General features: G+C 40.7%; 1 protein-coding gene across 1 annotated transcript; it reads left to right on the top strand.

Annotated features, from left to right (window-relative positions):
- Window positions 1-76893: 76893 nt before the first annotated feature.
- LOC127103498 (uncharacterized) lies at window positions 76894-129443 on the top strand. The gene is made up of 2 exons (XM_051040750.1): window positions 76894-77277; window positions 129393-129443. Exons 1-2 carry the CDS (start codon window positions 76894-76896, stop codon window positions 129441-129443), a joined length of 435 nt encoding a protein of 144 aa, XP_050896707.1.
- Window positions 129444-144179: the final 14736 nt, after the last annotated feature.

Raw genomic sequence — 144179 nt, 5'->3', positions numbered from 1 at the left:
GGGTTCAATAACCACCACAACAACAAAAACAACAGCAACGTCCGTATCAGCCTAGACAGAGAATGCCGGATCGTCGATTCGACCCGTTGCCAATGACCTATGCTGAACTGTTGCCCGAATTGCTCAGATTGGGGTTCATGGAGTTGCGTACTATGGCTCCATTGACAAAAATACCACATGGGTATGATGCCAACGTACATTGTGATTTCCATTCTGGTGCTCCGGGGCACCACATTGAGAACTGTAGGGCTTTTCATCATAAGGTCCAGGACTTAATTGACGCCAAAACTATCAATTTTGCTCCTGTGCCGAATGTTGTGAACAATCCTATGCCTCAGCATGGTGCGCATAGAGTGAATAATTTGGAAGACGGTAAAGCTGAAGACTTGGTGGTCAGTGTTGAGGAGATTCAGACTCCGTTGGGTGTTGTGAAGGATCGTTTGTTGAAAGGGGGAGTATACCCGGGTTGTGATCAAGACTGTTTAGATTGTGCTGGTTTAGAGGATGGTTGTGTACAGTTGAGGGCTGGTATTCAGAATCTGATCGATGAGGGTTGTTTACAGTTTAGTCGGGCCGTTAAATATCGTGGGGTGGTGTCAACTGTCACCATTTACTTCAAACCGTCCGAGGGACGTGGCCAGAGAACTGTTAATGCGCCTACAACTAGTGGTATTCCTGTTACCATTTCTGCTCCTGTAACCGTCGGTGCTCCAACTACCATCGTTGCTTCAGGAAGAAGGCCGGTTGAGAACAGTAGGGATGTGCCATGGAAGTATGACAATGCTTACCGTAGTAATCGAAGGGCTGAAAGTCAGGTCAGGCCAGTGAATCAAGCTCCGGTGACTATTGGTGTGCCTAGTAGAACTCCTGTGATTGTGGGTCCCGTTGTGGACAATGTTGGGGGACCAGGAGGTTTTACAAGAAGCGGACGTTTGTTTGCTTCACAACCGTTGAAGGATAACAATGTCGAGGCTCTTGCCAAAGCTAAGGGTAAACAAGCTGTGGTTGATGAAGAATCTGCTCAGAAGGAGGCGCCTGAGGGCTCGTTTGAGAAAGACGTGGAGGAGTTCATGAAAATAATTAAGAAGAGTGACTACAAGATTGTAGATCAGCTGAATCAAACTCCGTCCAAGATTTCCATACTCTCATTGCTGTTATGCTCTGAGGCACACCGTAATGCCTTGTTGAAAATGCTGAATCTGGCTTACGTGCCTCAAGAGATCTCTGTCAACCAGTTGGAGGGTGTCATTGCCAACGTGAGTACCAGGCATGGTTTGGGGTTCACAGACTTAGATTTGACGCCTGAAGGTCGCAACCATAACAAGGCCTTGCATATTACCATGGAGTGCAAAGGCGCAGTATTATCACACGTGTTGGTGGATACTGGTTCGTCTTTGAATGTGCTTCCCAAGAAGACTCTAGGCAAGATAGATGTTGAAGGGGTTATCCTTACTCCGAGCGATCTGATTGTTCGTGCTTTTGATGGATCCAAACGGTCTGTTTTTGGTGAAGTCACGTTGTCGGTGAAGATAGGCCCGGAGGTGTTAAGTATTGTCTTCTATGTGATGGACATTCAGCCAGCATATAGTTGCTTATTGGGGCGTCCCTGGATTCACGCAGCTGGGGCAGTTTCGTCAACTCTCCACCAGAAGCTGAAGTATGTCTGGAACGGTCAGATTGTGACTGTGTGCGGTGAAGAAGACATTCTGGTGAGTCACCTATCCTCTTTCAAGTATGTAGAGGTGGATGGCGAGATCCATGAAACTTTATGCCAGGCATTCGAGACTGTTGCTCTTGAGAGGGTGGCTTTCGCTGAGCAGAAGAAGCCAAGTGCCTCAATTGCATCATACAAGCAGGCAGTGGAGGTTGTCAACTCTGGTAAGTCAGAAGGCTGGGGCAAGATGGTGGACCTGCCTGTCAAAGAAGATAAGTTCGGTATTGGTTATCAACCCCTGCAGGCGGAGCAGATTGAGCAGAAAGGTCCGAGTACCTTTACCAGCGCTGGGCTGATGAATCTTGGTGACGTCTTTGCAACCGGTGGTGAAGACTGTGACAGTGATTGTGATCTGGAGAACTGGGTTCGCCCGTGTGCACCAGGGGAGTCGATCAACAACTGGACGACAGAGGATGTGGTCCAAGTTACTCTTCAAACAGAGTAATTTTCTTTTGTTTTTCATTTTGCACAAAACCCTACGTTCTGCCCAAGGCGTGGTGGTTCATTGTAGGGCCTCATCATGTTTTTTCAATGATATCATTAATAAAGGACGTTTTGCAAACAATTTTGTGATCCCTGTCTTTCTGTTTTTATTTTCATTTTTAAAAAAAAACAATAAAAATGGCAATGTTTTTGTTTTTGTGACTTTCTTGAACTCTTTTTCTAAAATAAAGCATTAAACATGCAGAATCGATCTTACGGACTCCACTATGAACAGTTCTGTTATGGCTCGGTATGATTTAAATAATCCCATCTACCAAGCTGAAGAGGAGAGTGAGGAAGATTGTGAACTCCCTAAGGAACTGGTCAGATTATTGAAGCAGGAGGAAAGGGTCATCCAACCTCATCAGGAGGAGTTGGAGATTATTAATCTCGGTACTGAGGATGCCAGAAGAGATATTAAGATCGGGGCTGCTTTGAAGGAAGATGTCAAGAGAAGGTTGATTGAGATGCTGAGTATGTGGAGATATTCGCCTGGTCGTATCAAGATATGCCTGGGTTGTGTCATACCCCAATTTTGTCCGGGCATATTTAAACTTTCATAGAATTAATTTAATTTTTAATTTAGCATCACATGCATGACATTATATACATTGCATCATGAATAATGCCTGATATGTCAGTCAGAATGAATTTATTTTGAGAATACAGAAAATCGGTTGAATCGTTAAAGATTTGAAGAAAGACTGCATTTTTTTTAAGTAGGGTTTTGTGCTGACAATTTTAGTGTGACCGGTTCAATTTTTCGAATAAATTCGTACTCGATTTCTATTTTTAATGGGTCAATATTTTTTTTGATATTTAATTAAAATAAATTAGAATGTGTTTAAAATTAAATATTAGTTAGTGTAAATTAAATATTAATTAGTTTAAATTAAATATTAACTAAGGTTTTTATGATTTATTATTTAAATAACAATTATGGAAAATGTATATTTCTTACATTGGATCCCCCAATCCACTAAAAACAAAAAAATTCACTCATAAGCTGCTGGTATAATCCTCACACGCTCCACGTGCCTACCCACAATCCACTCAAAACAGAATTCCACTCAGATGGACACCTCACTATTTCACCGACCCTTCACTCTCTCGGATTGCGGATCCTCACAAATCACTCACCCACAAATGACACACTTCACCTTTCCCTCTCCTCTCTCGCTCACACTCCACTTCACAGAAACCCTTACAAAACCCTCCGCCTCTCTCAAAATCCCTCACTCTCTTTCTCCCTCACAAAACCCTCCATCCTCCTCTTCCACCAACACAACCACGGAATCCACCGTCAAAATCCCTTTCGCCACCACCAACGGTAACCCTCAAACCCTTCATCATCTTCATCGCAACACAACCTAACGCGTCCTCCCATCTCCGCTCAACCTCCGTGTAAATCGCTTACCTCACCGTGAATCGCCACCACCAAACCCTCTCTCACCGTGATTCAAACCCTTCGCCTTCTTCCATCTCCACAATCGATTCCACCGCCACCTGAAATCATGACCTCACCGTCAACACCTTCAGCAAACCCCTAATCGCGGCCTACACCAACCGGAATCACTCATATTCCGTCCGATTTGTTTTTCCGCCGGCGATTCGCTTAGCAACCATTTATCCAAAGGCGTTAGCAGGAGGTCAACGGCGATTTCGGTCTCGCGAACATCAAAGGCAGATCTATATTCATTGGGGATATAGAGTCAAGGTCAAAACAGGGACAGATCGCAGGAGGAAGCTTCCAAGGGTCGAAAGCGGTAACTCGTAGCACAACAGTAAGCAGCTAGCCGTCCACAACATACGATAACTCGAGATCTCCTTTCTTGTTTGGGTTGGTTATTCTACTCGATTATGTTTCGACTGTTTGTTTAATACTTTTTTCTGCATTTCAATATCGTTGGTTGGCCTAGGATTCCTGTATTATACCTTTGTTTCCTTTCTAAACTGAGTTTTATTTTATGATACCCCTGCTATTTTTCTTTGAGTGTTTCTGCTTTACATAAGGACATAAGTGCTAGAATGAAATTTTGCTATGGTTTATCATAAGTTGCTTGCGATTTTCTGATTGTTCCGATGAGACGTCCGTTCTTCTTTAAAGAGTCGCAAGAGAGAAATCCTTAGGGTCACGTAACTTTGTTGATTTGTGTTTGCAGGTTTAAGCCGTTTATTATAAATCATCACAGTGTTGTTTATTGGCATGTTATTCATTTAAATATTGGTTCCTGTGATTTTGAAAAGTCTGCCAAAGTTATGAGTTTTCTTTGTTAAAAAAAAAGCAACAACCGTACTCACTGTACAATCAAGGTGTAATAATCAGCCAACGTTTTCTTCCAAAATGATGTTCTTAAACTTATATTAAGCAAATGGTCCATTGACATTAACAGAGAAAAGCTTACGATAAGTGACAAAACTGGTATCATCTTATTGTAATTTGGTTGGATTCAAATGTGAAAAACGTTTAGGCCGATAGGAGTAACTGTTGTTTTGTAAGTTTCATGTGCATAAGTTATTTTGAAAATCCAGAATTATTGAAAGACATTGTAAATAAAATAAGGCTGAGTTTGTTGTTTAAATTCCATTACATCTAAATTAGATTTTTATGTGGATTCGACAAAACTATGTCGCTATACCATCAAAGTTTCAATAAATTAAATGTATATTTTCACCGCGTTATGAATTCGCGAATGACATCAATTTTATTGTCATTTCGCCCTAACCGGTTCTCGGTCACATTTTGTGACCATGATTAAATTTTGTAAATCAATATTAATATCCATTTTCTTTCTCCTTTAATTTAATTAATTGATTAAAATATTTAATTAGTTTAATTTCTATTTATTAATTGTAATTAACTTTAATTAATTCAATTAATCAATTTAAACAAATTTTAATAAATTAATTTTGATTAAAAGAAGTTGTTTAAGTTCTCCAATCACAAATTTCACATCATTTCAAACAAAATTATTTCATAAACCATTTCATTCCAATTCCAAATCATATTTTCATAAATCATTTTAAATTTCAATTTTATTTCAATTCAAAACAACACAAACCAATTTCAAAAAAAAGCACAAATCACAATTCTCGATTTAAAGTCGAGCCCTCTTTCAAAACCCCCTTGTAAGTCGATTGCTTTTAAAGCATCGCCATCAACCTCACATAGCTTACTCTTGGGCTTCCTTACAATGAAACCTACTTGATTATTGATTAATCGAGTAGATGAAATAATACACTAAATAAAATTCATTTCCTTCATAAACATGAATTCAAAGCATTTTTTCAAACCATTCAACTTCTAAAGTTTTTCTCCTTCACACATAAATTTGGGATGAAAAGGAGATAGTAAGCGTACGCTTCACTATTTCTCAACTACTCGAATAATTGGCGTACGCCATATTGCGCGAGTTCTTGTCACCCGATTAAACCTTAACCATATACATTTTAAATCACTTTTCAAAATCAAATATAATAACACAAATTCAAATTATTCAAACCATAACACTTCGAATCATAATGTTTCAAATCATTTCTACAAATTTCAAATCCTTTTAATTCCATATTTTGAATGAAAAGGGGAATAGTGAGCATCCGCTTCATTATCTCTCGATTATACGAATAATTGGCGTACGCCATATTGCTCGGATTTTCGTCATTCAATTAAAATCCTAAAACTCCATAAAATTAAAATCACTCCCCCAATCAATTATAAATTCTAAAAGCTCTATTAATCTTTGAATGAAAAGGAGAATAGTGAGCATCCGCTTCATTATCTCTCGAATATTCGAATAATTGGCGTACGCCACATTGCTCGAATCTTCGTCATCAATTCAAAACCACAATCGAGTAAACTCAAATCATACCAAATCCAAACCTACCAATCCAACATACAAACATATCTTTTACAATTTAAACTTCGGATGATAAAAGATGGGAGGCGTACGCCTCATCATCTCTCGGTTATTTGAATAATTGGCGAACGCCATATTGCACAAATTATCGACTTCCGACTAAAACACGTTAAATAAACTTGGATAAGGGAATAGGTGGCGTACGCCTCGTTATTCCTTGAATAAGCAAGTAGGAGGCGTACGCCTTACTACCGTGCATATTCAACATCCACAAACAAACTTTCAAAATAATTCGAATGAAAAGGGACTAAAAGGCGGACGCCTTATTATTCCTCGAAAGAATTGGACGATTGGTGAACACCACATTGCTCAATCTTTCGTCGTTCTTCAAATAACATCTCAAACAAATCAAACCTAACTTCTCGCCTCTGAGCGATCGAAACAAACCAAACAAAAACACCCAAACACATCAAATCAACTTGTCACCCCCGCATGACCAAAACCCTTTCAAAAAGAACACTGTCAATCCTTTCTAATGCGCCCAACAAACCAGTGCTAGAGCCTCCCCCGAGAGTAGACAAGCCAGCGTTTAGCCGTTAGAACGCCGACCTACACAGTCGTTCATCAAAACAAAACCCACCAAATATTCGTAGTAGCCCGAACTACGAATGCTCTGATTTCCTTATTGCACCATAAGGATACGTAGGCAGGAGATTGTTGTATCTTCGCGAGCACACTAATAAAAAATCTCCCATTTCCCCATCCTGAGGTCTTCATCCATATTTACCATCAATTCTAATCACTCGAAGCAAGCAGATAAACAGTCAATTAACAGTCAAATAGCAAAATCAGACTAAGAGGTTCCCGTTGAGTACAACGGACGTAAGGGGTGCTAATACCTTCCCCTTGCGTAATCGACTCCCGAACCCGAATATGGTTGCGACGACCATTATTCCATTTTCTTAAAGGTTTTCTCGATATTTTCCTATTCCTTCATTGGAATAAATAAAGTTCGGTGGCGACTCTGTTTCGAACAATTTTTTCCGCGTTCCATCGCGAGGGATCGCATTTTTGAGGTGCGACAGGTTGGATACCGATATTGTGATGTGTAGGCTACCTCTCAGAGAAGATTGTCCTTCAGTCAAGCAGAAGCTTCGGAGAACTAGTCCTGATATGGCTGTCAAGATCAAGGAAGAAGTTCAGAAGCAGTTGGATGCGGGTTTTCTATCAGTTACTACTTATCCCCCGTGGGTGGCCAGCATCGTTCCCGTGCCGAAGAAGGATGCCAAAGTCAGGATGTGTGTCGATTACCGGGATTTAAACAGAGCTAGTCCGAAAGATGACTTTCCATTACCTCACATTGATGTATTGGTTGATAATACTGCTCAATCCTCGGTTTTCTCTTTCATGGACGGTTTTTCTGGTTATAATCAGATTAAGATGGCGCCAGAGGACATGGAAAAGACGACACTCATTACACCTTGGGGCACGTTCTACTATAAGGTGATGCCATTTGGGCTGAAGAATGCCGGTGCTACCTATCAGAGGGCTATGACGACTCTCTTTCATGACATGATGCACAAAGAGATTGAAGTGTACGTGGATGATATGATTGCGAAGTCGCAGACAGAAGAGGAGCACCTGGTCAATTTGAAGAAGTTGTTTGACAGACTGAGAAAATTCAAACTGAGGCTGAATCCAAACAAGTGTACGTTTGGGGTGAGATCCGGGAAGCTGTTAGGCTTCATTGTCAGTGAGAAAGGGATTGAGGTTGATCCAGCAAAAGTAAAAGCTATTCAAGAAATGCCTGAACCAAAAACTGAAAAGCAGGTTCGTGGGTTTTTAGGGAGATTGAACAACATTGCAAGGTTCGTATCTCACCTAACTGCCACGTGTGAACCGTTATTCAAATTGCTAAGAAAGAATCAAGCAATCAGGTGGAATGATGATTGTCAGAAAGCTTTTGACAAGATAAAAGAGTATTTACAGAAACCTCCAATCCTTATTCCTGCCGTTCCTGGGAGACCTCTGATAATGTACCTGTCAGTGACTGAGAACTCGATGGGGTGTGTATTGGGACAGCATGACGGGTCTGGTCGAAAAGAGCATGCCATATACTACCTTAGAAAAAAGTTTACCGACTGTGAAATCAAATATTCACAACTTGAGGCAGTATATGTTGAACCATACTACCTTATTGATTTCTAAGATGGATCCAGTGAAATACATCTTTGAGAAGCCGGCTCTCACCGGACGTGTTGCCCGTTGGCAGATGATTTTAACTGAGTATGATATTCAGTACACGTCGCAGAAGGCCATCAAAGGTAGTATTCTGTCAGACTACCTCGCCGAGCAACCGATTGATGATTATCAGCCGATGATGTTTGAATTCCCTGATGAAGACATCATGTATTTGAAAATGAAAGATTGTGAAGAGCCTCTTGTCGAGGAAGGACCGGATCCTGATGACAAGTGGACATTGATGTTTGATGGGGCTGTGAATGTGCATGGTAACGGTGTTGGGGCAGTGCTTATCAATCCAAAAGGGGCTCATATACCTTTTTCTGCCAGGCTGACTTTTGAGTCACCAACAACGAGGCTGAGTATGAGGCTTGCATCATGGGTATAGAAGAAGCCATTGATTTAAGGATCAAAACTCTGGACATTTATGGAGATTCCGCTCTAGTGATTAACCAGGTCAATGGAGATTGGAATACCCATCAGCCACATTTGATTCCTTACAGAGATTACCCTAGAAGAATACTGACGTTCTTCAAGAAGGTGAAGTTGTATCATGTCCCCCGGGATGAGAATCAGATGGCTGATGCCTTGGCTACTTTGTCTTCTATGATCAAAGTCCATTGGTGGAATCATGTGCCACATGTTGCGGTGAATCGACTCGAGAGGCCTGCGTATGTGTTTGCAGCCGAGTCTGTTGTGGATGAGAAACCGTGGTATTATGATATCAAGAACTTCCTCAAGAGCCAGGAATATCCTGAAGGTGCGTCAATGAATGACAAGAAAACCCTGAGAAGGCTAGTTGGAAGCTTTTATTTGAATCAGGATGATGTGTTGTATAAGAGGATTTTTGACATGGTTCTGCTCAGATGCGTGGATAGACACGAAGCAGACATGTTGATGCAGGAAGTGCATGAAGGATCTTTTGGTACCCATGCTGGTGGTCATGCAATGTCTAAAAAATTGTTGAGAGCCGGTTATTACTGGATGACTATGGAATACGATTGTTTCAAGTACGCTCGGAAGTGCCATAAATGCCAGATTTATGCTGACAAGGTGCATGTACCACCAAGCCCTCTGAATGTCATGAACTCGCCTTGGCCATTCGCGATGTGGGGCATTGATATGATTGGGAAGATTGAGCCCACTGCTTCTAATGGATATCGCTTCATCCTGGTTGCGATTGATTACTTCACCAAGTGGGTGGAAGCAGCTTCCTATGCTAATGTTACCAAATAAGTGGTTGCCCGGTTTATCAAGAAGGAAATCATCTGTCGTTATGGAGTTCCTGAGAGAATCATCACTGATAATGGTTCGAATCTCAATAACAAGATGATGAAAGAGCTTTGTAGAGATTTCAAGATTGAACATCACAATTCTTCTCCTTACAGACCGAAGATGAACGGTGCTGTAGAGGCGGCGAACAAGAACATTAAGAAGATTGTGCAGAAGATGGTCATGACGTACAAGGATTGGCATGAGATGTTGCCTTTCGCTTTGCATGGGTACCGTACCTCAGTACGTACGTCGACCGGGGCAACCCCTTACTCCCTTGTGTATGGTATGGAAGCAGTCCTACCGGTTGAAGTGGAGATTCCTTCTCTGAGAGTCTTGCTAGATGTCAAGCTTGACGAAGCCGAGTGGATTCGAACAAGGTTTAATGAGTTGAGCCTTATCGAAGAGAGACGGTTAGCAGCTGTGTGCCATGGGAAGTTGTATCAGAGAAGGATGAAGAGAGCCTTTGATCAGAAAGTGCGTCCTCGAAGCTATCAGACTGGTGATTTAGTTTTGAAGAGGATCCTTCCTCCCGGTACAGATAACAGGGGCAAGTGGACACCTAATTACGAAGGTCCATATGTTGTTAAAAAGGTCTTCTCCGGTGGAGCCTTGATGCTTACAACTATGGATGGTGAAGATTTTCCGTCCCCTGTTAACTCAGATGTAGTCAAAAAATACTTCGCATAAATTGACCCGCTGGAAAAAAAAAAGAGTCCAGGCAAAAAAGGGCATCTCGGCGAACCAAAAAAAAAAAGAAAAGGTTCGGGCAAAAGTTAGGGATAAAAAATGAAAAGAATTTGTACACCCGGTAAGTCGAAAACCCGCAAGGGCGGCTTAGGCAAAAATGGGTATCTCGGTGGATTGAAAACCCGCAAGGGCGATCCAGGCAAAAGAGGGATTAAAGCGAAGACTACAGTCTGAGTTATCTGTACTTCATCGCGCTTCATGGTCTACCATCTCGAAGGGTATGATCGGTCCAGTCATTCTTCTCAGAAAGCAAGGAATTGGGAGAAAATTGATGATCTGTGAGTCATAACAGAATTGGGAAATAATGGATGCCGTATTCACATTGCCATTAGGATAGATTTTTCCTTTTGTGCGCAATTACCTCTTTCTAGGAATTGCTTCCCGATGTATTCGCCTTTTTAGGCCCATTTTCAATCAATAAAAGTCGTTATTCAGATAAATTGCTCTCTTGTTTTTATTTTTACTGTTTTGTTTGCAAAAACGTCCGAATTTTTGATAAACATTGCATATAAAAACGTGAAGGCTAGACAATAACGTGCAGAAAGATAAAACATTTGAAAATCATTTTGAATGTTGAGGACACTTGAGTGTATCTTGTCCATGCAATCCCCTGATGCATGTATGCTGTGCTGTTTTGCAGGTTGTTACCTTTTGATTCCTAGCTGAAGCAGATAAGCCACGGTTTGTTCAGGGATATTGTTAGCACTGTCTGGAAGTGCAAGAGGATGGGGATATTCCCCAGCAGTTGAAGCAAGTTCGAGACTTGTCTCCCCAGCGTAGTCAAGATCAGGAATTCCTCAGCCGGATTGAGGATGATTCCCCGGCAGGCTTGGAAGTGACTATTTCCCCAAGCAAGTCGGAAGGCTATCAGAGCTATTGTTATCCCCTGCAGAGATGTCTGTGGAGTTTTATTCCCCAGCAGGTCTAAGGATTTTTAACTCCTCAGCAGGCCTGGAAGTGGGTGTATCTCCAGCCAGTTTGAGATTGTTAGTCCCCACCGAGTTGGAAGGTTACGGTATCCCCAACAGAGGTGTCAGTGGAGTATTTTATTCCCTAGCAGTATGGTTTGAAGTACTGCTATCCCCAGCGTGGTCGTGAACGCTTTTCCCCGGCAATCATTTGTGGATGTCTATCCCCAGCGTGGTCTGGTATATTACTTCCCCAACAGAGTTATGGCTTTCCCCTAGAGGATCTCTCTAGCAGAGGGTTTGTATTGATGGTTTTCCCCAGCAGTTCCCCGAGTGGATCAGATTTGGTGGAAATTGTCTCCAGCAGAGTTTATCCTACCTGTGGATTGGCTGTTCTCCCCAGTAAGTCGCCATTGGTTGTTCCCCGAGTGGAGTCCCCGAGTGGATTGGATTTGGTGAAAGTTTGTCCCTGGTGGGATCTATCCTTTCTCCAGCAGCAATGCTATTCCTCAGCATGAGTGAGAAGTTGGTGCTTTTCCCCCCCAGAGCATATTCCTCAAACATTATCTCCCCACAGTGTTGGAGAATCCATCATGTTTGTGTGCTCAGCAGAGCATTTGTCTTGCTCCCCAGCAGGAGTTTTTCATCATTTGCATTTTGCATGTAGTGATCATTGCATCCTCAAATCGCGTAGCATTTCCATTCAATATGGAGCATTACGCCATAGAAAAATTCAAACATATGCATTCATGTGTTAAACCTAATCGGACCGTATCCCCGACAGAGGCGGATCGTTGTTCAACACCTGTACGACACATTTGCTACAGTTGCTCCCGACAGCATTCAGGATTGATAACCCCCCAGAGAGGTTTATTTCCTCACGCGTTCGTGAAAGGAAAGCTTGATTCTCCCCAGTGAGATCCCCAGCAAGTGTTTAGCCTTGCCTTGACATATTGAAGACGTCGTTCTTGTGATACCGGTAAGTGTCATGTTTGCACCCGTGTGTGTTCTTTTTTTGATGTCGGTAAACATCATCTTTCGATGTCGGTAAACATCAAGTCTCATTCCAGTCATCGGTAAATGTCTGGTCGTCTTTGTTTTGATGTCGGTAAACATCATCTTTCGATGTGCGTAACATCTATCTCTTTCCCCTAGTCATCTGTTGATGTCTGTTCACCTCTCTGTTGGTGTCGATAAACGTTGAGTTTTTCCCAATTGTCTGTTGGCGTTTGGTTGTATTGGCTTTTTCCCCAGTAAGGTTCACCTCTCCGTTGGTGTCGATAAACGTTGAGTTTTCCCATTCGTCCGTTGACGTCTGGTTGTATCTCCTGTTCCCCAGTCATCGGTAAATGTCTGGTCGTCTTTGTTTTGGTGTCGGTAAACATCATCTTTCGATGTCGGTAAACATCGAGTCTCATCCCAGTCATCGGTACATGTCTGGTTATTCCCCAGCCAGAAATCCCCAGTAGAGTCGTCGGTAAACGTCCTATCTGGTTTCCAGTTGCAAATATGTTGTTTTCCTTCCCCAGTGAAGTGTTCACCTCTCCGTTGGTGTCGATAAACGTTGAGTTTTTCCCATTCGTCCGTTGACGTTTGGTTGCATCGCTTCTTTTCCCATTCATCCGTTGATGTCTGGTCACCTCTCCGTTGGTGTCGATAAACGTCGAGCTTCTCCCGTTCGTCCGTTGACGTCTGGTCGAGTCTTCCCATTCATCTGTTGATGTCTGGTCACCTCTCCGTTGGTGTCGATAAACGTCGAGCTACTCCCATTCGTCCGTTGACGTCTGGTTGAGTCTTCCCATTCATCCGTTGATGTCTGGTCACCTCTCCGTTGGTGTCGATAAACGTCGAGCTTCTCTCGTTCGTCCGTTGACGTCTGGTCGAGTCTTCCCATTCATCCGTTGATGTCTGGTCACCTCTCCGTTGGTGTCGATAAACGTTGAGTTTTTTCCCATTCGTCCGTTGACGTCTGGCTGTATCTTTCCTTTGATAAAAAATCAAAATCCCCAGTAGAGTCGTCGGTAAATGCCTTGTCTGGTTACTGTTGCAAATATCTTGTTCATATCCCGCAGAGTGCAAATTTCTACGGTTTTTCGGTATTCAATCCCTGTTTACCTTGAAGGTCTGACAGCCGTTGCTCTCATCCGTTCAGGTTCCCAGTTGATTGAATAGGGGCAGCTGTAGCACCTCAAATTTGCACCTCCCATTTGTATATACATTGTCATTTTAGGTCATTAACCATTGCATTGTCATTGCATAGTCCACTACATGTCATCAAGCAAGACTGGTTAGGAGATTCAACTGTGCAAGGCAACAAGTGCATTTTTCCATGAGATCAAAGCCCTAGGGTTGGTGAAATGAGTTCACATGATTCAAGGATCATTTTGAAGTGATTTGGCCTAGTGTTGAAGGCTCAGAATTCATCAGTCCATGTGCAAATCATCTGAGACCCTAAAAAGTCAACAGAAGTCAACTATCAAGTCAACTATGGATTTGGAGGTGGGAAGTGGTTAGAGATGCCTCATTCATGTGCAAACAAGTCTCATTTGACATCTCAAACATCAACATTGAAGGATTTGAAGCCAGATCAAGACATTCCAAAAATAGCAAGTGACCTGTAATTTGAAAGTTTCCAAAAATGGAAAGGTTTTGGACCAACTTCAACTCAAGATTACATCATCAAGAAAGCTTCAAATGAAATTTTGTCCAACATTAAAGTTGAAGATATTTCTCTCCCATTTCCAAAAAGTCCAAGATCATGGATTTCTCATGTGTGGTTGAGAAGATATGGTCCAATCATGGCAAAGTGTGGTTTAAACTTCAAATGAGCATAACTTCCAAACCAAAACTCCAAATTGAGTGGTTCTTTTTGCACTTTGATCCTTGTAACATGTAGTTTTCAAGAATACTATCACTTGGCATGAAATCTCATTGCATGATCATTGGTGCATTCATGAAGATTTTTAGGAAAAATTTTATGAACTCATTTTGGTTGAACATATGCATGCCAAACCAATTCAAAACCTTGCATGGACTCATTGTGAGAGATTTTAGGCCCAGAACATGCACTGTTCACGTGCATGAGGGTGCATGAAGTGGAAAATCTCATTTTTGCATTTACACCACAAACTCACTAATCACATTTGCATTTGCCCTAAACCTTTCTTAAACACGATTAGCATGGAGTATATATGCTTAATCATAACTGCTTTGCTCAGAATCACCAATTCTAGATCTAGAATCACAAATTCTCCAAATTTTTCTCTCATTTTTTTTTGCAAAATTCTTCAAACACAAGCACCTTTCATTGATCCATTCATCATCATGAAGTGCTATTGAGTGGATTTGAACGTGGAAACAGTGGCTTTATTGTTCATGTTCATAGCTTGGAACATCCATGGCAGTTGAAACTGGAGCTTGATTCGTGCATCCTTGAGCCTCATATTCATCATCATTCATCTCAAGAAGCATATTGGAAGAGATTTGAGGCGTGGCAAGGCTTGGAAGCAAGGGAATCCAGTTTTGTTCATCAAGAGGTTGGTTTTTCGACCTCCTTAATTCACAAATTCATTATGCATGTTGTATAGATCTTTGAATGGTGATAAATCTGAGCTTTGAATGGAGTGATTTGGTGCTATATACATAAAGATCCATGTGATTCAAGTTTTGATGATGATTTTGATTCTCTTCGATTCGTGTGTGTAATGTTGTTTTTGCATGAATTAGTTGTTGATTCTTGTTGTATGTGACATGGCGAATCATTTGGTGTTAAAATTATGGAATTCTGGACATGTGTATGAAATCTGGAAAAGTTGGATGAAGATCTTCATGATCTTCATCGTGTTCATGCATTCTCCAGTTTTCCTGCGGATTCTGCTGGGAAACGCATGTGAATTTCCTGCGGATTTTCAAAATCCATGCAGACGCGCGCTTTAGGGTTTAGGCTTGAAACACAGTCGTTTTGGCATTTGGCGCGTTTGGATTTGAATCTGTACATGGTTCGAGCCTGGCTGAATGCATTTTCTCATTTGCCTTGCATTTTCTCATGTTCCTTCATATTTGCCATGCTTGCTCCATTTCATTTTTTATTTCTTCCATGAACTTCTAAAATTCACAATAAATTGAAAAATCATCCAAAAATTACCAGGTTTTTTGCATTATGATCCTGATTCTCTCTAGTTTTTTATCATCATATTTTCACAAGTTGTGCTTGGCTGATTAATTTTTTGTGCTAGAATGTTTGAACACATGTCCATATTTGACCTTGCCTTGGTTATCATGTTGTGAAATGCTGATAGTTAATCCAATGAATGTGAAATTTTGCATTCTACAACTAGACACATTGCTTGACATTTTGGTGTTGATTTGGTATTTTTATCAATTGTCAATTATGTTTTATGATCATGTTAAGTTGGTGTGACAATTTGTGTCACACCTTGTGATGTTCAACTTACATGATGTGTTTGCCATGCCAAATGATATCCTATGTTCCTGATTTTTTTTGTGATGCATGTTACAGATGTAGTGAGTGCTCATGAATTGTGTTGGAATTATTTGAATCATTTCTGATTTAATTGAGATTTTTCATTCTGGTTGGTCATTTTTGAGCTTTAAAATTGCCTTGAACTTCAATTGATCATGAAATGCTTTTGGTTAATGATATTGATATGAGACCTTTTGGAATGTGTCAAGATGTGATTGAAGTTGATTCATGTTAAATTTCATGTTCTGTTTTGAATGTTTGACCCTCTTTTGACCCTAGGCTTTGACCTAGTGGTTTGGACTCACTGTTTGGATTGTGAATTTCAGGTTGAGAAGCACATTGCCTTGGTTGGAGTGATTCACTCATTTGAATTGATTAGTTGATTGATGTTGGCTAATATTGAGTTGTTTTGTAGGCTTTGAGAACAAGTGGCCTAATGGCTTGTGCCTTGCACATTGGTGCTTGATGCTTTGTCTGTCTGTATGATTGACTGTTGTCTGTTTGTTTGTTTGAATTGTGTACTGATTAATTTAGATTTTTCACAGGTACATAAGTTGCTTTGAGTTCTTTTGAACTTGCTTTTGCTTTGCTTGGTTGCTTAACCACTGAGGTATAACTCTCTGACTTCATGTAGTCTGGAAGACCTGTCCTGTTATGTGGGCAGGCACCTGTCTGAAGCCCTCCTTAAGAGGCAATGCTTGTGAATGTTTACTTTTGTGCCAAGCAGGAAAAGTCCTCTTATGAGGCAATTGGCAGATAAAAGAGATGTGAAATCCATCTCCTGCTATTCAGTGTGTCATCCACTTTGCTCACACCATGTGTTGATGCATTGTGGATATCAACCCAAGATCTTTGTTGTGTCAGTCATATGTGGAGAAGAGTTCCTACTTTCTGAACTCCCACACTTTCATTTGTCTGAAGCTCTCCCAGGCCAGGGATAAGAGCTGTGAGGTCTTACCCTCACTTCCCATTTCATCAGCTTCACCCTAACTCTCAATGTTAGGGTTAAGAGCTAACTACACCCGATTCCAGTTGGCTTGTGTTTCACAGCCTAACCTTGTATGAACCCATTTGTTTGCATCTAGTGTGTGTGCTTGCTTGTTGTGCTTGTATGACTTTGCTTGTGCTGTTTAGGATAGCTTGCTTCCTGTGCAAGTTAGATAGAAACCTTAACATAGGGATGGTATGCATGATAACTTTTAGGCTTGAGTCGTAGTCTCCCTAGTAGTTTGTGTCTCCCTTTGTATCTGGTTAGGTTAGTCCTTCTTTCCCTGTGTAGGGGAACTACGTCGCCCTGATCCTCATACCAGATGAGGTACGTAGGCAGGAGATGAGCTGATCTCTCCGGGCGCCCTTTTCTTTTTCAACCCCCTTTGTGTGTGTTTGGAGTCTGACGTAAGTCCAGCGATTGGCAGTTGGTTTCCTGTGTCTTGTTTGCTTGTTGGAGTCTGACATAAGTCCAGCGATTAGCAGTTGGTTTCCTGTGTGTGTTTGTTGGTTCGGAGTCTGATGTAAGTCCAGCGATTGGCATTCGGTTTCCAGGTTTGCCTGTTTGTGTGGAGTCTGACGTAAGTCCAGCGATTGGCAGTCGGTTTCCTGTGTGGTTTCGTTTGGCGTGCGTTAGCCGAGCTACGAGTGCTCTGATTCTTCTCTAGTCAGAGAAGATACGTATGCATAGGATGCGACATCCTAGCGAGCACGCTTCCCCTGTCCCGAACTACGTCGACTCTGATGTTTGTGCCTGACAGACTACGTAGGCCCAGGATGCGATATCCTTCCGAGTTAGTTTCTCTTGTCTTTTTGTGTTTCCTTCCAGCCTTGTGTGGTGTTTGATCAGTTTTAGCAACCTTGTCCTTTCTTTTGTGCGTGGATCCCGTCGAGTACGACGGATGCGTAGGGGTGCTAATACCTTCCCTTCGCATAACCGACTCCCGATCCCATCTCTCTTTGGTCGCGAGACCATGTCTTTTCCAGGTTTACTTCGAGCGTTTCCTTTCCCTCTTTTGGGATAAATAACGCACGGTGGCGGCTCTGTTGTTTTGTTTTCCTGCCGGTTTTTCGCGTAATGCGTCACATCCTCTTCCAAAATAGCAGCAGCTTCTTCAGCTTGATCAACATGGATGAAACCTCCACTCTTGAACAACCCTTGCTTGTTGAATGTCCTAGAAGAATAGCCAATGCCAGCCCGAGATTTGTTGTCTTCAAGCTCGATCATCTTCCCTAAACCAGCGACTGCACCACATTCAATGGCCAGTTTTGCATCACGATAAGAAGAAAATGAAGGAGACTTCTTCTCAATTGGCTCAGCAATAGATAAAGCTTGGAAATGAGTTCCAACTTCATCCTCAGCATCAATATATGAGAAAGAAGACAAGTGGCTAACCAGGAGAGCCTTTTCTCCCCCTACAACAACCAGTTTCTTATTGTTGACGAATTTCAGCTTCTGGTGTAGGGTGGATGTCACGGCGCCAGCCTCGTGAATCCATGGTCTACCAAGGAGACAACTATAAGATGGGTGGATATCCATAACCTGAAAGGTAACTTGGAAATCACTTGGTCCAATCTTGATTGGGAAATCAACTTCCCCAATCACAGTCTTGCGCGACCCATCAAAAGCTTTCACAACAACACCACTCTGCCTCATGGGAGGCCCCTGATATGACAATCTCGAAAGAGTGGTCTTTGGCAATACATTCAAAGATGACCCAATGTCCACCAACAGGTTGGACATGGCGTCATTCTTGCAGTTCATAGAAATATGTAAAGCCATGTTGTGGTCTCTTCCCTCCTTAGGGAGATCAGCATCATAGAAACTCAAAGTGTTGCAAGCAGTGATGTTTGCAACTATACTATCAAACTGTTCAATAGTGACGTCATGATCAACATAGGCCACGTCCAATACTTTCTGCAGAGCCTCCCTATGGGGTTCTGAGTTCAGAAGCAAAGATAGCACGGAAATCTTGGACGGCGTTTGTAGAAGCTGGTCTACAACATTGTACTCACTCTTCTTGATGAGCCTCAGCATCTCATCACATTCTTCATTCACAGTGCCACTCGGGCCAACAGAAGAAGTATGAGTTTTTTGTACAGAGGAGGGTTTGGCAACAGGTGCCGGATTCTGAACGTTCACTACAGTCCCCACCGGACGCTCAACAGAATCAGAAGCAACAGCTCTAGCCTGAGGCCTAGGTGCTGAAAACACGCGACCACTACGGGTCAACCCGCTCACGTCAGCAATATTCACCACAGAAGTTGAAGGCAACGACACTTATTTCCCATCTTCCATAGCAACTGGATTGTATCGGAAGGGAATAGCTTTATCCGAAGAATAAGGCACAGGGCCTGCAGGCTTGATCACCAGAGAAGGAGAGACCTTCGGCTTGCTACCATCATAACGGATGACAACAGGCTCGGGCAATTTGAACACAGGAGAAATCACGTTTACTTCTGGTTCATCTTCATCAACATTTCTGTTCTGAAGAATCTCAATGGTACCCTCATCCAACAGCTCTTGAAGCTCTCTTCGCACTTCGCGGCAACCCAATCTATTAACAGAACAGATGCGGCATCTGTCATGGTCGTGCTCCATATGACTGTAATTGCACAGCAAACGATGCAACTCGACCAATGACTGTCGAATATGGCTTACATATTTGACTTTATATTTACCAAGGCACCCCTGGACCATGTTAACCGACTTCCCATGCTCGGGCAATGGGTTCTTCGTAACATTGGGGCCTGAGTCCTCAAAGCTCAGAATGCCGCATCGCATAAGGTCTTGAACCTTGGTCTTCAACGAATAGCAATTCTCAATATTGTGTCCCGGAGCACCGGAATGATAAACACAATGTTGGTCAGGCTTGTACAACCACTGCGGGTTAGCAGGTACAGCCGGAGGATCCCTCGGAGTAACCAGTTTCCGCTCCAACAAAGAGGGATATAGCTCAGCATATGACATAGGAATAGGATCAAAAGTGATCTTTTTCCTATCATAATTCAGATTGGCCTGATTACTGGTGCTGACACGAGGCTGGTAAGCCTGTTGCTGTGGACGATGTTGCTGTTGATACTGAGGTTGTTGCTGATGCTGATTGTTGTCTCTGAAGACAGGTGCTATATGAGCCTCCTGATGCTGATTGCTGGAATGACGCACAGGCTTCCTCTTGGCAGAGGGTCTTCTAGGTTTAGCATGGGATTGCACAGCATGTGCCTCCCCATCTTTCTTCTTAAACGCCCCATATCGTTTAGAAGAGCCTTCATCTTTAGACAACCGTCCTTCACGGACACCTTCCTCCAAACGCATCCCCATGTTCACCATCTCGGTGAAATATGAGGGAGCACTCGCAACCATCCGCTCATAATAAAATGAACTAAGAGTCTTCAGAAAGATCTTAGTCATCTCCTTCTCTCCCAGCGGAGGAGTAATCTGAGCTGCTAACTCTCGCCACCTCTGGGCGTACTCCTTGAATGTCTCTTTATCCTTCTGAGACATGGTTCTGAGTTGATCACGGTCAGGAGCCATATCAACATTGTACTTGTACTGCTTGACGAAGGCTTCGCCAAGATCGTTGAAGGATCGAATGTTTGCACTATCAAGGCTCATATACCAACGAAGAGCTGCACCAGACAAACTATCCTGAAAATAATGAATCAGAAGCTGATCATTATCAGTTTGAGTCGACATTTTCCTGGCGTACATGACCAGGTGGCTGAGAGGGCAGGTGTTCCCCTTATACTTCTCAAAGTCAGGGACTTTGAACTTGACGGGTATCTTCACACCGGGAACCAGGCATAACTCGGCAGCAGACTTGCCGAACAGATCTTTCCCTCGGAGGGTCTTCAATTCCTTACGGAGCTCGAGGAATTGGTCATTCATAGCTTCCATCTTCTCATTAACATCTGGGCCCTCAGACGGCTCAGAATGATAGATGATGTCGTCTACCCTAGGAATGGTATGCACGAAAGGAGGAGGCATCGCAAGGACCGGGCTAGATGCCGGCATAGAAGCAAAGGTAGGAGCTGGAATATCTGGCATAAAACCTGGAGGCATACCCCACGAAAACCCGGCTGGCATGGCTGGCATGAAGCGGGCACTGGCAGCTGGCACAGTTGAAGAAACCACTTCAGATGTAACAGTCCTCTGGGGAGGAGTTGCAGGAGGTGGAGATGGTTGATTTTGGGCAGCCAAGAATTGCTCCATCAGAACACTCAGTCTGGCGACCTCTTCCTTCAGCTCTCTGTTCTCTTGTTCTAACTGATCCATCACTCTGGAAGAATTGGCTCTGGTGTAGTACCGATGAGTCAGCTTGTCTTCAAAATAAATGAAGAGCACAGAGTTAGGCCACAGACAAGAAGACCAGAACAACACCTGCTTATGCAATATGATGCATGCAATGCTCGTGCATATGCTTTGTTTTTATTTCAAGGAACTTTTAGGGTATTATTTGCAATTTTTGAAATTTACAACATTTAATAGCATATGGAAGAATATCTCATCAAATATATTCGAGACAAAGAAGTACAGCATTGTCGATTATTACAAGGGAAAAGGAAAATAAACATCCTATGGATCCCTAGAAGCTCGAGATGCTGGAAGACGAGAAACACAAAGCTTCTTGATCTCTCTCTCATATGCTGCTTCCATATCCGTTTCTCCTTAGCAAGTCGATCATACTTCCTCTTCCAGAACTTGGAAGACTGAGGAAGCAGAGAAGTCCAGGTATCATCCGGATCATCTATCACCTGATGTTCGAGAAATTCGATCAGAGCGTCCTTCTCCTTGATTTGATGAAGCAACTCTTCTCTTTCACGGATCCAGGCACGTGAAAGGTCTTCTTCTCTCAACTCCTCTACGCCTTGGTTAGGGAGGGTTGAAGGCCCAGCCACAACCAACGGTGTAGGTCTCGGATAATCATATGGCATAAGATACTCAGAAGCTCTCTGTCTGACCCAAGAAGTATAAGGCTCCAAAGCAATGCAGTTCTTCGGACCCAACTCGTTTCTACCCTTCTTGTGAATCTTGCGCCAAGCGCGGACCATCCTGGCTTTCAGGCCTTGGGGATCTTTACCCTCCTGAAAGAACACACCTTCTAACAGAATGTTATGAGGTTTATCCTTTAGGGGGAACCCAACTGACGACGTGCTAAGATAGGATTGTAGTTGATCCCACCACATGTACCAAGAAGAGGCACATTAGGGAATTCACCACAATAATCAATAATCTGAACAGTATCATACACGCGATCATACCAAGAGATATCATCATTAGTGAGAGACATAAGTCTCGTAGACCACCGTAGACATCCCTTGTTCTCCTTGAAAGTAACCGTCTGCGGTAAGTGAGAAATAAACCACTTATACAACAGAGGCAAACAACACACAATAACTCCTCCACCCTTTGCATTCCTCAGATGCAAAGAGACATAGGCATCACCCAACAGAGTCGGAACGGGATTAAGAACATAAAAGATCCTAATGGCGTTCACATCCATAAATTTGTCGATGTTAGGGAACAATACCAATCCATAGATGAGCATCACAAATATGGCCTCAAAGGCATCCTCACTCATGGCCTTCCCATAAACGGTAGCTTGAGCGATGAGGAAATCAGAAGGAAGACCCTGAATTCCACCTTTGGTGGTCATATGCGCCTCAATAAGGGATTCATCTATGTGCAACAAGTTTGCGATCTCTCGAGAAGTCGGAATACTCTCTAAGCCACTGAACGGCACCTGATCCAGAACAGGAATACCCACAAGATGAACATACTCCTCCAAGGTAGGCAACAGCTGGAAGTCCGGAAAAGAGAAGCAATGATACAGAGGATCATAGAACTGCGCTAAAGTACTCATCAACCCTTCATCAACCTGAGTAGTCAACAGAGGCAGAAGCTTCCCATAGCGAGCTTTGAAACCCAAGGGATCTAATACATAAGATGTCAGATTCCTTAACTCTTTCACATCGGGCTGTCTAAAGCTGTACTTCTTTGTATGCCTTTTTGGTCTTTCCATGTCTGTAAATTTTGCAAATAAACCCTTTAAGTTCCTTGAAAATTTTCTGATTTTTTCTGATGACATGAATGCAGATGAATGCATGAATGTATGAATGCAGCAATCACACTCAAGGATCAAGCAAATCACACCAAACAAAGGTCATGGGAAAGCTCATAGTATCCTTAATATCAATCATCCATTTTGGTGGATTATGGTTTTCACCTTATCAACACCCAAGTTCCATTGATATTAACAATACATGAACCGGCTCAATCATCCTTAATATCAATCATCCGTCTTGGTGGATTAGGGTTTTCACCTTATCAACACCCAGGTTCCATTGATATTAAAGATGTCTGAACGACTCAACCATGAATCACGGGTTTGTTGAGAGTCACGAGCATGGAGTCTCGGTTAAGAACCACCCAAAGGGAGTGTACTAGGGTTTAAACCTGCCGAACATGTTCTACCAGAGGTTCCCATAGTCATCATCCCATCTTTCGAATATTATCGGAGGAACGAATACTCGTATTCCAAAAATATTCTCAAGAGAGACTCTTATGAGTGTAGTATCGCGTAACAATCGCATCAGATCTTACATCTGAACGACCTCCGCACTACGTCCTAAAAATAGGCCAAGATGGGCTTGGTAAACTAAGGTCCTTGGCTTCTATGGCACATGATTGAAAGAATAATGCCTAACCACAAATAACTTGTGTGACATTATTAATCCAACATGACCTCCACCAAGTGAATGGACTCGCAAGTCAACTTGCTAAGGAATACTCCACACAAGTCGACGAGACTATGCCATTCTCCTATCCTAAGGTGCACTCGAGTTCGGGTATAGAACTCATCTCACAGAGATCACCAAGCAAACAACAATTGTATATCAAGCAATTCAAACATTACAATCAATACAGTTATCCCAAATTGTACAAAAATATGTCATATAACTGTCGCATTACGTGAAAAACCGGCGGGAAAACGAAACAACAGAGCCGCCACCGTGCGTTATTTATCCCAAAAGAGGGAAAGGAAACGCTCGAAGTAAACCTGGAAAAGACATGGCCTCGTGACCAGAGAGAGATGGGATCGGGAGTCGGTTATGCGAAGGGAAGGTATTAGCACCCCTACGCATCCTTCGTACTCGACGGGATCCATGCACAAAAGAAAGGATAAGGTTGCTAAAAACTGCTCAGACACCACACACTGGCTGGAAGGAAACACAAGAAAACAAGAGAAACTAACTCGGCAGGATATCGCATCCTGGGCCTACGTAGTCTGTCAGGCACAGACATCAGAGTCGACGTAGTTCGGGACAGGGGGAAACGTGCTCGCTGTAACACCCTTCTAAATACCCCAAAATATTTAATTAAAAATAATAACACATTAATCAGAGTAATTATGCCCCGAAGGGTGTCACACAATTATTTCACAACATTCATCAAAATAACCTGTCATGCTCATTTATTTAATCCAAATAAGGTTCTTTGCATAATTCGCAGCGGATACTAAAAATCAACATTTAAATCATGTACCACTTTACATGTAAAGTTGATCAACAACAAAATCAAACATATTCAAACATCCCATCCCGATGTTACATCTATCAGAGCATGACCCCTTAGGAGACTACTCTAGACTCCAAGCATTTACTTCTATTCACTCATAGCGGGTTACCTGAAAAATAGTGTAAGGGTGAGTTTCTCAATCAATATAACAAGCATTATACAACAACATGTAATGTTAAGTAAATAACGCCTCAAATCACCCTAACCAGACTACCCACTCCATAACGGCAGTATCAACGCAACCTCATACTCAACAATAACAAATAGCATATGTATATATCAAAACATGCTCAACACCAACAACACAACACAACGATTTACTCACTAATTCCTCACAATGGGAATTAGCTACAGCCCCACAGGCTATGCCATGCATTCATTATGCAATGAGACTCTACACATGCGGTACCGACTCTTCTTGAACATATAGTCCAAGCTCACCGATCCCTCTGGATGCGGCTACTGAGCTCACTAGTCCCACTCATTGAGATCTAATGACTCACTCACTAATTCCTCACCATGGGAATTAGCTACAGCCCCAAAGGCTAGACTATGCACGCTACTCATTTAGTATGCAAGCATCCACAACAATCCACAACTCACTAATTCCTCACAATGGGAATTAGCTACAGCCCCAAAGGCTAGACTATGCATGCTAATCACCTAGCAATGCAACAACAACAACAACTCAAGAATAGACATATGACAGTCTATTCACAGATGCATACATAACTGATACATTTACAGTATAATGCATACCAACCAACACACATTGTCAATACATTTATCACATAAGCATATCACAACATGCTACAAATCAAATACAGTATTAGCACACTCTACTAATAACTATACTACTCAAAACAACGGGAATTGATCCCTATTACATCATACCTCAGCTAAGTCTCACTACTCAGCCTAAACAGTCAAAACTGCACGACAACAGCACAGGAAATCACAACCCTGCCCATACGCGTATTGCCTATGCTCATACGCGTATTGCCTCAATCCTGACCAAGCCATACGCGTATTGCCCAATTCCATACGCGTATGCTACGCGTATCACTTCCCCATACGCGTACCACCAGAGACCATTTTACGTTCAAAATTTCATCTTCCTCATCCATACGCGTATTGCCTAGCGCCATACGCGTACCAGCCATCCCATACGCGTATTGCCTAGTGCCATACGCGTATGACCAGAAACCAGATTTCCAGATCTGCTATGGTTTTTCCTGCTACGAGTTCTATTCGATCTCACCTTCCACAGTCCAATTTTACACAGAAATCACTCATATCATCTAACCCGAACCATTCCCCAATTCGATTTCACAACTCATAACATTATCACATGCAATTTCCTACGAATTTCTTTCGATTATCACCCAATTTCGTTCATCAATTATTTCCACAAATTCATCATAATCATCCAATTCAAAGGTAAATTAAAGGTCTATCACTACCCATGACATATTATCATATAATACCCGTCAATCAACGATAAACCCCCCTTACCTGAGTTAATCCGGCAGCCTCTGAGCTCCAAGCTTCTCCTTCCTTCAACCTTCGTTCTCTGGTTCTCTTTTTGCCCTTTTCCACGTTCTGTCTCTTTTTCCTTTTCACGTGAAAACAATAACCTTTTTACCAAATGGGACCTTTTTACTGATTTTCCACTTTTATTCCAATTATAAAATAATAATCCAATAATAATAATCCCAATAATTATTATTCCAAAATAATAATATTAATCCAAACTTCCAATTATTCAATTAAATTAATAAATAAAATATTAATTTAAATTAAATAATTAGCTTATTTTAATTGGGGTGTTACAACTCTCCCCCACTAAAATAGTTTTCGTCCTCGAAAACATACCTCAAGCGAACAACTCCGGATAAGACTCCTTCATCTGACTCTCAAGTTCCCAAGTCACATTGCCACCTGCTGGTCCTCCCCAAGCTACCTTCACCAAGGCAATCTCTTTACCCCGCAGCTGCTTCAGCTCTCGATCCTCAATCCTCATAGGTGATGTCTCAACAGTCAGGTTATCTCTCACCTGTACATCATCTATTTGGACAACATGCGATGGATCATGAATGTATCTCCTCAACTGAGACACATGAAAAACCTCATGCAAATTCGCAAGCGACGGCGGTAAAGCGATACGATAGGCTACCTCTCCTATCCTCTCCAAAATCTGATAAGGACCAATAAATCGAGGTGTCAACTTCTTCGACTTCAAAGCTCGACCAACACCAGTTATCGGAGTAACACGAAGAAACACATGATCTCCCTCTTGGAACTCAAGTGACTTCCTCCTCTTATCATGATAACTCTTCTGACGACTCTGAGCAATTCTCATCTTCTCCTGAATCATCTTAATCTTTTCTGTAGTCTGTTGAACAATCTCCGGTCCAACCACAGCACTCTCACCGGACTCGTACCAACATAAAGGTGTCCGACATCTCCTACCATACAAAGCTTCAAACGGTGCCATACCAATACTCGAATGAAAACTATTGTTGTAGGTAAACTCAATCAACGGCAAATAACAATCCCAAGCACCTCCTTTTTCCAAAACACAAGCTCTCAAAAGATCCTCTAACGACTGAATCGTCCTCTCAGTCTGACCATCAGTCTGCGGATGATATGCAGAACTCAATCTCAGCTTAGTTCCCAAAGCCCTCTGCAAACCTTCCCAAAACTTCGATGTAAATCTAGGATCTCTGTCCGAAACAATACTAGACGGAATACCATGCAAACTCACAATCTTCTCAATATACAACTCAGCTAGTCTCTCCAACGGATAATCCATTCTGATCGGAATGAAATGAGCCGACTTCGTCAATCTATCAACAATCACCCAAATAGCCTCAAAATTCTTACTTGTCTTCGGCAAACCAGAAACAAAATCCATACTGATACTGTCCCACTTCCACTCTGGAATAGCCAACGGTTGCATTAGCCCAGACGGCTTCTGATGCTCAATCTTTGACTTCTGACAAGTCAAACAGGAATAAACAAAACTCGCAATTTCTCTTTTCATCCCCGGCCACCAAAATAATCTTTTCAAATCATGGTACATCTTCGTAGCTCCAGGATGAATACTCAAACCACTACGATGTCCTTCTTCAAGAATACTCTTCTTAAGCTCAGTAACATCCGGAATACACACCCGATCACCAAATCTCAAAACACCACTCTCATCAACTCTGAATTTACCATCTTGACCTTGATTCACTACAGTCATCTTATCCACCAAAAGCATATCGGATTTCTGACCCTCTCTGATCTCATCCAGAATACCACTTGTTAATCTCAACATTCCCAGTTTAACACTATTGTGAGTACTCTCACACACCAAACTCAAGTCTCTAAACTGTTCAATTAAATCCAATTCCTTAACCATCAACATAGACATATGCAATGATTTTCGACTCAATGCATCAGCCACCACATTTGCTTTACCCGGATGGTAATTCAAACCAAAATCATAATCCTTCAAAAATTCTAACCATCTCCTCTGTCTCATATTCAGCTCTTTCTGATCAAACAAATACTTCAAACTCTTATGGTCACTGAAAACTTCAAATCTTGACCCATACAAATAATGTCTCCACAACTTCAGAACAAATACCACAGCTGCCAATTCTAAATCATGTGTCGGATAGTTCCTCTCATGAACCCTTAGTTGTCTCGAAGCATAAGCTATCACCTGCTTATTCTGCATCAACACACCACCTAAACCCAACAATGAAGCATCACAATAAACTTCAAATAATTCCGACGAACTCGGTAATATCAGAATAGGAGCAGTAGTTAACCTTCTCTTTAACTCTTGGAAACCTTCTTCACATTTTGAATCCCAAACAAATGCTTGCCCCTTTCTAGTCAACATTGTCAACGGTAACGCCAACTTAGAAAATCCTTCGATGAACTTCCTATAATAACCTGCAAGTCCAAGAAAACTCCTTATCTCAGAAACTGACTTCGGAGCTTCCCACTTAGATACCGCTTCTATCTTAGAAGAATCAACAGCAACACCATCTCTTGAAATCACATGACCAAGGAAACTAACCTCTTCTAACCAAAATTCACATTTTGAGAGTTTAGCGAATAACTTCTTTTCTCGTAGAACTTCCAACACCACTCTCAAATGCTCAGCATGTTCTTCTTCAGATTTCGAATACACCAAAATGTCATCAATAAACACCACAACAAACTGATCTAGATACGGATGAAAAATCCTATTCATATACTCCATAAATACTCCAGGCGCATTAGTCACTCCAAAAGGCATCACAGAATACTCATAATGTCCATACCTTGTTCTGAAAGCAGTCTTCTGAATATCTTCAGTCTTCACACGTATCTGATGATACCCAGACCTCAAGTCTATCTTGCTGAACACACTTGCACCAACCAACTGATCCATCAAATCATCAATCCTCGGTAAAGGATACCGATTCTTGATCGTCACTTTATTCAGTTGTCTGTAATCCACACACAACCTCATAGTACCTTCTTTCTTCTTAACCAACAACACTGGTGCACCCCACGGTGACACACTCGGACGAATAAATTTCTTATCCAGCAAATCTTCCAACTGACTCTTCAATTCAGCTAGCTCAACAGCAGACATACGGTACGGAGCCATCGATATCGGTCTAGTACCAGGTACCAAATCAATCGAGAACTCAACTTCACGTTCTGGTGGCAATTCATTCACTTCTTCCGGAAACACATCAGGAAAATCACACACTACAGCTAGATCGCCAATCACCAGTTTATCTTTAGCTTCCAAAGTCGCTAACAGCATAAACAACTCTGCCCCCTCTGCCACTTCCTCATTCACCTGCCTGGCTGATAGAAACAAACTCTTTCCTTCTTCAATCTCAGGAAATATCACTGTCTTATCAAAACAGTTGATAGAAACTCGGTTACACACCAACCAGTTCATGCCCAGAATAACGTCAATCTGCACTAATGGGAGACACACAAGATCTATCCCAAAGGCTCTACCAAAAATACTCAAAGGACAATTCAAACAAACAGAAGTAGTAGTCACTGAACCCTTCGCAGGAGTATCAATCACCATACTACCCAACATCTCAGATATCTCTAACTTAAGTTTCACAGCACAATCCAAGGATATAAAAGAATGAGTAGCACCTGTGTCAATAATAGCTACAAGAGGAAAGCCATTAATATAACACGTACCTCGGATCAAACGATCATCTGCAGAAGTCTCAGACCCCGATAAAGCAAAAACCTTGCCTCCTGACTGATTCTCTTTCTTTGGCTTTGGACACTGTGGACTGATATGACCCAACTCTCCACAGTTGAAACAAGTCACAGTCTTCAACCGGCACTCTGCAGCCAAATGACCACCTTTTCCACACTTGAAACATTTCATCTCAGCACTGGTACACTCATGAACACGATGTCCAGCCCGACCACATCTGTAACACTTAACAGGAGCACTAGAATCTCCCCCACTAGGCCTCCTCATCCCACTCTGCTTCTGAAAACCTTTGCCAGCTGCATACGGTTTCCCACGATCAACCTGATTCTTACCCTTCCTATCAACCCTCTGCTGATAGCTCTCTGCTCTGGCTTTGGAATCCTGTTCAAAAATCCTGCAACAGTCAACCAAATCAGAAAACACCCTGATTCGCTGATATCCAATTGCCTGCTTGATCTCGGGACGCAACCCGTTCTCAAACTTCACACACTTCGAAAATTCTCCAGCAGCCTCACTATAAGGAGTATAGTACTTTGACAGCTCTGTGAACTTCGCAGCATACTCCGTAACAGACCTGTTACCCTGCTTCAATTCCAAGAATTCTATCTCTTTCTTTCCTCTGACATCCTCGGGAAAATACTTCCTCAGAAATCTCTCTCTGAACACAGCCCAAGAAATATCGGCATTTCCAGCAGTTTCCAACTCAGTGCGGGTAGCAACCCACCAATCATCAGCCTCCTCCGACAGCATATGTGTACCGAACCTGACCTTCTGGTTATCAGCACAATCAGTTACTCTGAAGATCCTCTCTATCTCCTTCAACCATTTCTGAGCACCATCTGGATCGTATGCTCCTTTGAACATTGGAGGATTGTTCTTCTGGAACTCACTCAGTTGACGAGCAGCTCCCATTCCCACAACATTCGGATTTCCTCCAAGTACTCCAGCTAGCATACCCAGAGCCTCAGCAATCGCAGCATCATCTCTACCTCTTCCAGCCATCTCTATTCTGAAAACCCAAACAACTAAACAATAAGTACTGATAGGGTTACACAACACCTATCCCGTACAGGGGAAACAGAATAACTACGACTCGACACGACCGACTATGCTCTGATACCACTAATGTAACACCCTTCTAAATACCCCAAAATATTTAATTAAAAATAATAACACATTAATCAGAGTAATTATGCCCCGAAGGGTGTCACACAATTATTTCACAACATTCATCAAAATAACCTGTCATGCTCATTTATTTAATCCAAATAAGGTTCTTTGCATAATTCGCAGCGGATACTAAAAATCAACATTTAAATCATGTACCACTTTACATGTAAAGTTGATCAACAACAAAATCAAACATATTCAAACATCCCATCCCGATGTTACATCTATCAGAGCATGACCCCTTAGGAGACTACTCTAGACTCCAAGCATTTACTTCTATTCACTCATAGCGGGTTACCTGAAAAATAGTGTAAGGGTGAGTTTCTCAATCAATATAACAAGCATTATACAACAACATGTAATGTTAAGTAAATAACGCCTCAAATCACCCTAACCAGACTACCCACTCCATAACGGCAGTATCAACGCAACCTCATACTCAACAATAACAAATAGCATATGTATATATCAAAACATGCTCAACACCAACAACACAACACAACGATTTACTCACTAATTCCTCACAATGGGAATTAGCTACAGCCCCACAGGCTATGCCATGCATTCATTATGCAATGAGACTCTACACATGCGGTACCGACTCTTCTTGAACATATAGTCCAAGCTCACCGATCCCTCTGGATGCGGCTACTGAGCTCACTAGTCCCACTCATTGAGATCTAATGACTCACTCACTAATTCCTCACCATGGGAATTAGCTACAGCCCCAAAGGCTAGACTATGCACGCTACTCATTTAGTATGCAAGCATCCACAACAATCCACAACTCACTAATTCCTCACAATGGGAATTAGCTACAGCCCCAAAGGCTAGACTATGCATGCTAATCACCTAGCAATGCAACAACAACAACAACTCAAGAATAGACATATGACAGTCTATTCACAGATGCATACATAACTGATACATTTACAGTATAATGCATACCAACCAACACACATTGTCAATACATTTATCACATAAGCATATCACAACATGCTACAAATCAAATACAGTATTAGCACACTCTACTAATAACTATACTACTCAAAACAACGGGAATTGATCCCTATTACATCATACCTCAGCTAAGTCTCACTACTCAGCCTAAACAGTCAAAACTGCACGACAACAGCACAGGAAATCACAACCCTGCCCATACGCGTATTGCCTATGCTCATACGCGTATTGCCTCAATCCTGACCAAGCCATACGCGTATTGCCCAATTCCATACGCGTATGCTACGCGTATCACTTCCCCATACGCGTACCACCAGAGACCATTTTACGTTCAAAATTTCATCTTCCTCATCCATACGCGTATTGCCTAGCGCCATACGCGTACCAGCCATCCCATACGCGTATTGCCTAGTGCCATACGCGTATGACCAGAAACCAGATTTCCAGATCTGCTATGGTTTTTCCTGCTACGAGTTCTATTCGATCTCACCTTCCACAGTCCAATTTTACACAGAAATCACTCATATCATCTAACCCGAACCATTCCCCAATTCGATTTCACAACTCATAACATTATCACATGCAATTTCCTACGAATTTCTTTCGATTATCACCCAATTTCGTTCATCAATTATTTCCACAAATTCATCATAATCATCCACTTCAAAGGTAAATTAAAGGTCTATCACTACCCATGACATATTATCATATAATACCCGTCAATCAACGATAAACCCCCCTTACCTGAGTTAATCCGGCAGCCTCTGAGCTCCAAGCTTCTCCTTCCTTCAACCTTCGTTCTCTGGTTCTCTTTTTGCCCTTTTCCACGTTCTGTCTCTTTTTCCTTTTCACGTGAAAACAATAACCTTTTTACCAAATGGGACCTTTTTACTGATTTTCCACTTTTATTCCAATTATAAAATAATAATCCAATAATAATAATCCCAATAATTATTATTCCAAAATAATAATATTAATCCAAACTTCCAATTATTCAATTAAATTAATAAATAAAATATTAATTTAAATTAAATAATTAGCTTATTTTAATTGGGGTGTTACACTCGCTAGGATGTCGCATCCTATGCATACGTATCTTCTCTGACCGGAGAAGAATCAGAGCACTCGTAGCTCGGCTAACGCACGCCAAACAAAACCCACACAGGAAACCGACTGCCAATCGCTGGACTTACGTCAGACTCCACACCAACAGGAAAACATGGAAACCGAATGCCAATCGCTGGACTTACATCAGACTCCGAACCAACAAACACACACACCGGAAACTGACTGCCAATCGATGGACTTATGTCAGACTCCAACAAGCAAACAAGACACAGGAAACCAACTGCCAATCGCTGGACTTACGTCAGACTCCAAACACACACAAAGGGTTTGAAAAAGAAAAAGGGCGCCCGGAGAGATCAGCTCATCTCCTGCCTACGTACCTCATCTGGTATGAGGATCAGGGCGACGTAGTTCCCCTTAACAGGGAAAAAGGACTAGCCTAACCAGATACAAAGGGAGACACGAACTACTAGGGAGACTACGACTCGAGCCTAGAAGTTGTCATGCATACGATCCCTATGTTAAGGTTTCTATCTAACTTGCACAGGGAGCAAGCTATCCTAAACAGCACAAGCAAAGTCATACCAGCACAAAAAGCAAGCACACACACTATATGCAAACAATTGGGCTCATACAAGGTTAGGCTGTGAAACACTAGCCAACTGGAATCGGGTGTAGTTAGCTCTTAACCCTAACATTGAGAGGTAGGGTGAAGCAGATGAAATGGGAAATGAGGGTAAGACCTCACAACTCTTATCCCTGGCCTGGGAGAGCTTCAGACAAATGAAAGTGTGGGAGTTCAGAAAGTAGGAACTCTTCTCCACATATGACTGACACAACAAAGATCTTGGGTTAGTATCCCCAATGCATCAACACATGGTGTGAGCAAAGTGGATGACACACTGAATAGCAGGAGATGGATTACACATCTCTTTTATCTGCCAATTGCCTCATAATAGGACTTTTCCTGCTTGGCACAAAAGTAAACATTCACAAGCATTGCCTCTTAAGGAGGGCTTCAGACAGGTGCCTGCCCACATAACAGGACAGGTCTTCCAGACTACATGCAGTCAGAGAGTTATACCTCAGTGGTTAAGCAACCAAGCAAAGCAAAAGCAAGTTCAAAAGAACTCAAAGCAACTTAGGTACCTGAAAAAATCTAAACCAATCAGTTTACAAGTCAAACAAACAGACAGACAACAGTCAACCATACAATCAGACATATTGTCAAAGCATCAGGCAACAAGGTGCAAGGCACAAGCTCAAACACAAATGAATTGGTATCAACCTACAAAACAACACAAGGTTAGCCAATCATCAACCAATTAATCAACTCAAATGAGTGGACCAATCCAACCATGGCAATGTGCTTCTTAACCTGAAATCCACAATCCAAACAGTGAGTCCAACCCACTAGGTCAAAGCCTAGGGTCAAAAGTAGGTCAAGCATTCAAAACAGAACATGAAATTTAACATGAATCAACTTCAATCACATCTTGACACATTCCAAAAGGTCTCATATCAATATCATTAACCAAAAGCATTTCATGAACCAAACATGGCAAGGTATGCAAATTGTGACCACATTGTGACATCAGAAGAAATAAATGCACATTAAATCAAAAATGATTCAAATAATCTTGGCAAAATTCATGAGTAAACAGGACATACAACATGATCATCACACAAAAAATTAGAAGCATTGGACATTATTAAGCATGGCAATCACATAGCATAAGTCAAGGCAAGCACATGTGTGAGACAAATTGTCACACCAAGTTAGCATAGGCATAAAACAGGGATGGATCATGGTAAAAACCTCAAACCAAAGCCAAAACAAAACTCAACATGTCTAGAAATAGTATGCAAAAATTTAGAAGCATTGGATAAGAAACAAGCATTTTATGATCAAATGAAGTCCAAGGCAATTTTAAAGCTCAAATGTGACCAATCATAATGAAAAATCTCAATTAAATCAGAAATGGTGCCAATAATTCCAACAAAAATCATGAGCAATCACAACATCTATGACATGCATCACACAAAAAATCAGGAGCATAGGATAGCATTTGGCATGGCAAACACATCATTCAAGTTGAACATCACAAGTGTGACACAAATTGTCACACCAACTTAGCACATTCATAAAACAGAATTGACAATTGATAAAAATACCAAATCAACACTAAAATGTCAAGCAATGTGTCTAGTTATAGCATGCAAAATTTCACATTCATTGGATCAAAGACCAGCATTTCACAAAGGTATGAGCATGGCAAGGTCAAATGTGCATACATGTGCAAACTCCTTAGACAAAATATTTTCCAGGCAAGGCAAAACTTGCACTTTGATAATCATAAAAAACTAGATAGAATGAGGAACATAATGCAAAAAATTGAGAATCATTTGGTTGATTTTTCAATTTTTAATGAATTTTGGAATTTGAGAAAAATTTGAAATAAAATGTGAAGCCAAACATGAAATAATGAAGAAAATGGTGAAAAAGGCAATTTGGAAAATGCACTCAACCGGTATCGAACCATGTACAATTTCAAACTTCTTAGCGCGCCAACCTCAAAACGACGATGTTTTGACCTCTAACCCTAATCTGGCGCGCATGCAAAGCATTTGAAATCCGCAGGAAAACGTATGAACTCATGGCAAAATCCGCAGGAAAACGTATGCGTTTCACAACAAAATTCGCAGGAAAACTGGAAATGCATGAACATGATGAACACGGTGAAGATCTTCATCGAAAATTTTCCAGCAAAAATCGAAACGTCCAGAAATGAAAAATGAAAACAGCATTGTGTAGATCTTTCATCATACATCAAGAATCCATAAACATTTCATGAAAAAAACAACATCAAACGCATGGATCGAAGGAAATAAAAATCATCATCCAAATTTGAAATGCATGTAACTTGCTCAATTCAACACCAAATCAATCCAAATTTCCATCAGAATTACCACCATTCCATGATCTACAAGATAGGCATAATGAATTGCAAAATTAAAGAGGTCGAAAAACCAACCTCTTGATGAACAGAATTGGATCCACGTGTTTCCAAGCTTTGCCACGCCTCAAATCTCTTCCAGTATGCTTATTGAGATGGATGATGATGAAATGGAAGCTCAACAATGAAAGAAACAAGCTAAATCTTCAACTGCCATGGAAGCTTCAAGCTATGAACATGAACTTAAACAACCACGATTTCTCTTGCTCACACGTCCAAAAGTGCTCCAATATGCTCCATGATGATGAATTGATCAATCAAAAGTGTTTAGGTTTGAAGAATTTTTGGAAAAAAGTGAGAGAAAAATTTGGAGGATTTGGTTGAATCTAGATCTAGAATGTTCAATCTGATGAAAACAGTTATGATTAAGCATATATACTCTATGTTAATCATGTTTAAGAGAGGTTTAGGGGAAATGCAAATGAGATTAAGAAGCTTTGTGGTGTAAGTGCAAAAATGATATTTTCTCTCCATGCACCCTCATGCACGTGAACAGTGCATGTTCAAGGTCAAAAATGCCTAAAAATGAGTTCATGCACATGTTGGAATTGGTTTGGTATGCATATGTTCAACCAAAATGAAGTTATGCAATTTCTTCCCAAAATCTTCATGAATGAGCCAATGCCATGCAAATGAGAATTCATGTCAAATGATGATATTCCTGGAAAATACATGTTATAAGGATCAATATGCAAAAAGAACCACTCAAATTGGCCTTTTGGTTTGAAAGTTATGCTCATTTGAAGTTTAAACCACACTTTGCCATGATTGGACCATATCTCCTCAACCACACATGAGAAATTCATGATCTTGGACTTTTTGGAAATGGGAGAGAAAGATCTTCAACTTTCATGTTGGACAAAATTTCATTTGAAGCTTTCTTGGTGATGTAATCTTGAGTTGACGTTGGTCAAAAACCTTTCCATTTTTGGAAACTTCAAATTACAGGTCACCTGCTATTTTTGGAAAGTCTTGATCTGGCTTCAAATACTTCAATGTTGATGTTTGAAATGTCAAATGAGACTTGTTTACACATGAATGAGACATCTCTAACCATTTCCCACTTCCAAATCCACAGTTGAATTAACAGTTGACTTTTGTTGACTTTTTAGGGTTTCAGATGATTTGCACATGGACTGATGAGTTCTGAGCCTTCAACCTTTGGCCAAGCTACTTCCAAATGATCCTTGGGTCATGTGAACTCATTGTACCAACCCTAGGGCTTTGATCTCAGGAAAAATGCTCTTGTTGCGTTGCATAGTTGAACCTCCTGATCAGTCTTGCCTGATGACATGATGGACTATGCAATGACAATGCAATGTTAATGACCTAAAATGAAAATGTATATACAAATGTGAGGTGCAAATTTGAGGTGCTACAGCTGCCCCTATTCAATCAACTGGGAACCTGAACAGATGAAAGCAACGGCTGTCAGACCTTTAAGGTAAACAGGGATTAAATACCAAAGAACCGTAGAAATTTGCACTCTGCGGGAAATGAATAGGATATTTGCAGCAGTAACCAGACAAGACGTTTACCGATGAATCTACTGGGGATTTTGATTTCTGTCAAAGGAAAGATACAACTAGACGTCAACGGACGAATGGGAAAAACTCAACGTTTATCGACACCAACGGAGAGGTGACCAGACATCAACGGATGATTGGGAAGACACGACCAGACGTCAACGGACGAAAGGGAGAAGCTCGACGTTTATCGACACCACCGGAGAGGTGAACAGACACTGGGGAAGGAAAACAAAATATTTGCAACCGGAAACCAGATAGGACGTTTACCGACGACTCTACTAGGGATCTCTGGTTGGGGAACAACCAAACATTTACCGATGATTGGGATAGAGACTCGATGTTTACCGACATCGAAAGATGATGTTTACCGACATCAAACAAAGACGACCAGACATTTACCGATGACTGGGGAATAGGATGTGCAACCAGACGTCAACGGACGACCAGGAAAAAACTCAACGTTTATCGACACCAACGGAGAGGTGAACAGACATCAACAGATGACCTATGGGGAAGAGATACAACTAGACGTCAACGGACGAATAGGAAAAACTCAACGTTTATCGACACCAACGGAGAGGTGAATCCTGGGGAAGGGTACAACTATACGTCAACGGATGAATAGGAAAAACTCAACGTTTATCGACACCAACGGAGAGGTGACCAGACATCAACGGATGAATGGGAAAGGATAGATGTTACGCACATCGGAAGATGATGTTTACCGACATCAATAAAGGGCCGACCAGACATTTACCGATGACTGGGGTAAAGACTCGATGTTTACCGACACCGAAACAATGGTATTTACCGACACCAAAAAAGGGACACACACGGGTGCAAACATGACACTTACCGGTATCACAGGAAAGACACTTTCGACACGTCAAGGCAAGGCTAAACACTTGCTGGGGATCTCACTGGGGAGAATCAAGCTTCCTTTCACGGACGAGTGAGGAAATAAACCTCTCTGGGGAGTTATCAATCCTGAATGCTGTCAGGAGCAACTGTAGCAAACGTGCCGTACAGGTGCTGAACAACGATCCGCCTCTGCCGGGGATATGGTCTGATTAGGCTTAACACATGAATGCATATGTTTGAATTTTTCTATGGCGTAATGCTCCATATTGAATGGAAATGCTACGCGATTTGAGGATCCAATGATCACTACATGCAAGATGCAAAATGATGAAAACTCCCACTGGGGAGCAAACGGATTGCTCTGCTAAGCGCACAAATTTGAATAGATTCCTCAACTCCGTGGGGAGACTCCGTCTGAGGAATATGCTCTACGGGGAGTAGCACCAACTTCTCACTCATGCTGAGGAATAGCATTGCTTCTGGAAAAAGGATAGATCCCACCAGGGACAGCCTTCATCGGATCCAGTGCACTCGGGGACTCCGCTAAGGAAACAACCAATGGCGACTTACCTAGGGAGAGCTGCCAATCCACAGGTAGGATAAACTCTGCTGGAGATAATTTCCATCAAATCTGATCCACTCGGGGAACTGCTGGGGAAAACCATCAATACAAACCCTCTGCTAGGGAGATCCACTAGGGGAAAACACTCCACACCCTGATGGGGAAATGCATAACTCTGTTGGGGAAATAATATACCAGACCACGCTGGAGATTGCAGTACTTCAAACCAGACTGTTGGGGAATAAAATACTCCACTGACACCTCCGCTGGGGATACCGTAACCTTCCAACTCGGTGGGGACTAACAATCTCCAGACTCAGTGGGGATAAACCACTTCCAGGCCTGCTGGGGAGTTAAAACTTACCTTAGACCTGCTGGGGAATAAAACTCCACAGACGTCTCTGCAGGGGACAAAAAGAGTTCTGATAGCCTTCCGACTTGCTTGGGGAAACAGTCTCAATCAAGCTTGTTGAGGAATCCCTGATTTTGAATATGCTGGGAAGACAAGTCTTGAACCTGTTTCAACTGCTGGGGGAAGCCCCTCTCACACTACTGGACAGTGTTGACACATCCCTGAACAAACCGTGGCTTATCTGCTTCAGCCAGGAATCCCAAGGTGATGAAGCACGACAAACCTGCCCCAGGGGATTGCATGGACAAGATACGCTCAAGTGTCCTCAACATTCAAAATGATTTTCAAATGTTTTATCTTTGTGCACGTTATTGTCTAGCCTTCACGTTTTTATATGCAATGTTTATCAAGAATTCGGACGTTTTTGCAAATAAAACAGTAAAAATAAAACAAGAGAGCAATTTATCTGAATAACGACTTTTATTGATTGAAAATGGGCCTGAAAAGGCGGATACATTGGGAAGCAATTCCTAGAAAGAGGTAATTGCGCACAAGAGGAAAATCTATCCTAACGGCAATGTGAATACGGCATCCACTATTTCCCAATTCTGTTATGACTCACAGATCATTAGTTTTCCTCCCAACTTCCTTGCTTTCTGAGCAGACTGATTAGACCGATCCTATCCTTTGAGATGGTAGACACTGAAGCGCGATGAAGTACAGATAACTCAGACTGTAGTCTTCGCTTTAATCCCTCTTTTGCCTGGATCGCCCTTTCGGGTTTTCAATCCACCGGGATACCCATTTTTGCCTAAGCCGCCCTTGCGGGTTTTCGACATACCGGGTGTACAAATTCTTTTCATTTTTATCCCTAACTTTTGCCCGAACCTTTTCTTCTTTTTTTTTTCGCCGGGATGCCCTTTTTTGCCTGGACTCTTCTATTCTTTTCGTCCAGCGGGTCAATTTATGCGAAGTATTTTTTGACTACATCTGAGTTAACAGGGGACGGAAAATCTTCACCATCCATAGTTGTAAGCATCAAGGCTCCACCGGAGAAAACCTTCTTAACAACATATGGACCTTCATAATTAGGAGTCCACTTGCCCCTGTTATCTGTACCGGGAGGAAGGATCCTCTTCAAAACTAAATCACCAGTCTGATAGCTTCGAGGACGCACTTTCTGATCAAAGGCTCTCTTCATCCTTCTCTGATACAACTGCCCATGGCACACAGCTGCTAACCGTCTCTCCTCGATAAGGCTCAACTCATTAAACCTTGTTCGAATCCACTCAGCTTCGTCAAGCTTGACATCCAACAAGACTCTCGGAGAAGGAATCTCCACTTCAACAGGTAGGATAGCTTCCATACCATACACAAGGGAGTAAGGGGTTGCCCCGGTCGACGTACGTACTGAGGTACGGTACCCATGCAAAGCGAAAGGCAGCATCTCATGCCAATCTTTGTATGTCACGACCATCTTCTGCACAACCTTCTTAATATTCTTGTTTGCCGCCTCTACAACACCATTCATCTTCGGTCTGTAAGGAGAAGAATTGTGATGTTCAATCTTGAAATCTTTGCAAAGCTCCTTTATCATCTTGTTATTGAGATTCGAACCATTGTCAGTGATGATTCTCTCAGGGACCCCATAACGACAGATGACTTCCTTCTTAATGAACCGGGCAACCACTTTCTTGGTGACGTTAGCATAGGAAGCTGCTTCCACCCACTTGGTGAAGTAGTCAATTGCAACCAGGATGAAGCGATGTCCATTAGAAGCAGTAGGCTCAATCTTCCCAATCATATCAATGCCCCACATCACGAACGGCCAAGGCGAATTCATGACATTCAGAGGGCTTGGTGGTACATGCACCTTATCAGCATAGATTTGACACTTATGGCACTTCCGAGCGTATTTGAAACAATCGGATTCCATAGTCATCCAGTAATAATCGGCTCTCAACAATTTCTTAGCCATTGCATGACCACCAGCATGGGTACCAAAAGATCCTTCGTGCACTTCTTGCATCAACATGTCGGCTTCGTGTCTATCCACGCATCTGAGCAGAACCATGTCAAAGTTCCTCTTGTACAACACATCATCCTGATTCAAATAAAAGCTTCCAGCTAGCCTTCTCAGGGTTTTCTTGTCATTCTTTGACGCACCTTCAGGATACTCCTGGCTCTTGAGGAAGTTCTTGATATCATAGTACCACGACTTCTCATCAACAACAAACTCGGCTGCAAACAGATACGCAGGCCTCTCGAGTCGATTCACCGCAACATGTGGCACATGATTCCACCAATGAACTTTGATCATAAAAGACAAAGTAGCCAAGGCATCAGCCATCTAATTCTCATCCCGGGGGACATGATACAACTTCACCTTCTTGAAGAACGTCAGTATTCTTCTGGTGTAATCTCTGTAAGGAATCAAATGTGGCTGGTTGGTATTCCAATCTTCATTGACCTGATTAATCACTAGAGCGGAATCTCCATATATTTCCAGAGTCTTGATCCTCAGATCGATGGCTTCTTCTATCCCCATGATACAAGCCTCATACTCAGCCTCGTTGTTGGTCACGTCAAAAGTCAGTCTGGCAGAAAAAGGTATATGAGCACCTTTAGGATTAATAAGCACTGCCCCAACACCGTTGCCATTCACATTCACAGCCCCATCAAACATCATTGTCCACTTGTCATCAGGATCCGGTCCTTCCTCGACAAGAGGCTCTTCACAATCTTTCATCTTCAGATACATGATGTCTTCATCAGGGAATTCAAACATCATCGGCTGATAATCATCAATTGGTTGCTCGGCAAGGTAGTCTGACAGAATACTACCTTTGATGGCCTTCTGCGACGTATACTGAATATCATATTTTGTTAAAATCATCTGCCAACGGGCAACACGTCCGGTGAGAGCCGGCTTCTCAAAGATGTATTTCACTGGATCCATCTTAGAAATCAACAAAGTGGTATGGTTCAACATATACTGCCTCAGTCGGCGAGCAGCCCAGGCCAAAGCACAGCAAGTTTTCTCAAGCTGTGAATATTTGATTTCACAGTCGGTAAACTTTTTGCTAAGGTAGTATATGGCATGCTCTTTTCGACCAGACTCGTCATGCTGTCCCAATACACACCCCATCGAGTTCTCAGTCACTGATAGGTACATTATCAGCGGTCTCCCAGGAACTGGAGGTATAAGGATTGGAGGTTTCTGTAAATACTCTTTTATCTTGTCAAAAGCTTTCTGACAGTCATCATTCCACCTGATTGCTTGATTCTTTCTTAGCAATTTGAATATTGGTTCACACGTGGCAGTTAGGTGAGATACAAACCTAGCAATGTAGTTCAATCTCCCTAAAAACCCACGAACCTGCTTTTCTGTTTTCGGTTCAGGCATTTCTCGAATAGCTTTGACTTTTGCTGGATCAACCTCAATCCCTTTCTCACAGACAATGAAGCCCAACAGCTTCCCGGATCTCACACCAAACGTACACTTTTTCGGATTCAGCCTCAATTTGAACTTTCTCAGCCGGTCATATCATCCACGTACACCAAACGTACACTTCTTCAAATTAACTAGGTGCTCCTCTTCTGTCTGCGACTTCGCAATCATATCATCCACGTACACTTCAATCTCTTTGTGCATCATGTCATGAAAGAGAGTCGTCATAGCCCTCTGATAGGTAGCACCGGCATTCTTCAGCCCAAATGGCATCACCTTATAGCAGAACGTGCCCCAAGGCGTAATGAATATCGTCTTTTCCATGTCCTCTGGCGCCATCTTGATCTGATTATACCCAGAAAAACCATCCATGAAAGAGAAAACCGAGGATTGAGCCGTATTATCAACCAATACATCAATGTGAGGTAATGGGAAATCATCTTTCGGACTCGCTCTGTTCAAATCCCGGTAATCGACACACATTCTGACTTTGCCATCCTTCTTCGGCACGGGAACGATGTTGGCCACCCACGGGGGATAAGTCGTCACTGACAGAAAACCCGCGTCCAACTGCTTCTGAACCTCTTCCTTGATCTTGACAGCCATATCAGGACTAGTTCTGCGAAGCTTCTGCTTGACTGAAGGACAATCTTCTCTGAGAGGTAGTCTATGCACCACAATATCGGTATCCAACCCAGGCATATCTTGATACGACTAGGCGAATATCTCCACATATTCTCTCAGCATCTCAATCAACCTTCTCTTGACATCTTCTTTCAAAGCAGCCCCGATCTTAATATCTTTTCTGGCGTCCTCAGTACCAAGGTTGACAATCTCCAACTCCTCCTGATGAGGTTGGATGACCCTTTCCTCCTGCTTCAACAATCTGAGCAATTCTTTGGGGAGTTCACAATCTTCCTCACTCTCCTCTTCAGCTTGGTAGATGGGATTATTGAAATCATACTGAGCCATAACAGAACTGTTCATAGTGGAGTCCGTAAGATCACCTCTGCATGTTTAATGCTTTATTTTAGAAAAAAGAGTTCAAGAAAGTCACAAAAAACAAAAACATTGCCATTTTTATTGTTTTGAAAATGAAAAACAAAAACAGAAAGACAGGGATCACAAAATTGTTTGCAAAACGTCCTTTATTAATGATATCATTGAAAAAACATGATGAGGCCCTACAATGAACCACTACGCCTTGGGCAGAACGTAGGGTTTTGTGCAAAATGAAAAACAAAAGAAAATTACTCTGTTTGAAGGGTAACTTGGACCACATCTTCTGCTGTCCAGTTGTTGATAGTCTCCCCTAGTGCACACGGGCGAACCCAGTTGTCCCGATCACAATCACTGTCACTGTCTTCACTACTGGTTGCAAAGACATCACCGTGATTCATCAGCCCAGCGCTGGTAAAGGTACTCGGACCTTTCTGCTCAATCTGCTCCGCCTGCAGAGGTTGATAACCAGTACCGAACTTATCTTCTTTAATGGGCAGGTCCACCATCTTGCCCCAGCCTTCTGAATTACCAGAGTTGACAACTTCCACTACCTGCTTGTACGATGCAATTGAGGCCCCCGGCTTCTTCTGCTCAGCAAAAGCCACCCTCTCAAGAGCAACGGTCTCAAATGCCTGGCATAAAGTCTCATGGATCTCACCATCCACTTCTACATACTTGAAAGAGGATAGGTGACTCACCAGAATGTCTTCTTCACCGCACACAGTCACAATCTGACCATTCCAGACATACTTCAGCTTCTGGTGGAGAGTTGACGAAACTGCCCCAGCTGCGTGAATCCAAGGATGCCCCAATAAACAACTATATGCTGGCTGGATGTCCATCACATAGAAGACAATACTGAACACCTCCGGGCCAATCTTCACCGGCAACGTGACTTCACCAAAAACGGACCGTTTGGATCCATCAAATGCACGAACAATCAGATCGCTCGGAGTAAGGACAACCCCTTCAACATCTATCTTGCCTAGAGTCTTCTTAGGCAGCACATTCAAAGACGAGCCAGTGTCTACCAACACATGTGACAACACTGCACCCTTACACTCCATAGTGATATGCAGGGCCTTGTTATGGTTACGTCCTTCAGGCGTCAAGTCCAAGCCTGTGAACCCCACACCATGCCTGGTACTCACATTAGCAATCACACCCTCCAACTGGTTGACAGAGATCTCTTGAGGCACGTAAGCCAGATTCAGCATCTTCAACAAGGCATTACGGTGTGCCTCAGAGCATAGAAGCAATGAGAGGATGGAAATCTTGGGCGGAGTCTGATTCAGCTGATCTACAATCTTGTAGTCACTCTTCTTAATTATCTTCATGAACTCCTCCACGTCTTTCTCGAATGAACCCTTAGGCGCCTCCTTCTGAGCAGGTTCTTCATCAACCACGGCCTGTTTACCCTTCGCCTTGGCGAGTGCCTCAGCATTGTTATCTCTCAAAGGTTGGGGAGCAAACAGACGTCCACTTTTGGTAAACCCTCCTGGTCCTCCAACGTTGTCCACAACTGGACCAACAATCACAGGAGTCCTACTAGGCACACCAATAGTCACAGGAGACTGATTCACTGGCCTAACCTGACTCTCAGCCCTTCTGCTGCTGCGATATGCATTGTCATACTTCCACGGCACAACCCTACTATTCTCAACAGCCCTTCTGCCCGAAGCAACAGTAGTAGTTGGAGCACTGACGGTTACAGGAGCAGAAATGGTAACAGGAGTACCACTAGCTATAGGCGCATTAACAGTCCTCTGGCCACGTCCCTCGGACGGTTTGAAATAAATGGTGACGGTTGACACCACCCCACAATCTCTAGCAGCCCGAGCAAACTGTAAACAGCCCTCATCGATCAGATTCTGAATACCAGCCCTCAACTGTACGCAACCATTTTCTGAACCAGCACATTCTTCACAGCCCTCACAACAGCCCGGGAACACTTCCCCACTCAATAGACGGTCCTTCACAACGCCCAACGAGGTCTGAATCTCCTCAACACTGACCACCAAGTCTTCAGCTTCACCGTCTTCAACATTGTTTACCCTATGCGCACCATGCTGAGGCATAGGATTGTTCACAACATTCGGCACAGGAGCAAAATTGATAGTTTTGGCATCAATTAAGTCCTGGACTTTATGATGAAAAGCCCTACAGTTCTCAATGTGGTGCCCCGGTGCACCAGAGTGGAAATCACAACGTACATTGGCACCATACCCAGGTGGTATCTTTGTCAACGGTGCCATTGTGCGCAACTCAACAAATCCCAATCTGAGCAGTTCAAGCAACAACTCAGCATAGGTCATCGGCAACGGGTCAAACGTCGATCAGGCATCCTCTGTCTAGGCTGATACGGACGTTGTTGTTGTTGTTGTTGTGGCGGTGGTTGTTGAACTCTCTGTTGTTGTTGTTGACGAGGCTGAGGTGCTGGGATGGTTACAGCAGCAACCTGGCGATATTGCCCTCTGTTGGCGCTTCTTCTATGTTGCACAGCGTTGGTTTCACCCTCTCTACTACGAGGTGCCCCAGCAAATGGTTTCTTCGAAGATGAGGAACCAGCATCCTGAATCTTCCCAGCTTTAATCAAGCTTTCAGTCCTTTCCCCACAAATTACAACGTCTGAAAAACTACCGAATGGGCAACTCCCCATCCGGTCCATGAACACGCCTTGCAATGTCCCAATAAACATATCGGTCAATTCCCTTTCCAGCATAGGGGGTTGTACTCTTGCAGCCAACTCACGCCACCTCTGGGCGTACTCCTTGAAACTCTCACCAGATTTCTGACAAAGACTCTGCAACTGAGTCCGGCTCGGCGCCATGTCCATATTATGTTTGTATTGCCTCAAGAAGGCCTCACCCAGGTCTCTCCAATTACGGATAGAATCTCTCTTCAGTTCCATGTACCAATCCAAGGAAGCCCCAGACAAGCTGTCCTGGAAGAAGTACATCCACATTTTCTCGTCATCTATATAAGCAGAGATCTTCCTATAGTAGGCCTGCACATGGGTGCGAGGACAAGAAGTACCATTGTATTTATCAAATGATGGCGCTTTGAACTTGTAGGGAATTCTCAACCCTTCCACTAGACCCAGGTTTGTTACATCAAAACCAAGAGAGTTCTGACATTCCATAGCTCGGATCTTCTCAGCAAGGGCATCCACCTTCCGATCCCTCTCTTCAACTCTTCCAACATCATCATCTTCACTAAGCAGTGTGAACATGTCCTCCTGTCTGTCAACCAGGGGAGCAGGATGGCGAATCGGAGCCCGGGTATCTCTGATATTAGCAGTCTCTGTAGCAAGAGGTTGTCCGTTGATTCTGATACCCCTCAACTCATCACCCACAGCGTAGTCATTGACGGGAGCAGCAACATTATGATCATTAACCAGGACACCCACTGGTGAAGCACGGTTGGACGGCGGAATCACGGCTTCCTGTCTCTGGGCTAAGGCACGCAGCTCCTGTTGCCCTTGAACGACCCCTTGCATCATAGTCATAAATTGGGCCATGTTAGCCCTCATCTCAGCCAATTCTGCTTGAACCTGGTCCATGTTCCTCTGTTGATTCAATCTGGTTGCGTAGCGGTGCGGACGTTGATCAGCTATCCTGCCTGACACAGGAACCAGAGTGAGAAGTCTCGAGCAAGAACACCTGTAATGCAAAATGATATGTGTATGATGCTAATGATGCGTATGATGCACATGATATGTTCATTTCTCAGGCATTCAAGAGCCTAATTCATCTTGCAAGAAGTGGCAACCTGTAATACGGACAACAAAGAAGCAACATACACAAGATAACTGAGCACAAGGTGAAACATCAACAACCAACTCTATAGATATGAGCATAAAGGATCATACAACACAGGTTCAAATGATCAGAGTACAATAATGAATCCCATCCAACAAGCCTGGAGGTGATTCAAAACATAAACAACAGAGATACAGGCTAAGACAAATGGCTTCCAGGAATGAGAGTCTTCAGGTACTGACACTGGTCTATCAACAGGTCACACTCTGAACATTCTGGCAGGGGAGTGATCTTCTTCTTCAGTTGTCTTCTGAGCTCTAAAACTTCTCCTCCAAGTTGGCTCTCTGATGCATGTCTCAAGTCTACTTCTTTCTTCAACTGGATGTCTTTGTCTCTGAGTTGCTTCTCCAAGTCTCTTATCTTCTTCTGATAATTGGCTTCAGCTCTCTGCAACCTCAAGCATTCACGGTGTTTTGCATTCAACAAGGCCTCCATCTCTTCATAGGACCTCTTCTTACCCTTCAGTCTAGCAACATCTTCACCCTGCATACCTTTGAGTTGATGAGCCAAATTCAACTTATCAGCTTTGGCTTTGTAGAGCTCCATCTGGGTGTCTTGCTCCTTCTCCTTCAACCGGCGATTCTCCATTAAGGCTTGCTTGTACTGCTCAGCAGGTACACTCTCAGCAAGGATCAAAGGTGGTTGCTCTCGTAATGACTTCATCCTATCATAGGGCAACAACAAAGTCTCAACTCTCTTCTTGACCCAATCAATATAGTCAGGCATAGCAACAGCAAACTTCTTCCCCAGAACAGCTCCATCCTTGACACCAATGGTCTTCCAAGCTCTTCCTATCTGCTCCAATCTAGCAGGGTCACTCCGCTTCTCAAAATACACACTTTCAGCTATCTCAGCATCAAGTGGTCTTCCATTCATCACGAACCCCAACTAGCGAAGAGAAAGAACCGGATTGTAATTGATGCAACCCTTAGTCCCTACAAGTGGCACATTACGGAACTTTCCACAACTCATGATGACATTACGCACATCCATCCGGTAAGATTGCCACCTGATATCATAAGAGGTAAGAGACATGATCCTCTGAGTCCACTTATGAGTGCTCTGAGCATCCACAAAAGGTCCACTGACTGGCAGGAGAGACAGGAACCATCTGAGCAAAATTGGGAGACAGCATCGGATAGCTCCACCCTTACCATGCCTACTGTGAATAGCATAGTAAGTGTCAGCTAACAAAGTAGGACCTGGATTTCCTCCAATGAAGATAATGACTGCAGCATAGTCCACAAAGTTGGGCATACTCGGGAACAAGACAAACCCATAAATCATGATGACCAACTGAGCATGAAAAGCCTCCCAATTTCCCTTGTTTGCTTCCTCTTTAGCCATCCTCAACAGGAACTTCAAAGGCAACCCTACAACATCCACACTGGACTTCCAATTATCACTCACTTCTTTGACACTCAGATGAAGAGCTCTGGCAACAACCCTGAAATCAACCTCCTTAGGCACATCCAAGAAAGGAACCTGATACCGGATCGGGACATTCAACAGAATGGAGTACTCTTCAAGAGTAGGAGCTAGCTGATAGTCCTGGTAGGTGAAACAACGAAGCTCTAGGTCGTAGAACTGTAGAAGAGTCTGCAACGGTACTGGATCTACCACCATCTTCAACAGTGTCAACAAATCCCCATACTGATCAGCAAAGACTTTCTGATTACCACCGGTCACAAAGTTGCTCAACTCTATCAAAGAAGTCAAAGGCTCACGGTGGAAACTGTAGGAGCAAGTCTTCCGCTTCAACTCTGGGACGGATGCCATCTCTTACAGTGAATAGACTCCTGAATGAACCTGAGAAATGATATGTATGCAGAGAATATTAGCTTTCTTTTCTTTTTTCTTTTTCATTTTTTCATTATTTTTTTTTTTGAAAATAAACATGCTATGATGCAAATGATGCAGACAAGACTGGCTGGTTGTGCATCTCGGAGCACGGGATCAAAGCTTTCGGCTTGAACTCGGAACCACAAATTATCTGAGACCCACAATCATCTGAGACCCATATCTGAAGAACCAATAGTCACCAACAGGACCATAAGTCACCAACAAGTCACCAACTGTACCTGTAATAATGATCATTCCCTCCCCACTCACGGGTGTCATCTAGGCCAGGGTAAGGTTGAGAGAAACGCAACATAAATAACCCTTTCATAGAATATCATCATATACACACCCGAAGTATGTAACGATAATACCCCATCAGAGTCTGAACTGCTCGTGATGTCAAGTTCCGCTAAGTGGCGCAATACCACCCGCTTCCCATGAATCACTCTATTCCTAGGTGTCCTAGATTTCACTCATAGCCTGGGTATTGGGCCTTTTACCTCATGTAACTCCCACCCCAACAGAGAGACAAACACAGCACAGCCAGCACAGATGAAACATATGACGAATGCAAACATAAATGCAAACAATAAACAAATGAATACAATAAATGAAACAGCAAAAGCAACCAAACCCTATCCTAGAGAGCGCTAGGAGAGACTCGCTTAGGGAAGATGGACCAGCGAGAGGTCAACTTCTCTAGTCCCCAGCAGAGTCACCAGCTGTTGCATTACGCGAAAAACTGGCGGGAAAACGAAACAACAGAGCCGCCACCGTGCGTTATTTATCCCAAAAGAGGGAAAGGAAACGCTCGAAGTAAACCTGGAAAAGACATGGCCTCGCGACCAGAGAGAGATGGGATCGGGAGTCGGTTATGCGAAGGGAAGGTATTAGCACCCCTACGCATCCGTCGTACTCGACGGGATCCACGCACAAAAAAAAGGATAAGGTTGCTAAAAACTGCTCAGACACCATACACTGGCTGGAAGGAAACACAAGAAAACAAGAGAAACTAACTCGGCAGGATATCGCATCCTGGGCCTACGTAGTCTTTCAGGCACAGACATCAGAGTCGACGTAGTTCGGGACAGGGGGAAACGTGCTCGCTAGGATGTCGCATCCTATGCATACGTATCTTCTCTGACCGGAGAAGAATCAGAGCACTCGTAGCTCGGCTAACGCACGCCAAACAAAACCCACACAGGAAACCGACTGCCAATCGCTGGACTTACGTCAGACTCCACACCAACAGGCAAACATGGAAACCGAATGCCAATCGCTGGACTTACATCAGACTCTGAACCAACAAACACACACACAAGAAACCGACTGCCAATCGCTGGACTTATGTCAGACTCCATCAAGCAAACAAGACACAGGAAACCAACTGCCAATCGCTGGACTTACGTCAGACTCCAAACACACACAAAGGGTTTGAAAAAGAAAAAGGGCGCCCGGAGAGATCAGCTCATCTCCTGCCTACGTACCTCATCTGGTATGAGGATCAGGGCGACGTATTTCCCCTTAACAGGGAAAAAGGACTAGCCTAACCAGATACAAAGGGAGACACAAACTACTAGGGAGACTACGACTCGAGCCTAGAAGTTGTCATGCATACGATCCCTATGTTAAGGTTTCTACCTAACTTGCACAGGGAGCAAGCTATCCTAAACAGCACAAGCAAAGTCATACCAGCACAAAAAGCAAGCACACACACTATATGCAAACAATTGGGCTCATACAAGGTTAGGCTGTGAAACACAAGCTAACTGGAATCGGGTGTAGTTAGCTCTTAACCCTAACATTGAGAGTTAGGGTGAAGCAGATGAAATGGGAAATGAGGGTAAGACCTCACAGCTTTTATCCCTGGCCTGGGAGAGCTTCAGACAAATGAAAGTGTGGGAGTTCAGAAAGTAGGAACTCTTCTCCACATATGACTGACACAACAAAGATCTTGGGTTAGTATCCCCAATGCATCAACACATGGTGTGAGCAAAGTGGATGACACACTGAATAGCAGGAGATGGATTACACATCTCTTTTATCTGCCAATTGCCTCATAAGAGGACTTTTCCTGCTTGGCACAAAAGTAAATATTCACAAGCATTGCCTCTTAAGGAGGGCTTCAGACAGGTGCCTGCCCACATAACAGGACAGGTCTTCCAGACTACATGCAGTCAGAGAGTTATACCTCAGTGGTTAAGCAACCAAGCAAAGCAAAAGCAAGTTCAAAATAACTCAAAGCAACTTAGGTACCTGAAAAAATCTAAACCAATCAGTTTACAAGTCAAACAAACAGACAGACAACAGTCAACCATACAATCAGACATATAGTCAAAGCATCAGGCAACAAGGTGCAAGGCACAAGCTCAAACACAAATGAATTGGTATCAACCTACAAAACAACACAAGGTTAGCCAATCATCAACCAATTAATCAACTCAAATGAGTGGACCAATCCAACCATGGCAATGTGCTTCTTAACCTGAAATCCACAATCCAAACAGTGAGTCCAAACCACTAGGTCAAAGCCTAGGGTCAAAAGTAGGTCAAACATTCAAAACAGAACATGAAATTTAACATGAATCAACTTCAATCACATCTTGACACATTCCAAAAGGTCTCATATCAATCTCATTAACCAAAAGCATTTCATGAACCAAACATGGCAAGGTATGCAAATTGTGACCACATTGTGACATCAGAAGAAATAAATGCACATTAAATCAAAAATGATTCAAATAATCTTGGCAAAATTCATGAGTAAACAGGACATACAACATAATCATCACACAAAAAATTAGAAGCATTGGACATCATTAAGCATGGCAATCACATAGCATAAGTCAAGGCAAGCACATGTGTGACACAAATTGTCACACCAAGTTAGCATAGGCATAAAACAGGGATGGATCATGGTAAAAACCTCAAACTAAAGCCAAAACAACACTCAACATGTCTAGAAATAGTATGCCAAAATTCAGAAGCATTGGATAAGAAACAAGCATTTTATGATCAAATGAAGTCCAAGGCAATTTTAAAGCTCAAATGTGACCAATCAGAATGAAAAATCTCAATTAAATCAGAAATGATCCCAATAATTTCAACAAAAATCATGAGCAATCACAACATCTATAACATGCATCACACAAAATATCAGGAGCATAGGATAGCATTTGGCATGGCAAATACATCATTCAAGTTGTACATCACAAGGTGTGACACAAATTGTCACACCAACTTAGCACATTCATAAAACAGAATTGACAATTGATAAAAATACCAAATTAACACCAAAATGTCAAGCAATGTGTCTAGTTATAGCATGCAAAATTTCACATTCATTGGATCAAAGACCAGCATTTCACAAAGGTATGAGCATGGCAAGGTCAAATGTGCTTACATGTGCAAACTCCTTAGAAAAAATATTTTCCAGGCCAAGCACAACTTGCACTTTGATAATCATAAAAAACTAGATAGAATGAGGAACATAATGCAAAAAATTGAGAATCATTTGGTTGATTTTTCAATTTTTAATGAATTTTGGAAGTTGAGAAAATTTTGAAATGAAATGTGAAGCCAAACATGAAATAATGAAGAAAATGGTGAAAAAGGCAATTTGGAAAATGCACTCAACCGGTATCGAACCATGTACAATTTCAAACTTCTTAGCGCGCCAACCTCAAAACGACGACGTTTTGACCTCTAACCCTAATCTGGCGCGCATGCAAAGCATTTGAAATTCGCAGGAAAACGTATGAACTCATGGCAAAATCCGCAGGAAAACGTATGCGTTTCACAACAAAATTCGCAGGAAAACTGGAAAATGCATGAACATGATGAACACGATGAAGATCTTCATCCAAAATTTTCCAGCAAAAATCAAAACGTCCAGAAATGAAAAATGAAAACAGCATTGTGTAGATCTTTCATCATACATCAAGAATCCATAAACATTTCATGAAAAAAACAACATCAAACGCATGGATCGAAGGAAATAAAAATCATCATCCAAACTTGAAATGCATGTAACTTGCTCAATTCAACACCAAATCAATCCAAATTTCCATCAGAATTACCACCATTCCATGATCTACAAGATAGGCATAATGAATTGCAAAATTAAAGAGGTCGAAAAACCAACCTCTTGATGAACATAATTGGATCCACGTGTTTCCAAGCTTTGCCATGCCTCAAATATCTTCCAGTATGCTTATTGAGATGGATGATGATGAAATGGAAGCTCAACAATGAAAGAAACAAGCTAAATCTTCAACTGCCATGGAAGCTTCAAGCTATGAACATGAACTTAAACAACCACGTCTAAAAGTGCTCCAATATGCTCCATGATGATGAATTGATCAATCAAAAGTGTTTAGGTTTGAAGAATTTTTGGAAAAAAGTGAGAGAAAAATTTGGAGGATTTCGTTGAATCTAGATCTAGAATGTTCAATCTGATGAAAACAGTTATGATTAAGCATATATACTCTATGCTAATCATGTTTAAGAGAGGTTTAGGGCAAATGCAAATGAGATTAAGAAGCTTTGTGGTGTAAGTGCAAAAATGATATTTTCTCTCCATGCACCCTCATGCACGTGAACAGTGCATGTTCAAGGTCAAAAATGCCTAAAAATGAGTTCATGCACATGTTGGAATTGGTTTGGTATGCATATGTTCAACCAAAATGAAGTTATGCAATTTCTTCCCAAAATCTTCATGAATGAGCCAATGCCATGCAAATGAGAATTCATGTCAAATGATGATATTCCTGGAAAATACATGTTATAAGGATCAATATGCAAAAAGAACCACTCAAATTGGCCTTTTGGTTTGAAAGTTATGCTCATTTGAAGTTTAAACCACACTTTGCCATGATTGGACCATATCTCCTCAACCACACATGAGAAATTCATGATCTTGGACTTTTTGGAAATGGGAAAGAAAGATCTTCAACTTTCATGTTGAACAAAATTTCATTTGAAGCTTTCTTGATGATGCAATCTTGAGTTGAAGTTGGTCAAAAACCTTTCCATTTTTGGAAACTTCAAATTACAGGTCACCTGCTATTTTTGGAAAGTCTTGATCTGGCTTCAAATCCTTCAATGTTGATGTTTGAAATGTCAAATTAGACTTGTTTACACATGAATGAGACATCTCTAACCATTTCCCACTTCCAAATCCACAGTTGAATTGACAGTTGACTTTTGTTGACTTTTTAGGGTTTCAGATGATTTGCACATGGACTGATGAGTTCTGAGCCTTCAACCTTTGGCCAAGCTACTTCCAAATGATCCTTGGGTCATGTGAACTCATTGTACCAACCCTAGGGCTTTGATCTCAGGAAAAATGCTCTTGTTGCCTTGCACAGTTGAACCTCCTGATCAGTCTTGCCTGATGACATGATGGACTATGCAATGACAATGCAATGTTAATGACCTAAAATGAAAATGTATATACAAATGTGAGTTGAAAATTTGAGGTGCTACAGCTGCCCCTATTCAATCAACTGGGATCCTGAACGGATGAAAGCAACGGCTGTCAGACCTTCAAGGTAAACAGGGATTGAATACCAAAGAACCGTAGAAATTTGCACTCTGCGGGAAATAAACAGGATATTTGCAGCAGTAACCAGACAAGATGTTTACCGACGACTCTACTAGGGATTTTGATTTCTGTCAAAGGAAAGATACAACCAAACGTCAACGGACGAATGGGAAAAACTCAACGTTTATCGACACCAACGGAGAGGTGACCAGACATCAACGGATGACTGGGAAGACTCGACCAGACGTCGACGGACGAACGGGAGAGGCTCGACGTTTATCGGCACCAACGGAGAGGTGACCAGACATCAACGGATGAATGGGAAGACTCGACCAGACGTCAACGGACGAAAGGGAGAAGCTCGACGTTTATCGACACCACCGGAGAGGTGAACAGACACTAGGGAAGGAAAACAAAATATTTGCAACCGGAAACCAGATAGGACGTTTACCGACGACTCTACTGGGGATCTCTGGTTGGGGAACAACCAGACATTTACCAATGACTGGGATAAAGACTCGACGGTTACCGACATCGAAAGATGATGTTTACCGACATCAAACAAAGACGACCAGACATTTACCGATGGCTGGGGAATCGGATGTGCTACCAGACGTCAACGGACGACCAGGCAAAAACTCAACGTTTATCGACACCAACGGAGAGGTGAACAGACATCAACAAATGACCTGTGGGGAAGAGATACAACTAGACGTCAACGGACGAATAGGAAAAACTCAACGTTTATTGACACCAACGGAGAGGTGAATCCTGGGGAAGGGTACAACTATACGTCAACGGACGAATAGGAAAAACTCAACGTTTATCGACACCAACGGAGAGGTGACCAGACATCAACGGATGAATGAGAAAGGATAGATGTTACACACATCGGAAGATGATGTTTACCGACATCAATAAAGGGCTGACCAGACATTTACCGATGACTGGGGTAAAGACTGGATGTTTACCGACACCGAAACAATGGTATTTACCGACACCAAAAAAGGGACACACACGGGTGCAAACATGACACTTACCGGTATCATAGGAAAGACACTTTCGACACGTCAAGGCAAGGCTAAACACTTACTGGGGATCTCACTGGGGATAATCAAGCTTCCTTTCACGGACAAGTGAGGAAATAAACCTCTCTGGGGAGTTATCAATCCGGAATTCTGTCAGGAGCAACTGTAGCAAACGTGTCGTACAGGTGCTGAACAACGATCCGCCTCTGCCGGGGATATGGTCTGATTAGGCTTAACACATGAATGCATATGTTTGAATTTTTCTATGGTGTAATGCTCCATATTGAATGGAAATGCTACGCGATTTGAGGATGCAATGATCACTACATGCAAGATGCAAAATGATGAAAACTCCCGCTGGGGAGCAAACGGATTGCTCTGCTAAACGCACAAATTTGAATAGATTCCTCAACTCCGTGGGGAGACTCCGTCTGAGGAATATGCTCTGCGGGGAGTAGCACCAACTTCTCACTCATGCTGAGGAATAGCATTGCTGTTGGAAAAAGGATAGATCCCACCAGGGACAACCTTCACCGGATCCAGTCCACTCGGGGACTCCGCTAAGGAAACAACCAATGGCGACTTACCTGGGGAGAGCAGCCAATCCACAGGTAGGATAAACTCTGCTGGAGATAATTTCCACCAAATCTGATCCACTCGGGGAACTGCTGGGGAAAACCATCAATACAAACCCTCTGCTAGGGAGATCCACTAGGGGAAAACACTCCACACCCTGATGGGGAAATGCATAACTCTGTTGGGGAAATAATATACCAGACCACGCTGGAGATTGCAGTACTTCAAACCAGACTGCTGGGGAATAAAATACTCCACTGACACCTCCGCTGGGGATACCGTAACCTTCCAACTCGGTGGGGACTAACAATCTCCAGACTCAGTGGGGATAAACCACTTCCAGGCCTACTGGAGAGTTAAAACTTACCTTAGACCTGCTGGGGAATAAAACTCCACAGACGTCTCTCCAGGGGACAAAAAGAGTTCTGATAGCCTTCCGACTTGCTTGGGGAAACAGTCTCAATCAAGCTTGTTGGGGAATCCCTGATTTTGAATATGCTGGGAAGACAAGTCCTGAACCTGTTTCAACTGCTGGGGGAAGCCCCTCTCACACTACTGGACAGTGTTGACACATCCCTGAACAAACCGTGGCTTATCGGCTTCAGCCAGGAATCCCAAGGTGATGAAGCACGACAAACCTGCCCCAGGGGATTGCATGGACAAGATACGATCAAGTGTCCTCAACATTCAAAATGATTTTCAAATGTTTTATCTTTCTGCACGTTATTGTCTAGCCTTCACGTTTTTATATGCAATGTTTATCAAAAATTCGGACGTTTTTGCAAACAAAACAGTAAAAATAAAACAAGAGAGCAATTCCTAGAAAGAGGTAATTGCGCACAAGAGGAAAATCTATCCTAATGGCAATGTGAATACGGCATCCACTATTTCCCAATTCTGTTATGACTCACAGATCATCAGTTTTCCTCCCAACTTCCTTGCTTTCTGAGCAGACTGATTGGACCGATCCTATCCTTCGAGATGGTAGACACTGAAGCACGATGAAGTACAGATAACTTAGACTGTAGTCTTCGCTTTAATCCCTCTTTTGCCTGGATCGCCCTTTCGGGTTTTCAATCCACCGGGATACCCATTTTTGCCTAAGCCGCCCTTGCGGGTTTTCGACATACCGGGTGTACAAATTCTTTTCATTTTTATCCCTAACTTTTGCCCGAACCTTTTCTTCTCTTTTTTTTCGTCGGGATGCCCTTTTTTGCCTGGACTCTTTTATTCTTTTCGTCCAGCGGGTCAATTTATGCGAAGTATTTTTTGACTACATCTGAGTTAACAGGGGACGGAAAATCTTCACCATCCATAGTTGTAAGCATCAAGGCTCCACCGGAGAAAACCTTCTTAACAACATATGGACCTTCGTAATTAGGAGTCCACTTGCCCCTGTTATCTGTACCGGGAGGAAGGATCCTCTTCCAAACTAAATCACCAGTCTGATAGCTTCGAGGACGCACTTTCTGATCAAAGGCTCTCTTCATCCTTCTCTGATACAACTGCCCATGGCACACAGCTGCTAACCGTCTCTCCTCGATAAGGCTCAACTCGTTAAACCTTGTTCGAATCCACTCAGCTTCGTCAAGCTTGACATCCAACAAGACTCTCAGAGAAGGAATCTTCACTTCAACAGGTAGGACAGCTTCCATACCATACACAAGGGAGTAAGGGGTTTCCCCGGTCGACGTACGTACTGAGGTACGGTACCCATGCAAAGCGAAAGGCAGCATCTCATGCCAATCTTTGTACGTCACGACCATCTTCTGCATAACCTTCTTAATATTCTTGTTTGCCGCCTCTACAGCACCATTCATCTTCGGTCTGTAAGGAGAAGAATTGTGATGTTCAATCTTGAAATCTTTGCAAAGCTCCTTTATCATCTTGTTATTGAGATTCAAACCATTGTCAGTGATGATTCTCTCAGGGACCCCATAACGACAGATGATTTCCTTCTTAATGAATCGGGCAACCACTTGCTTGGTGACGTTAGCATAGGAAGCTGCTTCCACCCACTTGGTGAAGTAGTCAATTGCAACCAGGATGAAGCGATGTCCATTAGAAGCAGTAGGCTCAATCTTCCCAATCATATCAATGCCCCACATCGCGAACGGCCAAGGCGAATTCATGACATTCAGAGGGCTTGGTGGTACATGCACCTTATTAGCATAGATTTGACACTTATGGCACTTCCGAGCATATTTGAAACAATCGGATTCCATAGTCATCCAGTAATAACCGGCTCTCAACAATTTCTTAGCCATTGCATGACCACCAGCATGGGTACCAAAAGATCCTTCGTGCACTTCTTGCATCAACATGTCTACTTCGTGTCTATCCACGCATCTGAGCAGAACCATGTCAAAGTTCCTCTTGTACAACACATCATCCTGATTCAAATAAAAGCTTCCAGCTAGCCTTCTCAGGGTTTTCTTGTCATTCTTTGACGCACCTTCAGGATACTCCTGGCTCTTGAGGAAGTTCTTGATATCATAGTACCACGACTTCTCATCAACAACAGACTCGGCTGCAAACACATACGCAGGCCTCTCGAGTCGATTCACCGCAACATGTGGCACATGATTCCACCAATGAACTTTGATCATAGAAGACAAAGTAGCCAAGGCATCAGCCATCTGATTCTTATCCCGGGGGACATGATACAACTTCACCTTCTTGAAGAACGTCAGTATTCTTCTGGTGTAATCTCTGTAAGGAATCAAATGCGGCTGGTTGGTACTCCAATCTCCATTGACCTGATTAATCACTAGAGCGGAATCTCCATATATGTCCAGAGTCTTGATCCTCAGATCGATGGCTTCTTCTATCCCCATGATACAAGCATCATACTCAGCCTCGTTGTTGGTCACGTCAAAAGTCAGTCTGGCAGAAAAAGGTATATGAGCACCTTTAAGATTAATAAGCACTGCCCCAACACCGTTGCCATTCACATTCACAGCCCCATCAAACATCATTGTCCACTTGTCATCAGGATCCGGTCCTTCCTCGACAAGAGGCTCTTCACAATCTTTCATCTTTAGATACATGATGTCTTCATCAGGGAATTCAAACATCATCGGCTGATAATCATCAATTGGTTGCTCGGCAAGGTTGTCTGACAGAATACTACCTTTGATGGCCTTCTGCGACGTATACTGAATATCATATTTTGTTAAAATCATCTGCCAACGGGAAACACGTCCGGTGAGAGTCGGCTTCTCAAATATGTCTTTCACTGGATCCATCTTAGAAATCAACAAAGTGGTATGGTTCAACATATACTGCCTCAGTCGGCGAGCAGCCCAGGCCAAAACATAACAAGTTTTCTCAAGCTGTGAATATTTGATTTCACAGTCGGTAAACTTTTTGCTAAGGTAGTATATGGCATGCTCTTTTCGACCAGACTCGTCATGCTGTCCCAATACACACCCCATCGAGTTCTCAGTCACTGATAGGTACATTATCAGCGGTCTCCCAGGAACTGGAGGTATAAGGATTGGAGGTTTCTGTAAATACTCTTTTATCTTGTCAAAAGCTTTCTGACAGTCATCATTCCACCTGATTGCTTGATTCTTTCTTAGCAATTTGAATATTGGTTCACACGTGGCAGTTAGGTGAGATACAAACCTAGCAATGTAGTTCAATCTCCCTAAAAACCCACGAACCTGCTTTTCTGTTTTCGGTTCAGGCATTTCTCGAATAGCTTTGACTTTTGCTGGATCAACCTCAATCCCTTTCTCACTGACAATGAAGCCCAACAGCTTCCCAGATCTCACACCAAACGTACACTTGTTCGGATTCAGCCTCAGTTTGAACTTTCTCAGTCGGTCAAACAATTTCTGTAAATTAACCAGGTGCTCCTCTTCTGTCTGCGACTTCGCAATCATATCATCCACGTACACTTCAATCTCTTTGTGCATCATGTCATGAAAGAGAGTCGTCATAGCCCTCTGATAGGTAGCACCGGCATTCTTCAGCTCAAATGGCATCACCTTATAGCAGAACGTGCCCCAAGGCGTAATGAATGTCGTCTTTTCCATGTCCTCTGGCGCCATCTTGATCTGATTATACCCAGAAAAACCATCCATGAAAGAGAAAACCGAGGATTGAGCCGTATTATCAACCAATACATCAATGTGAGGTAATGGGAAATCATCTTTCGGACTCGCTCTGTTCAAATCCCGGTAATCGACACACATTCTGACTTTGCCGTCCTTCTTCGGCACGGGAACGATTTGGCCACCCACAGGGAATAAGTCGTCACTGACAGAAAACCCACGTCCAACTGCTTCTAAACCTCTTCCTTGATCTTGACAGCCATATCAGGACTAGTTTTGCGAAGCTTCTGCTTGACTAAAGGACAATCTTCTCTGAGAGGTAGTCTATGCACCACAATATCGGTATCCAACCCAGGCATATCTTGATACGACCAGGAGAATATCTCCACATATTCTCTCAGCATCTCAATCAACCTTTTCTTGACATCTTCTTTCAAAGACGAGCCAGTGTCTACCAACACATGTGACAACACTGCACCCTTACACTCCATAGTGATATGCAGGGCCTTGTTATGGTTACGTCCTTCAGGCGTCAAGTCCAAGCCTGTGAACCCCACACCATGCCTGGTACTCACATTAGCAATCACACCCTCCAAATGGTTGACAGAGATCTCTTGAGGCACGTAAGCCAGATTCAGCATCTTCAACAAGGCATTACGGTGTGCCTCAGAGCATAGAAGCAATGAGAGGATGGAAATCTTGGACGGAGTCTGATTCAGCTGATCTACAATCTTGTAGTCACTCTTCTTAATTATCTTCATGAACTCCTCCACGTCTTTCTCGAATGAACCCTCAGGCGCCTCCTTCTGAGCAGGTTCTTCATCAACCACGGCCTGTTTACCCTTCGCCTTGGCGAGTGCCTCAGCATTGTCATCTCTCAAAGGTTGGGGAGCAAACAGACGTCCACTTTTGGTAAACCCTCCTGGTCCTCCAACGTTGTCCACAACTGGACCAACAATCACAGGAGTCCTACTAGGCACACCAATAGTCACAGGAGACTGATTCACTGGCCTAACCTGACTCTCAGCCCTTCTGTTGCTGCGATATGCATTGTCATACTTCCACGGCACAACCCTACTATTCTCAACAGCCCTTCTGCCCGAAGCAACAATAGTAGTTGAAGCATTGACAGTAACAGGAGCAGAAATGGTAACAGGAGTACCACTAGCTATAGACGCATTAACAGTCCTCTGGCCACGTCCCTCGGACGGTTTGAAATAAATGGTGACGGTTGACACCACCCCACAATCTCTAGCAGCCCGAGCAAACTGTAAACAGCCCTCATCGATCAGATTCTGACTACCAACCCTCAACTGTACGCAACCATTTTCTGAACCAGCACATTCTTCACAGCCCTCACAATAGCCCGGGAACATTCCCCCACTCAATAGACGGTCCTTCACAACACCCAACGAGGTCTGAATCTCCTCAACACTGACCACCAAGTCTTCAGCTTCACCGTCTTCAACATTGTTTACCCTATGCGCACCATGCTGAGGCATAGGATTGTTCACAACATTCGGCACAGGAGCAAAATTGATAGTTTTGACGTCAATTAAGTCCTGGACTTTATGATGAAAAGCCCTACAGTTCTCAATGTGGTGCCCCGGTGCACCAGAGTGGAAATCACAACGTACATTGGCATCATACCCAGGTGGTATCTTTGTCAACGGTGCCATTGTGCGCAACTCAACGAATCCCAATTTGAACAGTTCAGGCAACAACTCAGCATAGGTCATCGGCAATGGGTCAAAACGTCGATCAGGCACCCTCTGTCTAGGCTGATACGGACGTTGCTGTTGTTGTTGTTGTGGTGGTGGTTGTTGAACTCTCTGTTGTTGACGAGGCTGAGGTGCTGGGATGGTTACAGCAGCAACCTGGCGATATTGCCCTCTGTTGGCGCTTCTTCTATGTTGCACAGCGTTGGTTTCACCCTCTCTCCTACGAGGTGCCCCAGCAAATGGTTTCTTCGAAGATGAGGAACCAGCATCCTGAATCTTCCCAGCTTTAATCAAGCTTTCAGTCCTTTCCCCACAAATTACAACGTCTGAAAAACTACCGAATGGGCAACTCCCCATCCGGTCCATGAACACGCCTTGCAATGTCCCAATAAACATATCGGTCAATTCCCTTTCCAGCATAGGGGGTTGTACTCTTGCAGCCAACTCACGCCACCTCTGGGCGTACTCCTTGAAACTCTCACCAGATTTCTGACAAAGACTCTGCAACTGAGTCCGGCTCGGCGCCATGTCCATATTATGTTTATATTGCCTCAAGAAGGCCTCACCCAGGTCTCTCCAATTACGGATAGAATCTCTCTTCAGTTCCATGTACCAATCCAAGGAAGCCCCAGACAAGCTGTCCTGGAAGAAGTACATCCATATTTTCTCGTCATCTATATAAGCAGAGATCTTCCTGTAGTAGGCCTACACATGGGTGCGAGGACAAGAAGTACCATTGTATTTATCAAATGATGGCGCTTTGAACTTGTAGGGAATTCTCAACCCTTCCACTAGACCCAGGTTTGTTACATCAAAACCAAGAGAGTTCTGACATTCCATAGCTCGGATCTTCTCAGCAAGGGCATCCACCTTCCGATCCCTCTCTTCAACTTTTCCAACATCGTCATCTTCACTAAGCAGTGTGAACATGTCCTCCTGTCTGTCAACCAGGGGAGCAGGATGGCGAATCGGAGCCCGGGTAGCTCTGACATTAGCAGTCTCTGCAGCAAGAGGCTGTCCGTTGATTCTGATACCCCTCAACTCATCACCCACAGCGTAGTCATTGACGGGAGCAGCAACATTATGATCATTAACCGGGACACCCACTGGTGAAGCACGGTTGGACGGCGGAATCACGGCTTCCTGTCTCTGGGCTAAGGCACGCAGCTCCTCTTGCCCATGAACGACCCCTTGCATCATAGTCATAAATTGGGCCATGTTAGCCCTCATCTCAGCCAATTCTGCTTGAACCTGGTCCATGTTCCTCTGTTGATTCAATCTGGTTGCGTAGCGGTGCGGACGTTGGTCAGCTATCCTGCCTGACACAGGAACCAGAGTGAGAAGTCTCGAGCAAGAACACCTGTAATGCAAAATGATATGTGTATGATGCTAATGATGCGTATGATGCACATGATATGTTCATTTCTCAGGCATTCAAGAGCCTAATTCATCTTGCAAGAAGTGGCAACCTGCAATACGGACAACAAAGAAGCAACATACACAAGATAACTGAGCACAAGGTGAAACATCAACAACCAACTCTATAGATATGAGCAACAAGGATCATACAACACAGGTTCAAATGATCAAAGTACAACAATGAATCCCATCCAACAAGCCTGGAGGTGATTCAAAACATAAACAACAGAGATACAGGCTAAGACAAATGGCTTCCAGGAATGAGAGTCTTCAGGTACTGACACTGGTCTATCAACAGGTCACACTCTGAACATTCTGGCAGGGGAGTGATCTTCTCCTTCAGTTGTCTTCTGAGCTCTAAAACTTCTCCTCCAAGTTGGCTCTCTGATGCATGTCTCAAGTCTACTTCTTTCTTCAACTGGATGTCTTTGTCTCTGAGTTGCTTCTCCAAGTCTCTTATCTTCTTCTGATAATTGGCTTCAGCTCTCTGCAACCTCAAGCATTCACGGTGTTCTGCATTCAACAAGGCCTCCATATCTTCATAAGACCTCTTCTTACCCTTCAGTCTAGCAACATCTTCACCCTGCATACCTTTGAGTTGATGAGCCAAATTCAACTTATCAGCTTTGGCTTTGTAGAGCTCCATCTGGGTGTCTTGCTCCTTCTCCTTCAACCGGCGATTCTCCATTAAGGCTTGCTTGTACTGCTCAGCAGGTACACTCTCAACAAGGATCAAAGGTGGTTGCTCTCGCAATGACTTCATCCTATCATAGGGCAACAACAAAGTCTCAACTCTCTTCTTGACCCAATCAATGTAGTCAGGCATAGCAACATCAAACTTCTTCCCCAGAACAGCTCCATCCTTGACACCAATGGTCTTCCAAGCTCTTCCTATCTGCTCCAATCTAGCAGGGTCACTCCGCTTCTCAAAATACACACTTTCAGCTATCTCAGCATCAAGTGGTCTTCCATTCATCACGAACCCCAACTGGCGAAGAGAAAGAACCGGATTGTAATTGATGAAACCCTTAGTCCCTACAAGTGGCACATTACGGAACTTTCCACAACTCATGATGGCATTACGCACATCCATCCGGTAAGATTGCCACCTGATATCATAAGAGGTAAGAGACATGATCCTCTGAGTCCACTTATGAGTGCTCTGAGCATCCACAAAAGGTCCACTGACTGGCAGGAGAGACAGGAACCATCTGAGCAAAAGTGGGAGACAGCATCGGATAGCTCCACCCTTACCATGCCTACTGTGAATAGCATAGTAAGTGTCAGCTAACAAAGTAGGACCTGGATTTCCTCCAATGAAGATAATGACTACAACATAGTCCGCAAAGTTGGGCATACTCGGGAACAAGACAATCCCATAAATCATGATGACCAACTGAGCATGAAAAGCCTCCCAATTTCCCTTCTTTGCTTCCTCTTTAGCCATCCTCAACAGGAACTTCAAAGGCAACCCTACAACATCCCCACTGGAACATGAACTTAAACAGCCATGATTTCTCTTGCTCACACGTCCAAAAGTGCTCCAATATGCTCCATGATGATGAATTGATCAATCAAAAGTGTTTAGGTTTGAAGAATTTTTGGAAAAAAGTGAGAGAAAAATTTGGAGGATTTGGTTGAATCTAGATCTAGAATGTTCAATCTGATGAAAACAGTTATGATTAAGCATATATACTCTATACTAATCATGTTTAAGAGAGGTTTAGGGCAAATGCAAATGAGATTAAGAAGCTTTGTGGTGTAAGTGCAAAAATGATATTTTCTCTCCATGCACCCTCATCCACGTGAACAGTGCATGTTCAAGGTCAAAAATGCCTAAAAATGAGTTCATGCACATGTTGGAATTGGTTTGGTATGCATATGTTCAACCAAAATGAAGTTATGCAATTTCTTCCCAAAATCTTCATGAATGAGCCAATGCCATGCAAATGAGAATTCATGTCAAATGATGATATGCCTGGAAAATACATGTTATAAGGATCAATATGCAAAAAGAACCACTCAAATTGGCCTTTCGGTTTGAAAGTTATGCTCATTTGAAGTTTAAACCACACTTCGCCATGATTGGACCATATCTCCTCAACCACACATGATAAATTCATGATCTTGGACTTTTTAGAAATGGGAGAGAAAGATCTTCAACTTTCATGTTGGACAAAATTTCATTTGAAGCTTTCTTGATGATGTAATCTTGAGTTGAAGTTGGTCAAAAACCTTTCCATTTTTGGAAACTTCAAATTACAGGTCACCTGCTATTTTTGGAATGTCTTGATCTGGCTTCAAATCCTTCAATGTTGATGTTTGAAATGTCAAATAAGACTTGTTTACACATGAATGAGACATCTCTAACCATTTCCCACTTCCAAATCCACAGTTGAATTGACAGTTGACTTTTGTTGACTTTTTAGGGTTTCAGATGATTTGCACATGGACTGATGAGTTCTGAGCCTTCAACCTTTGGCCAAGCTACTTCCAAATGATCCTTGGGTCATGTGAACTCATTGTACCAACCCTAGGGCTTTGATCTCAGGAAAAATGCTCTTGTTGCCTTGCACAGTTGAACCTCCTGATCAGTCTTGCCTGATGACATGATGGACTATGCAATGACAATGCAATGTTAATGACCTAAAATGAAAATGTATATACAAATGGGAGGTGCAAATTTGAGGTGCTACAATAACAAATAAACAATATCATACAACAAGGGTGAAAAGTAGGCAAAACCACCAAGGAAACTTTTTTTCCCCAGCAGAGTCGCCACTTTTCTGTAGCGGTGTATTCGTCACTTTATGATTTATTGATTAAATCAAAAGCAAAGCATACAAAGAATCGAGTCGCCACCGCACTTTTATTTATCCAAAGGAATGGCTAAAAAGCGAACAAAAGCCTAAGAAGTTTTACACATAGAAAACTAATGAAAAGATCAGAGATCTGGGTAAGGGGTAAATTACGCAATGGGAAGGTGTTAGGCACCCAAAACGTCCTAGGTACTCCTAGGGAGCCCTTTTCACACTTGTTGTACGAAATGTTATTTGTTTATGAAATATTTATTGTGCAAACAATGGATTGAAGGGATGAGAAAAGAATATACAAGTTATTATTTTTGTGTTTGGATGGATAACCATTGCCTATGTACCTTTACAAGATCAAAACCTCGTAGTTCGGCTAAAAGATTTCCAAAATATGAGTGAGTTCATTTTAAACAAAATCCCTAAGGTCTTTCGTTATCCACGGGAGAAAACTCAACCTTATACGAACAACAAGTCCACCATGTGAGAAAAGCTTCAACTTGCTAGTGAGGGATTAACCCTATAATAAGCAAGGAAGTCTTACAATTCAATCACTAAGGACAAAAGGTGAGATTAACATCAACCACTAAGATAATTGAGATCTATGGCTAATGTATGAAAACTTATCAAGAATGGACAAAGCCACAAAATCATTGAATGAGTGGAATTAACCAATTAGGATTTATTCACAAAAAGATGGTCAAAGTATGATTAGAATTCAATTCAAAAGAAGTATTTTGAAAATGAAGTTTGAAAAAATCAAAGGCTTAAGGCCTAGGTTTCTAATTTGAAATCATGTCAAAATGTTTGCACAAAGTTTTCAAGTTTGGGTTAACATGCAAAGATGGAGGTTTAAAGAAACAAAAGGTGGAAGGTGAGGGATGTAAAACTTCTTAGATGTTCACCTCTTGAGACCATATGTAGATGATCCAAGTGATTCCTTTGGAATAGGCAATGAGCAAATAACAGATGAACAAAGTAAATGGATACCGGATGCCAATCAATGGACTTATTCCAATCTCCAAAGAATGCTCATAGGAAACAACTGCCAATAAATGGACTTACAATTGACTCCTCACATACAACAAGCAAAACAAATGCAATAAGCAAGAGGAAACAAGTTGCCAATAAATGGTCTTACACTCGACTCCTTCCAGATCATAGGAAACAACTGCCAATAAATGGACTTACAATTGACTCCTCAATGGACAAACAAAAGTGTCACAAAGATATGAATAATGATCATGAAATGATGTACAATTAAGGGTGATAAATGCACAAAGGCACACTCAAACAAATATGCACAGATGAATCAAGTAAGCAAACAAACAAGTCAATTAGCACACACTATATACAATCAATTAGGCTCAAGCAAGGTTAGGCTTTACAGCCAACTGGAATGGGGTATTTTGTGCTCTTAACCCTAACATTGAGAGTTAGGGTGAAGCAGATGAAATGGAGATGAGGGGTGTGCCTCATAGCTCTTATCCCTGGCCTGGGAGAGCTTTAAACAATAGAAAGTGTGGGAGTTCAGAAAGTAGGAACTCTTCTCCACAAGTGATTGACTCTATAAGATCTAGGGTTAGTATTCACAATGCATCAACACATTGTGTGAGCAAGGTGAATGACTCAACTGAATAGCAGGAGATGGATTACACATCTCTTTTATCTGCCAATTGCCTCATAAGAGGACTTTTCCTGCTTGGCACAAAGATAAACAAACACAAGCATTGCCTCTTAAGGAGGACTTCAGACAGGTGCCTACCAATAACAGTAGGTCTTCCAGACTACATGAAGATTAGGGATTATACCTAAGTGGTTAAGCAACCAAGCAAAAGCAAAGTTCAAGTGAACTTAAAGCAACTTATGTACCTGTGGAAACATCAAACAAATCAGTACAATACTCAAACAATCAAACCACAGTCAATAAGCAACAAACAATCCCAATGTACACAAGGTATAAGCCAAAAGCAAAACTCAAATGAGCTAACATCAACCTACAAAACACACAAAGATTAGTAATCAAAAGGCAAATATCAATGCTCAAGTGATGGAGCATCAACAACTATGGAACTTTAATGTTCAACCTGAAATCAAAGCTCAAATGTGAGAGGCAAACCACTAGGTCAAAGCCTAGGATCAAAGGTGGAGAAAAAATTCAAAACAGAAGCTGAAAATTTACATGAATCAACTTCAAACACATCTTGAAACATTCCAAAAGGTCTCACATAAATATCATTAACCAAAAGCATTTCATGATCAAATGAAATTCAAGGCAATTTTAAAGCTCAAATATGATCAACCAGAATGAAAAATCTCAATTAAATCAGAAATGATTCCAATAATTCCAACAACAATCATGAACAATCACAACATTCATAACATGCATCATACAAAAAATCAGGACAATTGGAGATCATTTGGCATGGCAAACACATCATTCAAGTTGAACATCAAAAGGTGTGACACAAATTGTCACACCAACTTAACATGATCATAAAACAGAAATGACAATTGATAAAAATACCAAATCAACACCAAAATGTCAAGCAAGGTGTCTAGTTTCATCACGCAAATTTTCAGAATCATTGGATCAAAGACCAGCATTTCACAAAGGTATAAGCATGGCAAGGTCAAATAAGCATACATGTTCAAACATCCTAGCACAAAAAGTTATCCAGCCAAGCACAACTTGTAAAATCATGATCAAAAAATAATAGACAGAAAAAGAAACACAATGCAAAAAACCTGGTAATTTTTGGATTAATTTTCAAATTGATATGATTTTTTTAAGATGAGAAAAAATTAAAAAATAACATGAAACATAGCATATGAAATGTATGGAGGGAAATGAGAAAATAGAATGAAGCATTTAAAAATGGTTGGCACGGAGGATCGAACTAGGGACGAATTCAAAAGCTGGCGCCAAACAAATGAAACGCAGTGTTTCATTAATACAGTTGGCATGGTCAAAGTATGCGTGGCTTAGTCAAACGATTGTGAGCCAATGGATATGCTGTGTGTGCAAAACGTGGACCAATCATACGCGAGCCCTAAGCTAACACATGCAGACCAGTAAAAACGTTTTCTAAAGAATCAAAAGCATGGCCTAATGTAAACTGCATCTTCTTCCTTGCGCATGCATATGAACAGTAGCAACATCTTCATGCATCAAGAACAAATGTTCCAGAAATCAAAATCAAAGCCATCATCATGTAGCACATTCAATGTAGATCACGAATCAATAAGCAACTAAACCTAATTCCACATGAGGAGAGCAAATCGAACACAAGAACATTCATACATGAAACTTTAATCAACCCTAACTAACTCAAAAGTGCATGGAATTTCATGATTCAAAGCTCAGAGTGATCAGCATAAAGAGATCTACAATAACATCACAATAATTTTGAGAATCAAGAGGATCGATTTTGTAACCTCTTGAAGAGCAGAACTGTTGAATCGTGTTATCCAGGCCTTGTGATGCTCCAAAGCTCTTCTATGATGCTTGTACAGGTGATTGGAAGAAAGATTGAAGCTCAATTGTGCTAGCATTCAACAGAATTTGAAATCACCATAGATATCCAAAGCTTCGAGCATGCTTCAATGTGGCTCTGTTTGCTTCAATTCCACGTGCAGTTCTACTCAATAACACTTCAGGATCAAGAATCAAGCCATGAAATGTGCTTTGATGTGAAGAAATTTGAAGAAAATTTGAGAGGAAAATTATTGAGAATTTGGATCTAGATCTGAAATTTTTGTTGTTAATGCTGAAAACAGTTAGGTTTATGCTTATATAGGTCATACGAATCCTCTTTAAATCATGCTTAGGCCAAAGATAATTGTAATTAACCAAAATGAGGTGTAAGTGCCAAAATTGGTTTTTCACCTTATGCATGAAATGCATGTGTGAACAGTGCATGAATTTCCTTTCATTTTCACTTAAAATCTGATTTTGGAGCTAATGGCAATAGCATAATGTTCAAATAATGCACCAATTTTAAATTTCATGATTTCCCTCCAAAAAACCAATGAATTAGCAAGTGCTCATATGATGACAATTCATGTAATGTAATGCATGATTTGGAAATTAGAGGTCAAGAGAAGAACAATGCAAAAAGAGACACCCATTGTGGAGCTTTGGTTGAGAAGTTATGTCCATTTGAAGTTCCATGCATAGTTTGCCATGTTTTGATCATATCTCCTTAACCACACATGAGAAATTGATGATCTTGGACTTTTTGGAAATGGGGGAGAAAGATCTACAACTTTCAGGTTCAACAAAATTTCATTTGAAGCTTTCTTGATGATGTAATTTGAAGTTGAAGTTGGGCTAAAACCTTTCCATTTTTGGCAAGTTTGAATTATAGGTCACTTTCTATTTTTGGAAAGTTTTGTCCTGACTTTAAATTCTTCAATGTTGATGTTTGAAATGTCAAATGAGACTTGTTTGAACATGATTGAAGTATTTCTAACCACTTCCCACCTCCAAATCCACAGTTGACTTGGCAGTTGACTTTCTAGGTCTTCAGATGACCTGGCAATGTTCTGATGAAATTCAAGCCTCTACCATTTGGGATTTTGCTTCAAAATAACATCATAGCTCATATGAACTCTTGTGAATGATTGTGGGGTCCAAATTCTCAAGAATGGCCACCATCTATTGCTCAATGACTGCCTTTGACTGCCTTGACCTGTGGTTGCTTCATCTGCAAGACAAAGGTTAGATGACATATTTTTGTACTTTTGGTTAGTGATGAAAAGAAAAGCAAATGATATACAAATGCAAAACATGCTTGGTGATCAAGAATCACTCTCAAAAAGATAACCAACCCATAGGGAAGGAAGCAAGGTGCACAATGATCCTTGAGGCAATGAAATGTTATGATATGATGCCATGAGGGATCTTAGGGACAAAATTGGGGTCTTACAACTGATAATCGGGAAAAGTGAAGCATCGTAGAGAGGATCATAGAACTGAACCAAAACACTCAGAAGTCCTTCAACCACATCGGCAGATAATACAAACAAGAGCTTTCCATGACTTTGCTTGAAGTCCAAAGGATCTAATATAAAGGATGAAATTTCCTTAGCTCTTTCAAATCAGGACATCTGAAATTGTACTTCTTAGTGTTCCTTCGTCCATAATCCATGGTCTGAAAATATTTGCAAATAAGTCCTTAGTTTCCTTGAAATTTATTTTTATGTGATGAATGTTATTATGCGCATGAATGCATGAATGCAACAATCACAAACAAGGGATCACACACAAGGCAAACACAAACAAAGGTCAAGGGATGTATCAAGTCATCATCAAGATCAATCATCCATTTTGCTGGATTATGGTTTTCACCTTATCAACTCCCAAGTTCCATTGATATTAATGAGATTTTATCGGATCAATCGAGAATCAAAGGGTTTATTGTGAGTCACGAGCATGGAGTCAGGTTAAGAACCACCCCAAAGGAGTATGCTAAGGATAAACACTTGCAGATCATGTTCTACAAAAGTTCCCAGAGTCTTAATCCCATCTATTGGATATTATAGGTTAGGATGACTGACTCATCAACCCATAATATTCTCAAGAGAAACTCTTTTAAGTGTAGTATCGCGTAAAAATTGTATTAAGTCTACACCTGAACAGTCTCCGCACTACGTCCTAAATAGGCCAAGTTAGGTTAAATGTTCTACGGTCCTCAGCTTCTCAGACCTCAAATCAGAGAAAGTAATGCCTATTCACAAATAACTTGTGTGACATCAGTAACTCTAAAGAGGTCTCCACTGATTAGATGGGTCTCAAGCCAACTTGTTAATGACTACTCCACACAAGTTGAACATGACTATACCATCCTCTTATCTTAATTGCACTCAAGTTCAGATTAGAACTTTTCTCACCACACAGAGATCACCAAGTACAACAGACAAATTATATCACACAAACAAAAAATACAAACATCAAATATACAAATATATACACACAAAAAGTAGGATGACCCACTGAGGACTACTCCCCAACAGAGTCACCACTTATTTTCTGTAGCAATAAATTCGTGACCATCAAGCTATGGATAAACCTGAGGTCAATAAAACTAGAGTCGCCACCACGCTTTTACTATTTCCAAAGGAAAAGGGAAAAGCATGAACAAACCCCTAGGATAAGAAGTTTTCAAATTAAAACTAATAAAATGCCAGAGATCACAGGTAAGGGGGTTGGTTATACAGAGGTAAGGTGTTAGCACCCAAAGTGTCCTAGGTACTCCTAGGGAGCCCTTTTTTATGTGTGCATGTGTTTTTTGGTATAAAAGATGTTTGATGAAATAGAGTGTGGGGATGAGGAAAGAATTTATTGATTATATTTTTGTGTTTGACAAGATCTGCGGTCTTATGCCTACGTACCAACATAAAAATGAGGGATCAAAACCCCGTAGTTCATGGTAAAAATTTCAAAGAAGTTGGTGAATTGATTTTAAAAAATAAAGTTTTAAGTAAAAGGGCATAAAAGTCCAAAGATTTGAATGGGGTTGTTAGTTATTTTTGTCTTTTGAAATTTAAGTCAATATGGGTAAATTTATTTACAAATTTGATTAAGAAAAAGTTTGAAAATTCATCGCATAAGGCCAAAGTTTCTAATCATTAAAACAATGTCTAAGTTAGAAAACACAAACAAAGAAAGTTTTTGAAAAGAGAGAAAGATGATTTGAAATTAAAGAAGCGGGAGGAGATGAAGGGACTACCCTAAGCAAAAATTAAAAGTTAAAAGTTAAAAAGATATGATGAATGGGATGCAATCCAACAGACAAGAATTCCATATAGAAACCTATTTTCTTTTGGACTTTGATTAAGAAACAATCAATAAGCAATGAGCAATATCCAGACATCAACGAAGATCAAGGCATCAAATAAAGATAACCATATCCAAGTAAGCATTCCAATAGCTAGCAATCTTCATTGTCTTTCAATGTAGCGGATGAAATATCCTTGATCCACTCAGAACAAAGTATCATACATTAACATAACAAAATAATGTTTAAGCATAAAGATAGAGTAGCAGATGAACCAAAGAGATCCAAAGTCTTGCATCAGATAAAATTCATTGTCAAAGATAGCTCGGTCTAAGATGTTGGCATTGGCCAAGTCCTTTAGCATAGTGAATGTTGCCTAATCCTAAGTCCAAAAGTTCATATCAAGTTCCAATAGTCCCCCAAATGTGTTTAGGGTTTTTGCTGTTATTAGGTGTATTAAGGTCTTAACACCACAAACAATATATATAATCACAAGATATGGCTCAAATGAGAAAAGTGAAAAGGACTTGAAACATAAACAAGTTATATGAAATATAAATGGCAATGGATGATAAATTACTAAAATATAAATTGCATAATAGTAAGTGGCTTGAAAGTAAAGCAATATTAACAATAGTTAGTCAATGGTTAGCCAAATGTTAGTGGTGAATTTTAATTGATTAAGTCACTCTTTGGAAAACACTCAACCATTCATTCACAAGTATGAATCCTTAACCAACATATCTTCCGTGAGAAGGGCTCCAGCTTGGATAATTCAATAAGTATGCCACTAGCTCCCATGGAAGGAAAAAAGGTCAAGTATCCACACAATTCCATGAAGAATGAGAGACTTACAATCTCACTTACTAGAATGTTATGCCTTGAGGGTCAATTTATCTTTATCTTAAGAAATCGTAATTGGACTTATGTAGAAGTCACAACTATTTAAGGTCGGATAATAAAAATATAGGTGTTAATGCATGTTAGAGATTTGGCACAAAGAACCAAACTTCTAAAACATACCACACACTAAAAGAAAATGGGAAGGATCTATCTCAATCATACTTGTATTGATCAATCTGACATAAGGTCATTGATGACTCAATTATCCTTTAGACATTAGAGATTTCATTGGTCAAATGGAGGAATGTGAAAGAATAGGCATGAAGATGAAGAGGGAGGGGAAGAGATCAGTCACCATTTTAATTGTGCTTTCGTTACTGATCCAATAAGAAACCGAGGATTTTGAGACAATGTGCAATCATTTTGGTACCTTTAAAGTCAATTTTAATTCCCGTAAGATATTTTAGCATTTCTATTAATTGTCATTTTTATTTTTTATTTTCGTGATTTTATGCGTGGGATGTCCGTGTTTTTGTCCTACAGGTCCAGGTAGAAGAACCGAGGAACTCGAAGCAAGACAGTGTGGAATTTCGGCAAGCGAAGGAATGAAAAGTATTCAGTACATGAGGCGTGACACGGGCTGTGTCTTGAAGAAGGAGAACTAGGAGGGAAGGCAGAAGCCTGACACGGTCGGTCGTGTCAGCTGACACGGCCCATGTCAGGCCAACCACCTAGCCGTGTTGCATCTCCATGGGTGTGTCAGGCTAGATAGTAAGTTGACACTGGCCATGTAAGCCCAGGCCCAAAAATTTCCTATTTTCGGGATTTTGTTATCGGGCTTGAGCTACAAGGATGTTTTAGAGTTGTCCACCTTTTGCTTAGGAATTTTCACTATATTAGGGGACCTTCTACCAAAGAAAAAATCATCTTGGAATGAGGCGAACACAGTATTATCAGACAAGCAAGGATAACAGAGATCAAGGAATTCGGAGAGCGGGATGTTTTCATGAGCGGAAGCGATTGAAGATCCACGTCATCCAATTACTTGTAATGTGTACTTTTTATCTTGAATTTATTTTAAACAATATGAGTAGCTAAACCCCCCAATGCTAGGGGTGTCCCTAATTTAGAATTGTAATGACTATGAGTTTACGATTGCATTTATAATATTATTTTTACGGTAATCTTTTGATGTGTTTAATGCTTTCTCTTTCGGACCAATCGAGATTGTTTTATGGTTATCAATTAGGCTGGACCGCCATTGGTAAGGTTTTCATAAGGTTACTTTGTAGTAGATATCACCTAGGACTAGGGATACCCTGTATGAATCAGAGTATTCTTGATATAATAAAGCTTAACGTCACCCTAATTGCATATGGACATAGAAATTAGGGTAGAATGATTAAAGGTTTTCTCACCAAGGACTTGGGAGAAAATACCCTTGAGAATTGGTAGTAATTGTTATTTGTTGATGTAATAGTGACTCAGAGTCTTTACAGGGATAACTCATACACCTTCCCTGGAATTGTTCCTCTTACCTTGCAACCAACTGATAAATGTGACGAGTTTTCAACTGCGTCCTAGCATAATCAATCAACTGGAGAGATAACCTTTCACCAGAATGGTTAATGAAGATGCCAACAAGCACCTACAAAGATTTCTGACCATGAGCACCATTTTGAAAATTGATGGCTATATTGATGAAGCAAAAAAGTTGAGAATGTTCTCGTTCACTTTAGCCGAAGATGCGGAAAAATGGTTCTACTCTCTCCTAGCTGGCAGTATCACATCATGGGAAGAGATGGAAACTATATTCGTAAATGAGTACTTTCCAGCATCAGTATTCCTGAGAAAAAGGTATGAAATCCTGAACTTCAAACAAAAGGATGGTGAATCATTGGGAGATGCCTACAAAATATTCAAAAGGGTCTTAGTAGCGTGTTCAACTCATAATATGGATCAGACTGAACAAATGTAAATGTTTGTTAACGGGATGAAAATAAAGACAAAATAGTTGATTGATACAGTAGCTGGTGGCTCAACGAATTTCTCAATAGCCACCGGTATTAAAAGGATTATTGGAGCAATAGCTGTTAATGAGCATATAGAATTATACAATAGGTGTACTAGCCAGTCGGAAGGGGTGATTGATCTAAAATTGGAAGATAATAAAATTCGTATGGAAGACACAGTTGTTGCTGAAGTAGAAAAGAAATTAAAATCTATGAATATAGGTACTCAACAGATAGCTCAAGTCCAGTCGGCTCAATCCATCACTTGTGAAATCTGTAATGGACCTCATCACACGGTTTATTGCTTTGTTACCCCCCCAACAAATTGAAGAGATCAAATTCTTAAAGCAGAATAATCCCTACTCTAACACTTACAACTTAGGTTGGAAGAATCATCTAATTTCTTCTGGAAGGATCGGATAGGGAATGTTCTACAATAGGGTACAGGATAATATCAAACTCAGTATCAACAACAGCAGTAATAACAAGCACCTAAAAAGGCAGAATGGGAGATTGCCATTGAAAAATTAGTCGCCCATAATATGCAGTTTCAAGAAGAAACTAGAACCAATCAGAAAAACACCATTGCCTCCATAAAAAATCTCGAAGTCCAAATGGGTCAGATAGCACAATAGTTAGCTTCATATTCTCAAGCTTCGGGCACCTTACCTAGTGGTACGGTGACAAATCCGCGGGAACATAACAATGTTAACATTTTCGTAACCAGAAGTGGAAATTCAACAAAAGAAAACAGTATGGAGGAAGGTGGATTGTTAGAAGTTGATTTAGAAATCATGGAAACTAAGAACCAAGATGAAGAAGTAGTATTGATGTCTTTCAAGGAGAAAGAAAAAGTTCCTAAACCAGTCATCAAACTCCCTTACCCTCCGAGATAGAAGAAGAAAGATCAACATGAATAAAAAAATTGAGAAGTTCTTGGAAATGTTCAAAAAGCTTGAAATAAATATTCCATTTTCTGAGGCGCTAGAACAAATGCCAATATATGCCAAGTTCATGAAAGACAACATCTCCAAAAAGCACCCCATTGATATAGACCTGCTCATCCTGACTGAAACATGTAGTGCCATTCTTCAAGGTATGAAAATCCCAGTGAAAAAGAAAGATATGGGATCAGTTACTATTCCTTGCATTATTGGTGATAGAAAATTCAAGAAGGCTTTGATTGACTTGGGAGCAAGTGTGAGTTTGATGCCACTATCCATCTATAAGAAATTAGGCCTTGGTACTATTCAAGATACTCAGATGACGCTTCAGTTTGTCGATCGCTCTGTTAGGCGACCGTATGGAATAGTGGAAGACGTTCTGGTAAAGATCGATAAGTTTTTTTTCAGTTGACTTTTTCACTCTAGAAATGCCCGAAGATAAGGAGATTCCCCTCATAATGGGCAAACCATTTTTAGAGACAGGATAGTGCATGATAGACATAGAGGAAGGAATAATGATCCTCAAATTCTATGATGAAGAGCTAAAAATTGATGTGTGAAACACAATGCAATATAAAGAGGATATTGGCACAAGCCACATTGTACAAATAATAGATCAGGTAATTGCTCAAGAAATTGAAAAGAAAATGCCTCAATCACCGTTAGAATGTGTTGAGTTTATCAATTTTTGAAAGTGATGAAGATGAGGGGGATTTTGAAGTGCTCTATATGATGGAGAAACAACCTGAATGGATTAGATCTAAACCACACCGATGGGAGGATTTAAGACCACCCCCGCCATCAGAAACCACTCAAGAACCCAAAATAAGGGCATATCTGAAACAGTTACCAGCAAATCTGAAGTGTGTATTTCTAGATATTGAAAAAAAATACCAACTATTATCAACGCCAGTTTACAAAGTGTCCAAGAAGCAGAACTCATTCAAGTTCTAAAAAAATACAAGGGTATGTAAGACCCTAAGATCCCTCATGGCATCATAACATTGCATTTTCATCTTGCCTCAAGGATCATAGCATCTTGGATCCTAACCTTTGGGTGGGAACACTTGTGAGTTGGTTTGAGATCACCAAGCATGTTTGAATTTTATATTATTTCTTTTCTCATTTTGTTTACTAACCAAAAGCATAAAAACATGTCACTAACATCTTTTGTATTGTAGCTCAAGCAACCATAAGATCCAAGGCTCCTAGAAGACCCTATGCTCATTGATATGGCCAGGTGGAGATGAAAGCAAGCATGACAATGGTTCACAAAGCTCTCATCCATCATATATGCCTCCCAATTATCTCAATTTGTCAATTTTATCAAGATAAACCAAAGGGCTTGAGGCTTGTTTCCCAAGGAAACCCTAATTCATCTATGCATCAACTGTGCCTTGCCCATGAAGCAACCTCAACCCATGATCAAATAAAATCAAGGGAAGTTATTTAATTCATAATTTCATGCATATTTGAGCTTATTTGAGTGTCCTCAATTATCAATTCATCAGGATTTGATGCATGGACTTGAGAAGTTGATCAGTCAATTCATCTGACTATTTTGAAATCCACTGAGACCTAACTTTCAATCTGTTTGTCAAATGGAGATGACACCAAGAGAAACAATTCTCTTAAGAACCATATGAACAACTTTCATGTTCATAAAAAATCCATTTGAAGCTTGTAAGGTCATCCTCCATTTCAAAACATTATAGGTCATTTTGACTGAAACCCTAATTTTGGGTCAACTTCCCAAGAACATAACTCATTCACTTTGGACCAAAGGCATTGAAATGTGAAAAAGACCAACTTCAAGTGCCAATAACTTTCTCATCAAAAATCCAAATGATACAAAATGTGAGTCCAAAATGAGTTTAGTGAAACTATCTACAACTTTGATGTTGAAGGTTTTGTCATTTGGAGCTTGTATCATTGACACATAAGGGCTTGAAGTTGGCCCATTTTGGAAATTTTCACATACACATGTTTTGCACCTTGCACTTTATGATCAGTTTTCATCAATTTCCCAATTCCAAATGAAGTTTTGTTCAACATAAAATTGATCCTCATGCCAAGAGCTTTCCAACCATTACCCATAAGGCCATGTTCTATTTTTGGAGGTGGCATTTTCGAAGAGGATAAAGTTTTGATACATTTTTGGAAACTTAATTCAAACTCATTGCACAAGCTCATGACATCATTTCTGCACGTCCATTTCACCTAAATGTGATACCAGCATTCATTTGCAATGAGAATTGGGCCCTCCATGCGCCTGTACAGGCCCATGCATGGAGACCCTCTTCATTCATGCACACACTTTGCTCATGCATTGCCTTGCCAATTGCTATAAATAGGAGTTCTAGGCTTCACAATTAAACAACCTGAAGGCGCTTGTTATGCTGCATGACTCCCTCCATAGCCTCACTTAAAGGAATTCTCACTTTCTTTTCAAATTTTCAGATCTGAATTTCAACTTCATTGGTTGATTTTCAGACTCATAATTCCTTGACCTTGCTTCACCTTCATCCCTAGATCACACTGCAAGCAATAGCTGAGAGAATTTGTTCCTTCTAGATCCACATTTCAGAGGTGGATATCCAAACTTTTCTTCTTCGAAACACCTTGATTATTGTTGTTTTCTTGCATTTATTGGGTTGGCTGAAGTCCTCTCATCAGAGGCAATTGATTTATGCTTTGAATTTTGAAAAACCATTAAGTTCAAGATGAACACCATAATTTTCAACCTCTGACTTCTCTTTCTATGGAGGTCTAAAGAGAAAATAGATGGCACAGGGGTGATGTACATCACCCCAGCTTTCCATTGTTGTATAGATCGTGGCATTTGGTTGAGGTTGCCATGTCTGCAACTCTCACCAGCGCTGATGAGTTCACTGGAGAAGACGGTGGTGTACACCACCGTCCCAGCCCCAGATCAAATCACAACCCTTAGATCTCGTTTCCAGATCTAATCTGGACCATCTCTTGTTATGACTTTTTTAATGGCTACCTACTTTGCATTGAATAGCGTGTTTGGTGGATGCGCGCTTGGGAATCGTTTGATGTGTCAGCTCAATTAATCAGCTTATATCCAACGCCTCACGTTTTTTCCTATTTTCTATTTCTGATTTTTATTTTTATTTTATTTCTTTTATTCCATTTCATTTCAAAAAATCATATCTCATTCATTATTAGTCCAAAAAATGTGAGACCAATTGCATTATTTCTCTTTTAATTTCTAGTTTCTAAAAATGATTTTTAATATTTTTTATTTTATCATTTGATATTTTTTATGAATTTTCTCTTTTCTGGTTATTTTTAATTCATTTTTAAATAGTTTTTTATATTCAAAAAATACAAAAATATTTGCTCAACCTCTTTCAATGATGATGGAACTATGAAAAATATTCTCATTAATTTATTAATTGATTTGAGATTTATTTGAGATTTTAATTCAATTAGGATATTTTTATGCATTTTTTAATTGATTAAAAATAGTTTCTGGTTTCTAAAAATGCTGAAATTTTTTGTCAAACTTTGTTTAACCTTGTTGAACTTAGGATGATCCATTTGGACTTTTCAAAGTTGATTTGAAATGGATTTGAAGTTTGACCTTTAATTGTTTATTTTTATTCAAGTATTATTTTAATTTCCAAAAATACCAAAAATATTTTATGTGTTTCTTGACTTCTAAGTTTCATTTTGCTTCTGTTTACTAATGTTTGACCTTGATTTCATCTATCTTTGGTCAATGTATATTGATTACTTCATTTGAATTTCCATTAATGTTCATTCTTATTCATCTCCTTCTTCATTTCTTTTTCTTTTTGATCAATGAGTTAAAGATTGGTGGTTATCCTTGATGTATGGGAGGTTTAGCCTTCCTTGATTCAAATCTAATTCATCTTGATCATAGATCAAGTGAATGGATTTGCATTAAGGATAGGTTGCTTCCTAATCAAGCAAAGAACCTAAATCAATACAAGATCATTTCTCATCTTCTTTTGGCATGGCAAGTTGTAGGAGCTTCATTCACTAATCAAGATTTCTAACTTGTGTTTGTTGCCTATATTCTATTGACCGGCCTCAAATAGGTGTGACTACTACATTAGTCCACTTACGATTGCTTAACATAGCGCTAAATTGCCTCATGGCACACTAACACTAACCATTAACCATTAACATTTAATTCTTGCACTTTACATTTATGCAATTTACCAGTCTTCTACATATTATTCATTTGCTTTTGCCCTTTGCTCATTTGAGCACATGTTTATGTTAATGCAATTTGCCTTTTGCTCACTTGAGCACATAATTGTGTATATACTATTGTGCTTGTGTTTTATTTTGATTGTTGTGGACCAAATGCAAATAGACAAAAAGGACTTAGATTCTAGGACATTCCCTATGCAAAAATGGAGTGAAAAGGACTTAATGTTGAATATGAATTGGAAGGACTAAATCTCTAAACTCATTCTTGTCCATTCCTTGTTGACATTATAGAACTTTTTGATGTGTGTGTGTTCTTGTGCTAGGGATTCCTATTTGAACCAAAGTGAAGAACCATTGTCATGGGCATCTAAAGTGAGAGATACAGGAGCCATTAGAAGATTCCTAAGAGCTTTGCTTGATTGATTGATTGCTTGAGTATACACTTATTTGCTTTCTTATTCCAAAGGATGGGAGCTACTTGGATCATCAATATGATCTCAAGAAGGGAACTGCATTTGTGGTCTTATCTCTTATCCTTTATCTTTGTTTGTTTAGGACTTAGCCATTCTTCTTCTTCCCTCCACTCTAACCCAAGCCAAAACTTTTGTGCAAACATCAACATTTGTTTTCAAACATTAGAAACCTAAACATTATGCTTTTGATTTTCCAACTTTCTTTTCATAACACTTATTTTGAATTGAATCTTTAAGTCAACTTTGACCATATTTTGTAAATACTTTTCATTGGTAAATATAACTCATTCAAATGTTTTTTGTGGTTTCAATGGCCACTTCTTATCATAAACTTTTCCGAACCATTAGCTATTAGGTTTGAGTTATCCTTAAGGTAGATATAATACTCACCTATATCCTTAGTGATGGACAATGAGTCTTCCATGCTTATTATAGGGTTAACCCCTCACTAGCATGTTGAAGTTATCCTCACATGGTGGATTTGTGGTTCTAGGTTGAGTTTTCTCCCTTGGATAACAAAAGACCTTAAGGCTTTTGGACCAATCAATTCACCCACTTATTTTGAGATTTTTACCCCGAACTACGAGGTTTTGATCCTAATCTTTTTAAGATGGTACGTAGGCAGTGGGTTTATCCATATAAACACAAAAATTGTAAATAATTTGTACATTCTTCTCTCATCTCCCGAATCATGTTTGCACAAATAATTTTCACAAATACCAACCTACCTTACAACAATTGTGAAACGGGCTCCCTAGGAGTACCTAGGATGTTTTTGGTGCTTAAAACCTTCCCATTGCATAACCAACCCCCTTACCCCGACCTCTGACATTTTTATTAGTTTTTGATTTGATAAAACTTCTCGGTTTTTGTTCGCTTTCTAACCTTTCCTTTGGATAAATAGAAGTGCGGTGGCGACTCAAATTGTATGATTTACTTTTGATTTAGTCCATAAATCTAAAGGTAACGAATACCCCGCTACAGGAAAGTGGCGACTCTGCTGGGGACGATTTGCCTAGTGGGTTTTGCCTACTTTTCACATTTGTTATATTGTATTGTATATTATTTTGTGACATATTTTTTGTGCAATTTGGGATTACTGTATTGTATGTAATGATTGAATTGCTTGATATATTAATTCCTTGTATGCTTGGTGACCTTTGTGAGATGAGTTCTATACCCGAACTCGAGTGTACTTAGGATAGGAGAATGGCATAGTCTTGTCAACTTGTGTGGAGTTATTCTTTAGCAAGTTGACTTGCAAGCCCATTCACTTGGTGGAGGTCATGTTGGGATCAATAATGTCACACGAGTAGTCGTGGTTAGGCATTACTCTTTCTAATATAGACCTTAGAAGCCAAGGACCTTGTTTACCAATCCCATCTTGGCTTATTTCTTAGGATGTAGTGCAAAGGTCGTTCAAGTGTAAGATTTGATACGATTGTTACGCGATACTACACTCATAAGAGTCTCTCTTGAGAATATTTTTGGAATACGAGTAGTCGTTTATCCGATAATATCCGAAAGATGGGATGATGACTATGGGAACCTCTTGTAGAACATGTTTGGTAGGTTTAAACCCTAGTAAACTCCCTTTGGGTGGTCCTTAACCAAGACTCCATGCTCGTGACTTGCAACAAACCCTTGATTCATGGTCGATGCGTTCTTGTATATCCTTAATATCAATGGAACTTGGGTGTTGATAAGGTGTAAACCATAATCCACCAAAATGGATTATTGATATTAAGGATGACTTGATCCATCCCATGGCCTTTGGGTGGTGTGCTTTGCTTGATCCTTGAGTGTGATTGTTGCATCCATGCAGTCATGCATTCATACACATCCATATCATCAATATTGAGAAAAAATTTAAGGAACTTAAGAGGTCTATTTGCAAAATTTTCAGACATGGATAGACAAAGAAGGAATACAAAGAAGTACAGTTTCAGACAACCCGACTTGAAAGAGCTAAGGAATTTGACATCCTATGTATTAGATCCCTTGGAGTTCAAGGCTCGTCATGGGAAGCTTCTATCTATTCTGGCTACTCAGGTGGACGAAGGTCTGATGAGTGTATTGATGCAGTTCTATGATCCCTTTTACCGTTGCTTCACATTCCCGGATTTCCAGCTTTTGCCTACGCTTGAGGAGTATGCCTATCTTATGGGTATACCTATCCTAGATCAGTTGTCGTTCAGTGGCTTAGAGAGGGTTCCTACTTCTCAAGAGATTGTTGATATGTTGCATATAGGTGAATCTCTGGTTGGTGCTCATATGACTACCAAAGGTGGAATTCAAGGTCTCCCTTCTGAGTTCCTCATTGCTTAAGCTACTTTGTATGGGAAGGCCATGAATGAGGATGCCTTTGAGGCCATATTTGTACTTCTCATCTATGGGTTAGTGTTATTCCCCAACATCGACAAGTTTGTGGATGTGAACGCTATTAGGATTTTTTCTACTCTTAATCTCGTTCCGACTCTGTTGGGTGACACTTATTTCTCTTTGCATATGAGGAATGCAAAGGGTGGTGGTACCATTGTGTGTTGTTTGCCTCTGTTGTGCAAGTGGTTTATTTCGCACTTGCCGCAGACGGTCGCCTTCAAGGAGAACAAAGGATGTCTACGGTGGTCCACGAGGCTTATATCTCTCACTAATGATGATATCTTTTGGTACAACCATGTATATGATGGTGTGCAGATTATCGACTCTTGTGGTGAATTCTCCAATGTGCCTCTTCTTGGTACATGTGGTGGGATTACCTACAATCCTATTTTGGCACGTTGTCAGCTTGGGTTCCCCCTAAAGGATAAACCTAATAACATTTTGTTAGAGGGTGTGTTCTTTCATAAGGGTAAAGATCCCCAAGGCCTGAAGGGCAGGATGGTCCGCGTTTGGCACAAGATCCATAGGAAGGGAAGGAAAGAGCTTGGTCCGAAGAATTGTATTGCTTTGGAACCCTATACCTTGTGGGTGAGGAGGAGAGCTTTTGAGTACCTTATGCCTTATGAATATCCGAGACCTACACCTTTGGTTATGGCTGGGCCTTCAACCCTCCCTGACCAAGGAGTAGAGGAGTTGAGAGACGAAGACTGTTCGCGTGCTTGGATCCGTGAACGAGAAGAGCTACTTCAGCAGCTTAGAGATAAGGATGATTTGATAGAGTTTCTTGAGCATCAGGTTATCGATGAGCCCGATGATATGGTGACATCTCTTCTTCCTCAGTCTTCCAAGTTCTGGAAGAGGAAGTACGATCGACTCGCCAAAGAGAAGGCAGATATGGAGGCAGCCTATGAGAGAGAGGTGAAGAGGCTTCGTGCAGCTTATCTTCCGATCTCCAGAGCTTTAGACGATTGTTTCTAGGGTTCCATAGGATGTTTATTTTCCTTCTCTCTTGTATTGTATCATTTGGTTACCAAGACTGTACTTCTTTGGTGTAAAAATATTTTCCAGATGTTATTGATGTGATATTTCCATATATGTCCAAATAATTAATATTTTCAATATTTTGCAAATAGGACTCTAAAGTTCCTCTGATCAATAAAACAAATCATATGCATTGCATGCATCATGTGCTTAAGCAGGTTTTGCTCCAGGCTTCTTGTTCAATGGTCTAACTCTGTGTTCTTCATTTATTTTGAAGACAAGCTGACTCACCGGTACTACACCAGAGCCAACACTTCAAGACTGATGGATCACTTAGAGCAAGAGAACAGAGAACTGAAGGAGGAAGTGGCCAGATTGACTGCCCTGATGGAGTCTTTCTTGGCCGCCGAAAGCCAGTCTACTCCAACACCTTCAACTCCTCCCCAGAGGACAGTCATCTCTGAGATTGCCTCTTCAACAGTGCCTGCTGCCAGCGCCCACTTCGCGCCAACTGCTATGCCAACCGGGTTTCCTTGGGGGATGGCCGCAAACTTTGTTCCTGAGGGTCTCGCCCCAATGTTTGCTTCTCTGCCGGCATTTAGCCTGGTCTTTATCGTTCCACCTTCGATCGTGCATACTATGCCAAGATTAGACGACACCATCTACCATTCTGAGCCGTCTGAGGGCTCAGACGTGTATGAAAAGATGGATGCAATGAACGATCAGTTTCTTGAGCTCTGCAAGGAACTCAAAACTCTCAGAGGAAAGGACCTCTTTGGCAAGTCTGCTGCTGAACTCTGCCTCGTTCCGAATGTCAAGATCCCTGTAAAGTTCAAAGTGCTTGACTTTGAAAAGTACAAGGGAAATACTTTCCCTCTCAGCCACTTGGTTATGTATGCAAGGAAGATGTCGACTCAGACCGACAATGATCAGCTCCTCATTCATTATTTTCAGGACAGCCTGTCCGGTGCCGCCCTGAGATGGTATATGGGCTTGGACAGCGCGAACATCCGTTCCTTCAATGATCTTGGCGAAGCTTTCGTCAAGCAATACCAATATAACATGGATATGGCTCCTGATAAGGATCAATTGAGAGCCATGTCCCAGAAGGACAAGGAAACTTTTAAGGAGTACGCCCAGAGGTGGCGAGAACTAGTTGCACAGATTGTGCCTCCGCCGGAAGAAAAAGAAATGACCAAGATCTTCTTGAAGACCTTGAGCTCGTTTTATTATGAGCGGATGATTGCCAGCGCTCCTTCTGATTTCACCGAGATGGTGAACATGGGGATGCGTCTGGAGGAAGGAGTCAGGGAAGGGCGCCTGACTAGAGAAGAAGGCTCTTCTGCCAAACGATATGGGGCATTTGGAAAGAAGAAAGATGGTGAGGCACATGTTGTGACCTCTCATGTCAAACCCATAAGACCCTCTGTGAGGAGGAAGACCGTGCGTCCCGCCGGTAATCAGCATCAGGTGGCTCATATAGCACCTGTTTTCAGAGAAAACCAACACTATCAGCATAATAATAACCAACAACAGCAACATCAACAATATCAATAACGACAACACCTTCCTCAATAGCAGGCCTACCAGCCTCGAAACAATAATCAGACCAGTACCAGCTATGAGAGGAAAAGGGTCACTTTCGATCCTATTCCCATGACCTACGCAGAGCTATATCCCTCTTTGATAGAGAGGAAACTGATCACTCCACGCGACCCACCGGTTATACCTACCAACCCTCAGTGGTGGTATAAGCCCGAGCTACATTGTGTTTATCATTCTGGTGCCCCGGACATGACGTGGAAAATTGCTACCCGCTGAAGACCAAGGTTCAAGACCTTGTGAGGAGCGGTATATTGTGTTTCGAGGACGTAGGTCCCAACGTCAAGAAGAACCCATTGCACGAGCATGGGAAATCTACTGTCAACATGGTCCAGGGTTGCCCTGGTAAATATAAGGTCATATATGTCAGCCATATTCGACAATCATTGGTCGAGATGCACGGACTGTTGTGTGAATACAGTCACTATAAGCACGACCATGACAGATGTCATGTCTGCACTGTCAATCAGAGGGGATGTCATCAAGTTCGAAAAGACATCCAAGAAATGCTGGATGAAGATGTAATTGAAATACTTCAGAATCGCGATGGGTATGATGAAGTTAATGTGATATCACCAGTGTTTCGAATCCTAGAGCCTATTATCATCCAATATGATAACAGCAAACAGAAGGCTTCTCCCTCTCTCATAATTAAACCAGCTGGCCATGTGCCATATTCTTCTGATAAGGTTGTCCCTTATCGTTACAATGTTGTGGCATTGGAAGATGGGAAGGAGGTGCCCCTGCCCTCTACCTCTGTTGTTAATATCGCTGATGTCAGCGGCTTGACCCGTAGTGGTCGCGTTTTCTCGGCTCCGCCAAAACCCCAAGCTGACATCAGAAGGGTTGATATTGCTGATTGCGCTGTTCGTCCGGTTGGAAATGCTGCTGTTGCTCCGAATCTGGTACTTGTTGCTAATAAACCTTCCACCGCTGTAAGAACTCCTGTCTCTGCTGGCCAGAGTGGCACAATGAAAGAAGACTGTGATGAGATGCTGAGGCTCATCAAAAGGAGCGAATACAACGTCGTTGATCAGCTTCTACACACGCCGTCAAAGATCTCTATGCTATCTTTGCTAATGAACTCAGAACCACACCGTGAAGCTCTACAAAAGGTGTTGGATATGGCGTATGTAGATCATGATGTCATAATAGAACAATTCGATAGTATTGTTGCAAATATTACCGCTTGTAACAATCTGAGTTTTTGTGATGCTGATCTCCCTAAGGAGGGAAGAGACCACAATTTGGCACTTCACATATCTATGAGCTGCAAGGATGATGCCATGTCTAATGTGCTGGTAGACACTGGATCATCACTGAATGTGTTGCCAAAGTCCACTCTGGCCAGATTGTCATACCAGGGGCCTCCCATGAGGCAGAGTGGAGTGGTGGTAAAAGCTTTTGATGGATCCTGCAAAACGGTGATTGGTGAGGTTGAACTCCCAGTCAAGATTGGACCAAGTGATTTCCAGATCACTTTTCAGGTCATGGATATCCACCCATCATATAGTTGTCTGTTGGGCAGAGCATGGATTCACGAGGCAAGCGCCGTGACATCCATCCTACACCAGAAATTGAAATTTGTCAAGAACAAAAAGCTGGTGGTGGTAGGGGGAGAAGGCTCTCCTGGTTAGCCATATGTCTTCCTTTTCTTATATAGATGCTGAGGATGAAGTTGGGACGCCGTTCCAAGCTTTGTCTATTGCTGAGCCTTCTAAGAAAGGAACTTCTTCATTTGCGTCCTACAATGATGCTAAGTTGTACATTGAGCATGGAACAACTACTGGTTTGGGACAAATTATCAAGATAGAAGATAATAAATCCCGGGCTGACATAAGGTATTCTTCTGGTAATTTCAACAAGCATGGGCTATTTCAGAGTGGTGGTTTCATCCATACCATCCAAGACGAGGAAGCTGCTGTTATTATGGAAGAGGATGCAGAGGAGGATTTTGGCAACTTTGTCATCCCTGGAGGGGTCTGCAATAACTGGGTCACTGTTGATGTTCCAACAGTTGTCCATAAGTCAACGTAATGTTCACTGTTTGTTTAAAAAACCCTTCTCCCATGCCAAAAGGAGAAGTGATGACATTGTTGACTCATAAATACAATGATATTTCATTCAATAAACTCATGTTAAATGTTTGTTTTTCCGATTGTTTTCACTTTTTGCTTTTTGCATGAAATTGGAGGTCACATAAAACCTTAAAAATAGAATAAAATCAATCTTTTCATCTGCATAATGATTTGCCTTGTTTGAATTCTAAAATCTCTTTTATATCCAAAATCATCATGCAGGTTGATTAAACCCATTGAACATAATGATCCAACACCATCTCTCAACTTTGAGTTCCCTGTATTTGAGGCCGAAGAAGATGATGTTGAAGAGATTCCTGACAAGATTACCCGTCTACTTGAGCACGAAGAAAAGATCATTCAGCCACACCTTGAGAATATGGAAACAGTCAACTTGGGGTCTGAGGTTTATGTGCGAGAAGTGAAGATTGGGGCACTCCTGGAAGAATCTGTAAAGAAGGGGTTGATTGAGTTGCTACGAGAATACGTCGACGTCTTTGCCTGGTCAAATGAAGACATGCCTGGTCTAGATACTGATATCGTGCAACATTTCCTGCCTTTAAAGCCTGAGTGTGTGCCTGTAAAGCAAAAGCTCAGAAGAACCCATCCCGACATGGCAGTGAAGATTAAAGAAGAAGTTCATAAGCAAATTGATGCGGGGTTTCTGGTGACTTCTACATATCCTCAATGGGTGGCCAATATTGTGCTTGTGCCTAAGAAAGATGGAAAAGTCCGAATGTGTGTGGATTACCGTGACTTGAATAAAGCTAGACCAAAAGATGATTTTCCTCTACCACACATTGATATGTTGGTAGACAATACAGCTAAATTCAATGTCTTCTCATTTATGGACGGATTTTCTGGATATAATCAGATCAAAATGGCACCCGAGGATATGGAGAAGACAACATTCATCACACCTTGGAGAACATTCTGTTATCGAGTGATGCCCTTCGGTTTGAAGAACGCCGGAGCCACGTATCAATGAGCTATGACTACCTTATTTCATGATATGATGCACAAGGAGATCGAGGTATATGTTGATGATATGATTGTGAAGTCAAGAACGGAAGTTGAACATGTAGATCACTTGCTGAAGCTTTTTCAGCGTTTGAGGAAGTATAAGCTTCGTCTGAATCCTAACAAGTGTACATTTGGAGTCCGTTCCGGCAAGTTATTGGGCTTTATTGTCAACGAGAGAGGTATTGAAGTTGATCCTGCCAAGGTCAAAGCAATACAAGAGATGCCTGCGCCTAAAACTGAGAAGCAAGTCCGAGGTTTTCTTGGCCGCTTGAATTATATCTCCAGATTTATATCACACATGACTGCCACATATGCACCAATATTCAAGCTCCTCCGAAAAGATCAGCGTCATGATTGGACCGAGGATTGCCAAAAATCCTTTGACAGTATCAAAGAGTATCTGTCTGAGCCCCCGATTCTGTCCCCACCTGTGGAAGGGAGACCCTTGATTATGTATCTGACAGTTCTTGAAGACTCTATGGGTTGTATCCTTGGTCAGCAAGATGAATCAGTGAAGAAAGAATATGCCATCTACTACCTAAGTAAGCAATTCACTGATTGTGAGTCTCAATACTCGAGGCTTGAGAAGACATGTTGTGCTCTGGCTTGGGCCGCTAAGCGCTTACGCCAGTATATGTTGAATCATACAACTTGGTTAATATCCAAAATGGATCCAATCAAGTATATCTTTGAGAAGCCTGCTTTAACTGGGAGGATTGCCCGTTGGCAGATGCTGTTGTCTGAGTATGATATTGAGTATCGAACTCAGAAAGCTATTAAAGGTAGTATCTTGGCCGACCATTTGGTACATCAACCAACTGAGGAAATTCTGTATTTGAAAATGAAAGATTGCGATGAGCCTACGCTCGATGAAGGGCCAGAGCCTGGTTCCCGATGGAGCATGGTGTTTGATGGCGTTGTAAGTCAATATGGAAATGGTATTGGGGTAGTGATTATTACTCCTCAGGGCACACATTTTCCTTTCACAACAAGGCTAACTTTCAAATGCACGAATAATATGGCGGTATATGAGGCCTGTATTATGGGATTGGAAGAATGTATTGATCTACGGATCAAGCATCTTGATGTTTATGGTGATTCGGCCCTTGTTGTTAATCAGATTAAGGGTGAATGGGAGACGAATCAGCCTGGCCTCATCCCATACAGAGATTATGCAAGGAGGATTTCAACGTTCTTTACTGAGGTTGACTTCCACCATATCCCTCGAGATGAGAATCGGATGGCAGATGCACTTGCTACGCTTGCTTCTATGATTGTGGTGAGACTCTGGAATGAGGTTCCCAATATCACTGTGATGCGCTTGGATAGACCAGCTCATGTATTTGCAGTAGAAGAAGTGAAGGATGATAAGCCATGGTATTACGATATCAAGTGTTTTCTTCAGAGTCAGATTTACCCGCCTGGGGCATCTGTGAAAGATAAGAAGACTTTGAGGAGATTATCTGGTAGTTTCTACCTCAATGGCGATGTGCTTTATAAGAGGAATTTCGATATGGTTCTGCTTAGATGCGTGGATAGACAAAAAGCAGATTTGTTGATGACTGAAGTCCATGAGGGTTCATTTGGTACTCATTCCAATGGACATGCCATGGCAAGGAAGATGTTGAGAGCAGGCTACTATTAGCTGACAATGAAGTCTGACTGCTGCAAATATGTGAAGAAATGCCACAAGTGTCAGATTTATGCGGATAAGATTCATATTCCCCCGACACTTCTGAATGTGATTTCATCACCATGGCTTTGCTCCATGTGGGGAATTGACATGATTGGCATGATAGATCCGAAAGCGTCCAACGGTCACAGGTTTATTCTCGTAGCAATTGATTACTTCACCAAGTGGGTTGAAGCAGCGTCGTATGCAAATGTGGCCAGGCAGGTGGTTGTGAAGTTTATCAAGAATCAACTCATATGTTGTTATGGTGTGCCAGATAAGATCATTACTAATAATGGATCTAACTTGAACAACAAGATGATGAAAGAACTGTGTAGCGAGTTCAAGATTGCGCATCATAATTATTCCCCGTATAGACCCAAGATGAATGGGGCTGTTGAAGCTATTAATAAGAACATCAAAAAGATCGTCCAGAAGATGGTTGTTACGTACAAAGATTGGCATGAGATGCTGCCATTTGCTTTGCATGGATATCGTACATCTGTCCGCACTTCAACAGGGGCAACCCCTTTCTCCCTTGTTTACGGCATGGAGGTTGTGCTCCTAGTAGAGGTGGAGATCCCATCAATGAGAGTCTTGATGGAAGCCAATTTGGCTGAGGCTGAATGGGTTCAGAGTCGTTTTGACCAGTTGAATCTGATTGAAGAGAAGAGATTCACTGCCATGTGCCATGGTCAGTTATATTAGCAAAGGATGAAGAAATCCTTTGATAAGAAGGTTAAGCCTCGTGTGTTCCGAGAAGGTGACCTTGTGCTCAAGAAAGTCTTGTCTTTCGCGCCCGATTCCAGGGGCAAGTGGACTCCAAACTATGAAGGTCCATATGTTGTTAAGAGAGCCTTTTCAGGCGGTGCTTTGATACTTACAACTATGGATGGGGAGGATTTCACTTGTCCTGTGAATTCAGATGCAGTCAAGAAATACTTCTCCTAAAAAGAAAGACAGAATAGCTCGCTAAGTTGAAAACCCGAAAGGGCGACTTAGGCAAAAATGAGCGTCTCGGTGGATTGAAAACCCGAAAGGGCGATCCAGGAAAAAGTTAGAGACATAAAAAATGAATATGTATCCCGCTAGATTGAGTACCTCATCTTGGGGCAATCTAGGCAAAAATTAGGGATTTGGCAAGTAACTGCATCCTCACAAGACTTTGTTCTACAAGCCGTCTTCCGTCAAATAATTTCGCTCAGTCATCGTCAACTGAGGCTTCAAATACATCGGATTCAGAGTTGGTGGAGAAATGGTCATTATGTTCAATGTATCCCTTTTCCAATATATATCACCAATTTCAAATTTGTAAAGATCCATGGAGTCTTGCCATTTGCAGACTACCATTCTATCAAATAAATTTGAGCCTTTATCCAATTCTTTGCAATCTTATTTGTTTCTATTCAACAAATATTTGCATGTTTTATTGATAAATATCATTGTTTTAAATAAATATAATTTTCATAAATTGTTTTTAAACAAAGTGAACATTCACAATGACAAAAAGGATAATTGGGACATCTTCAGTGCTCTCCCAAGGATAGTATGATCTCCGGAAGGGTAAGACATTTGTTCATATCCCTAGCATACTTGTGTCCTCTTCGTTATGTTTCAGGTTGTCTCCTCCGCGAGCGCAGAAGAAAGTTAAGCCCCACCAAATCCCCAGAGAATCTGGAATCTGGCCTTAGTTTGCTAGCTCCCCAATGAGTTTATTTTTAGCATCTGCGTTATCAATTATATGGTTGTCATCCATGGAGTGGATGGGCTTAAAATCCCTTATAAGTTGGTAAATCTGGCATGCTATATTTTTGAGGAAGTTGGTCTTCCCTCATTCAGATTGGATCTCTCCCGCAGAATAGGAAAGAAATCCCCGGCATGAGCGGAATTCTCAACAAGTTTGGTTTGTAGCTTTTCCCCTTTGGACTTGTCTACTTTAATCTCCAGCAGATTTGCTCCTCAATCTTCCTCAGCAGGGTTGATCCCATTGTTACTCCTCAGTACGGTCGTCAGCAGTGTTTCCCCAGTGGAGTTGTCTGATCAGGGTCTGTTTGTTATTTTCCTCCTGAGCAAAGCGGGTGTTGAAAATGTTTATTTTCTATCCCCAACGGAGTGGTGTTTTTTTTCTCCTCGGCAGAGATAGTTTCTCCTGCAGTATGAGGAAATGTGTTGGATGTGGAACTGCTGTTTAGTGATTTTTTCCCAACAGAGTTTCATCCTTCCCTTGGATAACTTCCCCCTTGTAGAGTTGCTTCTATGATAGATTTTATCCGTGTTTAGATTCCTCAGCCGAGGCTTTGCCTGATTGCAGTTCGGCGTTGGAATTTCTAAAGGAAGATGTGTTGATTCCCTCCTAGTGGAGTGACGGGTTCTCTTTCCCTTGCAAAGGTCGTCTATTTCCTGGTATATATTGCCCCGTCAGATTGGGAGTCTCCCCGGTGGGCCTAGTTTTCTCTTTCGAGATGTAGTACTGGATGTTTGTCCATTGATTCCTGGACCTGGTTGTGTTAGATATGTCTGTTTGTCAGCATTCATCATACATAAACCACGCATATACATGCATAGCCACATTCAGATATTCATGTTGCATCCTTTGCCATATATCTTTGTTTGTTATCTCCTGCTATTTGGTGATGCATATTTTCCCCAAGTAGATGTTTGGTGTTTGATCTCTCCATATAGAGTCGGCCCCATAGGCAGAAAGTATATATTCTTTCTTCCATATTCCCCACTGAGTTATGTCCTCGTGGATGATTATTACTTCTGTTTCCTCCCAAAATATGTATTGGGATGGAATTACTCCCCTGAGTTATATCCTCATTGGGTTGAGTCTTGTTTCGTGGTGTTTCTCTAGTTCGTTCCTAGTTTGACTCCTCTTGTTATTTCCTTTGCACTTCCCCGTAGTTTAGATGAATGATTTCCCAGTAATCAGTAATTGTCCATCTTTCCCCCAACGGAGTCTCTGTGGTTTTCTACCCAGTAATTGGTAGATGTAATCCCCTCTTTGGCAGTTATCTTTATCCAATATTCGGTATCGATATTCCTTCACCTTTCGAGTGTATCACCCAGTAACTGGTGATATATCTCTCGGATAATTGCTCTGATAAAGAAATTTATCCCCAGTGAGTCATCTTTCATTTACCCTTTTGTTTGGTAATGATTGTTTCTCCCCTTGATTGGTCATCATTTTATACCTAGTATTCGGTATCCCGATGTCCTTTCTTTTCGGTCGATTTATCCTTTATTAACCCAGTAATCGGTTGTGGATAATCTTCCATGAGAGTATGTTATCTACATTCTGACGGTAATAGATAATATATCTCATGCACTCTTCGGTCGAAGTCTTTTGTTCTTCCCCAGTCGAGTAAGATTCGTATTTCCTTATGGAATCGAATGTCCATCTTGTAATCGAGTTCGTTGTTTCAGCCCTCCTTCCGGATGATGAGTGTTTTGGAAATATTCCCTAATTCACGCCTTGGTTGGTCACCTATTATATGCCCAGTAACCGGTATCCCTGGTGTTCCTTCCTTTCTGCTCCCTATTATGACTTTTGTCCCCTGTGGAGTCAGATTTTCCTGAGTTGAAATATACCTTTTTAGGTCTTCCTCAGATGTTTTGGATGATTGATATCTCTCACCCTTATACCGGTCTTAGATATTCATTCTCCCTGAGCATGTTGTTTTTCTCACCCTTATGTCGGTGTTTTGATCACATGTCTCTGTGGGTTTATTACCCAGTAACCGGTAATACCTCATTTTATTGCTTCCTCAGCTTAGTCCTCTTTGGACATTCCCCATCGGAGTCCCTTGGTGGATCTTCCCAGCCTGAGTCCAGATTCTTATCCAAAGTATCCGTTATGGATAATTTTGCTGTATTGGCATATTCCCTAATACATGCATCTTTGCGTCAGCTCGAGTCCTTCCAATGATTTATTTTCATGGAATCCCTTCGTGTCTCCCAGCAAGTTTTAAGTCGTGACTGCTCACGCATTTTACTCCCTTTACTCCCCAGAGTCTATGTCCCATTTGTGAGTATATCACTCATATGGATTTTCAGTTTCTCTTGATTTCTTTTACTTTATGGCTGTATATCTCCACAGAGTGTTAACTTTTACATACATACATTTGCATCATGAGGTCTCTTAGGGATCAAAATTTGTCTCTTTGTTATTATTTAAGCCCATTCTACCTCGTTGAGACGAAGATTTTAACCTTCACTTCTCCGGCTAGAATGACCTTAAATAGGGGCATCTGTAAGACCCCAATTTTGACCCTAAGATCCCTCATCGCATCATAACATTGCATTTGCATCTTGCCTCAAGGATCATAGCATCTTGGATCCTAACCTTTGGGTGGGACCACTTGTGAGTTGGTTTGAGATCACCAAGCATGTTTGAATTGTATATTATTGCTTTTCTCATTTTGTTTACTAACCAAAAGCACAAAAACATGTCACTAACATCTTTTGTTTTGTAGCTCAAGCAACCATAAGATCCAAGGCTCCTAGAAGACCCTATGCTCATTGATATGGCCAGGTGGATATGAAAGCAAGCATGAAAATGGTTCACAAAGCTCTCATCCATCATATATGCCTCCCAAGTATCTCAATTTGCCAATTTGATCAAGATAAACCAAAGGGCTTGAGGCTTGTTTCCCAAGGAAACCCTAATTCATTTGTGCATCAACTGTGCCTTGCCCATGAAGCAACCTCAACCCATGATCAAATAAAATCAAGGGAAGTTCTTTAATTCATCATTTCATGCATATTTGAGCTTATTTGAGTGTCCTCAATCATCAATTCATCAAGATTTGATGCATGGACTTGAGAAGTTGATCAGTCAATTCATTTGACTATTTTGAAATCCACTGAGACCTAACTTTCAATGTGTTTTTCAAATGGAGATGACACCAAGAGAAAATATTCTCTTAAGAACCATATGAACAGATTTTATGTTCATAAAAAATCCATTTGAAGCTTGTAAGGTCATCCTCCATTTCAAAACATTATAGGTCATTTTGACAGAAACCCTAATTTTGGGTCAACTTCCCAAGAACATAACTCATTCATTTTTCATGATTTTGAGGTGGGATCAAATGCATTGGAAATTTTAAGATGTCTACTTCATTGGTTATATGGAATAAAGTTTCATAATCCTAAAATAAATACATGTGATAATGCAAAACATTATAGGTCACTTTGGACCAAAGGCATTGAAATGTGAAAAAGTCCAACTTCAAGTGCCCATAACTTTCTCATAAAAATCCAAATGAGACAAAATGTAAGTCGAAATTGAGTTTCTTGAAACTATCTACAACTTTGATGTTGAAGGTTTTGTCATTTGGAGCTTGTATCATTGACACAGAAGGGCTTGAAGTTGGCCCATTTTGGAAATTTTCACATACACATGTTTTGCACCTTGCACTTTATGATCAGTTTTCATCAATTTCCCAATTCCAAATGAAGTTTTGTTCAACATAACAATTGATCCTCATGCCAAGAGCTTTCCAACCATTACCCATAAGGCCATGTTCTATTTTTGGAGGTGGCAGTTTCGAAAAGGATAAAGTTTTGGTACATTTTTGGAAACTTAATTCAAACTCATTGCACAAGCTCATGACATCATTTCTGCATGTTTATTGGGTTGGCTGAAGTCCTTTCATCAGAGGCAATTGATTTATGCTTTGAATTTTGAAAAACCATTAAGTTCAAGATGAACACCATAATTTTCAACCTCTAACTTCTCTTTCTATGGAGGTCTAGAGCGAAAATAGATGGCACAGGGGTGATGTACATCATCCCAGCTTTCCATTGCTGTATAGATCATGGCATTTGGTTGAGTTTGCCATGTCTGCAACTCTCACCGGCGCTGATGAGTTCGCCGGAGAAGACGGTGGTGTACACCACCGTCCCAGCCCCCGATCAAACCACAACCCTTAGATCTCATTTCCAGATCTAATCTGGACCATCTTTTGTTATGACTTTTTTAATGGCTACCTGTTTTGCATTGACTAGCGTGTTTGGTGGATGCGCGCTTGGGAACCGTTTGATGTGCCAGCTCAATTAATGAGCTTATATCCAATGCCTCACATTTTTCCTATTTTCTATTTCTGATTTTTATTTTCATTTTATTTCTTTTATTCCATTTCATTTCAAAAAATCATATCTCATTCATTATTAGTCCAAAAAATGTGAGACCAAATGCATTATTTCTCTTTTAATTTCTAGTTTCTAAAAATGATTTTTAATATTTTTTATTTTATCATTTGATAGTTGTTTATGAATTTTCTCTTTTCTGGTTATTTTTAATTCATTTTAAATAGTTTTTGATATTCAATAAATACAAAAATATTTGCTCAACCTCTTTGAATGATGATGGATCTATGAAAAATATTCTCATCAATTTATTAATTGATTTGAGATTTATTTGAGATTTTAATTCAATTAGGTTATTTTTATGCATTTTTTATTTGATTAAAAATAGTTTCTGGTTTCTAAAAATGCTGAAATTTTTTGTCAAACTTTGTTTAACCTTGTTGAACTTAGGATGATCCATTTGGACTTTTCAAAGTTGATTTGAAATGGATTTGAAGTTTGACCTTTAATTGTTTATTTTTATTCAAGTATTATTTTAATTTCCAAAAATACCAAACATATTTTATGTGTTTCTTGACTTCTAAGTTTCATTTTGCTTCTGTTTACTAATGTTTGACCTTGATTTCATCTATCTTTGGTCAATGTATGTTGATTACTTCATTTGAATTTCCATTAATGTTCATTCTTATTCATCTCCTTCTTCATTTCTTTTTCTTTTTGATCAATGAGTTAAAGATTGTTGGTTATCCTTGATGTATGGGAGGTTTAACCTTCCTTGATTCAAATCTAATTCATCTTGATCATAGATCAAGTGAATGGCTTCGCATTAAGGATAGGTTGCTTCCTAATCAAGCAAAGAACCTAAATCAATACAAGATCATTTCTCATCTTCTTTTGGCATGGCAAGTTGTAGGAGCTCGATTCACTAATCAAGATCTCTAACTTGTGTTTTTTGCCTATATTCTATTGATCGGCCTCAAATAGGTGTGACTACTACGTTAGTCCACTTACGATTGCTTAACATAACGCTAAATTGCCTCATGGCACACTAACACTAACCATTACTATTAACATTTAATTCTTGCACTTTACATTTATGCAATTTACCATTCTTGTACATATTATTCATTTTCTTTTGCCCTTTGCTCATTTGAGAACATGTTTATGTTAATGCAATTTGCCTTTTGCTCACTTGAGCACATAATTGTGTATATACTATTGTGCTTGTGTATTGTTTTGATTATGTTGGACAAAATGCAAATGGATAAAAAGGACTTAGATTCTAGGACACTCCCTATGCAAAAATGGAGTGAAAAGGACTTAATGTTGAAGATGAATTGGAAGGACTAAATCTCTAAACTCATTCTTGTCCATTCCTTGTTGATATTAAAGAACTTTTTGATGTGGGTGTGTTCTTGTGCTAGGGATTCCTATTTGAACCAAAGTGAAGAACCATTGTCATGGGCATCTAAAGTGAGAGATACAAGAGCCATTAGAAGATTCCTAAGAGCTTTGCTTGATTGATTGCTTGCTTGAGTATACACTTATTTGCTTGCTTATTCCAAAGGATGGGAGCTACTTGGATCATCAATATGATCTCAAGAAGGGAACTCCATTTGTGGTCTTATCTCTTTTCCTTCATCTTTATATGTTTAGGACTTAGCCATTCTTCTTCTTCTCTCCACTCTAACCCAAGCCAAAACTTTTGTGCAAACATTAACATTTGTTTTCAAACATTAGAAACCTAAACATAATGCTTTTGATTTCCAACTTTCTTTTCATAACACTTATTTTGAATTGAATCTTTAAGTCAACTTTGACCATATTTTGTAAATACTTTTCATTGGTAAATATAACTCATTCAAATGTTTTTTGTGGTTTCAATGGCCACTTCTTATCATAAACTTTTCCGAACCATTAGCTATTAGGTTTGAGTTATCCTTAAGGTAGATATAATACTCACATATATCCTTAGTGATGGATAATGAGTCTTCCATGCTTATTATAGGGTTAACCCCTCACTAGCATGTTGAAGTTATCCTCACATGGTGGATTTGTGGTTCTAGGTTGAGTTTTCTCCCTTGGATAACAAAAGACCTTAAGGCTTTTGGACCAATCAATTCACCCACTTATTCTGAGATTTTTACCCCGAACTACGAGGTTTTGATCCTAATCTTTTTAAGATGGTACGTAGGCAGTGGGTTTATCCATTCAAACACAAAATTGTAAATAATTTGTACATTCTTCTCTCATCTCCCCAATCATGTTTGCACAAATAATTTTCACAAATACCAACCTACCTTACAACAATTGTGAAAAGGGCTCCCTAGGAGTACCTAGGATGTTTTGGGTGCTTAAAACCTTCCCATTGCATAACCAACCCCTTACCCCGATCTCAGACATTTTTATTAGTTTTTGATTTGATAAAACTTCTCGATTTTTGTTCACTTTCTAACCTTTCCTTTGGATAAATAGAAGTGCGGTGGCGACTCGAATTGTATGATTTACTTTTGATTTAGTCCATAAATCTAAAGGTAACGAATACCCCTCTACAGGGTGCAACTGGATGGGAAATCGAGGATTTGAAAGGTATAAGCCTGACAGTTTGCATGCACAAGATCTTAACGAAAGATGATCACAAGTCGGTGGTGCAACCACAACGAAGACGTAACCCAATCACAAAAGAAGTGGTACGCAAAGAGGTTGTAAAATTGTTGGATGCGGGATTAATTTACCTTTTTTCCGACAGCTCATGGGTGAGTCCAGTCCATGTGGTACCAAAAAAAGGGGGAACTACGGTGATTAAAAATGAGAAGAATCAGTTAATTCCAACCAGAACTGTTCTAGGTTGGAGAGTTTGCATCGATTTATGGGACCCTTTCCACCGTCATTTGGAAAGAAATACGTTCTGGTCGCGGTTGACTATGTGTCAAAATGGGTGGAAGTCGTAGCATTACCCACGAATGATGCTAAAGCGGTGATCAATTTCCTAAAAAATTACATCTTTGCTCGGTTTGGGGTACCAAGGGCACTAATTAGAGCCGAAGGTACCCATTTTTTGAAAAAGATGATGGAGAACTTGTTAAGGAAATACAATTTTAAGCATAAAATCGCCACACCGTCCCATCCTCGGACAAGTTGAAGTATGAATCGACAGATAAAGCAGATTCCAGAAAAGACAGTCAACGCGTTGCGAAAGGATTGGTCGATCAAGTTATAGGATGCACTATGGGCATACAGAATAGTGTTCAAAACCCTCATAGGTATGTCCCCTTACCAACTAGTCTACGGTAAAGCTTGTCACTTGTCGCTCGAACTCGAGCACAAGGAATTCTGGGCTACCAATATACGAAACTATGATCTTTCCAAATTGGGGAAATCCCGGATTCTTCAATTACAAGAGCTAGAAGAATTCAGAAATCGAGCATATGAGAATGCCAAGATATACAAAGAACAAACGAAAATATGGCATGATCGGCGGATTCAGAAGAAAGAACTTCAGGAAGGACAACTGCTGTTATTATTTAATTCCAGGTTGAAGTTGTTCCCTGGAAAACTAAGGTCGAGATGGTCAAGACCTTTTAAGATATATAAGGTATTTCCGCATGGAGCCTGTAGCGGGGTATTCGTTACCATTAGAGATATTGACTAAATCCAAGGTAAATCATACAAGTCGAGTCGCCACCGCACTTCTATTTATCCAAAGGAATGGTTAGAAAGCGAACAAAAACCTAATAGTTTTAACAAAAACTAGTAAAAGAGAACAGAGATCTCGGTAAGGGGGTTGGTTATGCAATGGGAAGGTGTTAGGCACCCAAAACATCCTAGGTACTCCTAGGGAGCCCTTTTCACACTTGTTGTAAAAGTTATTGTTTTTGTGAAAAATTTGTTTGTGCAAACATGATTGAAGAGATGAGAAAAGAATATACAAGTTTATTTACATTTTGTGTTTGGATGGATAAACCCATTGCCTACGTACCATCTTAAAAAGATTAGGATCAAAACCTCGTAGTTCGGGGTAAAAATCTCAAAATGAGTTGGTGAATTGATTGGTCCAAAAGCCTTAAGGTCTTTTGTTATCTAAGGGAGAAAACTCAACCTAAAACCACAAATCCACCATGTGAGGATAGCTTCAACATGCTAGTGAGGGGTTAACCCTATAATAAGCATGGAAGACTCATTGTCCATCACTAAGGATATAGGTGAGTATTACATCTACCACAAGGATAACTCAAACCTAATAACTAAAGGTTATGAAAGATTTTTGATTAAGAAAGTGGCCATTGGAACCACAAAAAAGACATTTGAATGGGTTATATTTACCAATTAGAAGTATATACAAAAGTGGTCAAAGTTGATTTAAAGGTTCAATTCAAAATAAGTGTTATGAAAGGAAAGTTTGAAAATCAAAAGCATAAGGCTTAGGTTTATAATAGTTGAAAACAAAGGTTAAATGTTTGCACAAAAAGTTTTGGCTTGGGTTAGAGTGGAGAGAAGAAGAAGAATGGCTAAGTCCTAAGCAAAGCAAAAAGAGGAAGCATGAAGAAACGAAACCACAATGGAGTCCCTCTCTTGAGATCATATTGATGATCCAAGTAGCTCCCATCCTTTGGAATAGGCAATCACAAAAAGCATAAGCAATCAAACAAGTCTCCTAAGAGATCCTCAATGTGTCTGGTATCTTTCACTTTGGATGAACATGGCAATGGTTTCTCCAATTTGAGCTCTCATTGAATTCCCTAGCACAAAAGCACACACATCAAAAGTTCCATGAAGTAAAACAAGAATGGACAAGAGTAAGTTTAGATATTTGGTCCCTCTTCCATCTTCATCATTAAGGTCCATTTACTCCAATTTTGCACAAGGAAAGTCCTAATATCTAAGTCCAATTCTCCATTCTTTGCATAGGGAAGGTCCTAGAGACTAAGTCCATTTATTTGCATTTGGTTCACAACAATCAAAACAAAACACAAGCACAATAGTATATACACAATTATGTGCTCAAGTGAGCAAAAGGCAAATGGCATTAACATAAACATGTGCTCAAGTGAGCAAAGAGAAAAGCAAAAGGATAATATGTGCAAGAATAGTAAATTGCATAAAAGTAAAGAGCAAAAGGTAAATGTTAATTGTCAATAGTTAGTGTTAGTAGTTAGTGTGCCATAAGGCAAATTTAGCGCTATGTTAAGCAATCGTAATTGGACTTATGTAGAAGTCACAACTATCTGAGGCCGGTCAATAATAATGTAGGCAACAACATAAGTTAGAAGTCTTGATTAGTGAACCAAGTTCCAACAACTTGCCATGCGAAAAAGAGAAATGATCTTGTATTGGTTTAAGCCTTTTGCATGATTTAGGAAACAACCTATCCTTAATGCAAAGCCATTCACTTAATCAATTGATCAAGATGAATTAGATTTGAATCAAGGAAGATTAAGTCTCCCTAGTCAATGCTAACTTATCAACCTTCAACTCATTGATCAAAAAGAAAATAAGAAGAAGAAGAAGGAGAAGGAGAGGAATAAGAGAAATGGAAATGGCAAAATTAAAGTGCATTAAATGAAGCAACATGTACCAATCCTCATATGTTGACCAATGATATTGAAAGTCAAGGTCAAACAATCAAAAACAGAAGTGAGATGAAGATTGGAAGTCAAGAAATGAAGAAAATATTTTTGGCATTTTTTAATATTTAATATTAAACTTGAATTAAAAATAAAAGAAAGGTCAAACTTCAAAATCACTTCCAATCAACCTTGAAAGGTCCAAGTAATTTATCCCAAGTTTAACAAGATCAAACAAAGTTTGACAAAAAATTTCAGCATTTTTAAAAGTCAGAAACTATTTTTAATCAATTAAAAATGAATAAAAATAACCTAATTGAACTAAAATCTCAAATAAATATCAAATCAATTTAAAAATTGATGAGAATATTTTTCATAGATCCATCATCATTCAAATAGGTTAGGAAAATATTTTTGTATTTTTTGAACATCAAAAACTATTTAAAATTAATTAAAAAAAACCAGAAAAGAGAAAATTCACAAAAAATAGCAAATGACAAAATAAAAAATATTAAAAATCAGAAATAGAAACTAGAAATTATTTGGAGACTAATGCAATTGGTCCCATAATTTTTTGATTAAAAATAAAAGAGATATAGATTTTAGAAAATGAAATGTAATTAAAAATGAAATAGAAAATAAAATCAGAATTAAAAAAAGGGAAAAAACACGAGCCCTTGGATTTGAGCTCATTAATTGAGCTGGCAGATCCAAGGATCCACAAGCGCGCGCCTAGTGTAGTCCACAGTCAATGCAACCACATGGAGCCATTAATTAGGTCATAACATTGAATGGATCAGATCGAATCTGGAAATGGAAATGCACGGCTGTGATTGGATCTGGAGTTGGGACGGCCACCGGAGCCACCGTCTTCTCCGGTGAGACCTCCAGTTCCGGTGAGAATTCCAGACATGGAAAACTCAACCAAATGGAGCGATCTATACATCAATCGAAAGAGGAAGTGATGTACATCACTCCTATACCATGCACTTCCACTCTAGATCCCTATAAATGGAGAAATAAGAGCTGGAAGTATGATGGTGTTCATCATGAACTTCATGTTTTTGCAAAATTGAAAGCACAAATCAAATGCCTTTATTGAGAGGACTTCAGCCAGACCAAGGATCTCAAGAAATAAGCAAGGATCAAAGAGTTTCGAAGAGAAAAAAGTTTTGTTATCCACCTTTGGAATGCAGGTATGGAGAGCACGATTCTTCACAACCAAGGCTTGCAATGAGATCTAGTGATGAAGAGGAAGCAAGGCTGAGGAATTATAGGTCTGAAAATCAACCAAGGAAGTTGAAATTCAGATCTGAATTTTTTGGAAGAAAATTGAAATTCCTTTAGTGATGTCTATGGAGAGAATTATGCAGCATTTCAGGTTGAATCAGGGTGTCGAATAGTGGAGCTGAGCACACTTATTTATAGCAAATGGCAAGGCAAACAAGGTGAATTCTCGTGTGCATGCATGAAGAGGGCCTCCATGCATGGGCCTGTACAGGCGCATGGAGGGCCCAAATCTTATTGGAATGGAAAGCTGAAGTTAATTTGATCTGAAATAGACGTGTAGATATGAGGTAATTGGAATGTGCAATGAGTTTGAATCAAGTTTCCATAAATGCACCAAAATATTCCCTTCTTCGAAAGTGCCATTTGCCAAATCCAAACATGATCATGTGAGTAATGGTTAGAAAGGTCTTGATGTAAGGAACAATTGTTATATTGGGAAAAAATCCATTTGAAGTGTGGAAATTTATGAAATTTGAGTTTAAAGTGCAAGGTGCATGACATGTCAAGGCAAGGTTTCCAAATTTGGCCAATTTTCAAGCCCCTCTGTTTTGATGATGAAAGCTTCTAATGAAAACAACTCCAACATAAAAATTGTAGATCTTTTCAATACAATCAAAATGGACTTAAATTTTGCATCATTTGGATTTTTGATGAAGAAGTTATGGGCACTTGAAGTTGGACTTCTTTGCCTTTTAATGCTTTTGACCCAAAAGGACCTATAATGTCTTGCATTATCACATGTATTTCCTTTGAGATTTTGAACTTTTGTTAAACATAACATTTGAAGTAGACATCTTAAGATTTCCAATGCATTTGATCCCACCTAAAAATCATAAAAACTGAATGCGTTATGTCCTTGGGAAGTTGACCCAAAATTAGGGTTTCAGTCAAAATGACCTATAATGTATTGGAATGGGAGATGGCCTTACAAGCTTCAGATCAATTTTTGATGAACATGAAAGTTGTTCATATTGTCCTTAAGAACATTTTTTCTTTTTGAACCATCTCCATTTGACCAACACATAAAACGTTAGGTCTCAGTGCATTTCAAAATAGTCAGATGAATTGACTGATCAACTTCTCAAGTCCATGACTCATATCTTGATGAATTGATGATTGAGGGCACTCAAATAAGTTCAATTAGGCATGAAATGATGATTTAGAGAACTTCCCTTGATTGTATTTGATCATGGGCTGAGGTTGCTTCAAGAACAAGGCATATTGGTGCACAGATGAATTAGGGTTTCCTTGGGGAACAAACCTCAAACCCTTTGACTTGCTTTGATCAAAATGATGAATTGAGATGCTAGGGAGGCATATTTGATGGATGAGAGCTTTGGGAACCATTACCATGCTTGCATTCATCTTCTCTTGACCATATCTTTGCACAAAGGATCTCCTTGAAGCTCTTGACCTTGTGATTGCTCAGGCTACAAACAAGAAATGTTAGTGACATATTTTTGTGCTTTTGGTTAGTGAACAAAATAAGAAAAGCAATGATATAAAAATCAAGCATGCTTGGTGATCTCAAACCACTCACAAGGAGTCCCACCCAAAGGCAAGGGGAACCAAGATGCTTATGATCCTTGAGGCTATGCAAATGCAATGTTATGATGCCATGAGGGATCTTAGGGACAAAATTGGGGTCTTACAGATGCCCCTATTTAAGGTCATTCTAGCCGGAGAAGTGAAGGTTAAAATCTTCGTCTCGACGAGGTAGAATGGGCTTAAATAAAAACAAAGAGACGAATTTTGGTCCCTAAGAGACCTCATGATGCAGATGTATGCAAAATGGTAACACTTTGTGGGGATATGCGTCCGCAAAGGCAAAGATTAGGGGGAAAAAACAATTCCCATGAATAATACATTCTATGGGGCAGAGACTCTAACGGGGAGTAAAGGAATGAAAACGTGTGAGCAGGTCACGACTCAACGTTTGGGGAACAGAATTCCAAAGGGAATAAATCCAATGGAAAGAATCGAGCTGACTCGAAGACGTCCGTATTGGGGAATATGCGAATACAACAGAAAGCTTATCCGCAACGGATACTTCGGATGAAAATCCGAACTCAAGTGGGGAAAATCCCAACAGAAACCTCCTGGGGGAAGCAGGGGGATGAGGTATTACCGGTTATTGGGTAATAAGCTCAACGAGACACGTGATCTGAACACCGTAATAAGGGCGAGAGATACAACATGCTCGGGAAGAATGAATATCTAAGACCGGTATAAGGGTGAGAGATATCAAAACTCCAAAACATCTGAGGAAGACCTAAAAGGTATATTTCAACTCAGGGGTTCTTACTCCACAGGGGACTAAAAAGTCATAATAGGGAGCAGAGAGGAAGGGACACCAGGGATACCGGTTACTGGGCATATAATAGGTGACCAACCAAAGCGTGAATTGGGGAATCTTCCCAAAACACTCATCATCCAAAAAGAGGGAAAAAAGCAAACTCGATTATCGAATGGACATTCGATTCAAAAACAGGGATACGAATCTTACTCAACTGGGGAAGAACAAAAGGCTTCGGTCAAAGAGTGCATGAGATATATTATCTATTATCGTCATAACGTAGACAATACACTCGCATGGAAGATTATCCACAACCGGTTACTGGGTTAATAAAGGATAAATCGACCGACAAAGAAAAAGGCATCGGGATACCGAAACTAGGTATATAATGATGACCATTCAAGGGGAGCAACCAACATTACCGACAATCGGTAAACGAAAGAGGACTTGCTGGGGATAAATCTCCTAATTAGAGCAATTATCCAAAAGAATGAGGGAATATCACCACCGAATATTGGATAATGATAACCATCAAGGAGGAGATTACATCTACCGGATACTGGGTAGAAAACCACGGAAAAGTAACCGTCATCGATTAGGATGAACAACAAGGTTAACTCTGCAAAGGGGAGGAAAATAGGGTTTATAACTACCGGTATAAGGGTAGAAGACCACAGACTCCTCCGGGGATAAGATGAATGATTACTGATTACTGAGCAATTATTCATTTATACCACGGGGAAACACAGGAAATAGTCACAAGAAGCCAATTTAGGATCAAACCAAAGAGGCAAACTGAATCAAGACTTGCCCTAGTGAGGATATAACTCAATAGGGGAACCCATCCCAATATATGTGTTGGGGGGAAGCGAAAACAAACCGTCGTCCACGAGGATATAACTCAGTGGGGAGTGCGGAAGGAAAGATAAACACTTTCTGCTTAACGGGCTGACTCTACATTGAGGGATCAGACACCAACATCTGCTTGGAAAATGCATTACCAACTAGCAGAGGAATAACAAACAAAGATATATGGCAAAAAATGTAATATGAATATCTGAATGTTTGAAAATTATATGCACGCATGCATGATTTATGTATGATGAATGCTGACAGACAGACATTTCTAACACATACAATTTCAAAGGATAAGCACACAAACATCTGATACTACATCTCAAGGGAGAAAGCCAGGTTCACCGGAGAGTATCCAATCTTCCGGGAAACAGGGGTACCCAGAAAGCAACAAAAATCGCTGCAGGGGATGAATCATCAGTCATTCTAACTGGGGAAAGGAGTTCATTGCACAGATGAAATCTGCCACATAAGCAACTCTACTGGGGAATCTATCCGAGGAGGTAAAGGGATTCTGGGGACCAAACACCAAGTACCGTACCATCCAAGGAGATCACATCGGCTGAGGAGGAAAAGTCGCTACTCCGCTGAAGGGGAAAGTAGTGAATATCTCAACAAGCATTCCACTCAGTAGGATAAACCACAAAAAGGCTCCGGAGGAAGAAGATACAGTCATGCTAGGAATATGAACAAATGTCTTACCTTGTTGGAGATCATACCATCCTTGGGAGAGCACTGAGGATCTCCTAAGTATCCTTTTGTCATTGTGAATGTTCACTTTGTTTAAAACAAGTTATGAAAAATTCGTTTATTCAAAACAATGATATTTTATCAATTAAAACATGCAAAACATTTGTCGAATAGAAACAAATAAGAGTGCAAACAATTGGATAAAAGGCTCAAATTTATTTGATGGAATGGTAGTCTGCAAATGGCAAGACTCCATAGATCTATACAAGTTTGAAATTGGTGATATATATGGGAAAGGGCTACATTGAACATAATGACCATTTCTCCACCAATTCTGAATTCGATGTATTTGAAGCTTTAGTTGATAACGAATGAGTAGGAATCTCTGACGGATGACAGTTGTAGAGCAAAGTCTTGTCAGGATGCAGTTACTTGCCAAATCCCTAATTTTTGCCTAAATTGCCCAGGATGAGGTACTCAATCTAGCGGGATACATATATTCATTTTTTATGTCTCTAACTTTTTCCTGGATCGCCCTTTCGGGTTTTCAATCCACCGAGACGCTCATTTTTGCCTAAGCCGCCCTTTCGGGTTTTCAACTTAGCGAGCTATTCTGTTTTTATTTTTAGGCGAAGTATTTCTTGACTGCATCTGAATTCACAGGACGAGTGAAATCCTCCCCATCCATAGTTGTAAGTATCAAAGCACAGCCTGAAAAGGCTCTCTTAACAACATATGGACTTTCATAGTTTGGAGTCCACTTGCCCCTGGAATCGGGCGCGAAAGACAAGACTTTCTTGAGCACAAGGTCACCTTCTCAGAACACACGAGGCTTGACCTTCTTATCAAAAGCTTTCTTCATTCTCTGCTGATATAACTGACCGTGGCACATGGCAGTCAATCTCTTTTCTTCAATCAAATTCAGCTGGTCATAACGACTCTGAACCCATTCAGCATCAGTCAACTTGGCCTCCATCAAAGCTCTCATTGATGGGATCTCCACCTCTACTGGGAGAACAGCCTCCATGCCATAGACAAGAGAGAAAGGGGTTGCCCCTGTTAAAGTGCGGACAGACGTACGATATCCATGTAAAGCAAATGGCAACATCTCATGCCAATCCTTGTACGTGACAACCATCTTCTGGATAATCTTCTTGATATTCTTATTAGCAGCTTCAACAGTCCCATTCATCTTGGGTCTGTAGGAGAAGAATTATGATGCACGATCTTGAACTCACTACACAACTCTTTCATCATTTTGTTCTTCAAGTTAGATCCATTATCAGTAATGATCTTATCTGGCACACCATAACGGCATATAAGCTGATTCTTGATAAACTTCACGACCACCTGCCTGGTCACATTTGCATACTGTAGCGGTGTATTCGTCACTTTATGATTTATTGATTAAATCAAAAGCAAAGCATACAAAGAATCGAGTCGCCACCGCACTTTTATTTATCCAAAGGAATGGCTAAAAAGCGAACAAAAGCCTAAGAAGTTTTACACATAGAAAACTAATGAAAAGATCATAGATCTGGGTAAGGGGTTAATTACGCAATGGGAAGGTGTTAGGCACCCAAAACGTCCTAGGTACTCCTAGGGAGCCCTTTTCACAACTTGTTGTACGAAATGTTATTTGTTTATGAAATATTTATTGTGCAAACATGGGTTGAAGGGATGAGAAAAGAATATACAAGTTATTATTTTTGTGTTTGAACGGATGAACCCGTTGCCTACGTACCTTTCCATGGAAGGTAAGGATCAAAATGCCGTAGTTCGGCTAAAAGATTTCCAAAAAGTAAGTGAATTGATTTTAAAACAAAAGCCCTAAGGCCTTTCTTTATCCACGGGAGAAAACTCAACCTATACAACCACAAGTCCACCATGTGAGAATAGCTTCAACTTGCTAGTGAGGGGTTAACCCTATAATAAGCAAGGAAGTCTTACAATTCAATCACTAAGGACAAAAGGTGAGATTAACATCAACCAACTAGGATAAATCAAACCTATGGCTAATGTATGAAAACTTATCAAGAATGGACAAAGCCACAAAACAATTGAATGAGTGGAATTAATCAATTAGAATTTATTCACAAAAGTGGTCAAGATATGATTAGAATTCAATTCAAGAGAAGTATTATGAAAATGAAGTTTGAAAAATCAGAGGTTTAAGGCCTAGGTTTCTAATTTGAAAAGAAATGAAAATGTTTGCACAATAGTTTTCAAGTTTTAGGTTAGCATGCAAATGGAGGTTTAAAGAAACAAAAGGTGGGAGGGTGAGGAAGTAAAACTTCTTATATGTTCACCTCTTGAGATCATATGTAGATGATTCAAGTGATTCCTTTGGAAAAGGCAACAATGCAATAAGCAAATAAAACAAGATGGATATCAGATGCCAATCAATGGACTTATTCCAATCTCCTAAAACAAAATGGATACCGGATGCCAATCAATGGACTTATACCAATCTCCTAAAACAAAATGGATATCAGATGCCAATCAATGGACTTACACCAATCTCCTAAAACACAATGGATACCAGATGCCAATCAATGGACTTATACCAACCTCCTAAAACAAAATGGATACCAGATGCCAATCAATGGACTTGTACTAGTCTCCAAGGAATGATCATAGGAAACAACTGCCAATAGCTGGACTTACAATTGACTCCTCACAAGAAACAAATAACAAATGCAATAAGCAAGAGGAAACATGTTGCCAATAAATGGTCTTACACTCGACTCCAAGGAAAGGAATCCCAATGAATGGTCTTAGTTCCAAATCCCTCCAGATCATAGGAAACAACTGCCAATAACTGGACTTACAATTGACTCCTCAATGGACAAAACAAAATGTCACAAAGCAATGAACAACTTGATCATGAAATGATATGCAAGTAATGAAGATAAATGCACAAAGGCACACATAAGCAAATATGCACAGATGAATCAAGTAAGCAAACAAACAAGTCAATTAGCACACACTATACACAATCAATTAGGCTCAAGCAAGGTTAGGCTTTACAGCCAACTGGAATGGGGTATTTTGAGCTCTTAACCCTAACATTGAGAGTTAGGGTGAAGCAGATGAAATGGAGATGAGGGGTGTGCCTCATAGCTCTTATCCCTGGTCAGGGAGAGCTTTGATCAATGGAAAGTGTGGGAGTTCAGAAAGTTGGAACTCTTCTCCACAAATGATTGACTCTATAAGATCTTGGGTTATTATTCACCATGCATCAACACATGGTGTGAGCAAGGTGAATGACACACTGAATAGCAGGAGATGGATTACACATCTCTTTTATCTGCCAATTGCCTCATAAGAGGACTTTACCTGCTTGGCACAAAAATTAAACAAGCACAAACATTGCCTCTTAAGGAGGGCTTCAGACAGGTGCCTACCAATAACAGTAGGTCTTCCAGACTACATGAAGATTAGAGATTATACCTAAGTGGTTAAGCAACCAAGCAAAGCAAAGTTCAAAATGAACTTAAAGCAACTTAAGTACCTGTGGAAACAACTAAACAAATCAGTACAATACTCAGACAAACAGACAGCAGTCAATAAGCAACAGACAATCCCAATGTACAAAATGTGTAAGCCAAAAGGCAAACTCAAATGAGTTAGCATCAACCTACAGAACACACAAATGTTATTAATCAATAGCAAACATCAATATTCAAATGAAGAAGCATTATCAACTATGGAACTTGGATGCTTAAACCTGAAATCAAAGCTCACAAGTAAGCAACAAACCACTAGGTCAAAGCCTAGGGTCAAAGATGGGGAAAAAATTCAAAACAGGGGCTGAAACTCAACACAAAGTAACTTCAAACACATATTGACATATCCTAAAAAGGCTCACATCAAACGCAATCATCAAAAGCATTTCATGATCAAGTGAAGTCCAAGGCAATTTCAAAGCTCATATGTGATCAACATGAATGAAAAATTCCAAACAAAACAGAAATGATTCAAATAAATCTGGAAAATATCATGAGCAATCAAGACATCTACAACATCCATCACACAAAAAATCAGAAGCATTGGACATCATTTGGCATGGCAATCACATTGCACAAGTTGAACATCAAAAGGTGTGACACAAATTGTCACACCAAGTTAGCACATGCATAAATCAGAAATGATGCATAGGAAAAATACCAAACCAAAACCAAAATGTCCAGCAATGTGTCTAGAAATAGCATGCAAAATTTCAGGTTCATTGGATAAGAAACAAGCATTTCACAATGAGATAAGCAAGGCAAGGTCACAATTAGACATATGATCAATCATCCTAGCACAAATATTTTTCCAGCCAGGCACAACTTGTAAATTCATGCTCACAAAAAACTAGGTAGGATAAGGAGCATCATGCAAAAAATTGGGATTAATTTGGATGAGTTTTCAATTTTATATGATTTTTCTAAGTTGAAGAAAATATTGAAATTCAAAAATGGACCAAGGCATGAAAATGGGAGGGAAAGGGAAAAAATGCAAGGCAATTTGAAAAAGCTCGCTCGGCAGGAATCGATCCATGTCCACTTTTGAATTGGCGCGCCAAGCAAAACGACCACGTTTTGGTCTTAAACCCTAAACCTGCGTGTTTTCCAGAATCGTAGCAAATGGATGAATGTTTCGTAGCTAATTCCTAGCGAAATCATAGCAATTCTGGAAACAGCATGAACTTCATCCTCTTCCTCATGAACACGATGAACAGAATTCCAGAAAATCTCAAAACATTCCAGAAATTAACAAAACCTATACCAATCGATTCCTTGGCTCATGTACATGCAAGATCAACTATCATTTTGCACTACAACATCACATATCATCCAAATCGAAGGAAAGAAAAATTTGCATCAAACTTTCAATCAAGCATAACTTTGTGTATAGTGCACCAATTCACTCAAATTCCATATCAGCATGCTCACCAATCAACAATCTACATGAATATCCTAATGAATTGCAAAATAATTGAACTCGAAAACTGACCTTCTTGATGAACAGAACCTGGAATCGCGTGATACAAGGCTTGTAATGGCTCAAAGTTCCTCTATGATGCTTGTGGAGATGAATGCTGGTGAGATTGAAGCTCAATTGCACGTGAAACCAGCTCAATTTGCAAACTCCATGGATGCTTCAAGCTTTGAGTATGAGCAAATATGGCACGGTTTGATCCAATTCCACGTCCAAATCTTCTTAAAAATGCTTCAGGATCAAGAATCAACCAATAGGAAATGCTACTGTGTGAAGAATTTGCAAAATATTTTGAGAGAAAAAATTTGGTGATTTTTGAATCTAGATCTGAAAATGAATCTTTATGATGAAAACAGTTATGTTTAACCTTATATATGCCATGCTAATCATGTTTAAAACCTGTTTAAGCCTAATGCAATTGAGATTAGCAACTTATGAGGTGTATGTGCAAAATGGTATTTCACCCCCATGCATGGAATGCATGCGTGAACAGTACACGAATTTGATCCAAAACCTCTTAAACAAGGCCCATGCAAGCTTATGGATTGGTATTTTATGCATACAATCATCCAAAATGGTTTTATGAAATTTCCTTCAAAAAACTTCATGAGTGAGCACATGATCATGCAAGAGGAATTCAAGCCATGTAATGGATGTTTTGGAAAGTTCATGTAATGATGATCAAAATGCAAAAAGAACCACTCATTTTGGAGCTTTGGTTGAAAAGTTATGCCCATTTGAATTTTCAAGCACACTTTGCCAGGATTGGATCATATCTCCTCAACCACACATTAGAAATTCATGATCTTGGACTTTTTGGAAATGGCAGAGAAAGATCTTCAACTTCCATGTTCAACAAAATTTAATTTGAAGCTATATTGATGATTTAATATTGAGTTGAAGTTGGTCCAAAACCTTTCCATTTTTGGAAATTTCAAATTATAGGTCACTTGCTATTTTGGGAAAGTCTTGACTAGACCTCAAATTCTTCAATGTGAGTGTTTGAAATGTCAAATGAGACTTGTTTGAACATGAATGAAGTATTTCTAATCACTTCCCACCTCCAAATCCACAGTTGACTTTGCAGTTGACTTTTCTAGGTCTTCAGATGACTTGACAATGTTCTGATGAAATTCAAGCCTCTACCACTTGGGATTTTGCTTCAAAATGACATCATAGCTCATATGAACTCTTGATAATGATTGTGGGGTTCAAATCTCAAGAATGACCACCATCTATTGCTCAATGAATGCCTTTAATTGCCTTGACCTGTTATTGCTTCATCTGCAAGACAGAGGTTAGATGACATATTTTTGTACTTTTGGTTAGTGATAAAAAGAAAAGCAATGATATACAAATGCAAGGAATGCTTGGTAATCAAGAAACACTCTCAAAAGACAACCCACCCACAGGGAAGGTAGCAAGGTGTCCAATGATCCTTGAGGCAATGCAATGTTATGATATGATGCCATGAGGGATCTTAGGGATAAAATTGGGGTCTTACACATACGATGCCGCTTCAACCCACTTGGTGAAGTAATCAATTGCTACGAGAATAAATCTGTGTCCATTAGACGCTTTCGGCTCTATCATGCCAATCATGTCAATTCCCCACATGGAGAAAGGCCAAGGTGATGAGATCACATTCAAAAGTGTAGGGGGAATATGGATCTTATCCGCATAAATCTGACACTTATGGCATTTCTTCACATATTCGCAGCAATCAGACTCCATTGTCAGCCAATAGTAGCCTGATCTCAATATCTTTCTAGCCATGGCATGTCCATTGGAGTGAGTACCAAATGAACCCTCATGGACTTCAGTCATTAACAGGTCTTCTTCGTGTCTATCCACGCATTTGAGCAGCACCATGTCAAAATTTCTCTTATAAAGAACATCGCCATTGAGGTAGAAACTGTCTGATAATCTCCTCAAAGTCTTCCTATCTTTTACAGATGCCCCAGGCGGATAAACCTGGTTCTGAAGGAAGCACTTGATATCATGATACCATGGCTTATCATCTTTCACCTCTTCAACTGCAAATATATGAGTTGGTCTGTCCAAGCGCATCACAGTGATATTGGGAACTTCATTCCAAAGTTTAACCACAATCATCGAAGCAAGTGTAGCAAGAGCATCTGCCATCCGATTCTCATCTCGAGGAATATGATGGAAGTTAACCTCAGTAAAGAACGTTGAAATCCTCCTCACATAATCCCTATATGGAATGAGACCAGGCTGATTTGTTTCCCATTCACCCTTAATCTGATTGACAACGAGGGCTGAATCACCATAAACATCAAGATACTTGATCCTTAGATCAATGCATTCCTCCAAACCCATAATACAGGCCTCATACTCAGCCACATTATTCGTGCATTTGAAAGTTAGCCTTGCTGTAAAAGGAATATGTGTGCCCTGAGGAGTAATAATCACTGCCCCAATACCATTTCCATACTGGTTTGCAGCGCCATCAAACACCATACTCCATCTGGAACCAGGCTCTGGCCCTTCATCGAGTGTAGGCTCATCACATTCTTTCATTTTCAAATACAGAATCTCCTCATCTGGGAAATCATACTGAACTGACTGATAATCCTCGATCGGCTGATGTGCCAAGTGGTCAGCCAAGATACTACCTTTAATAGCCTTCTGAGCTCGATACTCAATATCATACTCAGATAACAACATTTGCCAACATGCAATTCTCCCTGTTAAAGCAGGCTTCTCGAAGATATACTTAATTGGATCCATTCTGGATATCAACCAAGTCGTATGATTTATTATATACTGGCGTAAGCGCTTAGCAGCCCAAGCCAAAGCACAGCATGTCTTCTCAAGCATTGAATATGGAGACTCACAATCAGTGAACTTCTTGCTCAAATAGTAAATAGCATACTCTTTCTTTCCTGATTCGTCTTGCTGACCAAGGACACAACCCATTGAGTCTTCAAGAACAGTCAGATACATAATCAATGGTCTTCCTTCCACAGGCGGGGACAGGATTGGAGGTTCGGACAGATACTCCTTAATACTGTCAAAATCTTTCTGGCAATCCTCGGTCCAATCATGGGATTGATCTTTCCGGAGGAGCTTGAATATCGGCGCACATGTGGCAGTCATGTGGGATATGAATCTAGAAATATAATTCAAGCGGCCAAGAAAACCTCGGACTTGTTTCTCAGTTTTGAGCGCAGGCATCTCTTGTATTGCTTTGACCTTTGCAGGATCAACCTCAATACCTCTTTCATTGACGATAAAGCCTAACAACTTGCCGGAACGGACTCCAAATGTACACTTGTTGGGATTCAGACGAAGCTTGTACTTCCTCAAACGCTGAAAAAGCTTCAACAAGTGCTCTACATGTTCAACTTCCGTTCTTGACTTGGCAATCATATCATCAACATATACCTCGATCTCCTTGTGCATCATATCATGGAACAAGGTCGTCATAGCTCGTTGATACGTGGCTCCGGCATTCTTCAAACCGAAGGGCATCACTCGATAACAGAATGTTCCCCAAGGTGTGATGAATGTTGTCTTCTCCATATCCTCGGGTGCCATTTTAATCTGATTATATCCAGAAAATCCATCCATAAACGAGAAGACTTTGAATTTAGTTGTATTGTCTACCAACATATCAATATGTGGTAGAGGGAAATCATCTTTCGGACTAGCTTTATTCAAGTCTCTATAGTCCACACACATCCGAACTTTTCCATCTTTCTTAGGCACGGGCACAATATTGGCCACCTATTGAGGATATATAGAAGTCACCAGAAACCCCGCATGGATTTGCTTCTGAACTTCCTCTTTGATCTTCACTGCCATATCAGGATGAGTTCTTCTGAGTTTCTGCTTCACAGGCACGCACTCAGGCTTTAAAGGTAGGAAATGTTGCACAATATCAGTATCTAGACCAGGCTTGTCTTCATATGACCATGCAAAGACGTCAACATATTCTCGTAGCAACTCAATCAACCCCTTCTTAACAGACTCTTCCAGGAGTTCCCCAATCTTCACAACTCGCACACAATCCTCAGACCCCAAGTTGACTGTTTCTAGATTCTCAAGATACGGCTGAATGATCTTCGCTTCATACTCAAGTAAACGGGTGATCTCATCAGGAATCTCTTCAACATCATCCTCTTCCGCTTCAAATACAGGGAACTCAAAATTGGGAGATGGTGTTTGATCATTATGTTCAATGGGTTTGATTAACCTGCATAATGATTTTGGATATGAAAAGCTTTAGAATTCAAACAAGGCAATCATTATGCAGATGAAAAGATTGATTTTATTCTATTTTTAAGGTTTTATGTGATCACCAATTTCATGCAAAAAGCAAAAAGGGAAAATAATTGGAAAAACAAACATTTAACATGAATTTATTGAATGAAAATATCATTGTATTAATGCGCCAACAATGTCATCACTCCTCCTTTTGGCATGGGAGGAGGGTTTTTAAACACAATGAACATTACTTTGACTTATGGATAACTGTCGGAATATCCACAGCGACCTAATTATTGCAGATTCCCCCATGGATGACGAAGTTGCCAGAATCCTCTTCGTCCTCTTCCAGAATGGCAGCAGCTTCCTCGCCTTGACTGGTGTGGATGAACCCTCCACTCTTGAACAGCCCTTGCGTGTTGAAAACCCCAGACGAATAACCTATGCCAGCCTGAGCCTTGTTGTCTTCTAGCTCAATCATTTTCCCTAAACCAGCAGTTGCACCACACTCAATGGCCAACTCTGCATCTTTATAGGAAGCAAATGAAGGAGTTCTCTTCTCAATAGGCTCAGCAATAGACAAAGCTTAGAAAGGAGTTCCAACTTCATCCTCAGCATCTATGTATGAGAAAGAAGACAAATGGCTAACCAGGAGAGCCTTTTCTCCCCCTACCACTACCAGTTTCTTATTCTTCACGAATTTCAGTTTTTGGTGTAGGGTGGATGTCACGGCGCCCGCCTCGTGAATCCATGGTCTGCCTAAGAGACAACTATACGATGGGTGAATGTCCATAACCTGGAAGGTAATCTGGAAATCACTTGGTCCGATCTTGATTGGGAGATTAACCTCCCCAATCACCGTTTTGCGAGACCCATCGAAAGCCTTCACAACTACTCCACTCTGCCTCATGGGAGGCCCTTGATAGGACAGTTTTGAGAGAGTGGATTTTGGCAATACGTTCAGTGATGACCCAGTGTCCACCAGCACATTGGACATGGCGTCGTCTTTGAAGTTCATAGATATATGTAATGCCAAGTTGTGGTCTCTTCCCTCCTCGGGGAGATCAGAGTCACAGAAACTCAGGTTGTTACAAGTGGTAATGTTTGCAACAATGCTATCGAATTATTCTATAGTGACATCATGATCTACATATGCCACACCTAAATCCTTCTACAGAGCCTCTCGGTGTGGTTCTAAATTCAACAGCAAGGAAAACACCGATATTTTGGATGGCGTTTGTAGAAGCTGGTCTACAACATTGTACTCGCTTCTCTTGATGAGCCTTAACATCTCATCACAGTCTTCTTTCTCATTGCCGCTAGGGCCAACAGAAGCAGGAGTTCCCAATGTATAGGAGGGCTTAACAACAGGTGCCAGATTCGGAGTGCTCACTGTATTCCTCATCGGGCGTTCAACAGAATCAGTACTAGCTTGGTGCCTTGGAGGTGCTGAAAATACACGACCACTATGGGTCAAACCACTAACATCTGCAATGTTAACAACAGAGGAAGATGGCAAGGACACCTCTTTCCCATTTTCTACAGCGACATCGTTATAGCGATAGGGAATCGCTTTCTTAGAGGAGTAAGGTACTGGTCCGGCCGGCTTGATGGTCAGGGCAGGAGAAACCTTCTGCTTGCTACCGTCATACTTGATGATAACAGGCTCGGGGATCCGGAACACTGGAGAAATCACATTGACTTCGGGCTCATCCTCGTCAATATTTCTGTTTTGAAAGATCTCAATAACTCTTTCATCCAGCATTTCCTGAACATCTTTGCGCACCTGGCGACAACCTCTTTGATTGACAGAAAAAACTCGGCATCTATCGTGGTCATGCTCGTATTGACTATACTCACACAGCAAACGATGCATTTCAACCAGAGATTGTCGAATATGGCTGACATATTTGACTTTGTATTTTCCAGCGCAGCCCTGGACCATGTTAACAGATTTCCCATGCTCGGGCAATGGGTTCTTCTTTACGTTAGAACCTACGTCCTCAAAACACAGAATGCCACACCTCACAAGGTCTTGAACCTTGGTCTTCAAAGGGTAACAATTCTCCACGTCATGGCCGGGAGCACCAGAATGGTGAACATAGTGTAATTCAGGCTTATACCACCACTGGGGGTTAGCAGGTATAGCCGGTGGGTCTCTCGGAGTAATCAACTTCCTCTCTATCAAAGAGGGATATAACTCTGCATACGTCATTGGAATAGGATCGAAGCTGACCTTTTTCCTCTCGTAACTCGTGCTGGTTTGATTACTGTTTCGAGGCTGGTAGGCCTGCTGCTGCGGTCGGTGCTGCTGATGTTGATATTGCGGATGTGGTTGTTGATTGTTGTTATGTGGCTGGTACTACTGGTTATCTCTGAAAACAGGTGTTATATAAGCCACCTGGTGCTGATTACTGACGGGACGCACGGTCTTCCTCCTCACAGACGGTCTTCTTGGTTTCACATGGGAGGTCACAACATGTGTTTCTCCATCTTTCTTCTTCACAAACGCCCCATATCGTTTGGCCGAAGAGCCTTCTTCTCTGGTTAGACGTCCTTCTCTAACCCCTTCTTCTAGACGCATCCCCATATTCACCATCTCGGTGAAGTCAGAAGGAGCGCTAGCAATCATCCGCTCATAATAAAAAGAATTTAAGGTCTTCAAAAAGATCTTAGTCATCTCTTTCTCTTCTAGCGGAGGCACGATCTGTGCTGCCACCTCTCGCCACCACTGGGCGTACTCTTTAAACATTTCCTTGTCCTTCTGGGACATGGCCCTCAATTGATCCCTATCGGGAGCCATATCCATGTTGTACTTGTATTGCTTGACGAAACCCTCGCCAAGATCGTTGAAGGATCGGATGTTCGCATTGTCTAAACCCATGTACCAACGCAGGGCGGCACCGGACAGACTGTCCTGAAAGTAGTGGATGAGCAATTGGTCATTATCGGTTTGAGTTGACATCTTCCTGGCGTACATGACCAGGTGGCTGAGAGGACAAGTATTTCCCTTGTACTTCTCAAAGTCAGGGACCTTGAATTTCACAGGAATCTTTACGTTGGGAACCAAGCAGAGATCGGCAGCAGACTTGCCGAAAAGATCCTTTCCTCTGAGAGTTTTCAATTCCTTGCGAAGCTCAAGAAATTGATCGTTCATAGCGTCCATCTTCTCATAGACATTTGGGCCTTCAGATGGCTCAGAATGATAGATGGTGTCATCTACCCTGGGCATAGTATGCACGACAGGAGGAGGAACACCAAGGACCGGGCTAGATGCCGGCATAGAAGCAAAGGTGGGAGCAGGACCCTCGGGCATGAAGTTGGGAGGCATCCCCCACGGGAACCCGGTTGGCATGGCCGCTGGAGCAAAGTGTGCACTGGTTGCAGGCACAGTCGAGGAGACAATCTCAGAGATGACTGTCCTCTGGGGAGGAGTTGAAGGTGTTGGAGAAGACTGGCTCTGGGCAGCCATGAATGACTCCATCAAGGCACTCAATCTGGCCACTTCCTCTCTCAGCTCGCGGTTCCCTTGCTCTAGATGATCCATCAATCTTGAAATGTTGGCTCTGGTGTAGTACCGGTGAGTCAGCTTGTCTTTGGAATAAATGAAGAACACAGAGTTAGACCACAGGACAAGAAGCCGGGAACAAAACCTGCTTATGCACATGATGCATGCAATGCTCGTGCATATGATTTGTTTTTTTTTCGAAGGAACTTTTAGGGTTCTATTTGCAAATTTTTGGAAATATTAAGCATTTATCACATATGGGAATATCTCATCAAATAATATCAGGGAAAAGAAGTACAACATTGTCAATCATATACAAGAGAAAAGGAAAATAATCATCATATGGATCCCTAGAAACAATCATCTAAAGCTCGGGACACAGGGAGATAGGATGCACGAAGCCTCTTCACCTCCCTCTCGTAGGCTGCCTCCATATCTGCCTTCTCCTTGGAGAGTCGATCATACTTCCTTTTCCAAAACTTGGAAGACTGAGGAAGTAGAGAAGTCCATGCATCATCAGGATCATCAATAACCCGATGTTCGAGGAACTCTATCAAAGCATCCTTCTCCTTGATCTGCTGAAGCAACTCTTCCCTTTCATGGATCCAAGCACGTGATCGGTCTTCGTCTCTCAACTCCTCTACTCCTTGGGTAGGGAGGGTTGAAGGCCCAACCATAACCAAAGGTGTAGGTCTCGGATACTCGTAGGGCATGAGATACTCAGACACTCTCTTCCTAACCCAAGCAATGTAAGGCTCCATAGCAACACAATTCTTAGGACCCAACTCTTTCCTTCCTTTCTTATGAACCTTGCGCCAAGCGCGGACCATTCTTCCCTTCAAGTTTTGGGGATCTTTACCCTCCTGAAAGAATACACCCTCTAACAAAATGTTATTAGGTTTATCCTTTAGGGGGAACCCAAGCTGACGACGTGCTAAAACAGGGTTGTAATTAATCCCACCACATGTACCAAGAAGAGGTACATTGGAGAATTGACCACAAGAGTCAATAATCTGCACACCATCATACACATGGTTGTACCAAGAGATATCATCATTAGTGAGAGACATGAGTCTCGTGGACCACCGTAGACATCCCTTGTTCTCCTTGAAGGAGACCGTCTGCGGTAAGTGAGAAATAAGCCACTTATACAACAGAGGCAAACAACACACAATGGCACCGCCACCCTTTGCATTCCTCATATGCAAAGAGAAATAGGTATCACCCAACAGAGTAGGAACGGGATTAAGAGTAGAGAAAATCCTAATAGCGTTCACATCCACAAACTTGTCGATGTTGGGGAACAATACTAATCCATAGATGAGAAGTACAAATATGGCCTCAAAGGCATCCTCACTCATGGCCTTCCCATACACAGTAGCTTGAGCAATGAGGAACTCAGAAGGGAGACCTTGAATTCCACCTTTGATAGTCATATGAGCATCGACCAGAGATTCATCTATGTGCAACATGTCTGCTATCTCTTGAGAAGTAGGAACACTCTCTAAGCCACTGAACGACAATTGATCTAGAATAGGTATACCCACAAGGTAAGCATACTCCTCAAGCGTAGGCAAAAGCTGGAAATCTAGAAACGTGAAACAGCGGTACAGGGGATCATAAAACTGCACCAATACGCTCATCAACCCTTCATCCACATGAGTAGTCAGAAGAGGAAGAAGTTTCCCAAAACGAGCCTTGAAACCCAAGGGATCTAGTACATAAGATGTCAAATTCCTTAACTCTTTCAAATCTGGTTGTCTGAAACTGTACTTCTTTGTATTTCTTCTTTGTCTTTCCATGTCTGAAAATTTTGCAAATAAACCCCCTTAAGTTCCTTGAAGTTTTTCTTTATTATTTATGATATGGATGCAAATGAGTGCATGAATGCATGAATGCAACAATCACACTCAAGGATCAAGCAAAGCACACCAAACAAAGGTCATGGGATGGATCATATTATCCTTAATATCAATCATCCATTTTGGTGTATTATGGTTTACACCTTATCAACACCCAAGTTCCATTGATATTAAGGATATATGAACGGATCAACCATGAATCAAGGGCTTGTTGCAAGTCACGAGCATGGAGTCTTGGTTAAGAACCACCCAAAGGGAATGTACTAGGGTTTAAACCTGCCAAACATGTTCTATAAGAGGTTCCCATAGTCATCATCCCATCTTTCGGATATTATCAGAGAAACGACTACTCGTGTTCCAAAAATATTCTCAAGAGAGACTCTTATGAGTGTAGTATCGCGTAACAATCGTATCAAATCTTACACTTGAACGACTTTCGCACTACATCCTAAGAATAGGCCAAGATGGGCTTGGTATCCTAAGGTCCTTGGCTTCTAAGGTCTATATTGGAAAGAGTAATGTCTAACCACAACTTACTTGTGTGACATTATTGATCCCAACATGACCTCCACCAAGTGAATGGACTTGCAAGTCAACTTGCTAAGGAATAACTCAACACAAGTCAACAAGACTACGCCATTCTCCTATCCTAAGTGCACTCGAGTTCGGGTATAGAACTCATCTCACAAAGATCACCAAGCATACAAGGAATTAATATCAAGCAATTCAATCATTACATATAATACAGTAATCCCAAATTGCACAAAAATATGTCACAAAACAATACAATACAACAAGCATGAAAAGTTGGCAAAACCCACTAGACAAATTTCCCCAGCAGAGTCGCCATTTTTCTGTAGCGGGGTATTCGTTACCATTAGAGATATTGACTAAATCCAAGGTAAATCATACAAGTCGAGTCGCCACCGCACTTCTATTTATCCAAAGGAATGGTTAGAAAGCAAACAAAAACCTAATAGTTTTAACAAAAACTAGTAAAAGAGAACAAAGATCTGGGTAAGGGGGTTGGTTATGCAATGGGAAGGTGTTAGGCACCAAAAACATCCTAGGTACTCCTAGGGAGCCCTTTTCACACTTGTTGTAAAGGTTGTTGTTTTTGTGAAAAATTTGTTTGTGCAAACATGATTGAAGAGATGAGAAAAGAATATACAAGTTTATTTACATTTTATGTTTGGATGGATAAACCCATTGCCTACGTACCATCTTAAAAAGATTAGGATCAAAACCTCGTAGTTCGGGGTAAAAATCTCAAAATGAGTTGGTGAATTGATTGGTCCAAAAGCCTTAAGGTCTTTTGTTATCTAAGGGAGAAAACTCAATCTAAAACCACAAATCCACCATGTGAGGATAGCTTCAACATGCTAGTGAGGGGTTAACCCTATAATAAGCATGGAAGACTCATTGTCCATCACTAAGGATATAGGTGAGTATTACATCTACCACAAGGATAACTCAAACCTAATAGCTAAAGGTTATGAAAGATTTTTGATTAAGAAAGTGGCCATTGGAACCACAAAAAAGACATTTGAATGGGTTATATTTACCAATTAGAAGTATATACAAAAGTGGTCAAAGTTGATTTAAAGGTTCAATTCAAAATAAGTGTTATGAAAGGAAAGTTTGAAAATCAAAAGCATAAGGCTTAGGTTTCTAATAGTTGAAAACAAAGGTTAAATGTTTGCACAAAAAGTTTTGGCTTGGGTTAGAGTGGAGAGAAGAAGAAGAATGGCTAAGTCCTAAGCAAAGCAAAAAGAGGAAGGATGAAGAAACGAAACCACAATGGAGTCCCTCTCTTGAGATCATACTGATGATCCAAGTAGCTCTCATCCTTTGGAATAGGCAATCACAAAAAGCATAAGCAATCAAACAACTCTCCTAAGAGATCCTCAATGTGTCTTGTATCTTTCACTTTGGATGAACATGGCAATGGTTTCTCCAATTTGAGCTCTCATTGAATTCCCTAGCACAAAAGCACACACATCAAAAGTTCCATGAAGTAAAACAAGAATGGACAAGAGTAAGTTTAGAGATATGGTCCCCCTTCCATCTTCATCATTAAGGTCCATTTACTCCAATTTTGCACAAGGAAAGTCCTAAGATCTAAGTCCAATTCTCCATTCTTTGCATAGGGAAGGTCCTAGAGACTAAGTCCATTTATTTGCATTTGGTTCACAACAATCAAAACAAAACACAAGCACAATAGTATATACACAATTATGTGTTCAAGTGAGCAAAAGGCAAATGGCATTAACATAAACATGTGCTCAAGTGAGCAAAGAGAAAAGCAAAAGGATAATATGTGCAAGAATAGTAAATTGCATAAAAGTAAAGAGTAAAAGGTAAATGTTAATTGTCAATAGTTAGTGTTAGTAGTTAGTGTGCCATAAGGCAAATTTAGCGCTATGTTAAGCAATCGTAATTGGACTTATGTAGAAGTCACAACTATCTGAGGCCGGTCAATAATAATGTAGGCAACAACACAAGTTAGAAGTCTTGATTAGTGAACCAAGTTCCAACAACTTGCCATGCCAAAAAGAGAAAAAGAGAAATGATCTTGTATTGGTTTAAGCCTTTTGCATGATTTAGGAAACAACCTATCCTTAATGCAAAGCCATTCACTTAATCAATTGATCAAGATGAATTAGATTTGAATCAAGGAAGATTAAGTCTCCCTAGTCAATGCTAACTTATCAACCTTCAACTCATTGATCAAAAAGAAAATAAGAAGAAGAAGAAGGAGAAGGAGAGGAATAAGAGAAATGGAAATGGCAAAATTAAAGTGCATTAAATGAAGCAACATGTACCAATCCTCATATGTTGACCAATGACATTGAAAGTCAAGGTCAAACAATCAAAAACAGAAGTGAGATGAAGATTGGAAGTCAAGAAATGAACAAAATATTTTTGGCATTTTTTAATATTTAATATTAAACTTGAATTAAAAATAAAAGAAAGGTCAAACTTCAAAATCACTTCCAATCAACCTTTAAAGGTCCAAGTAATTTATCCCAAGTTCAACAAGGTCAAACAAAGTTTAACAAAAAATTTCAGCATTTTTAAAAGTCAGAAACTATTTTTAATCAATTAAAAATGAATAAAAATAACCTAATTGACCTAAAATCTCAAATAAATCTCAAATCAATTTAAAAATTGATGAGAATATTTTTCATAGATCCATCATCATTCGAATAGGTTAGGAAAATATTTTTGTATTTTTTTAACATCAAAAACTATTTAAAATGAATTAAAAATAACCAGAAAAGAGAAAATTCACAAAAAAAAGCAAATGACAAAATAAAAAATATTAAAAATCAGAAATAGAAACTAGAAATTATTTGGAGACTAATGCAATTGGTCCCATAATTTTTTGATTAAAAATAAAAGAGATATGGATTTTAGAAAATGAAATGTAATTAAAAATGAAATAGAAAATAAAATCAGAATTAAAAAAAGGGAAAAAACACGAGCCCTTGGATCTGAGCTCATTAATTGAGCTGGCAGATCCAAGGATCCACAAGCGCGCGCCTAGTGTAGTCCACAGTCAATGCAACCACATGGAGCCATTAATTAGGTCATAACATTGAACGGATCAGATCGAATCTGGAAATGGAAATGCACGGCTGTGATTGGATCTGGAGTTGGGACGGCCACCGGAGCCACCGTCTTCTCCGGTGAGACCTCCAGTTCCGGTGAGAATTGCAGACATGGCAAACTCAACCAAATGGAGTGATCTATACATCAATCGAAAGAGGAAGTGATGTACATCACTCCTATACCATGCACTTCCACTCTAGATCCCTATAAATGGAGAAATCAGAGCTGAAAGTATGATGGTGTTCATCATGAACTTCATGTTTTTGCAAAATTGGAAGCACAAATCAAATGCCTCTATTGAGAGGACTTCAGCCAGACCAAGGATCTCAAGAAATAAGCAAGGATCAAAGAGTTTCGAAGAGAAAAAAGTTCTGTTATCCACCTTTGGAATGCAGGTATGGAGAGCACGATTCTTCACAACCAAGGCTTGCAATGAGATCTAGTGATGAAGAGGAAGAAAGGCTGAGGAATTATAGGTCTGAAAATCAACCAAGGAAGTTGAAATTCATATCTGAATTTTTTAGAAGAAAATTGAAATTCCTTTAGTGATGGCTATGGAGAGAATTCTGTAGCATTTCAGGTTGAATCAGGGTGTCGAATAGTGGAGCTGAGCACACTTATTTATAGCAAATGGCAAGGCAAACAAGGTGAATTCTCGTGTGCATGCATGAAGAGGGCCTCCATGCATGGGCCTGTACAGGCGCATGGAGGGCCCAAATCTTATTGGAATGGCAAGCTGAAGTCAATTTGATCTGAAGTGGACGTGTAGATATGAGGTAATTGGAATGTGCAATGAGTTTGAATCAAATTTCCATAAATGCACCAAAATATTCCCTTCTTCGAAAGTGCCATTTGCCAAATCCAAACATGATCATGTGAGTAATGGTTAGAAAGGTCTTGATGTAAGGAACAATTGTTATGTTGGGAAGAATCCATTTGAAGTGTGGAAATTTATGAAATTTGAGTTTAAAGTGCAAGGTGCATGACATGTCAAGGCAAGGTTTCCAAATTTGGCCAATTTTTAAGCCCCTCTGTTTTGATGATGCAAGCTTCTGATTGAAACACCTCCAACATCAAAGTTGTATATATTTTCAAGACAATCAAAATGGACTTAAATTTTGCATCATTTGGATTTTTGATGAAGATGTTATGGGCACTTGAAGTTGGACTTTTTTGCCTTTTAATGCTTTTGACCCAAAAGGACCTATAATGTCTTGCATTATCACATGTATTTCCTTTGAGATTTTGAAATTTTGTTCAACATAACATTTGAAGTAGACATCTTAAGCTTTCCAATTCATTTTATCCCACATTAAAATCATAAAAAAATGAATGAGTTATGTCCTTGGGAAGTTGACCCAAAATTAGGGTTTTAGTCAAAATGACCTATAATGTATTGGAATGGGAGATGGCCTTCCAAGCTTCAAATCAATTTTTGATGAACATGAAAGTTGTTCATATTGTCCTTAAGAACAATTTTTCCTTTGGAACCATCTCCATTTGACCAACACATAAAACGTTAGGTCTCAGTGCATTTCAAAATAGTCAGATGAATTGACTGATCAACTTCTCAAGTCCATGACTCATATCTTGATGAATTGATGATTGAGGGCACTCAAATAAGTTCAATTAGGCATGAAATTATGAGTTAGAGAACTTCCCTTGATTGTATTTTATCATGGTCTGAGGTTGCTTCAAGAACAAGGCATTATGGTGCACAAATGAATTAGGGTTTCCTTGGGGCACAAACCTCAAACCCTTTGACTTTCTTTGATCAAAATGATGAATTGAGATGCTAGGGAGGCATATTTGATGGATGAGAGCTTTGGGAACCATTACCATGCTTTCATTCATCTTCTCTTGACCATATCTTTGCACAAAGGATCTCCTTGAAGCTCTTGACCTTGTGATTGCTCAGGCTACAAACAAGAAATGTTAGTGACATATTTTTGTGCTTTTGGTTAGTGAACAAAATAAGAAAAGCAATGATATACAAATCAAGCATGCTTGGTGATCTCAAACCACTCACAAGGAGTCCCACCCAAAGGCAAGGGGAACCAAGATGCTTATGATCCTTAAGGCTATGCAAATGCAATGGTATGATGCCATGAGGGATCTTAGGGACAAAATTGGGGTCTTACAGAGCCATAAAGCTTAGAAACCCAGTAAACGGGGACACGTTTAAAGTAAATGGGAAGAGAGTTAAACCATACCTACAAAGGCATGAGGGTGGTCTGATAGAGAAAGTCCGTCTTACCTAAAAAGAGGAAGGATCGTCGAGCCATGCGACGTTAAACAAAGCACTTCGTGGGAGGCAACCCATGCAATTTTAAATTTAATCAGTGTGTGTATGCTTTGTAGGTTTACATAAGTGCTCTACAAAGAAGGGGAAAAGCACTTCAATAAATACAGAAGTCGTGTTGAACGGAAGGACGATACCTGAGGATAAAAGGAATGAAAGATCCAAAAAACGGGCAATTTTGCAGTCTGACATGGGCACCCGTGTCAGTTGACACGGCCCGTGTCAGGACCTTGGAAAAAATTGAAAAAAGGAGTAAAATAGTGGCTTGACACGGCCGCCCGTGTCAGTTGACACGACCCGTGTTAGGAGTAGTGAAGGATGAGTTTTTTGGGGTTGTGATAGTGGCCTGACACGGTCGCCCGTGTCAGCTAACATGAACCGTGTCAGGAGGTCTGTAACGGTCTCTTGGGACAGTAGCCTGACACGGGCGGCCGTGTCAGGGAGACGGAATTCAAAAAATTTTGAAAAATTTGAAATTTTATGGGACCCACCATCTTAATTAACCACTAACCACTCATTACCCACTTATCCCCCTTCCCAATAATCAGATTTTAAACCACTCATTTATCCTTCTCTCTCATAATTTCATCTTCCTCACACTTTTTCCCTAAAATCCTCTTCAACCTCCATTAAACCTTCCCACTAAAAGCTTTCATAACTACCAGTTCCACTACCCTATCGCAAAAACCTCCTTCACAACTGTTACTCCATTTTTTGCCCTCGTCCTAACCAAAGTTTCAGAATCTTCTAATTCCACATATCCTAAATTTCGTTTTTTTGCAGGTCCAAAATGCCCCCGAGGAAGATTTTGACAAGAAAGCAACAACTAGCTGAAATGTGGAGGTCACGAAAGAGACCCAGCCGGAACCCGAATCTGTACAACATTCTATTCGACAATCCAGAACAGGAAAAGTGGTATCAAGTTCACCGGAAACGAAAGCTCACACCTACCAGGTATATCTGTGAGCAAACTTTGAATGATTTAGGGCTAAAAATTGAAGGGAACAGGATGTTCCACGTATTGGGGATGCTGGAATTTATGAGCCTTGAAGCGTCAACGTATGAGCGCATCACGCTCGAATTTTTAAGAACGCTCGAATTCCAACTCGAAAAGAGATGGATCGACACAACCAATACTATTTTGGGACTTTACGTTTCTTCATGTTCAATAATTATCATGAATTGTCTGTGGAAGAATTGCCAGGGATCCTGTGACTCCCGCTGTACAGACCAGGGGCGGTCCCATATGGGTTTTCGCAAAAAGACTTATGGATTGCCATCACGGGGAGGACGGATTACACTTCCAAGGGGGCTAAATCCCCTGGCATCCAGAACCCGTGTTTTCGCTATGCCTAGAAGGGTTTGGCATATACCTTGTTCGGACGGGGTGATAGGACAGATGTGGCAACTCAGCGGGAGTTGTTTTTTATGTACTCGATGGTGCAAAATAAGGCCAGCAATGTGCTTGCCTTTGGAGCTGATTATATGGGAAGAGTTGGCAGACCGGACTTCGGAGGCATCTCCGTCGGAGGCATGATCACCCAAATTGCAGAACATTTCGGGTATTAAGCGGTTTTACTTGAAGACACTCCGGTAGCAGGAAAGACCAAAATTGACATGGCAACTCTGATACAGCAAGGTATGATTTCCGTTGCTCTCACTTATTATTATGTTCTCATTCATAAACGGTTTATTATGGCTCTTCTAGATCCGGGAAGAGATATTATTATTGACTGTGCAAACTGGCTATATGTTAGTGATGACCCCGACACTGAGGAAGGCTACGATGCTGAGCATTTTGCTACAGGTGATCATTTTGCAGGTGACCATACGGATGCAACAAAAGCAGAAGAGGAGGAGCCTCATGAACAGTTTGTAACCCCGCCTCCGGAACCTATCCAGTAGGAAGCAGGATCCTCTTCCTGACCTGCCGACCAATGGACCTGGGTACAAATCGAGCTCGGCGACTTGAGGACCGAGCAAACACGAAAGGCATCGAGCAGGCCTGACAAGGGGCAATTTTGGATGAAATAGGCCTCATGATGCGGCAATTGATGTTGCATTTTCCACCCCCGCCTCCTCAGTAGAGTGTTGTGAGTTACCTCTTTCGTCCTTGTTCGCAAACATTGGGGCCAATCTTTAGTTCAAGTATGGGGGAGGTTTTATGTTATTTTTTCAGTATTTTGTTAATTTTTCTAAGAATTTTGTTATTTTACATTATTACTATTTTGCAATTGGTTTGTTTGTTTTTAGGATATGATATGCTGGTAGTATTTCAAGTCCGTGGTGTTATTGTAGAATTAGTTATAACCACGAGTGGGAGTGAATGAAATGATCATTCCACTTACCATTGCTTGTTGTGAAGGATCTTTCCAAGAAGTCGATACTGCTGAAGAAAAGATCGGACGCAACGTATAAAGCTTAACCAACATAAGTGCCTTGTGCATTCTGAAGTAAGGAAGAAGTCGCACCATACTAGACGTACTGTGGATGCAGTCAAGCTTTAACTAACATGGTGAGTGCATAAAAATCCAAACACATTGATCATCATTAGCGATGTTCATGTATGTCTTTATCACTCTGAATTTGCGTAGGTTCTCTGGGATTGTCACTGCATATATACACACACTGAGGCACGTTGTTTGAATATAGCCTTGAGCCTTTCTAGCCATCCAGGTAATTTTATCCTTTGTAAACCCCATTTTAGCCTGTATCCATTGTTTGTTTAACCCCGTAAATGTAACTCGCAACCAATACACTTCCTTACCCTGTTCGGAGTCAAGGTGATATTATTAAGTTGTGTTAAAATTTTAAGTTTAGGGTAAACCCCGTAAGTTTCAAAAACCAAGGTGAGTGTGAAAAAAAAAAGAGGATCATCAAAAAAAATAGAGAAAACAAAATATACTCGATGGTTCGAAAGAAGCACTGGCCGAAGGAAGGGCACTCTGTTGAAAAAACAAGAATAGCAAAGAAAAACCCGAGCGATTGAAAAAAAAAAGAGGAAAAGAAGGAAAATTAACAAACACAATGAAAATAACATTGGCATTGACTCTGAACCAAAAACCACGTATTTCTCGTTCTGTTTGTAATTACCACACCATAACCCAAACCCCGTTACAACCTGAAAGACCTCAAAAAGTGTGTGTTGTGTGTAGGCGATATGAAAGGAGAAACTATTCAAACTTATGAGTTGGTATTGCATATTCTGAATTATGAGTGAAAACACGTTAACCCCGAGAGACTTGGTGAGAGTGTGATATAAGCTGACAGGTGAAACGGTACCTCGATGTGGAAGTACGGTGGAAAACTCACGAGGAAAAGCAGGAACTATAAAAGGGAGAGTGAAGGCGTTAGGGAAAGATCTCAGCAGTATCAGGATAAGAATGAAAATCTTAGGAAGTGACATATGGTGTCGTCTAAAACATTACTTGAGCGAAAGCAATGACCTAAGTTTGGGGTTGTGATCAGTCACCATTTTCATTGAGTTTTCATTACTGGTCCGACAAGAAACCAATTATTTTGAGACATTGTGCAAGCATTTTAGTACCTTTAAAGTCAATTTTAATTCCTATAAGATATTTTAGCATTTCTATTAATTGTCATTTTTATTTTATATTTTCGTGATTTTATGCGTGAGATGTCTGTGTTTTTGTCCTACAGGTCCAAGTAGCAGAACCGAGGAACTCGAAGCAAGACAGTGCGAACTTTTGGAAAGCAAAGGAATGAAAAACATTCAATATAAGAGGCCTGACACGGTCACTCATGCCACCTGACACGGGCCGTGTCAGGCAGAAGGAGAACTAGGAGTGAAGGCAAAAGCCTGACACAACCGGCCGTGTTAGCTGACACGGCCTGTGTCAGGCCAACCACCTAGCCATGTTGCATCTCCATGGGCGTGTCAGGCTTGGCAGTAAGCTTACACGGCCACACGTGTCAGCTGACACGGGCCGTGTCATCTCAGGCCCATCATTTTCCTGTTTTTGGGCTTTTATTATCGGGCTTGAGTTGTAAGGATGTTTTAGAGTTTTCCACCTTTTGCTTAGGAATTTTCACTATATTAGGGGACCCTCTACCAAAGAAAAGATCATCTTGGAACGATGCGAAAATAGTATTGTCAGACAAGCAAGGATTATAGAGATCAAGGAATTCGGAGAGCGGAAGGTTTTCATGAGTGGAAGCGATTGAAGATCCACATCATCCAATTACTTGTAATGTTTATTTTTCATCTTGAATTTATTTTCATAAGGTTACTCTGCAGTAGATATCACCTAGAACTAGGGATACCTTATATGAATCAGAGCATTCTTGATATAATAAAGCTTAACGTCACCCTAATTGCCTATGGACATAGAAATTAGGGTAGAATGATTAAAGGTTTTCTCATTAAGGACTTGGGAGAAAATACCCTTGAGAACTGGTAGTAATTGATATTTGTTGATGCAATAGTGACTCAGAGTTGTTACAAGGATAAATCATACACCTTCCCTGGCATTGTTCCTCTTACCTTGCAAACCATTATTTTTCATTATTATTTTCCTTTGCCTTTATTTTTATAATTTTGAATTTAAAACCCCCAATTATAATTTCTATTTAATTGAACGATGAATTGAACTCAATATTAACTTGTAGTCCTTGAGATCGACATTCGGGGAATTTCCCCTTTATTACTATAACAGGTAAAATAGTACACTTGCTACTTTTCCGATCAGGAAGATAGAAACGCAAATTGATCATAAGAGGAATTTCATCAAACCAAAACCATCCATTCATTTTGGGAGATGAAATCTACATTTCATCAATCCCCTAAATCCAATGGTTTTGATCCAATAAAAGTCAAATCAACCATGATCAAGGCCTAAACAGAAAGTCAAACATCATAAGACCATAAAAATGGCTCAACAATATTTTTAAACACTTAATCAATTAAAAAACACATTAAAAATGAATTAAAGTACTTTTTAATTTGCTCAAAACCTAAAATCCCTTCAAAACACCAAATAAATGGCTAAGGGGTTTGTCCTAGGTCAAACAAGGTCAAAGGACCCTAGACAAAAAATTGCACAATTTTTAGAAAGTTAGAAGTATTTTTAAACAATTAAAAATATACACAAAGACACTTAATTCATGAAAAATACCAAAATTAATCCAAAAAATAATTTTAATTCAGAATATGGAAGAGAAAAATATATAAAGATTTTTGGTGAAAGTACCATCTTTTTTGGATTAAAAATGGACTTATTATGAATTAAACAAGATAAAACAATTAAATAGAAAATATGGAAAATCAAGGGCCATCAGATCTCCCTCATTAATTGAGGTGGAAGATCTGATGGCCATGCGCATGTGAAACACAATGGACCCTGGTCAATGCATCACACGCGTGGTATTTAAAAGGGACGATCAAGATTAGAACATGGGAATCAGATTAGATGGCTTAGACTTTACCAACGCACCACCGGAGCCCTAGCTCTAGTCATCTTCTCCGGTGGACCTCACCAGACTGGTCCACCCTCAATCAAATGGAAAATGAAAAGTGAGGACATGTTTTTGAAGGAAAAATGCTTAGGAGCACGAATCTGACCTCTATTTCTTCCAATTCCAAGTATATTGAAAGATACATGGATTTAAAAATTGAGGCTCATGATATGAGTTGCTTCGATTTGACATCAAAGTTATTCAATCTTGTTGCCTACATTAATAGGACTTCAGCCAACCAAAAATTACTTAAAATGATGGAGAATTGAGAGAGAATCAAAGAGAGAAAGTTTCACAAAATTCACCTTCTGTTTGTAGTGATGAAGCTTAATTTGGATCTCAACTGGCTTGGGCTTGCTTCTACTTCCTTGTAGGATATGAAAGAGATGATCAAAAGGCTTGGATCCTTGGAGTTTCAATCCCAAAACAAAAATGGAATTAAAGCTCGATTTCATATGAAATCCTAAAGTTTATCCTTTCAATGGGGTTTGGGGAAGAAGCAGGTCAAAGCTTGGGCAAGAGGATCCTCATTATGATTACCAAGGCTATGAATTTATAGAGTTCTTGCATTGCTTTTCACACACTTTAGAAATTGGCCAAAATTGGAAAGGTTAGTGCATGCTTGCATGGGCGTGTGATAGGCCCATAAGATGATTGGAAAAGATCCACAAATGATCATGAATGATGCTTAAAGTCTAACATGAGGCCATACATTTGTAATTGAGAAATGATCATGTGATTCATCCAAATGGAACCATGAAGAGTAACCATGCGCAAGTCATTCAAATCTTGTCCAAATGAGGTGATCTTGGATTTTTGGAAAGGTGACATCAAGGGTAACAACTACCATGTTGAACAGTTTTCCATTTGAAGCTTGGATCATGATGAATTTTGAGGTGGAAGTTTGAGTAATCAAATATAATTGAAATTTTTCTAAGTACCAAGTCAAATATCCATTTCTTCAACCTTGAATAACTTTTGCTATGAGTTTCAAATGGAAAATGTTACTTCATAAAATTTGTAGATATTTCAATCCTCTTTAATTTGGTCGCAAATTGGACCTCATTTGGATTTTTAATTAAGGAGTTATGCATTTTAGAAGTTGATGAAAACTGCTTGTTCAATGATGATGTCCCAAAATGACCTATAATGTTTCCTATTGGAACATGCCCTTGCAAGTTGAATTTGAAGTTTATCAAGGAATCAAAGTTGGAGAATACATATTGAAATTGATCATGAAACTTGGATGGCCTGTAAGAACAAAATTAGTTCTACAATAGAATTCCAAGATTTTGATGATAACAAATGATGAAACCAAAAATGGCACCCTAACGAAAATTCTCTAAGTGTGCAGGACTCTGAACAGCAACAAAGGAATCTGATCTTCTTATCAGATATAAACTCTGATCAGATACAAAGTTCTAGAAGATCAGAAGCATCTGAAGAAGAAGTGTGCTCTAGAAGTTCTGATTTTGAGCAAAACAAGACAGTAGAAAGAACCAAAAGCTCTAAACATCCACTGGACTTAGTTCTGATGATCTAGAAGACCAGTACTCTTAGAAGCTCTGATGTAACCTCAACGCAATCTCCTTCTGACACAGAAACTCCGAGATAACAAAGACTCTGATAAAGTTTCTCCAAATTCAGAAAGAGTAACAGAAAGAATTTCTTCAAATGGAAAGAAAGTATTTTTAGAAAGAAGTTATTCAGGGAGACAAATTGGTTATGGCAAGAAACACAGAAGTAATGACATTGAATGCTCATCAAAGGCCAATATTCTGTAATTTGATGTCAACATGAAATTTGTTTGGAATGTCATAAAGAGTAACTTTTCTCTTATAATAATTTTAATATGAAAAAAATGTAGGTGATAGGGTCTAGGGAACCCCAGTTTTGACCAGTTGACTTCCTCTGGTCAACCACCTTGAACCAACTTGCAAACTTGAAGTTCTCTTGATCTTTGGAACTCATGGAGGATAATATATGTATAAGATGATATAATATGAAATATACCTTGAAATATTTGTTCAAATGATGAAGAGACTTACTGAGGAAGTCACACAATATACCCAGATGAATTAGGGTTTCCAAGGCTGAAATTCTAGTTAACAGACTTTCGATGTCACACAGGTTGCTATGACATCCACTTCTGCACAGACAAGAATTATGCAGAACTTAAAAAGTAAGTGCAGTAAATAACACAAGGAATTGTTTACCCAGTTCGGTCCAACATGACCTACGTCTGGGGGCTACCAAGCCAGGGAGGAAATCCACTATTAGTAGTATTAATTCAGACCTTAAACCAACTGTTTAACCCTATCACTTAATACCTACCCAATGCAATTTCAATCTTACACTAAGATCAGAGTTCCTACTCACTCCCCCTCAATCACCTCAGTGATTACAACCTTTAATTAAAATTAAAGACAATTATGAAGTCACACTTCAAACAACTCTTGATTGTGCTTAACAGCTTTAATCAAGATACACAGCACTCACGCTTAAAAGCTTAGAGTGACACAACACTTACAACTCAATGAACACCCTATACCAATGCAATCATCTCAGTGATAATAGCTTGGCTCACAAGATACACCTAATACAAGACACACAAAAATACAGCAGTGAAGTATGATGGACACACAAAATCTTCACGCCTAAAATCCCCGAGTTCTGAAAGAAGGATTGCCATCCTTTTATATTGCAGCACTTGGGCCTTGTACTTGTATTTCCTGAGTTTAAGGTCAAGCGAGTTAACCTAAATTCCACAACTAGGTTACTAACAAATAGGCTATTTGTTAGGTTCATTTATTGTAGCTTAGTTGTTGGTTTCCTGGATTTTAGCTCAGCTGTTGACTTCCTGAAGAATAGCCTGAGAAAAATGCTGAAACAGAAAAACTAAACAACCTACAATTTAGCATATGTTGCCTGGAGTGAATGTCACAACATTTAGTTTGACATCCAAAGCATAGACCATGTGCTAAGTCTGTTATCTTCCTGAAAACAGACTGTACAAATTTGATGTACTGTACAGGACCAAGCTGTCCATACTTCAGTAACAGCGTACATTCATAAATGTCAAAGCATCCAATTTGACATTTACACAATGAGCCTTACGTCAGGTCTGTTATCCTCTTGATAAGCAGACTGAGAAATATACTGAACTGTAGCAGACAACCAACCTACCTATTATTCAGTATATGTTGTCAATGATGAATGTCATAACATCCAGTTTGACATTCATACAGTAGGCTTTGTGCCAAGTCTGTTATCCCCTTGATAAACAGACTGGAAACAAATACTGAGTTATTAAAGAACACCAGTTGTTCTATTCCTCAGTAACTGCTGACAGGGATGAATGTCATAACATATAGTTTGACATTCAGTAGATCCTGTATTAGCTAAACCTGCAGCATACAACTCAAGTATGTCATGACATCAGTCAAGACATCAGAGTACAGTTAGATGTTCTAACATACAATGCAGTCAAACAGTCATCTCCACAGCATGTCATAATATCAGTCAAGACATTAGAATCCAGCTAGTGTTTTACCATACAATGCAGCCAATCAAACATCTACAAACTCCCCCTTTGGCAAATTTTTGGCTAAAACACTTTGGCCTTACAACAGAGTCCACAGCAGCGGAAAACACACATCTAGCAGGAAATTAACCTAGCTAATACACTCAGAGTAGCAGCACACTCACACACATGGAAGTTAAATAAAAACTTCACATATCAGCACACATACAGAAGTTAAATAAAAACTTCTAATTGTAGCACACAAATACACACTCACACTCATAGAAGTGGAACATCAGTTGCAGCACAACCTCTGGATTAAAGGATCTTCAATATCTGTTTAGCAAAACAATTTGTTGTACTGGGGCATCACCATCACAAGTGTTACTCCCCCTTTTTGTCAAAAATGTTGCCAAAGCAACACTTTAAGTTACAGACCAACATAACAAAAACAGAATTACACACAAATGACAGAATTACATACTTGATTTTACTTCACAGTTTCAATCAAGAATATCCCCTCTTGATCTTGCTTTACAGCTTTGATCAAGACATCACCCACTTGACCTTGCTTCACAACTTTGATCAAGTAGTCACACACTCTTGCTTTACAGCAGGTACACCCATATCAGATGCCATGACTTTGAGTCTGACATCTTGAACCACTCCTGCATGAACACTTTCTTGAAGTCCAGCAGGCACACAGGCTGACCTATGTTAGGATATCCCCTTAACATCTTGTTACTGCACTTGCAGCAAGTAACATAACTGTGAACTGTTGTCCAGTCATAGCACACTTTCAATTGTTTAATAGGTTGAGATATTAAACAATACATCCCACACATCCTTGGTTGCTATAAGTCCTCAGAAAAGCATATTCCCAGTTTGCCCCTTAAATTTTCAAACTGAGTAGCATCCAGAGCCTTTGTAAATATGTCAGCCAGTTGTAGTTCAGTGGCTACATATTCCAAGGTAATCACTTTGTCTTCCACCAGATCTCTGATGAAGTGATGTCTAATGTCAATATGTTTGGTCCTGCTGTGTTGGATGGGATTCTTGGAAATATTGATGGCACTGAGATTATCACAGAACAATGTCATGACATTTTGAGAGACATTGTACTCAATAAGCATCTGTTCCATCCACACCAGTTGGGAACAACTGCTTCCAGTCGCTATGTATTCAGCCTCTGCAGTGGACAGAGATACACAATTCTGCTTCTTGCTGAACCATGATATGAGATTATTTCCCAAGAAGAAACATCCTCCTGATGTACTTTTTCTGTCATCAGCACTCCCAGCCCAATCAGCATCATAATACCCAGATAGGACAGGCTCAGAGCCATGAGAGTATAGCATACCATAGTCACAGGTCCCATTGATATACTTGAGAATCCTCTTGACTTGATTCAAGTGGCTCACCTTGGGCTCTGCTTGGTATCTAGCACACACTCCAACTGCATAGGAAATATCAGGTCTACTTGCAGTTAGATATAGTAGACTACCTATCATGCTTCTATACAAGCATTGATCAACACTGGGACCTCCATCATCTTTGGTTAACTTTAAATGCGTAGGTGCAGGAGTTCTTTTGTGCCTAGCATTATCCATACCAAACTTCTTAACTATGTTTTTGGCATATTTTCTTTGAGAGAGAAACATAGAATCTTCCATTTGGTTAACTTGCATTCCAAGAAAATAAGTCAGTTCCCCAACCAGACTCATTTCAAACTCAGATTGCATCTGGTGCACAAAATGTTTCACCATTTGCTCTGACATTCCACCAAAGACAATGTCATCCACATAAATTTGGGCAATCATGACTTTGCCATCTGTATCCTTCACAAACAAGGTCTTATCTATCCCACCCTTTCTGTACCCATGAGAGGTCAGAAATTCAGCCAACCTTTCATACCAAGCTCTAGGGGCTTGCTTTAACCCATACAAGGCTTTCCTCAACTTGTACACATGTTTAGGTTGGTTAGGATCACAGAACCCTTTAGGTTGTTCCACATAGACTTCTTCATTTAAGTAGCCATTTAAAAATGCACTCTTCACATCCATTTGGAACAATTTGAACTTCAGAATGCAGGCCACACCTAATAGCAATCTGATTGACTCAAGTCTAGCAACAGGTGCAAACGTCTCATCAAAATCAACCCCTTCAACTTGAGTATATCCTTGAGCCACTAGTCTTGCTTTATTCCTAGTGATTACTCCTTTCTCATCAGACTTGTTCTTGTAAATCTACTTGGTACCAATGATGTTAGTCCCTTCAGGTCGTGGAACTAGCTCCCATACTTCATTCCTTTTAAACTGCTCTAGTTCATCTTGCATGGCATTGATCCAATATTCATCAGTCAGGGCCTCTTTCATATTTCTTGGTTCAACCTTAGATACAAAACAGGAATTTGAGCTAATTTCCCTTGACCTGGTAGTCACACCACTATTGGGATCCCCTATGATAAGATCCTTAGGGTGGTCTTTCTGAATTCTGATAGATGGCATTTTGGTGGATGCATCTACCTCACATTCAGGAGGAGTCTCCTGTACTTCTTCAGACTTGACTGGTATGTCTGTTGAAGTATCAAGGAATGTTCCAACATCCTCGGTGACATCGATTCCTTCCTCTTTATCATCCACAATAACATTTATGGATTCCATCAGGACATTGGTCCTATAGTTGAACACTCTGTAAGCTCTGCTGTTAGTTGAGTATCCTAGGAATATACCCTCATCACTTTTGGGATCCATTTTCCTTCTCTGTTCACGATCTGTGAGAATGTAACATTTACTTCCAAAGATATGAAAGTACTTCACAGTGGGCTTTCTGCCTTTCCATATTTCATACAGAGTGGAGGAGGTTCCTTTTCTCAAGGTAACTCTATTGTGAACATAACAAGCTGTATTCGTCGCTTCGGCCCAAAAGTGCATAGGAAGCTTCTTTGCATGAATCATTGCCCTGGCAGATTCTTGAATAGTTCTGTTTTTTCTTTCAACTATCCCATTTTGCTGAGGAGTTATATGAGAGGAGAACTCATGACTTATCCCTTCAGACGAGCAAAACTCATCAAACCTGGAATTCTTAAACTTCGTCCCATGGTCACTCCTAATTCGGACAACACAACTGTCCTTTTCCCTTTGAAGTCTGATGCACAGTTCTTTGAAGACATCAAATGCATCTGACTTTTCTCTGATGAAGCTTATCCAAGTGTATCTGGAATGGCCATCAACAACCACATAGGCATACCTCTTTCCACCCAGACTCTCAACCTACATAGGTCCCATTAAGTCCATGTGCAGAAGTTCCAGAGTTTTGGAGGTTGTAGGATGTCCCAGCTTAGGGTGTGACATCTTGGTTTGCTTGCCGACCTGGCATTCTCCACAGACTCTTCCCTCATCAATAAGCAGCTTTGGGATTCCTCTGACTGCTTCCTTGGATATGATCTTCTTCATTCCCCGTAAGTGGAGATGACCAAGGCGTCTATGCCACAGCTTCACCTCCTGTTCTTCCTTGGCTGAGGAGCAAATTATGGAAAAGTTTGAGACTTTAGGTTCCCACAGATAACAGTTATCTTTGGATCTGGATCCTCTCATAACTTCCTGATTGTCTCCATTTGTCACAACATATAGCTCCTTAGTAAACTGAACATAGAACCCTTGATCACACAACTGGCTTATGCTGATGAGGTTAGCAGTTAGTCCTTTTACTAACAGCACATTGTTCAGTTCTGGAACTCCAGAGCAGTTCAGCTTACCCACACCTTTTATTTTTCCTTTAGCATCATGACCAAAGGTCACATAACTGGTAGTGTGAGGTTGTATATCCACCAATAAATTCTCCATACCAGTCATATGTCTTGAGCAGCCACTGTCAAAGTACCAGTCTTCTCTGGTAGATGCCCTCAGAGCTGTGTGAGCTAACCTAGCATACCATTGTCATTTCTTGATGGGGGCATTATGCCTATATGCCTTATGCTTATGTCTGACATGAGGGGCTTGGTTAGGATAGCCATGCAGCCTGTAGCAGAAGACTTTTATATGGCCAAACCTATCACAGTGATGACATCTCCATCGCTGAAATTTCTTCTTCTGATGGTTACTCATCTTGGTTCCCTGATGTTGAGACATTGGATGCGACCTCCGCTTGAATTTCTGAACTTTAGCCTTTGAGCGTTTGAGTTCAGTTGAGGGTTTTTTCACAAAGCCTAAACCAGACATGGTTCCAGACTTCTGTCCCACCTTTAGGATCTCTTCCAAGGAATCTGTTCCTTTATTTAGCATTCTGATGGATTTCGTCATTTGATCCAGCTTGGAGGTCAGCAAGGTTATCTCACCATTTAGACCATCTATGACTTTCAGATGCTTCTGTTTCTCATCCTCCAGCTCCTTGATGAGCTTCTTCTGCTTTTCTCCTTGTACATGCACTTCTGCACTGGTGTCACATAGCTCCTTATATGATGCAGCAAGTTCATCAAAGGTCAGTTCATCTGCACTTGAGTCATCATCAGTGGCACAAACACTAGTTAGTGCAGTGACATGTTTAGCAGATTCTCCTTCAGATTCACTCTCAAAATCTCCCTCAGACCATGTGACAGATAGCCCCTTCTTTTGCATCTTGATGTAAGTAGGACATTCAGCTCTAATGTGTCCATAACCTTCACATCCATGACACTGGATTCCCTTGCCTTGGTTGAACTTTTCTTCAGAAGTTGATCTTTTCCTGATGTCAGACGAGATGTTCTTGACATTTGGTCTACCTTTTTTATCAATCTTCTTCACGAACTTGTTGAACTGTCTCCCAAGCATGGCTATGGCTTCTGATATGCTTTCATCACCTCCAGTATATCCTGCTTCTGACTCCTCTTCAGTATTTGATACAAAAGCTACGCTTTTGTTCTTCTTTTCAACATTCTCACACCAGCCCATTTCAAAGGTTTGGAGAGAACCAATGAGCTCATCCACCTTCATATTGCAGATCTCCTGAGCCTCTTCTATAGCAGTGACCTTCATGGCAAATCTCTTAGGTAAAGACCTGAGAATCTTTCTTACAAGTTTCTCTTCAGCCATTTTCTCACCTAAGCCACCAGAGGTGTTGGCAATTTCAAGAATATTCATGTGAAAGTCATAAATAGTCTCATCCTCTTTCATCCTCAGATTTTCAAACTTGGTGGTCAGCATCTGAAGTTTAGACATTTTCACCTTAGAGGTACCTTCATGAGTTATCTTGAGGGTATCCCACACTTCCTTGGCCAGCTCACAGTGGTGCACCAGTCTGAAGATGTTCTTGCTTATTCCATTGAACAATGCATTCAAGGCCTTAGAATTTCCAAGGGCTAGTGCCTCTTGCTCCTTGTCCCACTCTTCTTCAGGAATTTCCATACTGACTCCATCGTTACCTGTCTTCGTTGGATGTTCCCATCCTTTGTTGATAGCTCTCCAGACTTTGCTATCTAGAGACCTTAAGAAGGCTATCATATGAGGCTTCCAGTCATCATAGTTAGAACCATCCAGCATGGGTGGTCTATTTGAGTGTCCTACATCCTTGTCCATGGTTCTAGAAAGTAACTTCCCTAGATCTCACCCAGAAATTAACAGGCAGGGTGCCTGCTCTGATACCAATTGAAATTCTAGTTAACAGACTTTTGATGTCACACGGGTTGTTATGACATCCACTTCTGCGCAGACAAGAATTATGCAGAACTTAAAAAGTAAGTGCAGTAAATAACACAAGGAATTGTTTACCCAGTTCGGTCCAACATGACCTACGTCTGGGGGCTACCAAGCCAGGGAAGAAATCCACTATTAGTAGTATTAATTCAGACCTTAAACCAACTATTTAACCCTATCACTTAATACCTACCCAATGCAATTTCAATCTTACACTAAGATCAGAGTTCCTACTCACTTCACCTCAATCACCTCAGTGATTACAACCTTTAATTAAAATTAAAGACAATTATGAAGTCACACTTCAAACAACTCTTGATTGTGTTTAACAGCTTTAATCAAGATACACAACACTCACGCTTAAAATCTTAGAGTGACACAACACTTACAACTCAATGAACACCCTATACCAATGCAATCATCTCAGTGATAATAGCTTGGCTCACAAGATACACCTAATACAAGACACACAAAAATACAGCAGTGAAGTATGATGGACACACAAAATCTTCACGCCTAAAATCCCCGAGTTCTGAAAGAAGGATTGTCATCCTTTTATATTGCAGCACTTGGGCCTTGTACTTGTATTTCCTGAATTTAAGGTCAAGCGAGTTAACCTAAATTCTACAACTAGGTTACTAACAAATAGGCTATTTGTTAGGTTCATTTATTGTAGCTTAGTTGTTGGTTTCCTGGATTTTAGCTCAGTTGTTGACTTCCTGAAGAATAGCCTGAGAAAAATGCTGAAACAGAAAAACTAAACAACCTACAATTTAGCATATGTTGCCTGGAGTGAATGTCACAACATTTAGTTTGACATCCAAAGCATAGACCATGTGCTAAGTCTGTTATCTTCCTAAAAACAGACTGTACAAATTTGCTGTACTGTACAGGACCAATCTG

The sequence above is a fragment of the Lathyrus oleraceus genome, chromosome 7 (assembly GCF_024323335.1).
Source record: "Lathyrus oleraceus cultivar Zhongwan6 chromosome 7, CAAS_Psat_ZW6_1.0, whole genome shotgun sequence".
In the NCBI taxonomy this organism is placed as follows: domain Eukaryota; kingdom Viridiplantae; phylum Streptophyta; class Magnoliopsida; order Fabales; family Fabaceae; genus Lathyrus; species Lathyrus oleraceus.
Note: the sequence above shows the minus strand (reverse complement) of the source record. Positions and strands in the feature narration are given on the sequence as shown.

Excerpts from the sequence above, each read along its gene's own strand:
- LOC127103498 (XM_051040750.1), top strand. The coding sequence starts at position 76,894 with ATGTTCAAAAAGCTTGAAATAAATATTCCATTTTCTGAGGCGCTAGAA. Across the intron at positions 77,278-129,392 it reads GAATAGTGGAAGACGTTCTG|GTCCAAAATGCCCCCGAGGA; the intron begins GTAAAGATCGAT and ends GTTTTTTTGCAG.